The sequence below is a fragment of the Eulemur rufifrons genome, chromosome 8, assembly GCF_041146395.1.
Source record: "Eulemur rufifrons isolate Redbay chromosome 8, OSU_ERuf_1, whole genome shotgun sequence".
Classification (NCBI taxonomy): domain Eukaryota; kingdom Metazoa; phylum Chordata; class Mammalia; order Primates; family Lemuridae; genus Eulemur; species Eulemur rufifrons.
Genome location: NC_090990.1, coordinates 61,606,844 through 61,751,022, shown reverse-complemented (window position 1 = coordinate 61,751,022; position 144,179 = coordinate 61,606,844).

Genomic DNA, 144,179 nt, shown 5'->3' with positions numbered 1-144,179 from the left:
GGTGACGGCCTGAATCTGCGCTCCTGGGAAGGAAGGCATCGATCCGGACCTGCCACAACGCTAGAAGACCGCTCCCACACAGGAACAGCGGTGTGAATCCACAGAGAATCAGCGTGGGACAAACAGAGCGAGTGAGGTCTGAGGTGAACGAATATTAGGAACGCGGGACAGACACTAGCCAGCGGAGCGCGGGTCGGATACACCCGCCCCCAGCCGGGGTGGGTGCAGCCTCTCGGGAAAGCGGCTTGCCCTCCGCTCCCAATTGAACAGAGCCCTGACCCAGGCCAGCACAGAATCACTGAGGGATACGTGGCGCATTGGAGACAGGCTTTTTTGCGAAATTACCTTAGAACCTGGGAGATCTCAGCTGAGACAGCGCTTGGCGAGGAGGGACGGATCTGCCCCAGGGCGGAAAAACACAAAAGACTCCCGGACAGCAAATAGCGTCCTACCCCGTGCTGCCTTTTTCGGCAGTTCTCCAGCCGGTCACCCCCGGTGCGTGTCCTTGCTGGCCAGCCCCTGGGCAGTGGCGGTCTCTGCCTGCCGGGGAGCCGGTCCCCTCCAGCCCCGGAGCTCGGCAGGCGCCATCTTGAAAGCGAGGGCGAAACGGCTCGGGAGCCAAAAAGTGCGCAGCGGCTCTTTCTGCCCGTGCTGCCTTTTTCGGCGGTTCTCCAGCCGGTGACCCCCAGTGCGCGTCCTTGCTCGCCAGCCCCCGGGCAGTGGTGGTCTCTGCCTGCTGGGGAGCCGGTCTCCTCCAGCCCCGGAGCTCTGCAGGCGCCATCTTGAAAGCGAGGGCGAAACCGCTCAGGAGCCATAAAGTGCCGAGCGGCTCTCTCTGCCCGGCGCCCTCCGCTGGTCTCTGAACCAACGCCAGGAGTGCGGGATATGCCAGGGCCCTGCTCGGGGTGAAGGGGCAGAGCTGCGCTAAGGCAAAAAAAAAAAAAAAAAAAAAGCCCACGAACAAGAAGAATAGGCTCGCCGAACTGTATATTTTATTCTTGGTAAATTTCTTCTGGGTTTTGTTTGTTTGTGTTTGTGTTTGTTTTTGATTTTTTTGGTTCTTTTTTTTTTTTTTTTTTTTCTTTTTTTCCTTTTCTTTTCTTTTTCTTTTTTTTTCCGGCGGCTCACGAGCCGGACAGCCCCGGCAGGCACCTTTGCCCTCTGGGCCTCTGGCTGCCGCGCCTTTTTGAGGGCGGAGGTTGGATCCCCACCACCCTCGGAGCTGTGCGGGTGCGCAGACGCCATCTTGAAATCCACTGTGAAACCGCCGGGACCCAGCAGGGCAGGCGTGAAGGGGCGGAGCTGTGCTAAGGCGTAAAACAAACAAAAAAACATTGAGTCCCTGAATTATATACTTCAGATTTGTGTATCTTTCTGCCTTGCGGTGTGGTGAGGTGCTATGTAGTTTGTTTTTGTTCATTTTTGTTGGCGTTTTTGGTGTTTTTTGGTTTGGCTTTTTGCGTTTTTCTTTTTTTTTCTTTTTTTTTTTCTCTTTTTCTTTCTTTCTTTTTCTTCTTTTTTTCTTTTCTCTTTCGTTTTCTCCTCTTTCTTTTCTTTCTTTCCTTTTCTTTTTTTTTTTTTCTCCTTCTCTTTCTCCTCTCTTTTCGCCTTCTAACTGGGGACCCACGGTGAGCTTCGGAACGGGCCAGGTCCCTGGCTCTGGTACATACCGGATCCTGAGCAGTCACCCCCAGGGCCGGAGATCTGCGGGCACGCAATCGCCATTCTAGGGCCCACAGCCAAGTCACTGCGGAGCAATAGGGTACCAAGAGGCTCCCTGGACGGCCCTCTCCCCTGGTCCATGGACCTTATATAGGATCCCCGCGGAAGTGTAAACACTGAATACTTCTCCAGAAGCAAGAGTGTGGAACCTGATCCCTGGGGACATTGGACCAAGATAGACTTTTGCCCATGGGAGCTACAGCAACTGGGGCGCTGAGCAAGCGAGGTCACCGTCCTCTCCCCATAGCTAGTATCTTGCCTGCAGATAGAGTCAGAAACCTCCCTTATAGAGGAAGAACCAAAGGGAAACAAACAAGCAAAGAGAATTTCGGTCTACTATTAGTGTGGACCCTGCCTGCCTTCTGAAAGACCACAACACAGCGTTCTAACTCACCAAAGCGGTCTTGTATCACTCCAATCCTCTAGGATTGGACCCATCGGAAGCAGTCCCCCAACGGAAACAGAAAAATCTCTAAACAATACACAACAGTCTCCCCCTCTTGCCAAAAGAAGCAGCATACCTAGACTGTTTCACAGCCTAAGAATAGAGCACAAAGAGTTCTGTTAACCAGACTAAACCTATAAGTAAAGATCCAACGATAAATCTAGATGGGAAGGGCCCAGCGAAAAAACACGGAGAGCACAAAGAATCAAATGGAAAGCTCATCCCCAAAGAGAAATACCAGCTCCCAACCATCTGACACAAACCAGACTCAAAACACCAACATGTCACAGGAAGAATTCCAATTATGGATTATAAACAAGCTGAATAATATACAAGAATCAATGGATAAACAACACAAGGAAAACACAAAAAAAATACAGGATTTGGAGGAAAAATTCACTAAAGAAATTGAAATATTGAAGAAAAACCAAACTGAACTCCTAGAAGTGAAGAATTCACTCAGAGAGCTACAAAACACTGTGGAAAGTCTCAAGAGCAGGGTAGATCAAACAGAGGAAAGAATCTCAGAAATTGAAGATAACTCCTTCCAACTAAATAAGTCAGTCACAGAGATAGATCGAAAAAGTAAGAGAAATGATCTGAGTCTTCAAGAAATGTGGGATTATGTGAAGAAACCTAACTTGAGAGTTATTGGCATTCCTGAGGGTGAAGAAGATAATAAGCAAGGGTTGGACAAGCTATTTGAAGACATAATCGAGGAAAATTTTCCAGGCCTTGCCAATACTCTAGACATACAGATTCAAGAAGCTCAAAGGACCCCTGGGAGATTCATAGCAAATAGGAAAACACCACACCACGTAGTCATCAGGCTGACCAAAATATCCACTAAAGAGTCACTTCTCTGAGCTGTAAGGAGAAAGAAACAAGTAACTTATAAAGGAAAACCCATCAGAATTACGCCAGATTTCTCAGCTGAAACCTTACAAGCAAGAAGAGGTTGGGGCCCCATTTTCACGCTTCTGAAACAGAATAATGCCCAGCCTAGAATCTTGTACCCAGCTAAGCTAAGTTTTCTATACGAAGGAGAAATCAAGACATTCTCAGATAAACAAAGATTGAGGGAATTCACCAAGACAAGACCAGCCCTCCAAGAAGTACTCCAAAGAGAATTACACACGGATCAGCACAAGAAAGATCCACGAATGTAAAACTACTCAAGAGCTAAAGATCAAATTCCAGATACCACAATGGCCCAGGAGAGAAAACATCACAATGAAGTTCTACCCAACAAGCTGAACAAAAAACTGTCTCACTTATCAGTTTTCTCAATAAATGTGAATGGCTTGAACTCCCCGCTCAAGAGACATAGACTGGCCCAATGGATAAAAAAATACAATCCAAGTATCTGCTGTCTTCAAGAAACTCACCTAACCTGCAAAGATGCATTTAGACTGAAAATAAAAGGATGGAAATCGATATTTCAAGCAAATGGTAACCAAAAGAAAGCTGGTGTGGCAATCTTAATTTCCAATAACTTAGCTTTCAAACCAACAAAAATAATAAAAGACAAAGATGGCTACTACATACTGATTAAAGGCACAATTCATCAAGAAGCCATGACTATACTCAATATATATGCACCCAACCTAGGTGCACCTAGATTCATAAAGCAAACCCTACTAGATCTCAACCAAATGATAGATAACAATACTGTAATAGCTGGAGACTTTAACACCCCACTGACAGTACAGGACAGATCTTCTAAACAGAAAATAAACAAAGACATAATGGACCTAAATAGAATGCTAGAACAAATGGGCATGGCTGACATCTATAGGACATTCTACCCAAAGTCCACAGAATATACATTCTTCTCATCAGCTCACGGGACATTCTCTAAGATTGACCATGTCCTAGGACATAAATCATGTCTTCAAAAATTCAAAAAAATAGAAATTATACCATGCATCTTCTCAGATCACAGCGGAATAAAAGTAACAATGATCACAAACAGAAACCCTCACTCTTACTCAAAGTCATGGAAGCTAAATAACCTTCTCCTGAATAATTATTCTATAAAAGAAGAAATCAAGATGGAAATCAAAAATTTCTTTGAATTAAATGACAATGGAGATACAACTTATCAAAATCTATGGGATGCAGCAAAAGCAGTCCTGAGAGGAAAATTCATATCCATAAATGCCTATATCAAAAAGACAGAAAACATGCAAATAGACAACCTAACGAATAGACTCAAAGAACTGGAGAAAGAAGAACAGAACGATCCCAAACCCAGCAGAAGGCGAGAAATTACTAAGATCAAATCAGAACTAAATGAAAAGGACAACAAAGAAACTATAAGGGAAATTAATAAAACAAAAAGTTGGTTCTTTGAAAAGATAAACCAAATAGACACACCTCTGGCTAGACTAACCAAGAGCACAAAAGTAAAATCTCTAATAACCTCCATTAGGAACATGAAAGGAGAAATCACAACTGATGCTACAGAGATACAAGATATCATCTATGAATTCTACAAAAATCTTTATGCACACAAACTGGAGAACGTGGAGGAAATGGACAAATTTTTAGAAACACATAGTCTTCCCAGGCTCAACCAGGAAGAAATAGAGTACCTGAACAGACCAATATCAAGAACTGAAATCGAAACAGCAATAAAAAACCTTCCCAAAAAGAAAAGCCCTAGTCCAGATGGGTTCACACCTGAATTTTACCATACATACAAAGAAGAACTGGTGCCCATCCTACATAAACTATTCTCCAATATTGAGAAGGATGGAGTTCTCCCCAACACGTTCTACCAAGCCAATATAACATTAATACAAAAACCTGGAAAGGACACAACAAAAATAGAGAACTACAGACCAATTTCCCTCATGAATATAGATGCAAAAATTTTCAATAAAATACTAGCAAATCGAATCCAAGTACTTATCAAAAAAGTAATCCACCACGACCAAGTGGGCTTCATCCCCGAGATGCAGGGGTGGTTCAACATACATAAATCTATAAATGTAATTCACCACATAAATAGAAGCAAAAACAAAAACCATATGATACTCTCATTAGATGCAGAAAAAGCATTTGACAAAATTCAACACCCTTTTATGATAAAAACGCTTAACAAAATAGGCATTGATGGAACCTACCTAAAAAATGATACAAGCCATATATGACAAACCCACAGCCAACATCATACTGAATGGGGAAAAACTGAAAGCACTCCCACTTAGAACTGGAACCAGACAGGGCTGCCCATTGTCTCCATTACTTTTCAACATAGTATTGGAAGTCCTTGCGAGAGCTATCAGGCAAGAGAGCAGAATCAAGGGAGTCCAAATAGGGAAGGAAGAGATCAAACTCTCACTTTTTGCTGATGATATGATGTTATATCTGGAAAACCCCCAGGATTCAACCAAGAGACTCCTGGAATTGATTAACGAATACAGCAAAGTCTCAGGCTACAAAATTAATATACACAAATCAGAGGCATTTATATATGCCAACAACAGTCAATCGGAAAACCAAATTAAAGACTCAGTACCCTTCAAAATAGCAACAAAGAAAATAAAATATCTAGGTATATATCTAACTAAAGAGGTAAAGGACCTCTATAAGGAAAACTATGAAACACTGAGAAAAGAAATAGCAGAACTTGCAAATAGATGGAAAAATATACCATGCTCGTGGATCGGAAGAATCAACATTGTTAAAATGTCTATACTACCCAAAGTGATCTACAGATTCAATGCAATCCCTATTAAATTACCAACATCATTCTTTACAGACATAGAGAAAATAATTATACACTTTGTATGGAATCAAAGAAGACCCCGTATAGCAAAAGCTATTTTAAGCAACAAAAACAAAATGGGAGGTATTAATTTGCCAGACCTCAAACAATACTACAAGGCCGTGGTTCTTAAAACAGCCTGGTATTGGCACAAGTGCAGGGACACAGACCAGTGGAACACAACAGAAAATCCAAATATAGAACCATCCTCATATAGTCACCTAATTTTTGACAAAGCGGGAAAGAATATACCCTGGGGACAAGAATCCCTATTCAACAAATGGTGCTGAGAGAATTGGTTAGCCACTTGTAGAAGACTGAAACAGGACCCACAGCTTTCACCTCTCACAAAAATCAAATCACGGTGGATAACAGACTTAAACCTTAGGCGTGATACAATCAGAATTCTAGAAGAAAATGTAGGAAAGACTCTTACAGACATTGGCCTAGGCAAAGAATTTATGAAGAAGACCCCCAAGGCAATCACAGCAGCAACAAAAATAAATGAATGGGACATGATTAAATTAAAAAGCTTCTGCACAGCCAAAGAAACAGTCACGAGAATAAACAGACCACCTACAGAATGGGAAAAAATTTTTGCATACTACACATCAGATAAAGGACTGATAACAAGAATCTATTTAGAACTCAGGAAAATCAGCAAGAAAAAATCAAGCAACCCTATCAAAAAGTGGGCAAAGGACATGAATAGAAATTTTTCAAAAGAAGATATAAAAATGGCTAACAAACATATGAAAAAGTGTTCAACATCTCTAATCATCAGGGAAATGCAAATCAAAACCACAATGAGATATCACTTAACCCCAGTGAGAATGGCCTTTATCAAAAAAACCCAAAACAACACATGTTGGCGTAGATGTGGAGAGACAGGAACACTCATACACTGCTGGTGGGACTGCAAACTAGTGCAACCCCTGTGGAAAGCATTATGGAGGTATCTTAAACAGATTCAAGTAGACCTGCCATTTGACCCAGCAATCCCATTACTGGGCATATACCCAAAGGAAAAAAGGTCATTCTGTAACAAAGACACATGTACCCAAATGTTTATAGCAGCACAATTCACAATAGCAAAGATGTGGAAACAACCCAAATGCCCATCAATACATGATTGGATTAGTAAGCTGTGGTATATGTATACCATGGAATATTACTCAGCTATAAGGAATGATGAAGATACGACATCTCTATGGTTCTCCTGGAGAGAGTTGGAACCCATTATATTAAGTGAAGTATCCCAAGAATGGAAAAACAAGCATCACATGTACTCACCAGAAAATTGGTTTCCCTGATCATCACCTAAATACAAATCTGGGAACGACACCAATTGGACATCAGACTGAGGTGGGGGGTGGGGGAGGGGATGGGGGTATGCCTACACAATGAGTGCATTGCGCACTGTTTGGGGAGTGGTAACACTTGAAGGTGCTGACTCGGGAAAGGGGGGGTGGGGAAAAAATATGAAACTATTGTTTTTAACTTGCACTGTTCACTTAAAAATTTATCATGAATAAAAAAAGTGTGGAAAAAAAAAACAAGCTATTAGAGTAGCAAACAATTCTTAAAAAGCAAAAATGATTTTGGAGACAAAAAAAATTATTTATGTTTATGCAATGTCACTGACCCAAAGACAATGAAGTTTCCTTAATTTAAATATATCAAATATAAGGAATGTATATAGAATATGTTGCTTTATTCAATCATATATGCCTCTACTCCCTGCTCCTAAAGAAGAAACCAATTTTATTTTTTCCGGGGAGAATTAGGGTGAGTTGTGGAGATGAAACAGATAAATATACTTTTTTGTCATTATGATAAACTTTGTAATTAAACTCAATTAAAGCTCATTAACCACCATGAGAGAATAAGAAATAAATTTCCAAAAATGTAAAATTTTCTTTAGACATATTTTAGAACCAAAGAATATATTTTCATCGAAAGCAAATCTGCATTATCAAGTTAATAGAAATGTCCTTAGTAATTATATTGCCTTGTTAAACAAAGCTAGTCATCATCTCAAATTATTGAAGCACAAGAATTATAAAAGGCACTAAACAAAAAAGGATGTTTTTGTGTTCTAAAAACAATAATACTATTTTGATGGTTTCCTTGATATTCAGTAAAATAGATATCAAGCAACTCATTTTTCAGTTTTATTGAAGTTTAATTAACATTGTTTGACGATTTGTACAAATGTATCTACTGTGTAATCATTCAAAAAATATGAAAAAAATGCTCAACATCACTAATCATCAGAGAAATGCAAATTAAAATCACAATGAGATACCAGTCAGAATAACTATTATTAAAAAGACAAAAAATAGCAAATGTTGGTGAGGATGAGGAGAAAGGGGAACTCTTATACACTGTCTACATTATAGGTGGGAATGCAAATTAGTTCAACCTTTTTAGAAAACAGTCTGGAGATTTCTAATAGAACTAAAAATAGAATTACCATTAGATCCTGCAATCCCACTACTGGGTATCTACCCAAAGGAAAATAAATCATTATATCAAAAAAATACCTACACTCGTATGTTTATTGCAGCAGTAGTCACAATAGCAAAGATATTAAATCAATCTAAGTGTCTATCAAAGGATGATTAGATGAAGAAAATGTGGTATATACACAATGGAATACTATTCAGCCATAAAAATGAAATCATATCTTTTGTAGCAACATTGATGGAACTGGAGGCCATTAATTTAAGTGAAATAAGTCAGACACAGAAAGACAAATATCACACGCTCTCACTTGTAAGTGGGACCTAAATAATGTTCACACATAGAAGTAGAGTGTACAATGATAGACAATGAGGACTCAGAATGGTAAGGAGGTGGTGGGGTGGATGGTGAGAAATCACATAATAGGTGCAATAGACACCCCAAAAGCCATGACTTCACCACTATGCATACTATGCATATAATAAAATGGCATGTGTACCTCATAAATGTATACAAATAAAAAACACCTTACAAATAATTGAAAAAAATATATAGAACATTTCTGTCATCCCCAAAAGTTGCTTTATGTCCCTTTTCAATCCAAATGACTCCCATTCCCCTCTCTAAGCAATCATTGATTTCATTTTTATCACTATAAATTAATTCTGCCTGTTTTTCAGTTCATATAATGGAATTTGCAGTAGACATTCTTATGTGTCTGGCTACTATCCCTTGAAATGTTTTTGTGATTCTTCCATGGTGTATATATTGATAATTGATGTTTTCATAGATAAGTAGTATTCTTTGATAAGAATATACTCAAGTTTGTTTATCCATTTGCTTGTTGAAATGTTTTCTTATTTTCAAACTTTTATGAACATTTGTATGCAAGTCTTTTTGTGGATATAGGCTTCTCTTTCTCTTGAGTAAATACTTAGGAGTATAACTTCTGGGTCATATGGCAAGTGTAGGTTGAACTTTATATTAATAATAAACTACAGCCAAACAGCTTTGAAAATATTTATTTATTTATTTATTTATTATTTCAGCATATTACGGGGGTACAAATGTTTAGGTTACATATGTTGCCTTTGCCCCACCCCAGTCAGAACTTCAAGTGTGACCATCCCCCAGATGGTGCTCACCACACCCATTAGGTGTGAATACTTCTGCACAGCCAAGGAAACCATCATGAGAGCAAACAGACAACCTACAGAATGGGAGAAAATATTTGCATGCTACATATCTGGTAAAGGGCTGAAACTAGAATCTCTATAGAACTCAGGAAAATCAGTAAGAAATAATCAAACAACACCATTAAAAAGTGGGCAAAGGACATGAAGAGAAACTTTTTAAATAAAGATAGACTAATGGCCAAGAAAAATATGAAAAAATGCTCAACATCTCTAATCATCAGGGAAATGCATATCAAAACCATAATGAGATATCACTTAACTACAGTAAGAATGGCTTTTACCAAAAAGTCCCAAAACAGTAAATGTTGGTGTGGATACAGAGAGATAGGAACACTCATACACTGTTGGTGGTACTGCAAACTAGTGCAACCACTGTGGAAAGTAATATGGAGATACCTTAGAGCTGCAAGTAGAACTACCATTTGATCTAGCAATCCCATTGCTGGGTGTCTACCCAAAGGAAAAAAAGACATTCTATAAAAAATACATCTGCACTAGAATGTTTATAGCAGTACAATTCACAATTGCAAAGATGTGGAAACAACTCAAGTGCCCATCAATACATGAGTGGATTAATAAAATATGGTACATGTGTACTCAGCCACAATAAACAATGATGATCTAGCACCTCTTATATTATCCTGGACAGAGCTGGAGCCCATTCTACCAAGTGAAAGTGAAGTATCACAAGAATGGAAAAACAAGCACCACATGTACTTATCATCAAATTGGTATTAACTGATCAACACTTACATGCACATATAGTAGTAACGTTCACTGGGTGTCAGGCAGGTGGGGGGGCAGCCAAACAGCTCTTAATTGGTTGTACAATTTTACACTTCCTTCAGCAATAAGTTTCTGTAATTCTTCATCCTTGCCAACATTTGATACTATTCAATACTGTTCATCTTTTGCATTTTATCTATCCCAACGGATATGTAGTAGTATCTCACTGTGGTTTTAATTCACTAAATTTGTTGAAAATAATGCATATGCTTACAGCCATCAATATAGCTTCTTTTGTGAAATACTTCCTTAATCTTTGGCTCATTGTTCAATGTATTTTGTTTTTATCTTCTTATTTTAGGATTTTCAAAGTTCTTTATGTATTCTGGATATAAGCCTACTCAGATATATGTACTGACAAATTATCTACCAGAAGTCACCTTCCTATCAGTTTATTAATGAAGTTTATTCAAGAGGAACAAAATGTTTAATTTTGATGATATCCAGTTTTTCCTTTTTTCTTTGTTATTTTTATCTATTGTTTGTCTATTTTATATTTCATTGATTTCTGGTCTTTATTAATATCTTCCTTTTACTTATCTTGATTTAATTTGCTTTTCTTTCCCTAGCTTCCCATATGGAGAATTTAGATCGTTAACGAGAAATCTTCCTTCATTTTAATATAAGGATTTAAAGGTACAAATTTTAACCTAAGCTCTGTTTATCTTCATCACACAAATTTTGATATTTTTAGTTTATTTTCATTCAAGTAAAAATATTTTCTAATTCTCCTTGCAATTATTTATAAATGTGTTCATTTATTTGCAATCATTTGAGGACTTTCCCAAATATATTTTAGTAATTTATTTTAAATTTAATTACTTTGTGGTTAAAGAATATATTATATATGCTTTCAATCTTTTTAAATTTATTAAAGCCTTCCATACTTCAATGAAAAGATATTTTAAGTGGCTTTATCATCACCAAAATCACCATTAATCTCAACCTTTTCTGTGAATATTATCTTCACCTTCTTTCCCTAATTGAAATTTTATTCTTCTCTAATGATACCGTTCTCTATGAATCCATCTCTTATGGGGGCTGTTTTCTCTCTCACATCTCTCAGCACGTGTTTGCTGGAGATGGGGTGCTCCATGTTGCCACTTCCAGATCGTTCTCTCACTTATCAAAATAATTTTTTTTTCTCTGCTTTGAATCTCATTCCAGACTAGATCACTGACTGCCTTCCATGTTGTAGCCATCTCCCAGTCTCCTAGGCACTAAAAAATTCACTTCTTAAATGGCCTATTGGTAACTCCAACACTATTGCTTTTGGTCATCTTTATTGGTGATCACAATAGTTGCATAGATTATTCTTTCTTGTTCCTTAGACCCTTGATCGTCCCTCCTTTGTACCCACCCAATTTCAGTCCTGCACTCCCACTGTCATTCTGTTGACATTATTGTCAATAGCTACAACCCCTCCCCCACAATTTCAGTCTTCAACATCCTACCCTATGCAACATCCTATTCTCTTTCTTGTTTATTTCCTCTATTATCTCAGCACTAACAATCCTTCACTCCCATCTGCACTTTGATTCCATTGTATCTGACCACACTTTCACTGTTTCTCACACACTTTATATCCTCTTTTCTTCTTATGGAAGTCACATTCCATAAACATTACTGTGCCTTGCTTTTAACCTCACCTCCTTTTTCTTTCTCTATTGTTTTAATACATTTCCTTGGTGAAACAATTACCCTAGTTCGATTTGACTCTTTTTTTTTTTTTTTATGCTGGTACTGGTGCCAGCTGAAGCTGGAGCGAGAAAACACTTATCATGTAGTCAAAGTTTAACTTGATGGTCACTTTACACATGTAGACTCTTACTACTACCTGCTAATCGCACCATATTTTCCTTCCTCCTTCTTTCTTCTCTTATCCCAAACAGTTGTTTTATACCTATCTCTCTTCCCACAAATCTCTAACGCATCTCTCCTATGCTTACTCTATCCTGACTATCTTTCTTTGTATTTCATAGTGGAAAGGACAAATGTGGATTTGGTAGTAAACCCTTATAGTAGTTCAATGTCAAGACCCACACATTATACATTCTAGATTGTTAGTATGACTGACCTCCCTGTGCTCCTAGTTAAGGCCAGTGCCTCTACCGTATACCAGCTCTGAGACTCTTCCCTACTGAAAAATATTGCCCCAGAAATTATTTTCTCTTGCTCTCTGGCTTCATCACCTTTCTTCTCTAAACTTCATCGATATAACTAACATAGTTGTGCTGTTAAGCCCCCTGACACCTACTTCACTCTTTAGTTACTTTAGAGCAAATTCTTTAACAGTTACCTATTATTCACTAATTTCTCTTGGAAATTTTTAATAAATCCACTCCAATAAATATTCTCTCCCATAGCTTTTCTGAAATTGTTCTTCTCAAGGACATCAAATACTTACCCTTTGCTAACTCTAGTGGTAATTCTCATCTTTACCTTCCTTGACCCATCAGCAGCTGTTTACAAGATTTTTCACTCTTTACTTCTAACAATTCTTTATTTATCTGACTTCCAGGATCCTGTACTTCCCTGGTTTTTATTTTACCTCTCTGGACACTTCTTAGTCTCTTTTTCTGGTTCTTTTATATCTCCTCAAGCAGAACTGGCTACATAATTTGTGAAGCACAGCGCAAAATAAAAATATGAGATCTCTTGTTCAAAAATTAAGAATTTCAAGGCAAGAACAGAATCTAAAACAACCCGGGGGCCCTTTCAAGTGTAAGTCTCAGTGCAACTACCAGATACCATGTCCAGGAAGCCAGCCTTGCCTCAGCCTCTAAGTGTTAGAGTGCCCCAAGTCTCTAAGGCTGAAACCTTGTACATTTTCTCTTTTCTCTATATATCTAATCCCTATCTTACCTCATCTAGTCTCTTGGGTTTAAATCCCATTATATTCTAGTGATTTCTGAATTTATATCATCATACTGTGATGATATAAATTTCCACTTGTATAACTAATAAGAATTTCAAACCCAACATGCCCCCAAGTAAGTTTCTTATCTTTCTTTCAAAATTGGCTATACCCATAGCCTTCTTTAATTCTGTTAATGCAAACTCCATTCCTTCTGTTTTTCAGGCCCCAAAGCATGATGTCATCCTTGATGTATCTCATTTTAGCCAATTCTGTTACTTCTACCTTGAAAATCCATCCAGAATATGATCACTTCTCTTCACACCCACTGCCATCATCTGGCCATAATTTCTTACATGCATTATTGCAATACTCCTCTAATTGGTCTCTTGCTTCTACTATTGACTTCTTTTAGTCTGTTATCAGCTCAGCATCTGTATAATGGGATGACTCCATTATACAGAAGACAGATAACATCATTTTTTACTTAAAACCATCCAATGCCCCCTTGTGTTACTCAACATGAAAGTCAAAACTCTATGTGACTTACAGTCATATCCTAGACGTTTTATGCCACCCCCCCCCATTAAAATTGTCACCTATCTGACCTCACTGCTATCCCTTGAGTCTTTATTCCTATTTCCTAAACATATCAAAATACCCCTGTTGAGGAAATTTGCATTCGTTTTTAACTTTTCCTAGAGAGTTCTTCTCCTGGATATATTACATAGTTAATGCCCTCATTTCCTTAGGTCTTTCCTCAAATTTTATCTTCTGTGGTAGGTTGAATAAGTGTCTCCCTACAAAAAATATATCAATGTTCTAATCACTAGAACCTGTGAATATTTTATCTTACTTGGCAATAGCAACTTTGCAGATTAAGTTGAAGATCTTGAGATGGAGAGATTATCCTGGATTATCCAGGTGGACCCAATCTAATCACAAGGGTTCTTTTTATAAGAAGGACCCGGGAGGGTCAAAGTGAGCAGCAGGAGATGGGCCTAGCAAGTGTTGGAGTGATGTGAGGAAGGGGGCACAAGCCAAGCAGGCAGCTTCTAGAAACTGGAAGAGACAAGGCAGCTAATTCCTCCATGATGGAACACAGCCCTGCCAACATTTAGATTTTAGACTTCTGACCTCTAGAACCATATGAATAAATTTATGTTGTTTAAACACTAAATGTGTGCTCATTTGATATAGATCAATAGAAAACCAATATGCCTTCTTACTGAGGTCTACACTGGTAATTTGTCTAAAGTTTTAATTGCTAGCCACTGTTTCTTTTTATTTTTATCCTAATAGTATATGTTTCATACTGTATGACATACTGCTGATTTTATTTAGTTACCTAGTACATTGTCAGTCTTCTCCACTGAAATATAAGTTCAGTAAGTGCAGGCTTTGGGGCCTGCATTTTATTCACTCCCCTATTTGTAGTACCTAAAACATGCCAGGCATATATTAGGTGTTCAATAAATATTTGTTAAAAATAATGAATGAATCAGTTCAGATTTTTTGTTTCTCTCTAATCATTGATTTTTATTCTTTCTGTGATAGTGCTCATGAATCTTCTGGAATAGCATAGTGTACTCTAACAGCAAATGTGTGTGTGTGTGTGTACACATGCACATGCACATGTATGCATGCATGCTATAGTAGTGTAATTATATGCAACTGATGAATGGTCAGACTGCATTGTGATCTTACTATGTAACCAATAGGATCGACATGACCACACCAAACTTTTCATATTTCATATCTGCTTATTTCTGCCATGGAAATGATGAATAAAGTCAGCTGTAATGTTTAATTAAAACAATAGAAACAATAGAAAATGCACAATGACAATAGTTAGGGACAGATAGCGTTGCTTTTTGTTTTATTTCAATATATTACTTCTTAGACATGGTGAGCAATATAGTCAATAAAATTCAATGCCTCTCCCACTTTCTATATATATATATATTCATTGCTCTTAGCATATACTCATAGCTCTTTCCTACTAGCACATAGACTGAAATATGCCATAAGTTTTACAAAAGAATGTATCACCTCTTAAACATCATAGTAGAATGTCAATGTCTTAGATTTTGACCTTAAGATAACATAAAACCATATACTCTATTTTCATTTATGTCTATAGAACATCAGGTTAGAGGAGCAAAGCAGTCTTTGAAATAAAATAGACACCATATATAAAAGCTGACTGTATTCTAAGTTTTATTTTTTACAAAGAAAATACAAAGGAAGTGAACTATAACTGCATTATTTTTGTATAAGGAACGTCTTAAAAATCCTGCTATCCATGCTGAATAAACCTGAATTCTCGATCACCTTGTTGCTTATTCAGTGTCTGTAGCATATCCAAGCTCATTATACCATGCCACAGGGAGTACATCATTCTGAGAAAGATATTTCCTTAGTGATATTTTTATTTACAGACTATAATGCAGGAATTGATTGAAGGAAATGTTCCTTCTTATTACAAAATTAGAAACTTTTGCAATTATTTCCATTTTCCCTTCTTGGGTTGACTTGGCAGTATAAATTTATATTTAAAGTATATTGATAATTCCCAGGAAGGGTGTTTAATCCTATTAATTGAGGTCTCCAAGAGGACTCAGTGGGGTTAAAATAAAAACTGTTGTGAGCTCTTTCTTTCTGGTATTACTAACTATTTTTCTGTCAGTGGACAAAAGATCAACACTGCTGCCTTGTCACTGTAATTTTACTGAGCAGGTGTGGCACAGGGACATGGAGTGGGAAAAAATAGGCTATTGACATAATTCAGCCTTGAGGTTTATATCACATCAGTGGCAGAAGAAAGCTCCCCTGCTGATAAAAAATTAGTTATCACTGGCAGGGCTATGCTCAGGAAGAATAATAAACATTTCTCAAGCTCAGCATGAGGAAAGTATGCATGTATTCGCTGATAGAGGCTTATTTGTATACACCATAGGGCATATGGAACCAAACACCCATGCACAGCCCATGCTACTCCCTTAGCATCATCTAGTTCTCCTCACAAGTGACTCCACTTGAAATTTGCAAAGCCGGCATATATAAAAATGCTTTCAAGCATTATTAATAACAATATCACAAATAAAAATGTCAACTTTGACTAAGTAACTCAAATAATGCTCCAGTGTGTGTTTCGTTAAGTAATTAGCTTCACTATAAAGGTAAGGAAACTGAGGAAAAAAGTAAATGAGTTACTTATCCAAGGTCAGTTTCATAGGTCAGGAACACAGCCAGAACTAGACCTTATCCATGAGACCAGATCAACTCCCTCTCTTGAAGTTGGCATATTACACTGAAAGTAACATCATGCGAGTATCTAATAAAGACTTTAAGCTATTATAGTAGAGTGGTTTCAGACAAAATTCGAATTGATTGAAAACTTCCTCTGAAACCTGAATCAAAGCAAACCCCATCTTTTCGTTCTATACCTCTTCTCTTGTAGTGAAGGATCCAAAGATAGCACACAAATGGATGTTTCTCTGATACCTGTGGCTTATCAGTAAGAATAGAAGTAATGGAAATCTCATGAGAAATCCTGCTCTTAAAAGATTTCCAATCCAATTTTTGAACTCAAAAGGCTTGAATTAGTTTCAGATTAACATCCAAGTCTTTCAAAGTACATCTTCCAGGGTTCAGTTATCAGGAGGACATCGCACACTGGATTTTAGGTTCAATTTTTGTCGCAAGAGGAAAGAAATGGACAAATATTCAGGTTTTATTTTCTTCTTTTTTTTTCACTTATGCCTCCTGTTCTTTACATTTCTTTTCTACATGTAATTTATTTTCTCATTTAAACTTTCATTACCTTCTGATAATATACTCACCCACATTCATGCATGAATACACACATAACCATACATATGCAGTGTAATGGGTCCTAATGTTAGGCTAAAGCAATGGCAACTCAGCAGGTCATTTTACCTCTCTTTATACGTGATACTCCATGGCTACCAAGCCTGGAAGAATTAGAGTTCACAGATGTTCAGTTCCAGTGTCTTTCAAATGCATTTGAATGTAGGGAATCCCATTCCACAGTGCCCATAGGAAATATAATTGTTATCCCTTTTTTTTATTTCTAATCCTCAGGTTTTCCTCATTGCAGATATAGTTGAGATGGCTGTCAAACTTTTTCTCAAATTTATTCTCCAAAGTGTAGGTCAGTTGCTATTGGTATATAACATCCATCAGATAGGCAGGGGGTAAGGATATTACAGAGATGTGTCCTCCTCAGTTTTCCCTGGAGAATTTGAAGCAAGATCAAGAAATATGATTTATAAATCAGAGTGGAAATCTTTCAGAGATTCATACATTACAGACACAACTAAATATACTGGGTATTTATTAATTAAACAGAATCTAGTCTTTTTTAAAAGACCACAGAAATATACCATCAAGAAGAATTCCATTCCAATCTACTCTCAGCAACCTATTCATCCATGTCCTTTTCCAAACCTTTCTTTTGAGGACAACTCTCCTGCTGAGGTCTAGTGTCTACACAGGGTTAGCACTACCTTGAAGTTTCACAATGTAGCCATGGGTGCTTAGTCAAATTCTAAAGAAGAAAGTACTTCACATCTCACATTACAAATTGAGGCAAAATTAATATGATTTTATGTGCACATTCTTATTTTATAAAACTAATATTTAATCTGTTTTTTAGATCTGTGAAAAATGGTGTTGGTATTTTAATAGAGATTGCATTGAATCTGTAGATCACTTTGGGTAGTATAGACATTTTAACAATGTTGATTCTGCCACCCCATGAGCATGGTATGGTTTTTCACCTGTTTACATCCTCTGCTATTTCCTTCCTCAGTGTTTCATAGTTCTCCCTGTAGAGGTCTTTTATTTCTTTAGTTAAATACATTCCTAGGTATTTTATTTTCTTTTTGACATTGTGAAGGGTATTGAGTTTTTGATTTGACTCATGGTTTGACTGTTGTTGACATATGGGAATGCTACTGATTTCTACACATTGATTTTGTAACCTGAGACTTTACTGAATTTGCTTATCAATTCCAGTAGTCTCATGGCAGAATCTTTGGGGTTTTCTAGATATAAGATCATCAGAGAAGACCTCATATAGCAAAAGCAATCTTAAGCAAAAAGAACAAATTGGGAGGCATCAATTTACCAGACTTCAAGCTATACTGCAAGGAAATGACAATGAAAACAGCATGGTACTGGAACAAGAACAGAGACATAGACCAATGGAACAGAACTGAGAATAGTGATAGAAAAGCACTCTCATATAGCCATCTGATCTTGGACAAAACAGACAAAAACATACACTGCGGAAAAGAATCCTTATTCAATAAATGGTGCTGGGAAAATTGGATAGCCACATGTAGAAGACTGAAACAGGATCCGCACCTTACACCTCTCACAAAAATCAACTCACAGTGGATAACAGATTTAAACCTAAGGCATGAACTGTAAGAATTCTAGAAGAAAATGTTGGAAAAATTCTTATGGACATTAGCGTAGGCAAAGAATTTATGAAGAAGACCCCAAAGGCAATCACAGCAATGACAAAAATAAATAAATGGGGCCTGATCAACTTAAAAAGCTCCTGCACAGTCAAGGAAACTATCATGACAACAAACAGACAACCTACAGAATGGGAGAAAATATTTTCATGCTATACATGTGATAAAGGGCTGATAACTAGAATGTACATAGAACTCAGGAAGATCAGCAAGAAATAATCAAACAACCCTATCATAAAGTGGGCAAAGGACATGAACAGAAACTTTTCAAAAGAAGATAGACTAATGACCAAGAAACATATGAAAAAATGCTCAATATCTCTAATCATCAGGGAAATTCAAATCAAAACCACAGTGAAATATCACTTATCTCCAGTGAGAATAGCCTTTATCAAAAAGTCCCAAAACAATAAATGTTGAGGTGGATGCAGAGAGATAGTAACACTCTTACACTGCTGTTGGGACTGCAAACTAGTACAGGCACCGTGGAAAGTATTATGGAGATACCTCAAAGAGCTAAAAGTAGAACTACCATTTGATCCAACAATCCCATTACTAGGCATTGACCCAAAAGAACAAAAGACATTCTGTAAAAACGACATCTGTACTCAAATATTTATAGCAGCACAATTTGCAATGGCAAAGATATGGAAACAACCCAAGTGCCCATCAGTACATGGGTGGATTGATAAAATGTGGGATATGCATACCATGGAATTCTACTGAGCCACAAAAAACAATGATAATCTAGCACCTCTTGTGTTATACTGGATAGAGCTGCAACCCATTCTACTAAGTGAAGTATCCCAAGAATGGAAAAACAAGCACCACATGTACTCATCATCAAATTGGTAAGTGCACATATAGTAGTAACATTCATTGGGTGTTGGGTAGATGGGAGGAGGGAAGAGGAGATGGGTACATACACACCTAATGGGTGTGGTGCGCCCCATCTGGGGGATGGACACACTTGAAACTCTGACTGCAGTGGGGCAAAGGCAATATATATAACCTAAACATTTTACCCTCATAATATGCTGAAATAAAACAAATTTAAAAAAGGAACCCCAAGAAAAAAATCATGTTTTGATTAAAATCAACTACATATCATTTTCCTGTAGCCAGTACATATTTGAAAGCTAATGGCCATTACATGGGGGAAAAAATTAAATGCACTTGGATTTTCTGCAATGCTAAGTCCAGTGTAGTATAAATTGAGGAAGGACCCTGCTAGGTATTAATAGTTGCAAATGCTTCTGCTGTGGGTAAGGTTGCTAATACAACTAGTAGAGAAAAGAAAAGGACACAGGACAAAGATGCACCTTTCTTTAGCTTATGCCTTTATTCCTAGGGGTATTTAATGTAGCATGTCTCCAAAAGCTGATACTGTCTCCCTCTTTCTTTATAACATAGTCTCTCCACAAAAATGGTCACTTTTTCTTGAAAATCTCTGGATTGTTTCAGTTGAGGAGTGCCACATAGCTGCTTTGTTTAAAAAATAATTGATGTAATTAGTGTTTCTATATATAAAACTACCCAACACTTGCTTACTACTATGAAATACAAGGCTCAGAACCTTCAAATACTGCTGTGGCAATGCTACTATATTTCCATTTACTTTTAGGCAATAAGCAAGGGTGAATTTTAAGAATAATTTTGGCTGCATTGTATCATATTTCTCAGATTCTCCTACCTGTATGGTTGGGCAGTATCTCCTAAATCAACTGAATCAATAGGGTTGGGAGAGTATTGCTGGATTCTTTTTATACTCTTCAGATTATTCTTATTGATAATCTGCTAATTTGGAAAAAGTTTGTTTTATTTCAAGGATACTTCATGAAAAGTAAACTTCTGATTTGGAAATATGTAGTCTAATACATAGGAAGAGCCTATTAGACATAAGTTTATAGTTTCTATATCCCTCCCACAGCACTAACATCCCTCAAAACCTCACCTTAATTTCCCTGAAGATTACCCAGTATTCTTGTCCAATTATAAACATTCAGTAAAAGCTGCAGAAAAGAATCTGCCTTATCTCTCCCTCCCAATTCTCTTATTTTACAGAGGACTTTTTCTTGTTTTTCTTTTTCTTTTGGTGTTTGTCTTTCCTAAACTTAATTTATCACTCTGCTACCTTCTCTTAGACAAAGCATTTCTATTTTTAACTCCTGTAGTGGGTTGAGTGGTGGACCTCCTAAAAGACGTGTCCATAGCCTAAACCTCAGAACCTGTGAATGTCTCCTTAAATTGGAAAAAGGGTCTTTGTAAATACAATTAAGAATCTTGAGATGAGATCACCCTGGATGATCTGGATTGGCCCTAAATCCAATAACAATTGTTCTTCCAATAGACAGAAGAGGAGAAGACAGAGAAACAGATGACAAGGCCATGCGAAGATGGAGATAGAGATTGTGAGGTGGTGCTGTTATAAGCCCAGGAATACCTAGAGCCACCAGAAGTTGGAAAATGTAGGGAGAAGTCTCACCTGGACCCTTTGGAATGAGCATGGCACTGTAGATGCCTTGATTTCAGACATCTGAGCACTAGAACTGTGAGATAATAAATCTCTGTTGTTTTAAGCCACCATAGTTGTGGTAATTTGTTAGGACAATCCTAGGAAATTTTTTTTTTTTTTTTTTTTGAGACAGAGTCTCACTCTGTTGCCCAGGCTAGAGTGAGTGCCGTGGCGTCAGCGTAGCTCACAGCAACCTCAAACTCCTGGGCTCAAGCGATCCTCCTGCCTCAGCCTCCCGAGTAGCTGGGACTACAGGCATGCACCACCATGCCCGGCTAATTTTTCCTATATATATTTTTAGCTGTCCATATAATTTCTTTCTATTTTTAGTAGAGATGGGGTCTCGCTCTTGCTCAGGCTGGTCTCGAACTCCTGAGCTCAAAGGATCCGCCCACCTCGGCCTCCCAGAGTGCTAGGATTACAGGCGTGAGCCACCACGCCCGGCCAATCCTAGGAAATTGATACAGTCCCTTTCCTTCTTTCTTTGTCTAGGCCCACCTATCATCTATTTAATACACACACACACACACACACACAAAAAAAAAAAAACTCTGTTGCTGCTTTTCCCTATGTTTCTTGCTGTCCTCTCTTCATATAACTATATGCCATGGAACAACTTGAGTCATATACCAAAGAGTAGTCATTGTAATACATCTCTATGGAGAAAACAGAATTTATAACTAGATTTAGATTCTTTAAGGGCAGAGACTGAGTATTCTCAACCTGGGATCACTCACATCTAGCATAACTACAGACACATAGTTGTTGTTTAATAAATATTTTTTTCAAAATCTAAAATATTTTTTAATTTCAGAATATTATGGGGGTACAAATGCTTTGGTGACATAAATTGCTTTTGCACTGCTTGAGTCAGAATTACAAGCGTGCCCATCCCCCAGAGAGCATGCACTTCACCCATTAGATGTTAGTTTACCCATCCCCTGCTCCCCCCTTCCACCTGCCTGACACCCAATGAATGTTACTTCCATATGTGGATATTAGTGTTGATGAATTAGTACCAATTTAATGGTGAGAATGTGGTGTTTGTTTTTCCACTGCTGTGATACTTCATTTAGAACAATGGGCTCCACCTTGATCCAGGATAACACAAGAGTTCACCATTTTTTATGGAGTAGTACTCCATTGTATACATATACCACATTTTATTAATCCACCTGTGGCACATGGGTTGTTTCCAGATCTTTACAATTGTGAATTGTGCTGGTATAAACATTCTAGTGCAGATGGCTTTTATAGAATGAATGTTTTTCTTTTGGGTAGATGCCCAGAAATGGGATTTCTGGATCAAATGGTAGTTCTACTTGTAACTCTTTGAGGTATCTCCATAATACTTTCCATAGCAGTTGTACTAATTTGCATCCCCGCCATCAGTGTTTGAGTCTCCCTATTTCTCTGCATCCACACCAACATTTGTTGTTTTGACACTTTTTGATAAAGGAGATTCTCACTGGAGTTAAGTAATAGCACATTGTGGTTTTGATTTGCATTTCCCTAATGGTTAGAGATGTTGAGCATTTTTTCGTATTTTTCTTGGCTATTAGTCTACCTTCTTTTGAAAAGTTTCTCTTCATATCCTTTTACCACTTTTTAATGGGGTTGTTTGATTTTTTCTTGCTGATATTCCTGAGTTCTATATACATTATAGTTATGAGCCCTTTATCAGATTTATAAAATGTAAATATTTTTTCACATTCTGTAGGCTGTTTATTTGCTCTAATGATAGTTTTCTTGTCTGTGCAGAAGGTTTGTAATTTGATCAGATCCTATTTATTTATTTTTGTACTTGGTGTGATTACTTTTGGGGTCTTCTTCGTAAATTCTTTTCCCAGGCCAATGTCCATAAGAGTTTTTCCAAAATTTTCTTCTAGAATTCTTATAGTTCATGTCTTAGGTTTAAATCTGTTATCCACCATGAGTTGATTTTTGTGAGAGGTGTAAGATGCAGATCCTGTTTCAGTCTTCTACATGTGGCTATCCAATTTTCCCAGCACCATTTATTGAATAAGGATTCTTTTCCCCAGTGTATGTTTTTGTCTGCTTTGTCCAAGATCAGATGGCAATATGAGCATAGTTTTATATCTGGGTTCTCAGTCCTGTTCCATTGCTCTACATCTCTATTCTTGTGCCAGTAAAATACTGTTTTGGTTACCATATCCTTGTAGTATACCTTGAAGTTTGGTAAATTGATGCCTCCCAATTTGTTCTTTTTGTTTAAGGTTGCTTTGGCTATAGGAGGTCTTCTCATTTCCACATGAAGCACAGAATTATTTTTTCTTGATCATCAAAAAATGATTTTGTTATTTTAATAAGAATTGTATTGAATCTGTAGTTCACTATGGGCAGCACAGACATTTTAACAACACTGATTCTGCTCATTCATGAACATGGTATGATTTTCCATCTGTTTACATCCTCTGCTATTTCCTTCCTCAGTGTCTCTTAGTTCTCCCTGTAGAGGTCTTTCACCTCCTTAAGTAAATATATTCCTAGGTATTTTATTTTCTTTGTTGGTATTTTGAAAGGTATTGAGTCTTTTATTTGGTTTTCAGCTTGACCGTTTGTTGGCATATATGAATGCTACTGATTTATGTACATTGATTTTGTAACCAGAGATGCAGTGATGGTTCAATATATATAAATCTATAAATGTCATTCATCACATAAATGGAAGTAAAAACAAAGACCATATGATTCTCTCAATAGATGCAGAAAAAGAATTTTACAAAATTCAGCATCCTTTTATGATAAGAACTCTTAACATAATAAGCATACATGGGACCTACCTCAAAATGATAAAAGCTATGTATGACAAACCCATAGCCAACATCATACTGAATGGGGAAAAATTGAAAGCATTCCCACTTAGAACTGGAACCAGTCAAGATTACCCACTGTCACCACTTCTTTTCAACATAGTGCCAGTAGTCCTAGCCAGAGGAATCAGACAAGAGAAGGAAATCAAATGTATCCAAATTGGGGCAGAAGAGGTCAAACTATTGCTCTTTGCTGACAAATAATTACCTTATATCTAGAAAACCCCAAAGATTTTGCCAAGAGATTACTGGAATTGATAAATAAAAAATAAATATTTTAACTAATAATTTCTAAAGTTAGATAAAATTAAACTTCATGCTTCCAACCTCTAAAATCTTGAGTTGAAAATGCTTCAACCTGAATCTTCATTTAGATTTGCTAAGATGTTTTCATTTACTTCCTCGCCCCCTCCAAATGCAACCTTGCATCTCAACACCAGTTATCCAGATGAGTAAATTATAACAATAAACAAATATTAATAAATGACAATGACTGAGGGTCTAATGGTGTTATATCAAAATTAATATTTTAGTTGCATTTTTGGAAAAAATATATTTGGGGAATTTTATCTGGGAACCTAACTACAATTTAATATATTGTTTGTGTTAAAAATGTATTTTTCATTCCAATAAATATTTTAAAAAGTAATTCCTGGAACACAGTATTTTTCTGAATTAGAAGTTATACACTTCTATTTTTGATAATCCCAACCTTATATTTGCATGCTTATGTGGGAGGACAGAGCATACCACCCCAAAATTTGCTTCTTTCACATAAGGATACTGGAGCTGAAGGCAATTAAGAAGAAGCAAGTGCAAGAAAGCTCTCTACTCTCCTTCTATTTGCCTGAAAGCAGGACATAGAATTACAAAAACTAAAGGTATCCTGCTTGCCCACCCCCTTTGTATCAGGAACAGCAAAGGTCAACCACTGAAGACATCTTTAGCCCTATGGGCCTGGAGATGGCACCAGAGGAATCTACTTTACTGATTAGCCATTGTCTGCCAGTTACTTGCCTTCCCAAATTGCCACCCCTAGTGACTCAAAGTCTTGGTCTTGTGTCTTGTCACTTCTCTGAAAATTTACTGTTCTTTGTTGAAGATGTTACATTAGCTGAAATTCAAAGCCACCTCGTTGAGAAGTACTGATTTCCTGAGTATCTCTCATGTATATATGAAACATATATGTTAATAAACTTCTGTTTTTCTCTTTTTAATGTCTTTTGTTAAAAGGGTCCACTCCAACTAAGAACTTATGAGGGTTGAGGAAAAAGGTTTTTTTTCTCCCCTACACTAAATATATTTTTCTATCTATTGCTATCTGTAAGTAATAGTGGCTGGGATTCAAAACAATAAAAGAGAATCTTCTAAAAGTAGTATCATTACCAAGAGCTTTGTGAGTGCTTTTCATCTTCCCTTCTCATTTGTGATCTCATACTGAAAGAATTTATTCCTTGTCTTTTTCTCATCTGAGATAGGGCTATCACTCTCCTTCATGAGCAGTATCAATACTTATTGCTTAATCTCCTCTGCCTTTGCTTCATGACTTGCCTCGTTTTCTTTCATGAATTCTTGTGTTCTCTCTTGAAAAGCACCAGGTATTTAACCTCTCCTTGTTACTCTCCTTAACATTCATTGCTTTTTTTTTTTTATTGCTACTGTTTAGATTACCCTTCTCATCTCTGTCTTTTGTTCTTTTACCTTATTTTGCTTTGTAGACCACAGTATAGTAGTTCCGCCTTATCTGTGGTTTTGCATTCCATGGTTTCAGTTACTTACAGTCAGCGGTGTTCAAAAATTGGTAAGTACAGTACAATAGGGTATTCTGAGAGAGAGACAGAGAGACCACATTCACATAACTTTTATTACAGTGGATTGTTATAATTGTTCTACCTTATAATTGGTTATTGCCATTAATATCTTATTGTACCCAATTTATAAACTAAATTTTGTCATAGATATGTATAGGAAAAAACATAGAGTTAAGTACAATCTACAGTTTCAGACATCCATTGGGGGTCTTGCATCTTACTCAAGGGGATAAGGAGGACTACTGTATTTGTGTTTTCTTTTTAAAGCCTCCCGCTGTTTGACTTTCTCTTCATGTTGTTCCTTGGCTCACATCCTCCTTTAGTAGAATTCACTGCTAAAGCTTCCTGCTGCTCAGATTCCATTAGTTTTAAAATCTACAGAAGAGTTTCCTTTCTTGCATTTACTAGCAAAGTTTCTTACTACAGTCTTCCTGCCTGTGGTTCTGTGTACTCTCTGCACACTCAGTAAGTTGCAAACATTAAAAACCCATTTATTGGCAATTTCTAGATAAAAAGAAAGAGCTGGGATGTTGGGAAAACCTGGATGGCAGTTAATTTCTAAGGGTTGAGTAGCAATGGGATCCTGATCAAGTCCTATGTACTGGGATGAGTTGATTTTACTTACCTAGAAAATAGACGATAATACCTCTTACAGAGGTCATATGTGAGGGTACATTTTAAAAAATGAATGTGAAAAATATTGAGGAAAAAGAACCAGAATATTCAATATGTTGAGGGCTAGTACCAAAGAGAATTTAGGTTATGATTATAAGTAGATTTTTGCTGAATATTACTCAGATTATTCTATAGTTCTCACATACATTTTTTGGTGCATGGTCGCCTTTTCTGTGGCTGGCATATTGAAGGTGAACATAGAAATGTACTTGGGCATTTGGTCATTCTTCTGCTTCTTACCCATTTGTTCAGCAACATTTATTGGATTTGATGTGCTCTGTGCTTAAAATACTATAATGAACAAAATATAAATATAAACAAAAATATATATTATTTCTGTCTTCATAGATCTTAAATATAAGATCATATCACTACCAAAATAATGCCTATGTTCAAGTATGGTCATTGCTACAAATGAAATGGACATAGTGACATAAAGACACATACTAGGGAGATAAGACATATTCAGGCAGATCAGAGAAGGTTCAACTGAGTTGACATTAAGGGCAGAGGAATGTTGTTCGATGAAGCTAGAGAAGGAAGCAGCTGCCAGTCCATCAGAAGCTGCACTAAGGAAAAGGGAAACATGACTGGGTTTGTAATACAAAAGTGTAAATCTGGCTTCAGTATTGTGATGGTTAATTTTATGAGTCAACTTTGCTGGACCATAGTTCTTCTCAGATATTTGGTCAAACATTATTCTGGATATTTCTATGAGGGTCTTTTTGGATGAGAGTAACATTTAAATTGGTGGACTTTAACTAAAGCAGGTTGCCCTCCATAATGTAAATGGGCCTCATCTATCCAACCTAAGGCTTGACTAGAACAAAAAGCCTGACACCCGCCAGCAAGAAGGAATTCTGCCAATAGAGAGTCTTCAGGCTTGGAATTGCAGCATCAGCTCTTCTTCAGGTCTCTAGCCCACCATGCAGATTGTGGAAATGCCCACCTTCATAATCACATAAAATAAAATCTTTTATTTATACTTATAAATAAAATATATTTGTATTTATTCTATTATTTATTTTAACATATATACACATATCCTATTGGTATTATTTTTTTCTGGAGAAGTCTGACTAATACAAATTTGGACATTTATTGGTGGGGCAAGAAGAATGCTGGCTATTACAGTATTTTAAGTGTGATTTCATAATATCTTGCTTTAGGATAGTAGTGCTGGAGGTGGAGGAAAGTGGATTGAAGAGCCAATTAAGAAGCAAAATATGCAGCACTTGGTGATGTGTTGTATGTTGGAGGCATGCGAGGAGACATGACAGACTCTTGGATTTTGGACTTGTACCTCCAAATGCATGGTAGTGTTGATCTCTGAGTAGTGTCACCCTGGAAGAGGACCTGCTTGGAAAGAAAGAGTAAATTTGGACACATTGAGTTTGAGATGCTTTTGAGAAATCTATAAATGCTACATTAGTGGTTGAATATGAAGATTTAAATAACAAATGAAGATTTATACTAGACATAAATGTAAGAAACATCTTTTTATAAGTGGTAATTGAAAAAGTGGGCATGGATGAAAGCACATGACAATAGAGAGAAGAAGAAAGCTAGAACTAAGTCTTAAAAAATTTCAACATTTAATGATAGTATAGGAAACTAGAAATATATTGAAAGTTTAAATAAATCTAAAAATTTCAGTTTTAAATTGTAAACAGCATATAGGACTAATGTGTTTGAAGGTCTTTGTAAAGTGTCACTGGTGTAAGAAAGGATCTAACTTCTGGTTTGGTTCTTCTTCCTTCATTCTTCAAGGGACAAGTTGGTCATTTGCATTATTTTCTTATTTCCTCACTAATCAGGAAATCGGGAAAGAATGTTATGTAAGTGTCATAATAGTATTTGCATCCAGGTCCTCATTTCCCATACAAAAACCATCTTTGAGTAGTGCTTTCTGAGCATAATACATGAGCAAATTAGATAATTTTCCACATAAAGTGCTAACTTTATAGAATATTTTGAAAATTATTTCTGTGACGTTTTTGGTAAGTTCTTCAGAAACAAAATCAAAGCATTCACCATCCAATTGAAAACATTAATTTATAAAGTTTATAGAGTTCTCAAAATATGTAAGTTCTATGAACATATAGGTATCTTAAATATTATTTGACTTATTGACTAATACTAAACTTGAATTTTATTGGATTTATGATTTTGTGTTGATACAACAAATTATACACAAATTTGCTATTTGATCTGCACACAATACTGATTCATTTAGTTATTTATTCAACAAACTATTTATAAACTAAAATGTTCCAAGTCGTCTGTAATTCACTGGCATACAGAAATAATTAAAACAAAGTCCCTGTGCCATAAATAAGCTCACAGTCTGGTGGTTTTATGTAATGATATGTTTAATATAATGTGCTATAATCCACAATAAAGATAGTTTATTATCAGAACAAAGAAGAGGAGATAAACAATCCCGCCTGAAATGAGATAAAGCTAAAAGTCAGGGAAGGATTAGAAAGCATTAACCGGGCCAAGAGGGAATGATAGGAAATGCATTCCAGGCAGAAGAGACAACAGGACCAAAAGCACAAAGGTGTGAAACATTTCTGTTCTTATCAATATTGCAGATGCATAAAGTGAAGGCAGAGAATGGAAAGATGGTGAAGTCCACATTATAGAGTGAAATAAATATCAGGCTGGGGAATTTGGGCCGATGATGATGATGATGATGATGATGATGATGATGGAGAACTGATTAAATTTAAGTAGGAAAGTTATAAGATTAGATCTGCATCGTAGGAAATATTGAGATTTAAGAAACAAATCTGAATTAACAAAACTGGTGGCATGTGGTATTCATTTTACAAGCCTTTTCACATTGCTAGTTTTGTGTTTTTTTTAAATTCACGAAAGGAAATATGATGTACTATTTTACTGTTCACCAAAATCCCTGACCTGTGGTCCACAGGAATGGTCATGTGGCTTTCTTTGGCCAAATATATGTGAGAAGAAATAATGTGTGCTTCCAGACACTTGACATAAATCTTAAAAATCAGCACCTGGCATACCATATCTCATTCTCCTTTACCACAAGTGACAATATTATGGTAAGTTACTGAGATGTTTGGATTGTGTGCTACTACAGCCAATGTAGAAGATCCTGGCTGGTACAGGAAGTACATGTCATTGTGGTGATGCTTCCTTTCAGACTGGAAATTTTTATTAGCTTCCTTGATCTTACTACTAAGATATAGATATAGTCTATGTAATGCTGCTTCTCTCAAATAAGCTAAATGATATAGGGAACAGCGATTAAAGACAGACAAGGTTTTAACTTCAGTTACGTTGTTAGATGAGACATGATGTTACATTCTATATTTCTATAGAATGCTTGAATACATGGAATATATTTATTCATTTATGGTTAATTCTCTTTATTCATAGTTATGCTCTATAAAGTCACCACAAACACTGAATTAGTGACTACTATTACTCTAAGGGAAAATATAGCATTAGGTGCCTGAAAACTGCTCATAGCATTTCTTCAACCCAAACACCATTTGAGTTGTATGATTTATTTGCCAAGGTCCTTGTAAAACAAGCCAATCTCACCAGCATTGAAAACATGCTTTTCCACGTAACCCTTTTCTTATATAACTGTGGTACCCAACCCTTTGACCACGGAACCAGGCTGCACAACAGGAGGTGAGCAGGGGAAGCTTCTTCTGTATTTACAGACACTCCCTATCACTCACATCACAGTGAGAAAGGATTCTGCATTGTGGTGACTTGTATAATTATTTCATTATATATTAAAATGTATTAATAATAGAATAAAGTACACAATAAATGTAATGTGCTTGAATCATCCCAAAATCATTCCCTCCCCACACCAGTCCGTGGAAAAATTGTCTTCTGTAAAACCAGTCCCTGGTGCTAAAAAGGTTAGGGATCGCTGCTATATAACACTATGATTTTCTAAATTCTTTCACAGCCTACTGATCTACAGAACCTGTCTCACCTGTAAGCTTAACATTTTTCATGCCATATCACCTTTTGAAACATGATAGCTAGCCAGAAAAAGGTTTAATATTTTCCAATTCTGTGCAACATGACCATTAATTTCTTTGGCTTTCAGTGTCACAACAATTATTGTTCACTACACTTATTTTTATCAGTTGAATCCAAAAATTAAGCCATTTTTCTGTCTTTACCATACCTTCATCACATACTTTAGAAGTAACTTTAACATTTCTGGAGCATCTTCATGAACAGATTGGTGAATTTCCTCTTCCTTTTTCTGAATGTACTGTATTGTTGATTCACTAACATTGAACTCACAGCCAACAGCACTATAACTCATGTCTGATCAAAACTTATTTAAAACATATATTTTCCCCATAAGGCACATTACAGCCTTCTTGTATTTAGGAACATTAGATAGCACTTCAACACTATGCTGGGAGGCCATACGAACAGCAAAATTATCAAAAACAAAACAAAACAAAACAAAAACAGAAAGAGCAAAACAAAAATGCAAAAATAAACTGTTGCACTACACAGACCTCATGATGAACACTTGTTCACAGTATGAGCAAGACCTGAAAGAAGAAGGAAGAGACTCACCTTGTTCAACCTCAGTTGGGAACATGTCTATCAAGAGAATCACATTTTTGGCCACTTTGCATGTCTGCAAATGACCCAGAAGCTCACAAGTATTGATGTGGAGGCTTCAAATAAATTTAAACTAGTAGACAAAATGACAAATACAGAATCTGTGAATCGTGGGGATCAACTGTATTTGTTTCCTTATCAAATAAAATAACATGCAATTTTTCAACAAGACTAAATCAATACTAAAGAAGTGCTGTGGAAAGTAGGTATCAAACTTCATGAGGATTTTGTCACCAAATTCTAGGGATCACAGACAGGGGAAAAAAAATCATGAGTCAAATTAGGTTTATTCAATTTGGCTAATTTTTATTTGTTACCAAGTAATTTGAAATAACTAGGTGATATTTTTCTTGTTTCTTAACAAAATGAATGCACTCACTATAGCATACTTTTCAAGCAGAAGCAGTGTTGCAAACTCTCACTAAATATAGAGAAAGCATCCAGTCTGCTAATAAGGATTCATTGACATTTGACAACAACCAAATATACATAGGGTAAATTACGTAATAAACACATTACATGTGTAGTGTGAGAAACGGAGTTTGTGGCTATGCATCTGATCCCAGCATCTGACTGAGAAATGTAGAAAGTTTACCAAAGAAGTTTGTTTTATAATGTTGCTTACAAAGAGAGATTATGGAAAATTATTTCTGGTTCAAAAGACAGAGAGAGTAAAATGAAAGCAAAAGGATGACACCACAATGGAATTCAGCTGAGTGCATCAGACCAAACAGGTGTTTACTTACTCGTAAATTATAGACATGTAATAATAGACAATAAATTTTTGGCTCCATGCTGTGTAAGCCTTCATATAAAATGTCAAATTTCTTGAGAAGCTGGGAAGAATTTAGTGCCAATCAATCTGTAAAAGAAGCACTGTTGATTTCTGAGTCTTTGATAAACAAATATAACTTATTTTAACAGAATATGATATCTAACTTGCCACATCACATATCAGCTGAGTGATTAATTTTGCCTCCCAAATATGTAAAGTTAAAAGTCAATAAAAAATGTTTTCTGTGCAAGTATAAAAAAACACTGTCATCATTAGGCTGACATTGATTGTGAAATGAAAGACTTTCTGTACTTCCTACTAGTAGCAGGACTGAACCTGCATTTTCCAAGATAAACTCCTCAGCATCAGGAGTTTTGACAGCTATAGAGGGAAAGAAAAAAAGCATTTTTCTTCTCAATAGAAAGTACAACCCAAGGTATTGATGCAGTTGTAGCTTGAAAGCATATTCTTAGGCATTGAAAATGGCTCAGTGGGGAAATAGTGTGGGTGTAAGTTTTGATAATGTCACAGTAAAGAATAGAACAAGAAACTTAAATTATATGCACTTCAGTAAAGTAACATTATGCATTGACATTGTAGCTCTTGACAGGTAGAGCCATATATGACCCTCAGTTGACATGCACAACTCCCACAACATTGGCTAGATTACGGTTTATTTGTTGGAAATTGTGCTTCTAGCCATAGTTAGTAACATTCGAGAGCCATGTGAGAGGTTATATGACAAAAAGATAAGACATTCCCCTCTTTAAGTCATTTTTCAAAAAATTATCACATTTTTATTCTCTTTGCCTCTACACTCTCGTTTGCTATAAGCTCTATATTCAGTTCATTGCCCTGTATGATTTTTATTCCATGCTTGTCAAAGACAAGGATTCAAAGAAACAAGAAAACAGCAATAAGTAACCAGTGCCTCCCACAACACTTTTACATTGGTAGACAGAAGGGTGGGGAGGCTGCATTTCTGTCCCAGAGGCTTTGGAAACTATTCTTGTTCTCTCATTTTAAATTTCACAAATATAAACCAATGGGTATAGTGGTCACTATTGGTTGTTTACATAAAAAATATCTGTGAAGTGCTATCATTTGATTTAACTAGGTAGTGTCAGAGAGTTGAATATTTGAAAATATAACAAGGTAAGAGCACGGTTTTTAAATTACTCCTTTCTATCTCCCTTTCTGAATTCATATAACCACCAGGAGACACATGTTGTTCAGCTTTGAGAACACACCAGCATCCACAGCTTTTCCCAGAATGTCCTAGGAAAGGCAAATAAGGGACATCATAATTCTTATGGCAGTGAGAGTTAGCAGTGAGTACCTGGGAAGAGGACTTTCCCTTCTTTAGACCAAGATGAAACATGGGATTTAACAGATCTCTGGGCAAATCCAGGCAGCAAAGGATAGTGAACTCCCTGAAGAATGCACAGCCTGCTTGTTGCGTGTGATTCAGGGAGAACCACCCTCCCCTGCAGGGTAATTTCAGGGTAGGCTACATTAATCTCAGTCCCACTTGTTGGAAAAGAGCTGTGATTGACACATGCAATATCAGACAGCATCAGGCTTCTTTCTCATTCCCCAGCAAAAAGGTCATGCTCTCCAGTTTATCAACTGAGTCACAAGGACAGATATTTCTATGCCTTCTTTCCAAAAGTCAGTAATATACAGACCCATAGGGATTCTGATGGAACATATAAAGAAAAAATAAAGTAATATATCACTTTAAAGGACTGAGTGAAAAACCAAGTGTTAATTCACAATAGCTGGTAGCAAGCGAAATGGAATTGATGAAGAGTCAGAAAAACAAATTTTAAAAATTTGTAATACACGTGGACAATTAATTAGAGCACAGAGTGTATTCCAGAACACATATTCTATAACGTTTGAATGTAAAAAAAAAGTCAATAGAGGAACTAGAAATTAGAAGAATCCTTGTCAGGATCAGATCTATAGATCTTGAAGATCCAGCAGAAAATAAAATTTTATAACACAGAGCAATAATAGAAAAAAATGGAAGTCTGTAGGGGAAAGCTAAAAGATAAGGCAGACATATCTAGAGATTTAAATGTCAGAAATAAGAGTGCCAGAAGGAAAAAAAAAGGAACAAGTGGAAAACTAATAATTGGACAACAAAAGAAGAAAAATTTCCTGAGCCAAAGAGTTTGAGTCTGCATTTGGAAAAGACTTACAAACTTCCAGGCAGGATTAATAAAAAATTTATAAACTTCCCCTTAAAAAGAGGAAACCTAACCAGGATGAGGATGGGGGAAAAGAAGTTATATGCAACATGGGAATCAGATTAACAGTAGATTTTTGCTCTGAAAAATCAGGAAGCCATGAAATGATAGCTAAAGACTACTGAGCAAAACTATAATTCCATAATCTTGTGTCTAGTCAGGTCATAGACTAATGGAATTAATAAAATAATTTGGCATAATGGCTAAATACAAGATAATATGAAATATCAATAGATTTTTCTAGAATAGTTATAACTATTAAAATGAAAAATAGCCCATTTACTATTGTGATGAAACTAAAATAACATTGACACAAACTATTCAAGAGAGGGATAGAGCCCATTCAAAGAGAACTGTAAATGCATTTAAGGACATGAAACACACCTTGAATAAGTGGGAAAATGTGCTGTATTCCTGCTTGGGAAAACAATATGAAAATGTGAATTCTTATATGTGTGTGCTTTAGCATTCATTAATTCAAGAAATACATTTTATTAGTTTGTGGATTGAGAATGCAGTGTTAGAGATGGAAAACAGATAAACAAAACATACTGTATGTTAAAACAGTGGTAAAATTTATTTTTATACAAAGAAAAATAGAATATAAAAAGCAAACTGGAAGTGGTGTAGAAAGAGCGGTTTCTCATAAGGTCATCTGGAACAGGCTTCGATAAGAAGATGACATTTGAATGGAGACCTGAAGGAGGTGAGAGAACAAGCTATGTAGTATCTGGGTAAAGACCTTCCCAGGCAGAGGAGGAAAGTGCAGTGTCTCTGAGTTGAGAGACTGTAAGGAAGCTACTATAGCTGAAGTGGGGTGAGCAAAGGCTAGAGAAGTAGGAGATGAGTTCAGTAAGATAGGTACTACCAGCTCAAATCATTGTTAAATTATTCTGTTTTTTACCCTGAATAAGGTAGGAAATCACTGGAGGGCTTTGGGCAGAGAGCGACATGCTCTGGCAATTTTTAACAGGATGACTCTCCTTGCTCAATTGACCATAATAAAGGGTACAAAGGCAGAAAAAGCAGGAAAACCAGCCATGAGGCTGTGCACTGTCCAGGGGAGAAATAAAGGTGGCGAGGGCCAGGTTGCAGCCACAGAATTTGTGAGATGTGACCATAATCTGGACGTGTTTGAAAGCTAAAACCCTTATACTGGAACTGTGGTGTGAAGTTAAGGATGATATTAAGGTTTGGAGCTTGTGTGCACATAGGATGTTACCATTAATAAGAAGAGAACAGCTAAGGCAGAAGCTCAATGTTAGGCATGTTCTATTTGAAACATCCAAGTGGAAATACAGGTAGTTATACATGAGCCTGGACTTTAGGGGAAAAGGTCCAATATTAGTACTATATAGTCCAATTATTATCCAAATGGGGGATATTTTAGAACCTATTAGAATATATTAATATAAATTTAGAATATATCAATATAAAAATAATATATTAATTTTAAAGTTTATTTGAAAGAAAAAGTCTGTGAAAAAACTTAAGAACATTATGTTGAGAAAGAACTGCACAGAGATATTTGCCTTACCAGATAGTAAAACTTACTATAAATGTACTATAATAAAAATAGTATGGTATCATCAAAGGAATAAAAGTATGTCCATATAAAAGAACATCCAGAAATAAAATTTATGTATATAAGGAAACAAGATATTGCAAAGATGACATTGCCTTTCAGTAAAAAATGAGTTATTTAGTAAATATTGTTGGCATGTCAAAGACCAGTCTTCGTACTCATATACAAAATATGATTATATTATAATCATCATATTCCACATATAAATGTAAACAATATTTGCTTATCTCAAGTTTAGCAAGGTTCCGTATTCCAAATTTGAGGCAAATTGATTATTAACTAGAAATTTTGGTTTAGAAAAATTAAGACCTTGCCCAAATTACCATAATTATTAAGTAATGAACTAGGACTTGAGTCTGTCATGTTCCAAAGCATGTCCTTTTAGCCTATGGTAAGTGATGTGTCTTTCTTGAAACAGCTGTATTTATAAGATACCCCTTGATAATTTTACAGAAGAATCAAGATGAGGCTCTACTAAAATTTTTGACCCACAGTTTTACATTAAGACCATGTCACCTTTCTAGCTGAATGCAATGCTGTTCTTTGAGCTGGTTCAGGCCAACACAGGGGGCTCAGTGGGGTACAAAGGAAGAGGTGGCAAATGTATTGGATGGACCAAGGAAGTTTTCAAAAAAGATTTCTTCAAGGAAATGGATTTATGCTGGGGCTTAACTTTGAGGTCCTTAGCAGACAAGGTGGGAAAATCCTAACACCCTTGCTCTCACTTCTATTTCCATGATTTTTCACAACTGGCTGCTCTGAGTCCTGAGAATTCCTAAAATGCTGGGCTTACCACTAGTCCACACCTTTCCAATCAACCCCTCTGCTACCCACTCACTAGCTTTCTGCTTTCCCCACATTAAGGCCACCTACTCTGACCGGTTTGCAAAAGGAATTAGGTTTCTGCTCTTATGTCTAAAAGTTCCGTTTCACCATAATTTTGGAGATGAATGCTGGAAAAGCTGTATAAGAGTGAGAAGTATCAGGAATCAGTATGATAATGGGAGATCATTGCCCCTAAGAATCTCATTTATGATCTTCACTGAAAAGGTTCCCCTATGAGAAAATCTAATCTCTGTCTCTAGAGATTAATTTCCCTCCTTCAGGCAAAAATAACTTGTGCAGTTCAGTTCCCCAAAGAACACTGCAAACATTCCATAGCCTATATTTGAAAAAAAACAAAGCATAATGCTTCCTAATACACGTATCATAGTTACACAATAAGCTATTTGAGGGACAGCCCCTGGTTAGGTAAAATTTAATAAATATCCAAATAGTTAAGTGGCTTCCTTTCTCCTCAGTAGACTAGAAATATGTATTCTGCCTGTGATTGTTTTGTACTTTTTAATACACATTATGAGAAAGAGTATGGACATTCAAGAAGCCTAAATTTAATGTAATCATAGGAATATAAGATTGGAAATAAAACTGCATTACAATCAGAAAGATTCATACTCTGCAACTGAGCAGAACACAAACATATTCCAAACTCAGGTTGATTCAACTTCCACCTCTACTTTAGTCCCTGGATGTAATTGATAGGTGGATTGTTACTCCCTCAATGCACACATACTTAACTCTTTTAACCATATGAATTTTATAAACTCCCAACACAATATAGTTCCCTCCATTGTCATTAAATCACAAAACCACAGTGTAAATGGAAGGAAAAAACAGACTTTCCTAAATAAGATCTTTAAAACACCGGCTCCAGAAATACAAAATAGAAAAATACATCCCCCCACAACAACAAACCACACATAAAGTCAAAGCTGCATAAAAGTGCAGTAGTATAAAATGACAGAAGCTATAAAGGTTTGGACCATAAAATGTCCTTGTTTCATGTTTCATATTTCTTTGAGATAACCTGCAACCTTTACTGGTAAAATGCCTATAAAAACCGGAAGTGAGTTATCTAAATTATTTTACTGGATACAGATTAAAAATCACTGCCAAAGGAATTCTGATGTTTCCCAAAGTAATTCTGGAGAGTAACAGACATGGGAGAACCTCAACTGGAAGCTCTAGCTACGTAGGGAAATCAAAGCCACATCTCATAGTGTGACAAAACTCCCAACTAAAATTAGACACTTCCCCTCATGTTATTTTGTACCTTTACTTAACATGAATGGATCCCACTCTGCCTGTGCTCCACCCAAATCCCCTTTACTGGCTGGTGCTCTTAATCCCTGCTGCATGCTAGGAAAAAGGGCCTATTCACATAACCTTTAGAGAAGCCATGCCCTGGACTAATGGGGCCAATTCTTCCACACATGCCTAGGAGGCTAAACCCCTAAAGCTACTCCCCTGGCTGCAAGGCAGAACTCCTGTACAAAGCAACTCACACTCCAGAATCCTCCCAGCATCAGGCCACAGACAGAATTTACCTGACCACATTTGCAAGACCACATTCTTGTCAGCTCTTTCCTCTTCTTTATCTTATTTTTCCTCACTCTTGTCCAGATTTTTCTTAAAAACATTACTTCTATAAATTTAGAAATTCAAATACCTGTTTTAGAGATTTGGGTGGGGCACACACAGAATGGGCTGTGTGCTTGTTGGATTTTTAGCTTCCAGAAAATCCATCGTAAGATACACAGTATGTTTCATCTTCATAATTAAGCTATTAGTATACATGTTTATCTTGCTATGTGTTTAAACTTCCTGAAGAAAAGGCTAATCCCTTGTTTATTTTGGGAAAGTAAATTTCTTATTTGTTCTTCTAATACCAACATCTCAACCACCCAATCATCCTGTCTTCCCTTTCCTGTTTAGTTTTAAATCCAGGGGTAGCTCTGAATTAGCAAAAGATTTTATTTATGTCACTTCTGTGTATGTAAAAGTGAGCATGCTTATTTTTCACTGCTTATGTCATCTGTTTATCTGTCTTTGTTTCCTTACTTAACCATTTCCACCTCTGCTAATTAACTCCTACATTAAAAATGAATAAAATTCACTATTGCAACAACCCAGGAGCCTGTCAATTCATGAGTGGATTAAAATTTAGTATATATATATATATACAATGGAATATTACTCAATTATAAGAAACAACAGTGATCTAGCACCTCTTATATTTTCCTGGATTGAGCTTGAGCCCATTATCCACAGTGAGGTATCACAAGATTGGAGGAATAGCCTCCACATGTACTCGTCATCAAATTGGCACTAACTGATCAACACTATGGTGCTCCTCCTTGCCCACTCCATTCTGGATACCCCGGAACACTTCATATACTCTCATGCCTTAAGTTTTTTAACTTGTGTTTCCGTGCATATAAGCATACCGACTCTCTTAGCTACATCAGGTCTTTGCTCAAATGACATACTGTTTTCAGTAAAGCTTTTCCTGAACAAACAATTTAAAATTACAGCCCCTCTCCTCCAAAGACATTACCTATTCTCACCACCCTACTTATCTCATATAATTTCCCCCAATCTGACATACTATATATTCTTATCAATTATTATGTTATATAATTGTTTATTTTCTGACTCCCCGTAATGCCCCATGAGAACAGGGATTTTGAATGTTGCATCTCCAGCACCTAGAATAATGTCAGAAATATAGTAGTTACTCCACAAATACTGGTGGAATTGGGGAATGAATATGATTCCCTCTCCTTTTCTAGAAGTAATTTTAATGCATGCAGCTAAAGGGAATTGTGTTTTGGCTTAAACTTTCTTCTATTATTCATGAGCTAAAATTAGTGACCAAATCAATTACAGTAATGGGAGAAAAGAATATTTTGACAAAGGTTGTTAGGGATGAAGCAGATTTTCTGCAGCTCCCATCCTCAGTGTTGTCATATTTTTCAAAGACATTCTAAATGTATGTTAGAAGTAATTAAATAAATTTTTAACTAGCCAACCCAGCACATGTTTGTGTGTAGTTATAAAATTCAAAGTGGATTTGCATTTTAATCCAGCTTGCAGTGTTTACAGTTATATGCGTATGTTATTTCTTATACATTTATATTCTGAGTCCCAAATCTTCACCTTGACTTAACATTTAATCTTTAATATTCTATTGCTAGGACGAAGCACCCACACACATACAAACACACAAATAGGTTTTAGAAATATGTTTGGTGGTGGGAAATTGAAATTTGGAATAAAAAATTAAATGTTGAGGTATATTCATGAAATTTAATGGAGGAAAATATGTGGGAGAATGTAAAATATTGGCTAACATCAAATACTTCAAAGCCAGCAAAGATGACAAATAAGTTGAGTATCAGACTCCTAAGAGAACACAATAGGCTGAGACAATGACTTTAACTCAATAAACTGAGAAACAATAAGGACAAATATCAAGTTAGGCATTCAGTTTAATAAAAACAACTCTACAAGTATGAGATAGGGAAGCATGGCTTAGCAAGAACCTAAGAAAGACATGGTTTAAGAGACCACAAACACAGGAAGTGTTATGTTTCTGCACACAAAAACAGTAAACATACTTTTAAACTATATTAATTAAAGAGATTGAGAGGTGACCGTGTTACTCTGCTCTGTGCTTCCCAGCACCTACCAGCTGTGTATTTCAGTTCTTGAAACATAAATAAAGCCAACTAAAATGTGCTCAGAGGTAACAATATGTTAACTATTGACTTGAAATGATGTTAAATGGGAAAAAATTTAATAGGTCAGGAGGATGCTTAACTCCCCTCTCTCTCTCTCTCTTTCTGTCTCACACACACGCACACAGACACACATAAAAGACACGAGAAGTTCAATCTCAGCATCTATATTTAAATGCATGAAGGTTTGTGCTTTGTAGAGGAGAATTAAACTTATTCCAAGACTACTCAAGTGTAGAAAGTATATTAATGGTTCCATATGATACCATTACATTAGATAAATCATCTGCAAAACCTTCCATTTCCAAAACATTTAGATATTAGTGAATTATAACAAACTTTCTTTTTTTTTTTTTTTTGTTTCAGCTTATCATCATGGGGGGTACAAAAGTTCAGGCCACATACACTGCCCATGTCCCGCCCATCCCCCCGAGTCAGAACTTCAAGCGTGTCCATTCCCCAGACAGTGCGCATTGCACTCATCATGTAGTTATACCCCAATCCCCTCCCCCCACCGCCTATCCCCCCAGTCAGAACATTCAAGCGTGACCATTCCCCAGACGGTGCCCAACGCACTCATCATGTAGTTGTGCGCCCATCCCCTCTCCCCACCCCCCACCTCAGTCTGATACCCAATTGGTGTTATTCCCAAATGTGCACTTAGGTGATAATCAGGGAAACCAATTTGCTGGTGAGTACATGTGGTGCTTGTTTTTCTATTCTTGGGATACTTCACTTAATAGAATGGGTTCCAACTCTCTCCAGGAGAACAAAAGGGACTCCATATCACTGTTATTTCTTATAGCTGAGTAATACTCCATGATATACATATACCACAATTTACTAATCCACTCATGAATTGATGGGCATTTGGGTTGTTTCCACATCTTTGCAATTGTGAATTGTGCTGCTATAAACATTCAAGTACAGGTGTCTTTTTTATAGAATGACTTTTGTTCCTCTGGGTAGATGCCCAATAATGGGGTTGCTGGATCGAATGGTAGGTCTACTTGAATCTGTTTAAGGTATCTCCATAATGCTTTCCATAGGGGTTGCACTAGTTTGCAGTCCCACCAGCAGTGTATGAGTGTTCCTGTCTCTCCGCATCCATGCCAACATGTGTTGTTTTGGGACTTTAACAAACTTTCTTTAAATGTACTAATTTCAAAATAAGAAACAAAAATTCTTTGTAACTAAACAAGAATGGAGCAGGATTCTGAAACAATGAATATTAGATTTAGATCCCAAGGACGTCAGATATTAGAATCATCAAACACAAAAAATAAAGTAAGTAAGTACAAAAATATTCCAAGAAATAAGTGGAATAAATGGTGGACTCCAAAAAAATAAGCAAAGAATAAAGAACTGTTGAAAATGTTCAAGCAGACCAATAGGATGTGTGTGCATATGCATGTGTGTGTGTGTGTTTGTGTGTATATGCAGGGATGTGTGTGTGTAATAAGGAATTGACTCTCACAATTATGGAGGCTGAGAAGTCCCAAGATTTGCAGTCAGTGAGCTAGAGACCCAGGGAAGCCAAAATGTAGTTTCAGTCAGAGACCAAAGGCCTAAGGATCAGGAGAGCTGATGGCTTAATTTTGTATGGAAGCTGCTAGACTTGAGACTTGAAAAGTACAAATGTTTCAGCTTAAATCAGAAGACCAGAAAAGACTGATGTCCCAACTCAAAGCAGTCAGGCAGGAGGAATTCCCTCCTACTTAGCCATTTTGTTCTACTCAGGTCTTCACTTCATTGAAAGAGGTCCACCCACATTAGTGAGGACAATCTGCTTTACTCAGCCTGCCAATTCAAATATTAATTTCACCCAGAAATACCCTCATAGGTACATCCAGAATAATGTTTGACCAAATGTCTGGGCACCCCATGGCCCAGTCAAGTTAACATGTAAAATTAATCACCACAGTAACAAAAAAGCTTTATTGTTAAAATTACTAAACAAAACCCAAAAGACAATTGTGCTTACAGAACATAACATTAATTCTATGTACAGAATATTGATGCATCTGCATTACACTAATGTTATAGAAAAGTCTTTATAAGCAACTTTAACTTAAGGTGGGAGAGAAAAGATTTAGCTTGAGTGCTATCCTGAGACTCTTCTAATATTTCTCAGAAGCTTTTTTCCTGGGATTGTTTCCTGTGTCTTAGCACATGACATTCACTTCAGGTAATGCAGCTGGGCTTGAAAAGTCATCTACTCAATGACTCATCAGTACTTTTCTTCTTATCCATATCATTCTCACTTATTTGTGGTTCCTATATTCTGACTAAGAGACATGTGAAGAGTACAGCTTAGTCCTTCAAAGAATAACATCATATTTCCATCTGTACAGCTACAGTCTAAACACAAGGGACTGTGTGCATGTGTTTGTTCAAGTGTGGAAGGAAGATTATAGCAACTAATACATCTTTACGCCAGTATATTGCCCATGAATGTGTCTCAGGATATATCTTTAAGCTGTTCCTTTCTAAAATAAGCATTTTGAATAGTATTTGCCTTTAATTTCATTTTAAATAAATGTAAACTCAAAAAACATATACAAAATGTAAAAATATATAAAAATGAAAAAAATCATTCAAAGTTACATTACCTCACCTCAACAACATGTTGTTTGAAGCCATTTATTTCTCTTATAGTTCTTCTTCTTGCCTCCAAAAAAATTTTAACATAGTTTAATTATACACTGTTTACAGCTTTACATCATGGTTATTATGGAAAATAATAATCTGCTGAGATTTTAAAATATACTCATGTTCAGATCTCAGTCAAGACGAATTAAATCAGAATTCCAGGAAGTGATACTAGTCATGTTTACTTTTTTTAAGCACACCCTAGATGATTGTAAAGTGTAGCCAGAGTTGAGAGACACTGATGGAAAATATAAGCATTGCCAATGTTATTAAACAGTTTTCATAAATATCACTTTAAATGAGTCCTTATATTACCTAGGCATACCAAAATTTATTTTAAATTCCCTTAGTGCTGGATATTTAGGTTATTTCAATTATATATTTATATATGGATAGATTCAATTATATTTTAAAAGCTGATCATTCTAGATACTTATTATCATATAAAGATGCAAATGTGTTGGTTTTTTGAGTGGGAGTTAAATTATGAAATGAACAAAATGCCCTGAGGTGACACAAATTTTACTTTGAGTTCTTCTGGCCTTTGATTAACTGACAGCAGCTGGGGGCTATGAAGAAAATCAGAAGAAATGAGCACCATTACCCAGATTTCATAATTTTATTAAGAATCTAAAATTAATTTACTACAACTTCACAAAGGTTCCCATGTATGCTTTATGCTTATTGCTTTCTACATTATATATACATAAGTATACATGCAAATAAAATAATTTTTAATTGTTCAGGTTTGGGGGGAAGAGGTGAAGATTTTTATAACTTCAGTTCTTAAGAATTTTTAGGACTATTAGCTCCCACAACTCATGGAAGAATAATTTATTTTAAGAAATAGAGAAAAACCACATTGTATTTGATTAGGAGGGTTGTGATGAAGAGAGGTATTTTGTGAAAATCCAATTCAGACTTCCCTATGGAAAATTAAGACAGTTGGGATTAGATAGTATCCACTTATCCAATTTCTGCCTCACTGTGTCTTTTCTATTTGAATTAATCTGGGTAATGAACACCCAAACCAAATTATTGTGGGTTGATTACCCATGAAAAGTGGGTTAATTGTTTAATAGCCATGGGTGCAAGCGGGTATATGTATTTTAATATACATAAACTTCTAGTTGGCATATTTGATAGTAGCTTAAAATACATATACAATAAAATCAACAATACAATTTCACATTAAAAGTTGATTAATCTTCTTGTTAGAGTAATTTAATTGTCTGTAAAATTGGTTGCTAAATACTGGAAAAAATAGTCATCTATTATAATTGTTTCCATTTAAAAAAAACAAGGATAAATGAGTGTTTTCTGAGTACTAAACAAATAAATCTTAATTTTGAGAAAATATTAGAAGAAAAGAGATATTTAGTGCCATTTACAATCAAAGGCAAAAGTAACAAATGATTGTTTCCATTATCGGTTCAGGTTATTATTGGACTTGGGTACAGTCAGATGCAGCCATCCACATTTCTATGTGGTTTAAAGTGAAAGCTACATAAAAAGGTTTCAAATTCTGAGGAAGAAGATGTCATCTAATTGAGCAACGCTACACAGCATCTACATCCTCTGGGCAAGAAAAATGGACCTGATCAAGAAACACCAACTGCAGCCATGTTTTCTAATTTGCTTTCTAAGGTCAGGAAGGGGAAGACCTTATTAGAAAATAGCTGCCAGAGCCATTATCTTTCTTTTGCTTTCAATAAAGGTCCACAGGATTCCAGTGAAAAATGCCAGCATTCAGCTTCCCTCTCATGGCAGAAACAATGGATCCAATTAAAAAATTTGGTGAATGGATCCATTATGTTCTATCCCTTCTGCAGGAAAAAAAAAAAAAAATCAGCAACATTGGAACACAAGGGAATAATAAAATAACAACAACCACCAAAAAGGATAGAGAGCACAGGAGTGAGCATGCTGTACCAGCAGGGAAGCTACAAATGTGGGCAAAGGTTATTACAAAGGTCACAAAGTTAACAATGAGGACAACCAAAGACTCTACTTGATTGTCAAACCATCACTAATTTTTTATTTCTTTCTTCGCTTTATATTCTTCTTTTCTTCCACTTATAGTTCAGCTGATACCTTTTGCATCTTATGGAAACTTGGTCTACAACCTAGTGTGGCTTTTTCTCTCTTAAAAGAAGAAGAAGTGATGATGTATTTTCCTTTGAAATTAATTTGAGAGGACAAGTCCTGGTAATCGCTGATTGAAAGGCATCATTTTGGCATGAGTCATTTTCGCATGACCCCAGCATGGTCCTCCAGCCGTTTGGTATTGAAAAACAACAATATCATGGAAGTCTTGATAAGCTCAATTTTTGATGAAAACCAGAAAGAACCTTCTTGCCATGCATGGAGTGTCTGTCCCTTCTGTAAGAGTGAAGAGTATTTTAGCTCGATCTCACAACCCGGCAACCTTAAGATGATACTTGGCCCTGCAGCACAAAAGAACTTAATTACAGCTTATTTGCCATTACCTCCTCCCGCTTTCCTCTTCCCCAGTTGCAGTAAGGAGTAGCGTTCACAGCTACGTCACCTCTCTAGACTATACCTGAAAGAGAGCCAGACCTGAGAACCCCTTCACAACTGGCCATGAAGCTAAAATAGGAACAATAAGAGCAAAAACAAAAATATAACTACAAATGCTCACACTTAAAAGGAGCCAGAGACTTTTAAGGGGATTAAAGAGGTGGTCATTGGGGAGCTTCATTAAATTTCACCTAGAAAAATAGCAAAACAAAGCATCACAAAAAGCAGAGCCAGGCTGGCTGTGCATGAAATTTCATCAACCTTACCCAAGGCAGCAGTCTGGTCAAAGGAGGGCCTGGGCTGTTCGGCTCTGCTCCTCTCTGCATACTAGCCAGATGCCACTCCTTTACAAGATGTATTCCCGATTGTATATATTAATTTTGATGCTTGCCTGGAGCCACAATTTCACATTCTCTGTCAACCAGTGTGGTTAATTATGTACTGTAATATTTAAATTACAATTCTGATTATTTTTGAAAGATAATTAGACTAAGAAAAAGAAGGAGACTGAGTTGCCATGAAGGTTGCTCAGGAGGTTCTGGTTATAGTAGGAAGACAATATATTTTCCCAGAAGTAACACTCATTTGTGGTGCAACTGAGCCATAGGGAGAGGGCAATGATCCCTCTGGAACCATATGCTCATTTTAATTAAGGAGGGGCCATCTGGTTCAGATGAAAAATGAAAATATGATAAATTCTATCAGATGACTTGTCGAATTTTTTGTGTTATGCATGCACTTCACAAGGAAATTCTCTCCTTCTATATTTGCCTTCTTCTCATTCAAAACTTCCATTTTTTCCCAAAACCTAAAAAGGATTTTTTACCTTGTTCATATCCTCTATTAGCGCAGACTCTCAAATTCATTTGATATTAAATTTTATTGTTAATATACAGATACTTTATTATTTCATTGTCTCTACTGATTTCCCTTCAAAATTAACATAAAGTATCAGATGAGGTGGTCTTAAGGACACTTGGTCGACTTTTTTCCCAACAATAGAACTATTCGTGTAAATTTAACACATGCATTCTTGTAATTATTGGACCTATTAGTAGATGGATTTGTGCCAAATAGGGAATAAACATTAAATTAACAGAAATTAGCTCTTAATATGTTTCTCTGGCAATACCAAAGACGTATTTGGCATGAGTCAATAACTTATTTCTATTTTAAAATCTGTTTCCACTCATTATTCTTGACACACTACTAGAGCCAAATGGTCACAATCAGTCAAGTCACATATTCAAAAAATGACACTCAAGAGTTAAAATGTACCCTAAGGTGCAACACTATCCCCAAATTCTTTTGCTTTCTCATTCTCTCCCTCTTCCAATAATTTTCCTTCCTTCCTTCCTTCACTCCTTACTTTCTTCTTTCCTTCCTTCCTTCCTTCCTTCCTTTCAGCCTTTATTACTTGAGTAACCATTTCAGAAAATTTTATGTTATTTCACTACAAATTTAGGTACTGGAGAAACAAAAAACACATAGTAACAGAAGGAGAAAGAAGTAACTATGATTTCACTCAATGTGATAAATGCCATTTTTTGTGGGTTTCTTCTATTATGTTAGAAATTATTAGAGGTGAATACAATTATGATGTTCAGGTTTTCCAGGAAGCTGGACAAAGGCTAAAGTACCACCGGACACCACGTACCAAACCAAAAAAGTGTTTTCCATCAACATTTATTGTTACAACTAGAATTTCAGAACACTAATAAATAATTATAAAGCATTGACAATAGTATAGCACAATAAGTAAAAGCACTGGCTTTGCCTTCAAACAGATTCCAGTCCCAATATTAGGGTCAACTTTGCATAAATTACTTAATTTGTTGTTGCCAATTTTCTTACAAGTACAGTGGGACACAACTGCTTTGTTCTGAGGATTCAACACCTAATGTATGTCAAATGCTCACTATAAGGCCTAGTTCATATAATCAAAAACTTATTACTGTTACTGTATTTTTATTATCCCAAAATTGAAACAACCATTCTGCTTGTTAAAAATCATAATCAGGCAATTCCTCCACGTACATAAGAAACTACTGAATCGTGATTTTCCTAACAGGAATCCAATCCAATGTAACTTAAAGGAGGTGGACTTATCTGTTTTCTTAATTCTTAAAAAGACATTCTGGATTTCTTTAAATGTAGGATTTGTGAATACAGTAATGCCTTTAATGGTTAAATAGACTCATAGACTCATGGCTAAATCAATACTAATACAAAGAAAAAGGGGTGTATGACTAAAGGCAGGAATGTAATCTTTACATCCCATTGATTAGAACTGAATTCACAAAGAGCAAAAGAGACAGTTAGCTCTTTTGAAGTGGCTAGGTTAGCTTCTACCTAACCAATAGGGGATAATCTCTTGCTCTATTGACCTTTGTAAAATGGTTTGCCAGGAAAATGCTCAAGTCCCCTGACAATGCTTACCACATGCCTGGCTGTTGTCTAGAGAAGACAGTAATCAAGAGAGGCAGAGGGTAAAGAAAAAATCATAACGAGTTTTTCATGACTTTTACAAAGGATGATTACAATCAAATCTTTCAATAATAGAATAAATTGCATTGCAAGCACTTAGAGCAACATGTATAATAATTTCTTTATTGTTGAATGGCCTCATGAAAATACCCTAATGCCCTTTGGGAGGTAGTTACCCTTACTGGGGTCATTATGGAAGCCAGACAAGACTGTAAAATACCTTGATTATTCTTACCCTAAATATCTTATTTCCTGTTAGTCATTCAATTCCAATTTCCATTTTAAAATCCCAATCTTGTGTAGAAAGTTACTTTTTGAGATCTTAAAACATTCCCAAAACAGACAACATGGTTTCCAACAGCTAGAATCTATATATTCTATGTTTATAAATTGTGCTTCTTGTTCTTACAACTCTGTTCTGAAAAGGAAACCAGCAAGATTGATTCAAAAAAAAAAAAAAACCCAAATATCTAGCATTTGTTAAAAAAAGAAAATGCAAGAAATCAGTAGAAACCAATTCAAATTACAGATGTCTCCATTCATAGACTTTTTAATAGGAAATGCCAGATCTTAGGTAGCTCCTTCTTATGATGAAAGACTTAGAAATGTCAGATACCAACTGAAAGCTCCATCAGTCTCAGTATAGAGAGACTATACTCATCTCATAACCACTGGTGAAAAATAATAATATTATTAATAATAAAATAACCAATGTTGTATTCTAAAATTGGCCCAATTCAATCATTCAGTACACCAGAAGCATGTAGAACTGCTGTCAGCTTCTTGAATGAGAGCACATGTCACATTTGAAAAAGGCAAACTTTTTCATTCGTTGTTATTTGGGAGAGAAGCCTATCTACCAATTTGTCAATTGAATCACTGACCAGATAGTCTAGCCTTGTTATGGGGCATTGTTTGGAGAAAATAAAATAACATTTTTTTCTGATAATAGAGCTTCCCTTTCTTCCCAGGAGAGCTACAAGGAGATTAAGAGGAATTCTGGGTAACATATTACAATGACTATCATAAATATCTTGAAATTTTAATTTTAATAAGATGCTTAGTTTCTCAATTATAAATTGAGTATTAAAAACACATTTATTAAAATTTTTAAGCACTAAAATATAAGCACTAAGAAAGATATAAAACATGTAACCGTCACGTAGTTTTTAACATTCTGTAAATAAACCTGAGAAGAAAAAAATATATAGTTATTCAGTAGCAGTTATTTTTATTGGAAGTGTTAGAATAAATATAGTTATCTTAGTATAGTATGTTAAAAACCAATAGAATATTCAGAGCATATTAAGTGAGATTTAGTAACCATAAATTTGATATGTGTCTATGATATAGCTGTTCATCTTCAATAAATAGGTTTCTAACAAGCAGTTAGTATTTATTCAACAAAAGCAACTGTTACAGTGAATAAATTAAATGCCTATTTAAGACACTTCAGCCAGCACAGAGAGGTGGCATAGTTTCCCCCTGGTACCAGAAATGATCATGTTAATCCTGGAGTGGAGCCAGGGCTCAAACACCCTGTTGTCAGTGGGAAGCACGGCGCGCTCTGCACTGCGGCATGGCCAACGTCACACAGCAGGAAGATCGAAGCCATGAAGAATCAATCCAGGAATTTTGACAAGATTCTGTCACCTGAAATCATTGCAATCCTTAAATATCAACCCAGAGTACATGAAAAAGAGAGCAAGTCTTCATTTCCTTTCAACAAATCTGGAAGAAAAGGACTTCAATGTTTGCTTTGATTTTATGGTTGCATGATCTGCAGTTATCAAATATGCCACTCGACCTAGAAGATGATTTGCCAACTCAACACTGGGCATGTGTACGCAATTCAGTAATCTTCAAAGCTGCTTTACTAGCTGTGAAGCAGGATGTTTCTGAAATTATTATGAGCTCCATTCATATATAGGCATACCTTAGAGATATTGCTGGTTTGGTTCCAGATCACTGCAATAAAGTGAATATCGCACTAGAAGGAGTCACACCAATTTTTTGGTATCCTAGTGCATATAAAAGTCACGTTTACACTATACTACAGTCTATTAAGTGTGCAATAGCATTATATCTAAAAAAGCAATGCATGTAATTAAAAATACTTTATAGCTGAAAATTGCTAACAATAATTTCAGCCTTCAGTGAGTCATAACTTTTGCTGGTAGAGGGTCTTCCCTTGATGTTGATGGCTGCTGACTTACTAGGGTGGTGGCTGCTGAAGGCTGAGGTGGCTGTGGCAATTTTTAAAAATAAGACAACAATAAAGTTTGCCACGTTGATTGACTCTCCTTTCAAAAAAGATTTCTCTAACATATGCAATGCTGTTTGATAGCATTTTACCCACAGTAGAATTTCTCTCAAAATTGCACTCAGTCCTCTCAAAGCCTGATGCTGTTTTATCAACTAAGTTTATGGAATATTTGAAATTCTTTATTGTCATTTGAACAATGTTCACAGCATCTTCACCAGGGGGCAATTCCATCTCAAGAAACCACTTGCTTTGCTCATCCACAAGAAGCAACTCCTTATTCATTAAAGTTTTATCATGAGATTACAGTAATTCAGTCATATTTTCAGGCTCCACTTCTAATTCTAGTTCTCTTGCTATTTCCACCACATCTGTAGTTTCTTCCTCCATTTTATTCTTAAACCACTCAAAATCATCCATGAGGGCTAGAATCAACTTCTTCCAAACTCTTGTTATTGTTGATTTTTTTACCTCCTCCCATGAATCAGGAATGTTCTTAATGGGCATCTAAAATGGTGAATTCTTTCCAGAACGTTTTCAATTTACTTTGCAGAGATCCATGGGAGGAATCACTACTTGTGGCATCACTACTTGTGGCAGTTATAGCCTTACAAAATGTATTTGTTACATAATAAGACTTGAAAGCCAAAATTAGTCCTTTATTCATGGCATGTAGAATGAATGTTGTCTTAGCAGGAATAAAAACAACAAGAAGTTGCCATACATCTGCATCAGAACTCTCAGGTGACTAAGTGGATTGTCAGTGAGCAGTAATATTTTGAAAGAAATCTTTTTTTCTGAGCAATGGGTCTTGGCAGTAGGCTTAATATGGTCAGTAAACCACGCTGTAAACAGATGTGCTGTCAGTCAACTTTTGTTGTTCCATTTATAGGGCATAGACAGGGTAGATTTTGGGTAATTCTTAATGGTCCTAGGATTTTCAGAATGGTAAACGAGCATTAGCTTTAACTTAAAGTCAACAGTAGCATTAACCCCTACCAAGAATGTCAACCTGTCCTTTAAAGTTTGAAGCCAGGCATTGCCTTATACTCTCTAGCTATGAAAGTCCTAGATGGCATTTTCTTCCAATAAAAGACTGTTTTGTCTAATTGAAAATCTGTTGTTTAGTGTAGCTACCTTAGTTAATTACCTTAGCTAGACCTAGATAACTTGCTGCAGCTTCTCCATCATTTCACCTTGCATTTTTATGTTATGGAGATGGCTTCTTTCCTCAACCCTCATGAACCAACCTCTGCTAGCTTTTGCCCAGGTTAGAGTACAGTGGTACAATCATAGCTCACTGCAACCTCAAACTCATGGGCTCAAGCTGTCCTCCCATCTCAGCCTCCCAAGTAGCTGGGACTGTAGGCCCAAGCTACCATATCTGGCTAATTTTTTCTTTTCATTTTTGTAGAGATGAGGTCTCACTATTTTTTCAACGGTGGTCTCAAACTCCTGGCTTCAAGTGATCCTCTAGCCTCAGCTTCTCAAAGTGCTGGGATTATAGGTGGGAGCCACCATGCCCAGCCCATCTATATTTGATAGTTTTTGATTTAAAGTGAGAGATATGTGACTCCTTCTTTCACTTGAACACTTAGAGGCCATCGTAGGGTTATTAATTGGCCTTATTAAAATACTGTTGTGTCTCAGGGAACGTAGAGGACTGAGGAAAGGGAGAGAGATGGGGGAATGGCTGGTTGGTGGAGCAGTCAGAACACCCTCAATATTTATTGATTAAGTTTATTGATTCACTGTCTTTGATGGGTGTGAATCATGGCACCCCACAAAATCACAAGAGTAACATCAAAGTTCACTGACGACCATGATAGATATACTGATGAAAAAGTCTGGAATATTGGGAGAATTATCAAAATGTGACACACAGACACAAAGTTAGCACCTGCTGTTGGAAAAATGACACCAACAGGTTTGCCTGATGCAGAGTTGCCACAAACCTTTAATTTGAAGAAAAACAATACTGTGAAGCATAATAAAGCCAAAGGCAATATAAAGAGGTATGTCTTATTTCCAGTTTATTTCCCTGAATCATTTCACTTTTCTTGAGTGTTTTTACAGAAAAATTATACATTTTGGTCATTTAATATTGTTATCTATTATGCCATGGGATTAAATGATGGAGTGGAATCAATTTAGTTAACAAATTTCTCTCTCATCAATAATATCCATCTTTTGTAGATGTGAATGTTTTTAGAGAGTTCCTCATTGGTTGTATGAATTTAGATGAATGGATATCTTGCATTTTATAAACAAGGACAATTCTGTTCTTAAACTCTTCACAGCAAGCATCTTACAAAACACTAGTTCTCACATCACACTCAATTCAGTAATTAAATTGTGGCTTTCTTCCAGTGAACAGAAAAGTCATTATAAAACAATATGTATTTCTATTCATCATTGTCTTTTCTTACTTCTGACTAGCCACAAGATCTTGCCAACTTTTCTCTGTGCAAAATGAGATTGTACTGTGAATATCCTAGAGCTTCCAGGAGTATTGTACTTTAGCTCTAGCTACTTATGTCAGTGAAATAAATCTTGCCTTTCCGTTACTAAATTGCCAGGCCTAAAATTTAAGTTTGTACATAGCACAGTATATACATTTTTTTTAAATTCAGAGACTTGCAATATAACAAATATAGAGATAATACGAAGGGACTCACTTTTAAGTTCCTTAAATCTTAAGAATTTAATTCTTAGACAGCTCTGAATAATTTCTTGAAGATAGATTCTTTGTAAAGAAGAGAGTCATAGTAAACTTTGTTAAAATAAACCTATTGAGCAACTATAAGATGAATCTTTGGGCTTAAGGAATGATCCAATAAAAGGGGGTATGACTATATTTAGGCACAATTGGGGTTAGGGCTAGGGTTAGGGTTATGATTAGAGCCAGTGCTCCTTGGAAAACCATTTGACTTTAATTCCCAGGTGACAGAGGATGACACTATGGATAAAATAGTCACTGCATGATTCTCCTCCAACACTTCTCCATTCCTACTCATCTGATTCTAGGAATCACTGATTCAATATATTTATTAGCCTTTGGAATTTTCTCTCCTTCAAATTAGAATGCTAGATAGAAAGCTATGTGTATGTGTGTGTGTGTGTGTGCACGCACACACACAAATATTTTATATATGTATATCCAACTTATCTTTTGATTTTTATCATCAATGAGAGGAAGATATGCACACACACACAATAAAAATAAAGGAAAGAAGAAACTGTCAGAGACATTGAAGGGCCCCCAAAAAACAAAACCTACCTCTCTTATTTCATTTCTAGACAATTGGAGAAATAGAATAAATAATAAGAGGGAAGCCACAATAGGTAGAATTCTAACATGATCTTCAAGTTCCCCCCTCCACCCCGCACATGCACCCACCATACATGTAGAGCACAGTCTCTGGGACTGAGAATATGACGGGTTTTAGTCCTGTGATTAGATTTTGTTACACGGCATAGTTCACCTTAAGACAGGGAGATTTTCTGGGTGGGTCTGACATGATCATAGGAGCCCTTTAAAAGCAAAGAGTCTTTTCTGGCTGGTCACAGAAGCCAGGTATTCAAAGCATGAGAAGGATTCAGTTTGCTATGGCTGCTTTAAAGATGGAGGAGGTCGTGTGGTAAGAAATGTGGACAGACTTTAGGAGCTGATAGAAGTCCCCAGCTAAAAGCCAGCAATGAAATTAACTCTTCCAGCTACCAGTTAGCATGGAAAAGAATTGTAAGCATAGATGAGAACTGCAACCCTGGCCAACATCAGGTCTCAGCCTAGGGAGAGCCTGAGCAGAGAAACCAGCCATAGCATGCCCAGACTTCTCACCGATAGAAGGTGTGAGAAAAAAAAGTGTGTTGTTTTCTACCTCTAGGTTTGTGGTCATTTGTTACACATCCATAGAAAACTAACACAGAGGCAAAAATACCACTTTTACTATTGATGGAAGTTATGTTGGATAAGTTTGACTAACATGAGAGCCAAAGGAGCTTGGCCACTGGTCTCCAACACTAGACTGATTCGCTCACCCCCATGCAGGCAATATGAAGTTAGAGCAGAACTTCCCAGGTGGAAGGAATTTGCATAGAAAAGACATAAAATAAAGAAGATGAGAGGAGAAACAGCTCATGGAAATCAGGTCCCCTCCCAAGAAGAAGAAAGTTGGAGCTGGTCTAAGAATTTTTAGTAATTTTACCCAAAATGACCAATCAGTTACATCATTCTGACTCCCCAGAGAGAGAGTAAAGAGTTATAGAGAGACCCAGAGTTATAGTAACTGAGCCTGTTTCACCAGAAGGAAATATTAAGAATGGGAAATAATTACCCCCCAGTAAAACAAAGGAAAGAGGAAGGAAGAAAAGAGAGAAGAGGGAGAGAAGTAGCATTGGCTTAATCGTTTTAATATCTGAAACCTTGCATCCTGCTTAGTTTAAAATTATTTCTAAATTTATAAAAGCTTATTGAATGGTTGAATGAATTATTAATGTATTCTCTTTAAAACTTAAAATAATCACATTTAACTTGACAAAAGGGACACCAAAATAGTCTACCTAAGTACACGAATAAGAGCAGCACAGTGCAGTATCAAGAACACAGAGCTTGAAACCATGCACACCTATGTTCAAAAACTAGGTAACACCCTCAGAACTAATTTCACCTCTCTTCTTTTTCTGTATATTAAGGCCAATGCATAACTCATGCATCATTACAAGGATAGAGTGAGAAAAATCTATGGACTGTCCTGAGTACAGTGTTTTTCCCTAGTAAGTGATTATCAAATGGAAGCCATGAATTGTCTGGTGAGTGGCTCCTTAATGTTTACAGACTCTGACTTCCTTTTTTTTTTTTTTTTACTTCAGCATATTATAGGGGTACAGGCACACATTCAGTGCAGGCCTTAGCAAGTGTAAAAGGTGATGACTCTCCAAGACAGCTGTTCCCATGTCATGGCTTAGTGATTCAAAGTGAGTTAATATTGTGACAACTTCACCTCGAAATGAAGTTTGAGGAGTCTCCTTGGCAGTGGAAGGCAACATGGAAAATTGCATACCTCCACATTGGAGCTTAAACTTACAAATGATACTTATTACTTCTTGTCCAAGCCTCATAGCCATCACTGGCCACAAGGCCCTGCTCCAAAGTTAACCTTCCAGTAGCCTAGGAAGGGGAAGAGAATCTGAAGCATTGGCTCACACTAATAATGTTTTGAATATCAAGTTTCCTATTCTTTATTTATTTGGATTCCTTTGCTACACTCCTATCCTTGAGAAAAACATCCAAATCTTCCCTCCCTAGACAAGAACCTGGGCAACAATTCTCTTTTTCTTAACAACTGTATTTGCTCGATGCTTTATATTCTCAAAGTTCGCTATTCACTCTGCACTTTAAATACCAAAATCCAACTTCGCAAATACTGGAATGAGGGAAAAATAGCTTTGCCTTTAGAAAAAGAGTTCTAAATGCTGGACATGGTGGCTCACACCTGTAATCCTAAAATTTTGGGAGGCTGAGGCAGGAGGACTGCTTGAAGCCAGGAGTTCAAGACCAGCTTGAGCAAGAGTGAGACCCCATCTCTACAAAAAATAGAAAAAGTAGCCAGGCATGGTGGCACGTGCCTGTAGTCTCAGCTACTCAAACCACAGTTGTATTATATTGGGTTTGGGGCAATTCATTTAGACATGAACAAAGACAAACTGTAATGCATTCACAAAGAACAATCAGAATGGGGAGGAAATGCTATGCCAAGTTATATGAGCAACAATTGAAATAAGAGATGGGGAAACATAGCCATGAAATGAGCACCCTCAGGCAGGACGTGATTGTTGAATGTTTGAAGATCTGTCATGTGGAAAAAGAGTTAGACTTGTTCTGCATAACCCTACAATACAGGGAAAACCAATAGATGAAAGCAAAAATCAGACCTAACTATTTTATTTTAAGAAAAACTTATCAGAACCAAATCACAATGCTTTAGGCTGCTTCAGGAGGTAGTAAGTTCTCTGTCAGTTGGATAAATGATAGTCATAAGATGGGGCTATTGTAGAAAGGATTCGAGTATGGGATGAAGACTGGACAGATACCTGTAGGCAGGATGACCATGTAGTTTATTATCCAAACCAGGACAAGAGTCTAAGAGGTGCTGTTAAAAATTGTGCCAGGAAACCAGGCAAGAATTAGAGTTATTCTCAACCAAAGTAGAATATATGGTCGTGATACATTCAGATCTCTTTCAAATCTCAGATTATTCTGTATTATATTTTTAAATTAAAGTATCAATATCAGTGTAATAATTTGTAACCCTGAGATGTATTTTCAAAAAAAAAGATTCCTGAACAGTCAACTTTAGGACTTTTTAAAAAAAATACTGTAGTAAACCAATGGGGGATGTTTTGAGCAGGTTGGCATCTTTGTTTTGTAGCTTTAAGTCTCATTGTGAAGTTGCCTTCACGAAAGATTTGGTTATAGGTAAGACTAGTCCAGAATACAACCATACAACAAAATGCATGGTATATATTTAGAAGCCATGGGAAAAGATTTCATGGTCTCCTGGATGTGTCCACAAGGCTAATCTAGTCAGTCAAGGAAGCTGAGCCAAGTGCCTGCTCTGAGTCAGGTGCTGTGCCTGCTGCCATACACTATTTCATTCCAACGGTACCCCTGTAAGTTGGGCGTTATCACTCTGTGAGGTAGGTATTATTTTCCCCTTTTTATAGACAAAAAAATCCTGAGTTTGAGAGAGGTTTCATAGCTTGTTCAAATACATAAATTTAACAAGAGAAAGAATGAGAATTTAAATCCGTATCTGTCCTTGTCAGAAGCATGTGTTTGTGACATTCCAGGGTATTAGCATTGGACAGACACTCTAACAAACCAAAAGGGGATCTGATATTTGAACAAGACAGATAACATCCATATAGTACTCTAAAGTTTCTAAGTGAAGTAATTCGGTTATTGTTTACATACTTTACACAAACTTTTGAGCATCTGCTGGGTTCCAGGCACTAACCTAGACACTGGGAATGCTAAAACAAGATTACTCTTAGAAAAGAAAAGAGTGAAATTGCAACTAGTTGAGAAGAAATATGCATTATTAATAACCACCTTTGCCTGTATTTCAGTCTAGAAAACAGTAGGTGTATGTCATACCTGTGAGGATTTTCCCTCAACTGAGAAATGGCTGGGTAATGGGTCAGAGGATGGGAGAAACACAAGCTCTAAATTGCAATATTAGGAAGATGTTTCCAGGGTGGTGGTGGAGGGTGGACAGGATTGAGAACAGGTGGGAAGGTAGGGGGACTTTGGAGCTGCCTGTGTGAACAGCTCTAAGCTACCTGTGGTGTTGAGCTGGGCAAAGATGTATAGGAAGACACATAATTTGATCCTCATAACAAATGCAATTAAAGCATGCATTATCATTATTTACGCCATATAACAGATTAGAAGGTTGAGTTTCCAAGTGCCACACAAATTACAAAGTTTGCACACATCTTTCCATAACACTGTGCCAGGAATGATTTTTAATAGTAATGACAAAATAAAACCTAAGAATGGAAATGTGATAAATAAGAGTGAACTCCTTTTTGGTATTGTCTTTCTCTTGATCACTTGAAAAGTTTGACTTAGAACAATAACATTTTAAGTTATTCCCTCTTTCCCTGCCAGCCTTCTCATATTCTTGCTTCCTATAAAATTACAAATAAAGTAATACACAACAGACAAAAATTGTAGCTTAGTGAAACTAAAACAAGAAGGCTGAAGACAAGAAAATAGTCCTATAACATGTCCCAAGGAGAAATTCCAAACAAGAATGAAATATTTCCTGGTGTAAATGCCCTCAGTGGACTGAAAAATTTCTTTGGAACCCAAGACAACAGGTAAAGTCTGTTCCTCATTAGTGTGTGGGATAATGACCCACTCTTACATTTTCTATTTCTTTGGAATTCATTTGTTTTCATTACATCAGGTGGTTGTTATTATGATGTGTTAATGGGCTTCAAGCAGGGCTGTCCTCTGTGACTCAGAGTCTGATTACTAAAATGAAAGTTTTGATATTTCTTATTATACCAACTCAGTTTGCCTTCCAATTGTTAATATTCTCATCCACCAGAGCAGTGCTCCGAATTTCAAAGGCATGCAAAGGAAAGAAAAAGTAAGAATCTTGTTTTTATTTTCAACTCTAGATTCTGTTCATTCAAAAGTTTTTCTTTCATGACTTTGCACCATACTTTAATTTTTTTATGTCCCTGGTCTCATTATGAAAATCCTTTAGAACATTTTTAAACAAAACAAAACAAAAAATCCACAATTTTCCTCTCTTTCTTCACTTTTCAGACTCCACTTTCTGGCCTAAGCAGCCTTTCCCTGTCTTTGCGTTCTTCTGATCCTATATCCACAGGAACTATCCCTAATCATCTAGGTCATTGCTTTTTGGTTCAAGATGATTTTAATGAATTTCTGTAGCTCATTATTTTTAAATGTGAGTAAGTTTGATGAGTTGCTCACTAGCATCACATCTCATCAAAGGTAAGCCCCATTCTTAAGCAATATCAATGCTTTTCTGTCTTTCATGTGTAAGAAATGAAAATCTTGAAGCCAGAGATTGAATTCAGCCTCTTTATAAGACTAGAGAGAACAACGACACTTCTAGTTTGATTCAGACTAGGGCTATTTTTCAGAATCTCATTCTAAATAGATCCCACAAATTGAGCCTTTCTAAACCTCCCATTCTATTTATCCACTATCTTCCTGATATCATATGCATACTTCTCTTCACTCTGTACTAACAGGAACAGCAAACTCCCTGTTTAACTGGATAATAAATGAACTTTTTAAAAATGCCTAAAGCTATGTTGACACACATTAGATGAGATTGTTGTTTACCTAAAGGGACTGTCTTTACTCACTAATGTGCACTTTACAATAACTTAAGAAAACAAAAACAACCTTCTCACTCCCAGGAAAATGGTAATTGTGATAATTACAGCAAATACTAAACGACCTTGCTATTCCAGACACAACAGAAATACATTTGGTTGAACACATTTCTGTTTTGTGTCTATGGAAAAATTCCTTTATGTTTGGGTAATTGTTAATGTTATTGCTGTTTATATCATAGGACTTGCGGTTAAGGCTTACATTTCTGACTGCCTCAGCTTTTGCTGATGTCTACCACATGTTGGTTTACCTTACATTACATCTCTTCCCCCCACTCCCAACCCCCAAACATTCAGCATCACAGATGGCACTTTATAGACAGCTATTTTTGAGCATGTGTGGGTGTGTAACTTTGCATTCAGCTTGAGATGTCATGAAGGCTTTGTCCTTCAAAGTGCACTGTTATGTTGCTGCTTCCATTTAAAGTTAATTGTATGTTTTGCTGTCACTGATTAAATAGATGTTCTGAATGTATCCATAAGCAGCCCTTTCTATTTTTCCTGTTTGTTGGGGTCAGATCGCATTTATAAAGTCTCCATACAACAGCTATTTTGAGATCTTTATGATATGGAAATTTAGAAAGGAGCTGTTGATGAGTCAAAGCATTGAAACATACTGGACAAAAATAATAGAGATAAGATAAAGGTAAACTGTAAACTGTTTCATAAAAATGTAATTTTCATATATAGAATAGTTATACCTATGACTATTTCATTAGAAGGAATATAAAATGTGACCAAATCAACTAATAACATGATCTTTTCTTGAATTGAATAACTCAAACAAATTAACAAGACTAAAAAGGATTTTGTTTTTTACTTCATTTAGCCTAACTGACCTAATCAAAATATTGCAAAAAATTGTAATTACAGAAATCAACGGGGTTACAGCAAAGATGCTATCATTAGTTTGTTTACCAAAAAAGATGTATTCTTATGGGCTAATATCATCTTTGAAAATTCAGTTTTTCAAATGAAAATACAAGATACGATTTTCAAATGAAATACAGGAAGGATAAAAGAAAAGTCAGAAGATACAAAAAAAAAGGAAAAGTATTTTTAAGAAGTGAAAGAAGAAGATATTAAAGATTATAAACAATTTATGGCAGAATTGTTGGCAGAAGTTAGAAATAAGAAGTAAACAGCAGATATATAATCACAAAGCCAAGTGCCTAGGGGGCATATAAATAATATGTGAGGGTGGAAAATGAGATGATTTAAGTCATGATCCGGAAACACGTGTCATTTAAATCCATAAGAATATTCTTTTCTCCCACAAATAAACATGTACTCTTTTTTTTTCCTGTGGCCTATCTTTTATCTTCCCACTTTTGAGAACAACAAGTATTTCACTTTCTTCAAAGCTGTGTAATAACGGTGTAAGTATGCTCACAAATAGCAATTGGGAGTAGGCTTTGGTGTTAGGGAGAACAAAAAAGCACAGCTGGTAATTCAATATTTTTAAAACTGTGAAGGTCACAGCCCAATCAAATCTGAACTAGCAGCCATGTATTTGTAAACTATAGAAGATTGTAAATTCATCAAGGGCAGATCCCTGCATTATCCATCCTCAACACTTACTCTAATTTTTGACACATAGAAGGTGTTTATCAATAGTTTGGTTAATTTAAATAATTTTTACAAATATGAGGGAAGACCAAGTGACAGAATGAAACTGCAATAGCTACACCAAATGTGAGAGAGGTAGGGGAGAAAAATATAATCATGTTCCTCTTCATATTGTTAATCAAGCATGGGTGTTTGGGTATGTGTGTGTTTATCTGTACGTGTGTGAACATTTATGTACATGTCAAAAAGCCTCACATCTAGAGGCCATGTGGCCACAAAAACATTCTTATAAGGACAATTTAGCAGTGTGGTAAGGGACTGAAAAGAAGGCTGAATGATGGATGATGACAAGGTCATGCCATGTGCTTCTATGCTCGTATCAGTGATTCCATACAGTATCACGTCTTTCCAAATGTGTCACCACGAAAGGCTAAATATATCATGCTCACTGGATTAAGGTTAAGTGAGCAAAGCAATGAAGAATTTTCATTTTTCAAAGTTCTAGAGTTAGAATTATAAAGGCTCACAGAAAAAGGAAAATAATCCCATTACTCCTCAAAATTTTTATGTAAACTCATTCATGTCTTTATGACCCAGGTTAACAGAAGTTTGCAATAAAGTGCCCCAGTAGATAATATCTCTCAGCATGCCTTGAGGGATACTGGCATTTTGTTTGAGAGCAGCATTAAGCTCAAGTCCCTAGTCCAATTAAATTAAACATTTTACCTTTGAAATTTTCCATTATACATGAAACTAATAGCCTATCCTATGTTGCCTTGAAAAGATAAAAAGCATTGCACAAAATAATTATTAAACCCTCTTTGCAGGGTCCAGTGTAAGTAGGAAAACAAGGTACTTATCTTCATATGTCATTTAAAAGACTTCTATTTGTTTATATCACATAGACTTTGGGAAGCATCATTTACCTGAAAGGTTGACCTCTCTATTCAATTTTTTTTAGCTAGTGGTGAACTAACCTTTAAATTCTTCTCAAGATTTGTTGATTTGTTTGAACTATCAGCGGCATTATCACCAAACTCTTTAACTACTACATATGTCAGTCATTTTATTTGATACATATGGATTACATTTGATACATATGAATTACAAAGAAAAGAAAACAACAGCCTCTTTTTGTTGAATAACTGGCTAATTGATTAATTAATTCAACATTTAATAAATAGCAAGGAAGGCCTTAGGTGTGTTGACAATGCTGACATATTGGTCTCCACTTCCTAGAAATCCACAGACAGCAGTGGCCTACATTGGTCACATTATTGTTTGTAACATGCAGGTTTTTATTCTTCCAGATGATTTCTTTATTCCACAGATCCATTCTTTGCACCTTCTTGTTTATATCATGCCTGTGAATGATGAACTCCTAAATGAGTTTTCATTTTGATATTGAGAAAATCATACAGTCCCAGGAGATAAGGTAATTATTTGCTTATCAGATTTATTGTTCTAGGGCTGCTGTCCCCAAGACCCAGGCCATACTGGTCAGTGGCTTGTTAGTAACCAGGCCTCACAGCAGGAGGTGAGTGGCGGTGAGCAAGCCAAAGCTTCAGCTGTGTTTACAGCCATTCCCCATCGCTCACATCACCGCATACGCTCCATCTCCTGTCAGATCAGCGGCAGCATTAGAATCTCATAGGAGCGTGATCCCTACTGTAAACTGCACATACAAGGGATCTAGGTTGCACGCTCCTTATGAGAATTTAATGCCTGATGACCTGAGGTGGAGCTGAGGCAGTGATACTAGCCACTGGGGAGCAGCTGCAAATGCAGATTATCATTAGCAGAGAGGTTTGACTACATAATAAATGTAATACACTTGAATCATCCCAAAACCATCCCCTCTCCACTGGTCTGTGAAACTGGTCCCTGGTGCCAAAAAGGTTGGGGACCGCTGTCCTGAAGAATTTTCTGGACATGGCAGCAGCCCTTCTGTGCTGAGGAATTCTATCCATGTATCATTAATGCCTTCAGCAAGATCATTACCTACAAATTCAGCAGGAAATAAATTATATTTTTCTATGTGGCCCAGAGTGAAATATGCACTGGGAATTCATTGTATCATTTTAATTCATTAGTAATAGATAAATTTACACATGTATAGAATTCAAAAACCACAAAACAAAATAATGGAGCTATGACCATCTTCCAATCTCTTCTTTAAATATTTTCCAATGGCTACTAGTAAAAAGAAGGGTTTTTCCCACCCACACACTAAGATCAATTATCTTCAGTATTGATTTCAGGATCTAAATGGAAATTATGAGGCAAGAAAAGAAAGTAGAAGATAATAACAGAGTAAAAAGCCCCCTTTTCCTACAAATACTGTTTTTGGGCACAAAGTGATTTTGTCTACCAATTTAAACAACTTGGGGATCATGACTCTCTCAAAAGTAGTAATGTGCATGAGAAGACAATAGAGAAAAGTGGAGACTTCTCAATGGTAGTTCGTAAACCGAGATAGTCATTGCAGATCAATGTCTACCCATTTGGGCCATTTTTTAAGCTTACTTCCTAGGTCCACACGGCTCTGACTATTACAAGAGAGCTGAATTTTACTCCTGAATCTGCCTCAAGCTAGGTTAAATCATTAAATAAGTTTTTAAATGTATTTAGAGCTCCATTTAATGAGGGGTGAAACCACATGATCTCTAAAATACCTTTCAGATCCCTCAATCTAAATCTTATTAGCAATTTATTTATCAATTAATGATAACTACATAACATATGTTATTTTAGCATCTCTCTATACCACCAGCCTGTTCACCTTATCTGACCTTAAAAGAACTGCCTGGGAATGGGGTTAGTCATATATTAGAATGCTTTAAAAAAAAAAAAAAAAAAAACCACTTCAGACAAGTTTCCTGGTCATATAATGCATTGATATGAAACCTGAACATATAACTAATTGTTTCCAGGCATTAATGTTTTACAAATGGGGAAATATACTAATGAGATATTGTTTTATTATTTTCTTTGTTTTTCAAAGTGTTAGCCAAGCATTATAAATCTTGTTGATAGTAAAAATATTAATTGTCTTACTAGTAAGTAGAAATAAGTTAAAGTTTTATTTTTGGACTTTTTTTCTAAGATAGAAACAGTTTTGTGTAATGTTTTTGGCATATAACAATTTAAAAATGTATGAGATAAACTCCTTTTCATGGATACTTTGGACAGTACTCAAATTCTTACAAGCAATATTTTCCTGCACAGTTGAAATTCCAATTAACAAACAGTTGAGTACTCACTCCTCAAACCTTTCCCATAATGGAATCGATTGCAAGGACTCACGCCGTACATTGTCTTGAATAACCGAACTCATCATAAGGATAACAACACAGAAATGAGCTCTCCATAAATATTAAAAATTATCTAGCCCTCACAGATGTTCATTCTGCTTACTATTTGCAAACTTGCTGGATCAAATGTTCAATCGGAATATGTTAGTTAGTATTCACCAAAGATTGGTTTTGGCAGGGTATATGTTGATATCAGCAGGAAATAAATAGGAAAACATTAAAAGGTATGAAGCTTTAAAACAATAGCTTAAAGGTGTTTTATAAACTACAGATGGCTTACACCATTTAAGTGAATATTTGCTCTGGGATCAGAAACAATCAGGACTGAGAAAAAAAAGAAATCATTTGAAAATAATGTCTCCCATGCAATATGTTGTAATTAAAGCAGAGCTAAGTAATGTGGAAATTGCTTATTATCTCTCCTCATATTATAGTAGAGATGAAGTATGCTAGAATATATGAGCATAAAATCAGGAAAAAAATCTGAAAGACATTCAAAGTGGTATTCTTAAATCTTAGAGTTATGCAACGTGGGATCTTTTCATTCATAAAATGTCAGACTACATACTCCCACACCCAAATACACATAATTGGCACATACATACACAGACCAGTTTTGACTCTTTTTTTAAATTCTTTTTTTTATTTCAACATATTACAGGGGTGCAAATGTTTAGGTTACATATATTGCCTTTGCCCTGCCTGAGTCAGAGCTTCAAGTGTGTCCATCCCCCAGACAGTGTGCACTGCACCCATTAGGTGTGACTCTTGTCTTTCTATGAGTTACCAACACAAACCATGAAAACCAAAAAAAAAAAAAAAAGAAAGAATAAAACAGAAAAAAAAAATAGGAAAAAGAATAAAAATAAAACTTGTTTTATTAAGGCAGGTGGAAGCTAAAGTTCAAACAAGTTAAGTCTGCTGGCTTCAACAACTTTTCTCCAGAAATGCTTCCGGAGTTAGGCAAATCAGCCCACACCTTTCACTCCTCTATTGCTGAATGAGCAGATCAAACTCAAATGCAGCTTTTCCACCGTAGGCTGTGATCTCATTAGTGCTTAGAAGTTGAGCAGCACAGAGCTCAGAGAGCATCGTCAATGTACAGATGGGAGATGACTGCAGAAGGTAAGCAAGAGAGAAGCTGGGAGCAGTTTATTGATGTTCTCCTCATTCATAATTGAACCTGTGCACTAGCATGATGCTAGAAGGCACCCTTGCTTCAGGTGCTGTCTCTGGAATGTGACATTAAACTATCTTCCCTAGCATCCTCATGTAATTTTTTTAGAGTAGTTAAGGGAATCTGGACTCCCCATAGTAAAATTCCTTTGAGTTCTATGTTGTATTCACACATTCTTGACTGAAAAAAATTCTCTTTTTATCCCTACAATGAGCTTGTGCATTACACACAGACTCACAGATTCTCAGAATTAAGGGCTGCTTGTATTAATACATAAAGGAAAATATTGTAATATATTATACTAAATATTAATATATGCTTTTGATGGTGGAGTAGGACAGGGTATTGTTGAGAATGACTCATAATGCAGAAGCTGATGTAACTATGATAAATCAACAGGTTTTAAAAACTATTGCAAAATTCAGCTGATGTAATGTGTGCAAGCATTATATATATAATTTTTGCATCAAAAACTCAAGTAAATGTCACAAGAAATAAACCTCTATATATTCCTCAAAGCATCTTCAATAGATCTTTAATAGGTACATCTACATCTGAATCATGATGTTTGCTACCTCATCCCATCTTTGATGCCTTCCATACTCTTACTATACCCCCTTCTTCAAATCACTCCTCCCAACAATGAATCCATTTAATCTTTAATTATTTTGCTTAATCATATAACCATTCTTGATTCCACAATTTCAAGTAATTCTGTCAACTTTTTTTTATGATGCCTTGTAATTTATCAGTTGTTTAAAAAAAGCTACACTAATTTTTCTGATTACCTTCTTAGGCTAAAATTAAATAATGTTTACACATTCACACAAATTTTAAAATTGCATGCATATACGATATTTTCATTGTTAGGGCTGGTAAACAAGACAATGTGCCAGTCTCGAAACATTTAATGAAAGAAGATTCACTTAAAGGTCAACTGCCCTATATACTGGTTTATAACTCTCCCTGTGTTATGAACACAGGAAACAAACACTTGCCCAAACAATATACAGAATTTTGAAATTGCTACCAAATTTAATTGATTAAGAAATGATCTTCACAAAGTCTTCATAAAATGTCTAGGAACCAGGCAAGAATCATGAAATGCAAGGAAAGGACACAAAAAAGGATAGGTAGAGAAATGCTTCATAAATATGAAGGAAGCAATAAGGGCTACGTTGCTTTTCTTTCTGGTTAGTGGAAAAGCCACACTCAGCACAGTAAAGATGGATTTTACTTGGGCCAAGGAGCAATTAGGAAGTTTTCAGAATTAGAAGCATAAAAGAAGGTGGCAAAGAATGAAGAAAAGGAGGCTGAGAAAAGCAGACACAGATGCAGATCCTGTTCCTAGAGAGATAGTCAACTCGTTTTATTGCTTAGGGATCAAAAAGAAGATACCTCAAATCAAATCAAGTCATGCAATAGAAGTGGGATTTCAATTTTTACAGGTTGATTAGATTCTATTTTCACTGAACCCTGTGGACTTTCTGAGAGGACTTGAAACTCCTTTCAGTGCTTTGCAAAATTTCCCTACATGTAAATTTTCTGCAGAGGGATTGCTCTGTATATCAGTCACCAACAATAGCAAAGAGAGGACAGATGTCACAATAGATACAGAATCAAGGGTTTGAACCCCATTGGTGATTCCTCCAGTCCCCAGACCATCTGAGTGAAAGGAAACCCCCGGTTAGCAGTGGTGCGCTGTTCAACAGCCCTATACTCTTCCAAGACTTTGCTTCCTAAAGGGTAAACATTCCTCCCTGCTTTTCAATCCCTTAACACCATGTGCACAAACACAAAGAACGAGTGGTTCTGGCCCAGTGAGTACTTGGCAGAGCTGAAGTGTCAAGAGGGACAGAAATTCAGCAAGGAGAAGTGTAAACCATTGCTGCGATTGAGTTCTCAGGTGAAGGGCACATCACTGCTGACGACCTGAGCATCTGTAGCAGGTGCGAGATATAAAGCGCCCCAAGTCTCTCTTGGCTAAGGGACTAAGAAGTAGATACACTAAAGGTCTCTACCTTTCCCAGTTGCACGCATCCTACTTAGAACTGTGGGGTGTTTATTAAAATTGTCATATTGCTAGGCCCTCGGCATAGCTACGAGATCAGAGTAACATGTAAATATAATGCAACAAAGGGTAATCAATTTCTCCTGGGCTCTACTCCATTTAAACCGTGTGAATGCAAATGGAAAAAAAACAGGCATTGGCAGACTTAGGATTCCAAGCTAGTGAGCCTGTTGAGGGGAGAAATTTTGTGTGCCACGTTGTGCATTATTATACCAAGGCTCAGGTGGATACTCGGGAAGTGAGAGGTCTATGCTCTTGGGTGTTCATTTCCAAAATGACTTTGTTGAGGTCTTTTCACTTTAATCCTAGAAATAAACAACTGCTGAGAGTAAGTGGTGATTGAAAGTAGGAAGGCGAAGAAGGTTTCACGAGGCTGTTTCTGAAGAGGCTGGGTCCCTAAGCCCTTCAGGATTTAAAGAGGAGACTACGGGTTTTAATTGGATTTGAAACAGTATTAGTAGTCAGGAAAGGTTTGGGGTGCACTGTGTCTGCTCTGCAAGCCCAAAAGGCAGCTGTGTTTCAAAGCTGACCTTTATCAGATGGTGATATGTTTATTTCAGTCTGTCACAGAGAAGGAATAAGAAAACACTGCTACCAGGCCATGCAATTTTAGTTCTTAAAAACAACAACAACAACAAAAGATATTCTGCTTAATTGGTTGAACTCCTTAATGAAGGAATCGGGGGCACATCCCATAGGGCAAGGGGAAGGATGACTGATGAGTGGTAAGGAACTGGGGCCAAAAGCACCTTGCGCAGGAACTGATGAGAGGAAAATTGAACTAAGATGAAACAAAAGTAGAGAAACTTGAAATAGGTGGCAAGCAGGCTTTAATTATTCTATAAAATTCAGGGCAGAACTCCAACAGTGGTCTATTTAACTCCCCCCTCCCCATCCTTCCCCCCTTCCCTCATCAAGGCATTTTCTAGGTATCAAAAATTCCAGCACGTTCAGAGACTTGGCTCCAAGGTTAAGAAGGAAATGCTACACTGTACTTTTATATAATAAAGTTCAGCTATATCTCAAACTCTATTTCCTTTTTAATTACAATTTTCTTACATGAGCCTCAAGTGATTCTAATGTTACTATTAACCCTGGAGGCCCGAGTTATTTTATGTTCAGCGACAAGTATTGGAACTGCAGTTTCCACATGGGCAATTTCTCCCCTCCGTGAACTTTAACCAGGTAGATAGTATCAGACCAAAGTTCCTAGTTACTCATGTCCCGTAGAGAGACAAGTGCCCTAGGGAAAGCTTAGAAATTTGAAATAAACTTAAGATTATATTGCTTCTGAAACATTTGGGCACTGTGGAATTAGAGAACAGAGAGCAGAATTTTAAAGTGAGGGATGTTCTAAAAGTAGGCTTTTTTATGAAAGGTGCTCTAGTGCCTCTTTTAAATTTTAAACTGTCATTTTAGCCAAAATTTACTTGGAAAGCATTATTGAGGAGGATTATTTAAAAAAAAAAAAGATGGAAATGAATCTATTGGGGGGAACTTATTTATTTGAATAAAAAGGATCATTTGTAAACTTTTAAGAGTATTGGTTAACCATTGTCTCTAATTATACTGTTTATGGCCAGAATAGCAAATATATGACACAAATACTTCCATGCCAACCCTTTATCTATGGCAGACATTGTCAATCTATCACATCACTGTTTCCATTTGCTACAGATATTGCTAGCTGGATCATTAAACACATTGTGCCTTCTTTCTGGACACACAGCTAGACTTCACTTTCCAATTTCCCTTTAGTTAGGAATGACCGTGTGACCGTTCTAACCTTCAGAGAGTAGCAGAAAGGATGTGCACATTGTTCAGATGTGGCAGCCAAAATACTGTTTACATATGATTCTTCCTGCTAGTTGGAATGGAGATGATTCTCAAAATGGATAGATTTATTATAGAAAATGTTACTAGAAGGCAGGGCTGCTATAACAAAAAGCAATCAAGGAGCAGATGGTGCTAAAGCTGATGCTGGAAAACCATGATCCTTGTTGTACAGTTAAAATATCTGGAAAATTGTTGTCTGAGACAAGTTGAAAGCATATCTTATCTGTTGGGCCAGTAGCTTTAAGGGAAATGGTTGGAAAAAGCCACAGTGTTGTCCACTATTGGCTAGTTTTAGCAAACTATTTAAGAATGAGACAAGAATGAAAAAGTAGCACAAGACATCAAGGGCCTTATAGATTTGGAAGTCCAACTACTTTTGCACCCCATATAGTAAGTCTTAAGACTGAAGTCTACAGTGACAAAAATGGTAGCTTCAAGGGAGCCTCTTTTAGAGAAACTGAGAGAAAAGAAGAGAGAGAGACAGAGGTGGTAGGACAAGGGCATGGTTTGAGCTGCTACAAAGTCTCAGTCTCTAACCCCTTATGCTCTGGAAAATCTTCTCTCATTATAGCAGACAAAAGTGGTTTTTCTTCTGAAGTCCAAAGCTATTTTTTTTCTACAACCTGTTTGGTAATTGTATTTGATTTGTTGTATGTTTAAACTTGCAGACAGTGTTCCTTATCTTTCTGTCTAGGTGTAAACTTCTTTAAATCAGGGCCTCTACATTATATGTCTTTTGAACCTCTAAAGCTCCCAACTGAATACTTTGAATTCAGCTTCATATAGTTTTGATGTATTAATAAATTACCAGTACATCCAAGCACTCTCTACTTTGTTAGTCTTTGCTGTAATTAGTAACTGATTTGATCCAACCACCTACTTCTTAAGACTTAAGGGCCCCCCTCCCCATTCTCTGAAGCTCCATAAATAAAATATACACCTCTGCCCTCAGGCTCAAAGATTTCTAAGCTTTAACTATCATCACAACTGTACTTCTATCATTTCAGTTTCAAATAAATCATCTTTCTCACTCAGAATAATATAGAACTTTAGAGCAAATCTAAAGTCAAATTCCTCTTTTCTCTTACCTACCTGACTTCCTTCCTTTTTTCCTTCCTTCCTTTTTTCTTTTCATTCTTTCTTCCTTCTTTCCATATTCCTTCCACTCGTCCTCCCTATCCTTCACCCTTCCCCAATTATTCTGTTACCTTCTTTCTTCTTTTCTTCCTCTCTTCCTTTTATATGTAGCTGAGAAAACTGAATCACAAAAATGGTAGAGTGCTTGGTCAACATCATAATGTTAGTCAAGACTTGTATCTTTTAATTCTCTGTTAAATATTCCTTTTGTTATGTATGTATCTCATGTTAACACACACTCAAAATCCAAAGAGGTAAATGCCTTTAAGTGTAAACTTTTAGTCTTTTCTTTATTTTTGGCAACTGTTTGGAAGACAAAAATCTTGCCTTTTTATTTATTCCACAATACATGAATCTAATGTATAATGATTATTCAGCTATTATAACATAGTGACCCAAATCATTTGTCCCATATTTATATGTAATCTTAGGAAATTATCTATGTAATCCAGGAGCCAACTCTGAAGAGGATAGAACCTTCTGGTTATGTTGATGAAAACATACTTCCTATTCTATTTTTTTCCAGGTTTATTGAGGTATAATTAACAGATAAAAATTATATATATCTGAGGTATATCATATGATGATTGGAAATATATATACATTGTAAAATGATTACCTCAACCAAGTTAAGTAACACATTGTAACCTCACATAGTTACCAGTGTGGGGGATAGGTGGAGGGTGAGAACATTTAAGATCTACCCTCTGAGAAAATTTCAAGGAGACAATATAATATTGGTTGCTATAGTCACCAAGCTGTGTATTAAATCCCCAGAATTTATTCGTCTTATAACTGAATGTCTGTACCCTTTTAGCACCATCTTTTCATTTTCCCCTCTTCAAACACCTAGTAATCACAATTCTGCTCTGTGCTTCTGAGTTTGACTTTTTTTATATCCCACACATAGGTGAGCTCATGCAGTGTTTGTCTTTCCATCTCTGGCTCATTTCACCTAGCACAATGTCCTCTAGGCTCTCCCGTGTTGTCACAAATGGCAGGATTTCCTTCTTTGTTAAGACTGAATAATATTCCTTCCTGTTCTATTTTTAACCTTAGCAGATTAACCCATTTAAAAGTCTTTAGATTTAGAAAATTATAATTAGCATATGTTATCTCACAACTACTATAATATTTCAAAATTATATTTTATCAAAATAATACATGTACTGGGTAACAATCAAAGAGTGAAGACAACTTATGGTGAAACTACTGGTCCCAGTGCCTCCCTTACAACATTTATTCCCACTGCCTCCCTTTACCTTTTTAGCTGACTCATTTTAGCTCTTCTGGTGCTTACTGCTATAAGCTCATACGGGAAAGTATTTATTTACTTGCTTTTATGATACATGAAAATTTAGTTCACTTGTACTCCCATTTTCCTCTCCCCTTTTTAATTAATAATTATCAATTTTATTTTATTTTTATTTAAGCATAATAATTGTACCTATTTATAAGGTACATGTGGTATTTTATACATACATATAGTGTATAATGATCAAATCAGGGTGGGTATGATATGCAACAACTCAAACATTTATCATTTCTTTGTGTTAACATTTCAAATCTTTTCTTCTAGCTGATTTTAAAATATGCAACAAATTATTGTTAACTACAGTCACCTTGCTGTGCTATCAAACACTAGTATTTATTCCTGTATAGTTCTACCTATTAACCAACTTCTCTTCATCTCCCCTGTTACACTTCCCAGTCTTTGGTAACCACCAATCAACTCTCTACCTCCATGAGATCGACATTTTGTTCTCACATGAATGAGAACATGCAATATTTGTCTTTCTGTATCTGGCTTATTTCATTTAACATAATGACCTCCAGTTCCATCTCCTATTGGTTACCTTTTAAACCCCAATTTCTAGTTTAGTAACTTTCAAAAGTATCTCTTGATTCTTCATTTAGTCAGATAAGTATGTTTGAGCTTCTACATTTTCCCCAACATTTCCTAATCCTCTTTTTCATTTCTTTTTCTCTCAGTTACATTCTAATAGTCCATCTAGCAATATAAGCCATATTTACAATCTAAACTGCAACCACATTTAAATCTTCTGCGAATACTGATTGACTCTAAAATTTGAGAATCAGTAGTAACATTATAATGACTGTGTACATATTGTTCAGTGCTGGTCCGAGCATTGGAGTTAGCATTAGTGGGCCCAATTCCATGACTCTTGGGCTATGCTAAAGAGAATGTTCCTGTCATTAATATCAAATGGATTCTCTCTTCTTATGTGCCATCAATTATTCAAAATGATGCTGCATTTCAGTTTAGTTTATATTTCAAACTCATTGTTATAAGAGCTGCTAAATTGTTTTCTACTTTGCAACTTTTTATACTTTCATCATGTTTTTACTTTTTCCAGAACAATTTCAACTTTCTATTTTCTCAAATTATTATTTTTCCTGGAGATCATTACCCAGAGCCTCTCACATCCTACTCCTATCAGAACTGTGCCACATTTACAGCCATGTGCCATATAGCAACATTTAGGTCAGCAACAAACTGCATAACAAATGGTGGTCTCTAAGATTATAAAATTTCCGTTGCCTATTCATAGCCATCATAATGTCACAGTGCAATGCATTACTCATGTGTTTGTGGTGATGATGGTATAAACAACCCTACTGCACTTCCATTCATTAAAAATATAGCATATACAATTATTATAGTACATACTACTTGATAATGATAACAAATGACTATTCTACTGGTTTATGTATTTACTATACTATACATTTTACACTTTACAGTGTACTGCTATTTGTTAAAAAAAAAAAAATTAGTTAACTGAAAAACAGCTTCAGGCAGATTTTCCAGGAGGTCTTTCAGAAGAAGGCATTGTCATCATAGGAGATGACAGGTCCATGCATATTATTGCCCCTGATGACCTTCCAATGGGACAAGATGAGCAGGTGGAAAACAGTGATATTTATGAAGCTGACCCTGTGTAGGTTTAGGTTAATTTGTGTATTGGTATCTTAGTTTTCAACACAAAACTTTTAAAAAGTTAAAAAAGTAAAAAAAAAAAAATTAAAATAGTAAAAAAGCTTATGAAATAAGAATATAGAGAAAGAAAATATTTTGTGTAACTGTATGATGTGTTTGTACGTTAAGCTAAATGTAATTACGAAAGAGTCAAAAAGTTAAAAAAATTAAAATGCCATCTTCACTGTGCAAGCAGGAGTGAGAGACTGGCCTGTAACTCGGCCCCTTGGGTGTGCTCTTTTCTGTCTGCTGCCTTTGAGTCTCACACATATTCCGGAGCTCCTTCTGATGGCATTGTCCCAACTTCTCTTGCAGCAAACTGTATTATACCTCAGGCAAAGGCTTATTCCCATCCAATTTGGGTCTTCCATAAATATGTTAAAATAATTTTTTGATAGTGACACTTCTCATATTTTATTTGTTGTGACTTTATCTCATTTCATAATTTTAGATTTTAATTCAAATGATTCTCAACAGAGACAGGAGGCAAATGTATTTGCTTAGTCCACACCATGTATTATTTTATTTGATACCTATAAAAGAGCAAATATATTTGAGGAAACAAATTTTAGTATAAATATATATTTGCCATAGTACCTATGCTAACAATATATGAAGCAGAATTAAAATAATTTCTTTCTTCTCCATAAATGTCTATCCCATCCTTGACACTTAATGATATAAAATTTCTATAATGTGTACTCTTGGTTGAAATTCCTAGATATTTTCAATAAAAAATAGAAAACATGTAAATTCTTTAAATTTTTTATAAGAAAGTGATATTTACTGTTTATTAATCAGTGGCTATTAGGTTTTTTTACATATAATTTCTCAGTATGTCTAAAAATTTTATTTGTGCATGTTCTTTTTTTTTATTTCAGCATATTACAGGGGTACAAATGTTTAGGTTACATATATTGCCCTTGCCACACCCAAGTCAGAGCTTCAAGCATGTTCATCCCCCATCAGGTGTGAATATACCCATCCCCTTCGGCCCCCCTCCCACCTGCCCAACATTCAGTGAATGTTACTGCTATATGTGCACGTAAGTGTTGATCAGCTAATACCAATATGATGGTGAGTACGTGTGGTGCTTGTTTTTCCATTCTTGGGATACTTCACTTAGTAGAATGGGCTCCAGCTCTATCCAGGAAAATTCAAGAGGTGCTATATCACCATTGTTTTTTGTGGCTGAATAGAACTCCATGGTATACATATACCACATGTTATTAATCCACTCATGTCCTGATGGGCACTTGGGTTGTTTCCGCATCTTTGCAATTGTGAATTGTGCTGCTGTAAACATTGTAGTACAGATGTCTTTTTTATAAAATGTCTATTATTCTTTTGGATAGATGCCCAATAATAGGATTACTGGATCAAACGGTAGTTCTACTTACAGCTCTTTGAGATAACTCCATATTGCTTTCCACATAAGTTGTACTAGTTTGCAGTCCCACCAGCAGTGTATGAGTGTTCCTATCTCTCTGCATCCACGCCAACATTTATTGTTTGGGGACTTTTGGATAAAAGCCATATCCACTGGAATAAAGTGATATCTCATTGTGGTTTTGATTTGCATTTCCCTGATGATTAGAGATGTTGAGCATATTTTCATATTTTTATTGGCCATTAGTCTATCTTCATTTGAAAAGTTTCTCTTCATGTCCTTTGCTCACTTTTTAATGGGGTTGTTTGATTTATTTCTTGCTGATTTTACTGAGTTCTATATACATTCTAGTTATCAGTCCTTTATCAGATGTGTAGCATGCGAAAATTTTTCCCCATTCTGTAGGTTGTCTGTTTGCTCTCGTGACAGTTTCTTTGGCTGTGCAGAAACTTTTTAATTTAATCAAGTCCCATTTATTTATTTTTGTTGTTGCTATGATTGCCTTTGGGGTCTTCTTCATAAATTCTTTCCCTAGGCCGATGTCTACAAGAGTTTTTCCAACATTTTCTTCTAGAATTCTTATAGTTTCATGCCTTAGGTTGAAGTCGGTTATCCACCATGAGTTGATTTTTGTGAGAGGTGAGATTTTTGAAATAGGATGTTAAAGAATGTCAAGCCTTTAATGTAAATTTTTAATATATGTTTGCCATTATATATTCCACAGATGGAGGGGCAGAGATCTCATGAGGTGAAGCTATGTGTCCAAGGTCACAGGGCCAATGAGTGATGCAGCCTCTCAATTGTAGGACCAAAATAACAACCTCTAACTCCTTCCCTTTTACTTCCTTTTCCCCCAAAACAATCCATATCTACCAGAAAACCTAATACATTGAATTCTTCGCAGTACTCTAGATTTTAGAAATGTGTAGGAGAAGGTACAAAAGAATATAAGGCTGAGAAAGGATCTACAATGAGTATATGGCAAATGTCCCACACCTCCAGAGAAATAAGACTTAAGGCATCCTCATCAGTGATGCAAGAAAGGCAGTTGTTCCTCCAGCCTTTCAGGGTTGCAGTCAGTCTTCCAAGGCTGCCATGATTACAGCTGAGCTGTGGCACTGCGCTCCCTGGCTGCGAGCACTTTCTGCTGGAGTGTAATAGAATACTGGAGCGCTATTGTATTTTTAAAAGCAATTAATATTTTATTATGTACAGACTTTTATTTGCACCATTTGGATTCCTCTTCTCTAATTAAATCTTGTGATTTACACAAACAGAACTGCTGTTCTTTAAACTCTGCAAATTATCAAAATTAACAAATACTTGTTAAAAGGAAGCAAAAGCAGCCAAGGGTCCTATTTTTGTGACAGGAACAACTGGAGGCAACGGAGTGAATTGATAGTGTCTCTTATTTGAGTGGGGCAATGTGGCAATTACACATAAAATACCTTAGTTAAGTAGAACTGATAGAAATTCCAGCTGCCTGTGAGAGAAAGGTTAATTCTTTAAATAAATAAAGCTAAAGTATTTTATGTTTCCATATAGGATTTTTGCTTCATGACCTGTGTGCAGCATTTTGTGTTATGGGATTTATAAATCAAGAGTATGGTTTCAGGCATGCATTTCCCAAACTCTGCATTTGTGGAATGTTTCCTAGGGCCAAATTAATGGTCTTCAGGGGGAACAGAGAGATTCCAAGCTTAGATAACCACTAGGAGAATATGCCTTTCTCCCCTTTTTACCTCAAAATGAACAGTTTCTAGATAAATCTCAGCAGAATGAGTATTATTCCATGCCAACCCCACCTTATCCCATTAATATATGGACTAAAGGATGGTACCCTTCAGGGAAAGGACAAGTCATTCTTCACGTCTGGAAAGACAAAAGACAAGGACCGGGTTAAGGGTCAGGAAGAAGCAGCTGGGACCAGAACAAGAAATAATCTCCATCTTCATTAGGCTGGAGGCTCTCATAGAAGTTTCCCTGAGAATAGCCTCAGTCTCCCTGCAGGACAACACCCCAGGATCTTCATTTGTAGAAGAAGAGGAGGGAAATCAGGAAGGAAATCTGGGGCAAGCCAAGGAATTGATGTTTCTTTATGGCTTTTATTCACCCCTGGCAAAATGCACATTTAGTCCAGGAAATAGAATAAAAGTGTTCAATATGCAGAAATTCACTTCAGACAACACGTCAGTCAGCAAAGTGTTTAGCCCAGGATGTAAAGGGTATGATGCAGGTCTGCTATTTCTATTTTTATTATGGATTCTTCTTCTCATTGAATTTGTAAGTTACATGCTGTTTTCTTTGTGTGCCAGCAGATTAATAGAGGGAAAACTCCTACATGAAATTTTTATAAGAATTTCTGAATACCTACCAAAGTGAATACATATTCTCCATTTAAGCATATTCTAGGTAGCAATATTATATCCTATATTGATAAAGAAAAGCTTCGGAATACTTTTCTTTCAAGTGCCTTGAAATATTTTGCAAATAGGAGGCATATATATGCACTATGCACACAATTTTATAAATTTAGATACAGGAAGTACCCAATTTAAAGCCATCTCAAATAAAAGCAATACTCATGCTAGACTTAAGTATAAGAAAACAATAAACAATTCTTTTTATTTCACTATTTAATTACCCCCGATATTTCTATTACTGTTATGGAATCACCATGAAAAATCTTTATTCTTTTAGAGAATCTCCATGCATCAGACTGGAAAAACTTACTCTGTGAGGCTTCATGAAAAGGGAATGTATAAGAATGTCAAGAAAGTTTTACCTATGTCAAACTATTCTCCAGAATTAACAATTTGCCTAAAAAGTAACAGAAAATTTTTTATCATTTTCCCCATCCTCCTCCTCTTCCTATTCTCTCTTTCCTCCTTCTTTCCTCTAAACGAGGCAGCTTTTTCCCTCAAATGAGGCAGCAAACCAAGAACTAATATATATGGCACCAATGTGATCTTGTAGTACATTTTTAGTGCAATTGGTATTTGAAGACTACCCCTAAGAAATTAGCTACCATTGGAACTTTGTTCCTATGAATATATACATTCTAAAATACAGCGAAAACAGCCATTGTAGATCTCAGTTACACAATAGGATACCTACACTAAACATAACAGTAAATATTTAGTAAATGCTCAATATGTGTCAAGCTCAAAACTAAATTATTTACAGCATTATTCCATTTCATCCTCACAACAGCCCAATTTAAAAAGGGATCCTTAGAATCTTTTCATAAAGATAAGGAGAATGAGGCTTAGAGAATTTAGCCCTGGACTCAAAGCCATTCAAAAACTGAGTGAAAAGCCACGAGTATCAGAATGTGAACACAGTTCTATCTGATATCAAAGCTAGTACTGTTTAACACTGTGCTACACCAAAATAGATGAAGTTAGACAGTTTATACATGTGTAAAGTGAGAAAAATATGTTTAATGAGCTTTTAAGAATATTTCTATTACTGGAGAGATAAAAGTGGAGATTATTTTATTGTTTTAACAAATCACATCATTTATTTTGGAAGACAAAATTGACAAATAACATAGAAAAAGTTGAGTTTTTCACCTTACTTATGCCTATGGATTATTTCATAAAATTTGTAGTCAATCTTTTAAAAAGCAGGGATACAGAAATAAAGCCATATATATTAGCCAATGGATCTTTGACAAAACCGACAGAAACATACATTGGGGAAAGGATACCCTTTTCAAAAACTGGTGCAGGGAAAATTGGATTGCCATATGCAGAAGAATGAAACTGGACCCATATTTCTTACCATACACAAAAAATCAACTCAAGATGAACTAAATAATTAAACATAAGACCTGAAACTATAAAAATACTAGAAGAAAACCTAAGAAAAATCCCTTCTGGACATTGGTCTACATAAAAAAATTATAACTAAGACCTCAAAAGCCAGAACAACAAAAACAAAAATAGAGAAATATGACTTAGTTAAATTGAAAAACTTCTGTACAGCAAAAGAAATAATTAACAGAGTGAACACACAACCTGGAGAATGGGGGAAAATATTTGCAAACTATTCATCCAACAAGGGACTAATATCCAGAATATACAAGGAACTCAACAACTCAACAAAAATACCAAATAATTCCATTAAAAGTGGGCAAAGGACATGAATAGATACTTTTCAAAAAAAGACATACAAATGGTCAACAGGTATATGAAAAATTGCTCAACATCACTAATCATCAGAGAAATGCAAATTAAAACCACAATGAGGTTGGGCACCATGGCTCACACCTGTAATCCTAGCACTCTGGGAGGATAAGATGGGAGGAACGCTGAGCTCAGGAGTTTGAGACCAGCCTGAGCAAGAGCAACACCCAGTCTCACTACTGGGATCCCAAAGGAAAAGAAATCAATATATCAAAAACATACCTTCACTTTGTTTAATGCAGTGGTGTTCAAGATAACGAAGACATGGAATTAACTTAAGTCTCCATCAATGAATGAATGCATAAAGAAAATGTGGTATATTTACATAATTTACACTATTCGGCCATAAAAAAATGAATGCAGCTGTGTATAGGTTGTTAGCACCAGAGTTTGAATCTTTTCCCCCATATTGTATTACCTGGCATGAAATGAAGTTAGAGGTAATTATTTTAAGTGAAACAAGCCAGGCACAGAAAGTCTAATATCACATGATCTCACTCATAAGTAAGTACTAAATAATATGTTCACATGGATGTAGAGAATGGAATGGTACATGATGGAGGCTCGGAAGGGTGAGTGGGGGGGAAATGGATGGTAGTTGATGAGAAATCAGTTAATGGGTACAATGTATGTTATAGAGATGATGAATACCCCAAGAGCCCTCACTTTACCACTACACAATCTATGAATGTCACAAAAGTGCACATGTACCATATAAATCTGTGTAAATAAAAAGTAAAAACAAAAAAGTAGGGTTACAACAGTGTGATAAAATTATATACTGCAATTTTCTCCACTAATATTAGTAGATGTTTATTAGAGAACCACGCTTTATGGTCACTACAGTACAAGAAGAGGCCCATTTGGGAAGTTATGAGTCTCTGTTTATGCTTAGCTCATGAAGGTGCTTACTAAATGTCTTTATTGATAAATGATGACAGTGTCTTTGACTATGTCAAACATGGAGGTCTTAGCAATACAACATCATATCCGAGTTTAATAAATGGGTTCTGATATTTACACTAATACTTAAATGTAATAGAATAATGGCTTAAAAGTGATAAATTAGTAACTAGACATAGTAAAACAATTTCAACAGTACAATTGAATAAAAATTGCAAAGAAACCATTTTCTCCCTTTCCTCTTTTACCCCAGTCACAGCTCACAGAGGAAACCATATTTTATCAGGCCTAATTTTATTTCTTTTGGTAGTTACCTTCATAATTCCAAAGAACATGAATTTTTCTTCACTAATAGGGATTTTACATTTCCTGAGTGCTAACACTTTGTGCTAAGGTACAGTGCTAAGCAAGCGGCCTACATTATTAATATCTTATTTAGCTTTCCTCCAGAATAAACAGTGATTATGTTAGTCAACCATGATAATCCCATTCTCCTTGCCATTGATTGATTTAGAGGACATAATTCTGGAAAAAAGCTATTAAAAGAAGTCTGCTCAGGGTCTTCAGGAGAAAAATTTTCTGTTCTTTGAAAAAACACAATAAAGGACAGTCCTGCTGTCAGTGGTCACTCTTGTGACACTAATGTGATACATGGTTATGCTGCAGCCATCCTGTAACTGTGAGGGAGGGTGACACTCCCAGGATGGCAGGTGGAACAGTGGAAAGAATGGGAACTTTGAAAATGTGAGATGTTGAAATAATCGACCCATCCCACCACAGTTTACAAAGCCATGTCCAGATAAGGTTCTAAAAACCTGAATTTCCTTTTTACTTATAATCATCAAAACATAGTCTCATATTACTAGGAAGGTAACACAATATGGGGGAAAAGATTCAAGCTCTGGTACTAACAACCTATACGCAAATATTTAGATTTATACCCTGGTACTCAAATATTTATTTTCTGTTACTTCATCTTTGATACATGAACATTGAGCCATTACCATTTAACATCTGTGAATCTATGTCTTAGGAAGCAACTTTCAGTTTGGAGATGATTAGAAAGTTACAAATTAACAGCCTAGTGTTATGAACAAGAGTAAGTATACATTAAAAAGGCCAGAGACTTGGAATCCATAGTTTTATCTTCATGTTTGAAACCCAACTATCACTTAACAGAATTTTGTGAAATGGTAAATAAACCTTTTTAAACTTTATAGCCTATGTTTCCTTATGTGTAAAGCAGGTTTATAATACATGCTGTACAGGATCAAATGAACTAAATAAAATTGTTTTATGAAATTTATTCATTTATTAAAAATATTTTATAGAGTGTCTATTATATGTGTCAGGAATTGTCCCCACAGTGAACAAAATACAATAGGCATAAATGAATTTATTTATTGACCCATGATTAGTTCTAATTTGGTTTATACGTTATAAAAGCACAATGGTCCATTTAATATTAAGACCATTGCATTGCATTATAAACTCCTGAAATACAGAACTGAAATGCCACAAGGGACCATATATTCTGGGTTGTTTAAAGTACATGACCATGAAGATCAGGAATTAGGATTTACAGCTTTTTAAAACTGTCGATGATAGCTTATATTTATTTAATTGAATTATGTTATTATTATACAAGAGTTTTGATGAATCAGCTGTGCTCTCATTTCTCTTTACTGCCCACAGCATGCACTTTGGAAAAGATTGGCAGGCTTACATCAGTGTCTATAATACAAAGAATCTGGAGCTGACATGAGCTCACATTATTATGGTGGCTCTTGATTCCCATACAGTAAATTTACTAGTCCCCGTTGGATGGCTTCCTGCTATTGCATAAATTCTTTTTCAACTTAATCTCACCCCCATCTGAACCTTACCAGGAAACTTTGTGATTGCCCATTTTGCTCTTGTTCTTGGCTAAATTGACAGAAAGATCATCCAGTAGAACCACATGGGAAAATGTCTAGTCAGTTTTTAATATTTCCCCGGTTTTATTAGTCATTTAATTCTGCTCCTGTCTAATAACTCCAGTTGTGATCCCCCAAAATTTCTTTCCTATTAACAGGAGCTCTAAGTACAGTTGTGTAGGTTCAGCCTTGCTCAGCAACTGCTAGCCAATGGAGGTGGCAGAGCTGAAAGCCAGCCCATGCTGTGCTCGGCCAGTTCTGAATCCAGGGCCTGAATTCAGTTTCCTACCTGGATCCCATGACATGGCTTTTACCTTCTCCTCTCCATCTTTAAATGAAAGTAAGAGGGGAAAAAAACAAAGGAAGGAAGGAAGGAAGGAAAGAAAAAAGGAAAGGCATACGTATGTGTATGGTTATTTTTACAAATTTGTTGAGAAAAGTGTTGAACTACCTATTATAAAAATCCATATTTTGCTATCACTGATATTGTTTCTTAGAATATTTTCCTCTGTACAATGTACTAACATGACAGTCAGGTTACTCAACCTCAACTACATCTGGGGATATAGGGATCAGGTAAGGATTGCAATATGCTCACTGGTGTTGTGACTTTAGCTCTGCAACTAATTGCAAAGGCTCTATAAGTTCAATAACTGCCCTTTCCCCTGCAGTGATTCAGAGACAGCCCACAGTAGCAGAATTTCCTTTATCTCCCTTGGGTAGACTGTCCTCAAAGAGCAGAGAATGTGCTGTCCAGACAAAGCAAGAACTAGAGGACCGACCACACCTCTACCTGTCATATTGATTTGCAGACAACTTTCTTCTCTGTCTTTATTTGATGGCTTAGGGATGGTAGACATAATAACAAAATAAATATAAATAGATTTTTTTTTCAGTCTTTGCAGTTACCATAATTCTTGAGTTGACTTTAGGAAAGAGTGGATCAAAGTACAAATGACTGGCCCTTCTCATGGAGCCCTTTGTACCAATGAATTTAAAAGAACTCTTGTTGATTTCTTGGCAATTTGTGTCATAGTTGGTATCCTCTAGGACCTGAGGTAGAATCACAGGGACATGTAGCAGCGCACAGGCATGACTAATCAGTGGCAATGGTCCTTAGCTGCAATCTAAGTGAAGAGTCATCATTAGCCTGGATGCTGGATCCCCAATATGTCACAGGGTAACAATGATTGGTATTAATAAAGTGAATATAATCTTAACAATAACAACATCTAAAGTACTGTAGGGCAATGAGTATTTTACATTCATTTTCTCTTGGAATAATCACCACGGCCCTCATGAGGAAGACATACTTATGTCATTTTAGAGATGAATAAACTAATGCTGCAGGAGGTTAAACAAGCAGCTCACATTTTACAACTAGAAAGGAAACGAGGTAAGGTTTGAACACAGATTAGAAATACAAGCTATATGGTCTCACCTATGTTTTCACATGTTCTGTTAACCAACAAAAATAAAGCATAAAAACAGATAAAGAAAGGCCTGTGAGATTCTGTAGTAACAGCCCCAGAGGTGGGGCACTAAGTGTCTTATCTGTTTTTACCTAGGGGAGATTCTCAATCTGTCAACAAAGAAAGAGTAATAACCACCACTCTATTCATTTTATAGAAGCATATCTCTTTCAGGATAAAAGCTTTCTAAGAGCATAGGCTCTGCCCAGAGCCAATGTCACTATCTTTCATGGAGAATTTTAAGGTTTGCCTTAAAAGCCTTTTAATTAAGCTGCAATATTATGTCCAGTAAGCTTTGACTATTTGCACTGAACAATATTGAGGAGGCAAAATATTTCTTCTGTTTTGTTTTTTACCTCATTAGTTTTGCAATAAAAATGAGAGCACACAGAAAAACAGAACAAAAAGAAGCAAAGAGATGATTCTGCCCACTTAAATTCCCAGGACTGTAGTTCACTCAAAATGGAGCTTGCTTGGGTCGTCCATTGGAGCCTCCGTTTCTTTGCATTTTTCCAGGTCCTGCTCTTTGTCCTGTGGTACTCCCGTACACACGCTGGAGCACAAATCAGAAGTAGTTATTCGCCTGCGCTCCTATGTGGAATTGCTAACATCTAGCCATATTTTCTAAGCTGACAGAAATTGCTTTTCAAAAGTTCAGGACTCTTTTTCAATGAGTTTAAAAATTGAATGTAAACAAGACTTAATCTACACAGATAAGTTGTTCTTACTTACAGAAAAAATATAAATAATATTATTTTAGTGCACTCCAGGAGCCATGCACCTTTTAGCTATTGGGCTAGGAATCTTTGTCTTAAGTTTACAGAGAGAGAGGGAGAGAATGAGAATGTTCAACAAACAATATCAAGGACAAACAACAAATCTCCTGTGAGAAACCTTTCTCTATTACCAGCATTCCTCACTCTTCTGCCACTCAGGGACTCTACTGATTCCACAAGTCTATGACACATATTTTTGATAAAGAAAAAGAATTCGAAGTTCTGAATTCTAGTGTTATTTCTATCATTTGTGATTTATGTGAACTTAAGAAAATCATTGATACTATTTCCTCTTCTGTAAATGTGTTCGAATGATACTTCTCAACCCTTTGGGACCATTGAAGATATTAAACGTAGAAAATATGTTAAATCTTTATGAACTGTGGTGACACATAAGAAATATACATTGAGTTTGTCATCCCAAATATGTGTGAAAACCCTGATGCAGTATTAGGAAAGAATTCCTGGATTTGTGAAGTAAAGAAAGGTTGCTACACATAGCCAATTTATATTCAAGTTTTAGATTCCTATAGATTGTATATCCTGAGATAAGTGATGAACAAAATAATCACCTGGGATAAGGTGATTATTCTAAAAGCTGAGATGTAAGCCCTAGAAGTCAATATTGAGTAAACCTGAGGAATTATGTCAAAAACATAATGAGTGCATGTAACTGCAATGCTGGTGCCTGCTGCTCTCTAAGAATTCTATTTGAATCAGAAGTTTTAATAAAGACAGTTGAAAGTACTGATCAATCAGATTGATTAGATGATTCATATTTTTATAAAATTGGTTGAATATTCTAGAGAATTTTGTACTTGGATAGAAGAAAGAAAATGTGAGGTAACAGACTTTAAGATACTAACAGCCAATGTCTACTCTTTCCCAAAGTTTTAATAGCCTACTAGAATGCCTTATGGACTGTTTGCATAGTAACATCTTATATGTCCTCTACTAATTGCTAAAGTATTCTTGATTTAATCAAATTGAATAGTACTATATAAAATAGATTTGGAATTTAGTATTAATCCTATTATTTGCTCTGTCCTACATTCCAATCCAAATATTTAGCTGTCATAATTAGAAGGTTTAATATAGTAATTTAATGGAAAGAATTACTGAACACTTTTGTTTGATTTTAGACATTTTAAAAGAATAAGAAGTCTTCACTAAAAGTAATATATAGTTCACTCTAGTTCCATTAGTTAAAGCCACCTGAATCTCTACTCAATACCTTATTGTCTAATTCTTACTTTACAGAATCCACTTATCTGTAGATAGGAGGTATCCAAAACATTTCTTAGTAAAATAATAGAAAAAAAATATTTTCTTTCTTTAATTTATGTCTCCAAAATGCACAAGGAGGTAGGTCAAATCAAATGTAATTGTCTGGGCCACATTCTCTAATGGATAGACTTTTACACCTTAGACCTAATGTGTATACATAGGCCTCTTGGAAATAGCATGGTTTGCGCTAATGATGTGCATTGCTAAATATTTTTACATCAGGGTGACATTTATAAATTATATTTTAATATTACAATTATTTTAGATGATTGCCCCCAAAGCCCTTTTATTTTTAGAAAATATGAAGCATGCCTGGCCCACAGACATTCAAAACCTAAGATGTTCCAAATTGGACTCATTATCTTTCCACCCCCCGCCCTAAAGTTGCTGCTCCTCTGTGTTCTCTTGCTCCAGTAATGGGGCCACTCTCCTCCCAGTCACACAGGCTAGAAATCTTCAGTCATCTTTGACTCTGACCTCTCCTGCCCCATTAAATCTAATCAACCAAGTCCTCTCAAGTTTACCTTTGAAATGTCTTTGGAATTTGTCCTATGCTTCATCCTCAGCACTCCTTCTGCCGTTCAGGCACTGATTGTCAAATGCCCTCAGTTATTCCAAGAGCCTATTCACTGAGCTCGCAGGAGCTAGTGCATTCTATCTCCAAATACCCTCCTTATATAGTTAGCGTTATTCTTTTAAAACACAAATAAGAATATATAACTACTCCTAAGCTTGAAAACCTTTTTGGCAATACCATTTCACAGATAATGAAATCTAAACTCCTTAGCAAGGCATGAATCTCTTCACTTTTTCCCCTAATGGTTATTTCCTCCAAATATCTCATGTTCTAGCCCAACTACATCATTGGCTATCTCCAAACACTTTATATTTTTCTCAGGCAATTTCCTTTGGATGGGTAACATTGCCATGTTCTACACATTGGGATAACCTATCCATTTTTCACAGCATGGTTCACCTCCTTTGTATTCTTGGGAAGAATTAATTAACTTTGGTACCCAGGTGCCTACCAATTTGCTTATTCTCTCTTATAATACCTACCACAATCTGATAAAGATTAAAATTTGTCAGATATGTGGTTGTCAATACCAGTAAGTAGAGAGCTCTTTGAAGGCAGGGATTTTATCTTTTGCATGATTATATGTCTCATGCATAGTACCTCCCAGATATATGTTTATTATATTATATATTTTAATTATTTTACAAATTACTGTTGGTGATATTCATATTGTATTATGAAAAATAACATTTTTCTTAACAGTGTTTATATATATATATATATATATATATATATGGGAGATATCAATGCAAATCTAGCATTAGGAGAAAATACACAAACCTCCTGACATGGCAGACACTATTTTTCATCATACCTTTGCATTAGGATAATTTATACACTTTGAAAAAGCCAAAGGAGCATATATATTTTGCAAAAACGTTATGTTTTCTCAAAAACCTAATGAGAAAAAATAGAGACAGATGGAGTTCATTTGGCTAATTTTCTGCCCAGCTGCCTAGATGAAAAATAAAGATGTACTGACCCCATGCTTCTGTATGCTAAACTGTTCAAATATTCAGCCTTCGTTAGTTAACCGTTATGCCAAGGTTGAGTGGACAGTATCTAGATTAGCAGACACTATTCACCTGGCTGTCCCTTTTGTTCTCGTTATTTAATGTGAAGGAAGAGAGTTCTAAAAATAGAACCAACCCTTGAAACTGGCTTGCATTTCTGAATATACAATGAGATCACTGTAAAGTGACAAAATCACATAACATTTATTTGAGGTAGTTCAAAAATAATATATGTATTTTTAAAATTGCTTGTACTTTTTTCTTCTTCTAGACCTTTCCAATCTTTTAAAACTCTTAGCTACAAAAAAAAGTGCCAATTTACACTTTAAAAACTAGGCAGGCTCAAGATTCTTCTCATGTTAAATTGAATTGGAAAATAATTTCCATTTCCACAGGTAGTTCAAGCCTTAAATGACTTAACTTTAACGCCCTATATGATTTAATAATGTGTGTGTGTTTTTGTGTGTACATACATTATGTGGAACTCCTTCCTGACAACATTTTAAGCGGCAATTTTTGTGTGGGGGGGGAGAAAAATTGTCTTTTTCTCTTAACTTTCTCCTAAAACAATTTTAAAAAGCCTGACACTAGCCACACCTTCCCAATCTCTCTGACTTAATGGACCATTCTTCTGGTGTGTTCTCTGTCCTCTTCACCCCTACTAAAAACTTCCCTGCCCCATGACTCTACCTTCACCTGTCTTCCTGTTTATCTGTGGCAGCATTAGAAAATTGTCAGACTTACAGAATATTTTTTTCCACATGATGATTTCTAAATTTTAAATCAAATAACAATTTGTGAAATTAAAATATTTTATTAAAAAAAATCCCAGATTCTTTGAAAAATATGAAGATCTAATGTAATAGTCACCTAGAGCTAATGGGACAATAAATCATTCAGGGTTGAGTGAGGAGAGAGAAAACCATGCTAGTAATTTGTACAGGGAAAATTGAATATAAAAGAATTGTTAGCTAACAACCAGAGATTAACTGCTAAGGAGTGAAGAGAACCCTGAAGGATACAGGAGTAGCATCCATAGGCAGCAGCCCCTGTCCTGAGGCTAAGGCAGGGCACCCAGGGAAGAAACAAATTTGGAAGAGAGCAGCACTCTCACCCTCAGCCCCGGGGATAGATTTCTCAGGGAGAGGGTGTGGCTATGGCATAATGGACAGGAAAGAAGTTGACTGAAGTGCCAAGGACAGGACTGGAAACAGAAAACTCTCTGTTGGGTGGCAAGACTCAGTGGAAAACCACCCACTGGGGTTCCAGAAAAAAACCTCGTGGAGGATGAGTGCCGCCGAGCATCCTGTATACTACTGGCTGCTACCCATTGCGGGACCAAGAAGGGAAAAACCACATGGGAAGCTGAAAGAGCTGCCTGTTCCTCCTGCAGTGTCCCGCCTTTGCTCCCACTGAGAAGTTTACCCTTGTGCCAGTTGGCAAAGGAGAAATGTAAATGGGGGCCAGCTTCAGAATCTAAAGCAAAGGAAAAAACAGTAAATTTAAAGCTGAGAGGCAACAAACTGACAACCAGTGCAGAACATATACTCTAATTCCGCTGTCCCCAATCCCCTGGCCGTGCAGCGGACCAGTGCCAGGAACCGGGCGCACAGCAGGAGGCGAGCGGTGGGGCCAGAGAGCGAAGCCCCACCTGCACCCACAGCCGCTCCCCATGGCTCGCATCACCGCAGATCAGCGGCGGCGTCAGACCCTCATAGGAGCACAAAGCCCTGCCTGGGAGCGATCCAGGTTGCACGCTCCGCATAAGGATCCAGCGCCTGAGGATCTGAGGTGGACCCGAGGCGGTGATGACGCCGCCGCCCCCAGCAGCCACCTCCATCTGTGGAAAAACTGTACGGGTCCCTGATATCAAAAAGAGGGGGACCTCTGCTCTAATTGATCATAAGTCCCTCCCTGACTCCTCTAGACATTGAGTTTATGGCCAATAATCCAAGACATTAGCAACTCACATGGTTTCATGTTACAAAGAAAGATTTTTAGAGATTTGGAATTCTCAGAGACTCAATCAGCCAACACATAGAATTACCAACACTGCTGATATATAGAACTGTCTCTAAGGTAAGGCAAAAATAGTATGGAAACATGAATCTTCTATACATGTATCAAAAATGTATTATTTTATGGTTGCATGTTGATAAACCCAATGTGAAAAGAAATTACATAAAAATGAAATGTGTCTTTAAGATATGACCATAGTTCTTATGTCAACTACAAGGACATAACCACCTCTTCTTAATATAACACTTGGATGCTTTTCTAAAAATTTTTAAGACCTGGATTTTTATGTTTGTTTTACAAGTGGTTTTTAAGACCTTAATCAAAAAATCTTCATCTTTATTTCTATTTGCTACTGCACCATTTCCTCAAAAATATCAAATACTCTCTGGCACTAGGCTCAAAGAAAGATAAGAGGTAAGTGATTTTGATATTGCTTCCTCTTTCCTTGTACTCTTTGAATGAAAGAGGGTATCAATTAAAGTTGGTAATTCTAAGAAGTAACTATTTTTTGGAGCCACTCTTGACCTTCAAGGAAATAAAATGTAAAATCTTTGAAAATATTCTGAAGAGAAGGCTTGTACCTTTTGCCTCTGGCTTCTAACCACTGTAGGCTTTTAAACCTAGGCAAGCAATCAGCTTGTTTTTTCCATGTATTCAGAAAAGTGAACTGGATTGATTTTCAGTAGCTATTAACTTTTGCCTGTGCCTCTAGGATCTTGCAGATACTGGTAACAACTTGGCAAGACATCTGTTATTTATACAAGAACAAGTAAAAAAAGAATTACCACAGTATCATACTTCTATAAAGTAAATTAGAATTCCCCAGGACTTTTAACTAAGATGCTTAACTCATAGCTGCGGTCAATACTGACTGTGGACTGCCTTTGACAATTTCAACAAGTGAAAGAAGAGTTTTAACCAACCATAGATATCAGGCACATTGAATTCTGCCCAAAAGTTAATTGAAACTATTTCTTTCTTTCTCTTATTCTCCCTAAGTTGTGTTGATAGTGATGATGAAGATGGAGATATCAGTTCCTTCTGAGAATATTTAATATAGTTTCTTTAGTTTTTCTTTCACATACATTAATAGAAAGAATGACTGTTCTTATCACTGTACCACCTGTGAAAGGTAAAATATTAAAACATTGAAAATTTTAAATATGTAGATGAATCTATGTTTTCTCTCATTTCTCATATTTAAGTATGATCTTAAAATATATAATTTCAGTTTCTCTTCATGATGAAAAGTAGGTATAATAAGGGTATTATCCTTTTCCAAAGAAAAATAATTGGGAGAGATATCCTCTGCAATATTCTCTACATACTATTGGAAACTTAGTATTTTTAAGAACAGAAACAGGAGCATAAAAATATAACTAAACTTCAAAAGCCCTTGTGACAAGATGACTGGTGTTGTATAACCTTTTTTGATCTCTCATAAATAAAGAATCATTTCTGCAAACCTTAGAGGTGAGAGCTGCAATGTTTAAATTTTAAGAACATTCATTTTAATGAAAACTCTGAGGAAACCAAGGTAGACTTGGGGATTGATGGGAAATTTGGCTTTATTTTGCACTCAGATACTGAAGTTGTGGAATCTTGCCAATGCGTAAAGAGTAATTCTCAGGTATTTATTTAGTTAAAACATTTAACCATTATTTACCTCATTTATTAGTATGTTCAAAAGTCTCTGGGGCTGCATAAGACATTTTAAAAACTATTTTCAGGTAAACAGTGCCAGTGGAAATTCAGTGTTTGACAAAAGCTGCTGTGTAATATCCCTGAACTTCTTTAATGGGTTTCTTTGAGGACTTGCAAAGCTCCCTTTGTATGAGTGGGCTACTTACATTAACCTATAAAGAGAAATGTTTGGCTTGTATCAAAAAAGTGTTATGGATTGCAAATTTGGATGCTGTTATAAAATTGGGGTCATGTTCTCAGACAGAATGAAATGAATATTATCATTTTGCACTTACTTTAGATTATAGGAATTGTTGAAGAGACAGAGAAAGATCAAGCGATGTTATAGAAATATGGTCTCTGGTACTCAAGCGTACTATTACTGATTTATTATTTATTTTTCTTTTTTTTTATTCTCTCAATTATTCTTCATCTGATTTTCTGTACATAAAAATCAACACATAAAGAGATGAACCAAATGGGTTACAGTTATGTATGGGATATCTACTTGTTTTATAATCTAGCCATTCAACAAATTTAAACAGATATTTGGAAAATATGGTAAAATGGAAAAGACTTTTCTGCTTTTAACATTCATAGATGTCCATGAATGTTAATCTAATTCATAGATTAATATTCAAATTCTTTTTCAACTGAAACTGTTACTTAATGAATCTTCTTTCCAATGTTAAAAAATGATATAACAAATAGTATAAAATGAAAGTCATTACACATTAATTAGCATGGAAATGGCATTGTGTTTGCAATTAAAAACACAATTGAAATATATATTTCTTTTAGTATCTGCCTCAAAGCATGGTTGGCCAAAATTCTGAATTAACTAGGAAAACTATTAAATACATTTTCTCTCAAGGTCTTGTGTATTTATGATTTGTAGTTTTTTTAACCTTACAGTAGACTTCTGATAACAGGACAGACTGAATGAAGATGTACTGCTGGCGGATTTAAAAAAAAAACAGTATGAGCTTAGCTATGAAAAGCAAATATTTAATAATTTTGCTTTATGAGGAGCACTTAGATTGATATCTAGGTGGCATTTCCATTTGAATACCAGTTGGGGAGTAAGTTGTGTATATTTTGGTGTGTTAGTGAATAACTATTCTCTAGTAGATTTCTGGAATCTTATATTTCCTACATGTTTTACTTAACATGTTGGAGTAGTTCTCACACTGATAAAAGTGAATTATTACTTAGAGTGATCTGACAGAACCTCATCTCCAAAATGCTTTCTATTCATATCCTGTAATATGGTGTCTAAACTGTGATGAATGCTCACAAATAGAACAAAAATATAGATAACCATGCCTGTAATCCTAGCACTTTGGGAGGCCAAGGCAGAAAGATCACTTGAGGCCAGGAGTTCAAGACCAGCCTGAGCAACATAGTGAGATCCCAGTCTCTACAAAAAAATAAGAAAAATTACCCAGGTGTGGTGGTACATGCCTGTAGTCCCTGTTACTCAGGACGCTGAGGCAGGAGGATCCCTTGATCCCAGGAGGTTGAGGTTGCAGTGAGCTATGATCACACCACCGCACTATAACCTGGGCAACAGATTGAGACCCTGTGTCAAAACAAACAAACAGTTCCCCATGCTTAATGTTCCTCATTGGTATCTGTTGGATTTTTAAAAACCAAGTGCTTTCAGATAGGATTGATTTTCTCAACCTTTTGCTTAATTGTTTCTGTGCCAAAATGATTAAAATTATCAGTAAACACTTCAAGCTTTTCTTGATACTTTTTAAAATACTTTGTATCCTGAGCAAAATATTGAGAGCTATGCAGTAAATTTGTAACAGTATGATGAATTTTCTGTTGGCTTCTCAGTAACTTTTTTGTTCTCTCCTATGGTCTCTCATGTCTCTCAGAGGCTGGAAACCAACAGTTTACATTTCTCAGGCTCCCTTGCCAACAGGGTTCCATTTGAGGTTCGCCAGTGAAAGGCACTTGAGTGATATCTGGAAGGCAGAAGAGAATGAAAATCTGTTTTGTCCTGACAATAGCACACAGGCAGAAAGGCTGCGGCAAATGCCTTCCTGCAGTTTTGCAAGAGATTTTCTGATTTCTTTCAGTGAATAATCCCCTTCAGTTTTACAGGTTGCTGAGATAATTGGTGACAGTTCTTTCTGATTATTGTATTATCTGATTTTCTGAATATTACAAGTGTTTTCTGTGGTTTTCACTTTTGTAACTATTTCAGCAGTTTTAATAGCTTCTGTTCCTCTGTACTTAACTCCTCAGAAAGAAAAGGAAACATCTAGAAAGGTGTCTGTTTTCCTGACAAAACATTGACTGAACCAATTCCTTTCAGGCAATAATAATGCTTTGGTTATTAGATACTTCTAGAATGATATGATTAGTGAACTATTTTTCCGACATCATCTCTCTACCCACCTTTCATTTTCTAAAATTCTGTCCAAATTTAGAAGAGCATTCATCATGTAATTTTCTTTCAAATAATGTCAAATTTCACTATCCACTCACCTCACTGTCTCTTACTAATAAAATTCAAGTTTCTTAGACCCATTGTGAGCTTTTTCCTCATTAAGTTGTCATTTTAATATTATTTTATGCTCTTCTCTTTTACGTTCTTCTTTCAGTAGCCAATTGGAGCAATTAAGTATTTACAATCCATGGCAAGATTTCTTTTCTTTCTTTCTTTCTTTTTTTTTTTTAAATTTCAATACCACTATTTCTACCATTTATTCAACTGAAATATTCTCCTTTTTATCTCCACTTTCCAAAATTCATCCTAATCACATATCTGTTCTGTTATTTTCCAAAGTAAATGCTATATATTTTTTATTTTGTTTTCCTAGAAGTAGATAGAATTATTTTTTGATTCAAGATTTCATGTGTGTCTATGCATTCCTGTTCAGATTTCAGTACAACATATATCATTCACTAGCAATTCATATTCTGTTTAGGCTAACTCCCTATACCTATCAGAATGCCTGGTATATAGTTAGTGCTTAATATAGTGTCATTGGAAGAAAGAACAAATAAAATAACAGACTATATATCATCAAAACCAACTTTTAACCAAATAGTTTCAAATGCTTGCTACAATATAAAAAATAATTTTTTTAATTTATAACTAATTATAATCAATGAAAGAAAATCCCCCAGAATTAGAGAAATTGAAATCAGAGTGGTAAGTTTAATTGGAAGATGTGGGAAAACAACTGAAGGAGCTCAGGAAATATCACCCCAAATTTGACTCCTTGGTATAAAGGGTATTTTGTATTAAAGGCCCTTATAGATCAACAGGCCTTGGAAGGAGATTTCCCTCTATCTGTGTAAAACGGTACACACCAATCAGAAAGAACAATTGCCTTTCCTTCTCCTCCCTGTTATCTGGATATATTGCAGGAAAGAAGATCAAGAATGCAACCAGACCTGGCCCAACCCATTTTAAAGACAATATCTGTCTCTCAGCTTAATTTAATTTCCAAAGAAAATCATTTACAAGTCAATCTGCTTTCCCCCACCCATTCATTCTCGCAAGTATCTATTCATCCTCCTTAATAACCATTTATTGCCACTCAACAGAATTGCCTATATTCCTTATCTTCCCTCCCCTCTAAAATGAGGGTATACAAACTTCTGGACCCCATCAGGAAATTGGGTAAGTACTCTGTGATTCTCCCCGTGAGCACAGTAAATAAATCTGTAATCTTTTTCTCTTATTAATCTGCCTTATTGTGGGTTAATCTTTCAGCCACACTTACAAGGGTGAAGGGGAAGTTTTCCTTCTCCCCCACAGTATATGTAGTATAAATATAAAGTAATGTAGAGTGTATATACATAGATACATAGATATACATACAGAGACAGATAGAGAGAGAGAGAGAGAGAGGGAGAAAAGTTGGGCTACTGATCTACCTTGGTTGCCTAAAATTTTTGTCTGCTTTTGCAACTGAATGTTTGTGGTATAACCGAAATTATAGACTGCAGCCTTAATTAAAAAAAAATAAAAATTTAATGACTCTGAAAAAAGAAGAAAAGACAGGAGAAACCTGTGTGTGTGTTTGTGTGTGTGTATGTCCAAGCACAAAAGGGCCATGGAGGACAAAACAAGAAGGCAATTTACAAACCAAGAGCCCTCAATGCCACCCAATCTCTTAGCACTTTGATCTTGGAATCCCTAGGTTCCAGATCTATGAGAAATAAATCTTTGTTATTTAAGGAACTCAGTGTATGCTATTTTGTTATAGCAGCCCAGATTGATAAAAACTGCACTTATATTCTTTAAATAAATTGACTCCAAAAATATAATCCATTAAAATTATATATTTTGTGAGCTATCACTGTTTTAGCTGCTATAATATTTAATACTGCACATCTTAAGAGTAAATAAAAATTTAAATATTTAACAATTCATACTTAAACAAAATTGGGAGTTCCCTTAAAATGAAGATAATCCAAAAATTCAACTGAACAAAAATAGAAAATATATATATTAAATAATAACCAAAGAAAACTATAATATTTCAGATCAGTTTGAGAAGTAAGATTATTTTAAGGGAAGGTAGGAACTGCCTAATATATAGCTGCTACAGACTACCACTAATAGTACCTCACTGATTCCTATTGTGAATAGGTATTCCATGTTTAATCCTAAACTGAAACTTTTATTAAGTTTGAAATTTTGTCTGAGGCCATATTAGTCAGGATTGTCCAGAGAAACAGAGCCAATAGGATCTGTGTGTGTGTGCATATGTATGTATAAAGTGATTTATTTTAAGGAATTGGCTCACAAGACTATGGAGCCTGGCAAGTCTAAAATATGCAGGGTGGGCTGGCAAACTGGAGTCCCAGAAAAGAGCCAGCATTGTGGTTCAAGTCCAAAGGCTGTCTCTTGTAGTCTCTTCTTACTTGGTGTTCTATTTAGGCCTTCAACTGATTAGCTGAGGTTCACCCATATTATGGAGGTCAATCTGCTTTACTCAAAGTCCACAGATTTAAATGTCAATCTCATCAAAAACTCCCTCACAAAATCATCCAGAATAATCTTTGACCATATATCTGGGCACTGTGGCCCAGACAGTTGATACTTAAATAAACCATCACAGAGGCTATTAATATCTTTTACATAATGGCTCTTTATAAATTATAGTAAAGTTGGAACATGACTTTACTACATAATCATTTCTTCATAAATGGTAAGAAAACACAGTCTTGGTAGACATGGTTAACTGTACTTTATGTTAACCTCTGTGTTCTATTTGGCATACCTAATAACTCTACATTGTAATCCAGACATGACTTTGCCGCAGGAAACCTTTGAGTACTCTTTTGAATAAAGTTTGAGTTCCTAAGGGAGGCAAATGAGCAACAAATTATTGAAATACCAAAGAAATCAGAATGATAATTCTCTCCCAAGAAAAAGAATTTATGATGTTAAGATTAGTAGTTCTTTAACAGTTCTTCATTCATTTGCATACATTTACCTTTATATTCTGTATTCTTCTTAGGACTACTGAATCATTGAAAAAAATTGAAGTCATCAGATGGAAATGTGTTGATCTATCATGGACAATAAAGTCTTTTATTAGCCACATTATTAGGAAGCAATCCATTGGATTGATCAGTGACTCCTTACTAAGCCAAAGTTTCTAGGGTTTTTTATTTTATTTTGTTTTGAATTATTTTGAAACTTTATTTTTTAAAACTTTCATCATAAAAAAAATCTCAAACACATAATTGTACAGTGTAATAAATCCCCACATACACATCACCCTACTTCAACAATTATGGAATCATGATTAATCTTGTTTCATTTGTACCCCTCCCTCTTCTCCCACCGACCCAAACTTCATATCTTCCATAAATGTGCCTGTATCCATCTCTAAAACATAAGAACACACCAAAAAAAGCCCATGAATTTCATAGTTAAAATTAGCAATGAATCTTTAATTTCATCAAAAATCAGAGCTTAAATGTCCCTTTTCATATTGTTTGTTGATTTGTTTGTTTGCTTGTTTAAGGATTTAAACCAGCTCCAGTCTGCATTGGATTGATTTGTCTCTCAGGTCTTTTTTAATCTATAACTTCCTCTTTCTTCCTTTTTCTTTTCTCTTTTGATTTTATTTTTTTTTTTATTTTGTAATTTATTTGTTGACAAAACTGGGTCATTTCTCCCCTAGAGTTCTTACGTTCTGGACTTTGATGCTTGAATCTCTATGATGTTGTTTAATGTTCTTCTATCTGTTATATTTCTACTAGTTGAATCTTGGGACTTGTTCTAGTTCAGGTTCAAATTTAGGCAAGAATGCTTCATTGAAGATGTATACTTCTATCTGGAGGCAAATAAGGTCAGCTTTTCTTGCCTTTTCTTGTGTTTTTCACTGCTGATGATCATTGCCTGAATCTATTATTTTGTTGAAGGTAAAATATTCAGTAAAATTAATTTCCTACTGCAAATAAAACTTAATTTTTATCACCAAGCCCTTATATCCACACAGAGAAACAGATGGTATTAAGATAGACTGACTCATCCATTTATTAAACAAAGTACATTGAAATCTTACTAAACGTAGGGCACAGTGCTAAGCACTGGGTATACAAAGAAGGATAAGAGACAATCCTGGTTCTTAATTAGCCAAGAGGCTGGCAAATGAACTAGACACATAAACAAATATATTAAAATGTGATAATCACTGTCTAGTCATATGTAAAAGGAGAAAGGGTGAAGTGATGGAGAAGTAATTAATTGCTAAGCAATTTTGGAGATTATTGCTCTGTATATCTATGACTCAGTGTGTGCCTTTTATTTAAATCATTTTTAAAAATTTAAAGTAATTTGATCACTTTATAAAAAACTAGAAAATATAACAAAAATATATAAATGCCCATATATTAGTCCAACAAAACAACTGCTACCATTTTTCCACTTATTCTATTTTTATTTTTATATAGTTAAAACCTCTCTCTGTAAAGATGATCAGGCAGACTTTATTCAAGGGGACCATGGTATTAGGTGTAGGGACCACTGCAACAGGGTGAGAGACTGGACTCAGCTCCTGGTGAAAATCTTAATCTAGGTAGTTTTATGTCTGCTTTTTCCCAGATAATTTCGTGTACTAAGTATTACCTATTTTTCCAGTATCTTTAGGACTATCATTTTAAATGACTAAATAGTTGGTATTCATTTCAGTGGGTTAATTCCATTTTAATCAATCATTTTTGTATTGTTGGATAACTATGTCAATTTCAATTACTTTTTAAAATAACATTAAAATAAACGTTTCATGTATATAACTCTTTTCACATTTACTGTCATTTTCTATTGAGAGACAACCAGAAGAGAAATACTTAAAGCAAATATTTTAACTTTTATGATGTCTCTCCATGCCAACATTTCTCAAATCCTTTTCCTTTTAAATCCATTCACTTTTTAAAAGAACAAATAAACAAATTTGTTAAAACTCTGCTCACCACCACTCCATCTTTTCCTTAAGGAAACCCTGATACTGAGCTGTGAAAATATTATTTTTGAATTGTAGTCACTGATGTTTACATCATAAAAATGAACATTTTTTATATTTCAAATTTTTAAAGTTCTAAAGTAATACTTAATAGGCTTTCCAAGTTGTATCCAACTGTGTGCACACAAAATTAAAGTATTTACTCCATAAAATATAGCCCAGAGTTTTAAGAACATGGCCTTTGAAGTTATGCAACCTAAGTTTAAGTCACAGGCTGCTACTTGATAAGGGCAAATTATTTAACATCAGTAAGCTCAGTTTCTTCATAATGAAAGTGAGAATACATAATATCTAGGATTGCAAAAACCAAATTAAACATCTTATTAAGGTTGCTTTGTACAATGTCTTACACTAAATAAATGACAACTTTTGTTTTTCTGGAAGCAGAACCATTTATTTCATGAAGAGTACATAATAGGCAAAGAAAAAGGTTGCAAACAAATGATTTAACACAGGGATAAAAGCCCCTTCTATTGAAAGTTTCTAACCCTACGTCACTAACACTATTTTATTCTTAACATATATCTTATTGATATTTTTCAGGGTTTTTCATCTTTGTGGAGAAAGAAAATATAAGACACTAACAACTGCCAGCTGTGCATCAAATTTTAGCCCCTTTCTTAGTATGTTTTACTTAATTTAACCCCAATAAAATTTAGAGAAGGAATAAAGTTTTATATGTCTTACTTACAAATAAAGAAATTCGAATTTCAAGAATTTATTCATTTTTTGTGTTTCCACAGTAAGTAAAATTGAACCCAGTCTGTGTGACCCAGGGCCTTTACATATTGTGCAGTCATTTCTCAGAGTAATAATAAAGTGAGATACTGTTGACTGGTCTGAATGAAGGTGGAATAGGGCTCCATTAGGGAATGAGCACTCAAAATACCAATTCTGGTTTGTGGCTGCTGGAGATGCTCTTCCACCCATCGCTGGACTGGCCTGCATTCGTGTCTTCTTCCAGGTCTAACAGCATCAATGCCACTATCTTAGTTGCTCTCCAAGACCCTAATTGTCAGTCCTCACTCACACCAGGATATGGTTAATCTCCCCATTACAGAGTCTTTGTCTTTGTTATTACCACTTTTTAAGATTAAACCGTTCTTTTAATAATTATTTGTTTAATGTTTATATCAACTACCTGATTATAAAACGTATGCTAGAAGAGAGCAAAGCTGTCTTGGTTAGCACTGGATGTCTGGTTTCTGATATTTGCTAGGTGCTACATATATATAGAATGGTTAAATAAATATGTTAATACTTATACATATATGACTACATATATATTTTTTAACTGGACATTCTTTTCAAATGTTGGGGAACTAGACCAAAAATATTTAGGCCCCTCTGCCCTGTGATATTAGCTTAGCTAGATATGGATCCTATAAAACAAATGACAGAATATGAAAACTAAGGAAGAGTATCAGTAGCATCTTCTATCCAATCAACAAACTGGTCTGGGGTGTTTTAAGACTACTGAGTATATATATATGTATATATATTTGTTGTTATTTATGCCATTTAGTAGATTATGCATTAATGAACTTCTATTTTCTTTCTTTTCTGTTTGACTTTAGAGCAGATAAAAGCAATGACATAGTCAGATTCAATGTTATTCGTCTCAGCACAATCTGCAAAAGGAAGAACACACTGGAGACTTCCCAGTATGCAGCTGACAAAAAAAAAATGAGCAAAAATTAAAACTTTATCTGTCTTGGAAAGAAACTACTTACTGTCCTCCAAACATATTCAATAATTTATCAGTTATAGAGACCATGGACAAGATACATGGCATGATCCTTTTTCAAAATATTGAAATATCCACATTTAAATTTTTGAGCACATGGCAGTATCTCTAATAATGTCCCCTGTTTTAACCACATTAATAAGTATGAACTTTGATTCTATTGGTGATATATGATTTGTGAAAAAAAAATTCTTAACTACTGAAAGCCTGGCACAGAGGATTGAATATGATAGCCTACTGTGTGCCCTTAGGCGGGTTTTTGACTTGGGCATTGGGTTTTGTTTTCCTATAAAATTAGGAGTATTGGCTTTCTAGGGATTTATACTTATAAGTTTGATGGAGCCTTAGTTCAAAAGTTGAAAACTGGTGTCTTTTGGGTCAAATCCAGCTTGCAAATGTGTTTTGTTTAACCTGCACAGAATTTTAAACATTTTTTTTTTATTTTTGGAAATAGTTGTCAAAATAAAAAAAAATATGGAACATAACATAAAAGCCTAGATTTAAGACTTCTTGTGAAAATTCAGACGACATGGCAATACTCAGGCAGCTGTCATATAGGAGCATTGGCTGCGACTGAGGACCTGAACAGCCCCCTTTTAGATGGGACCATTTGCCATTGTCTCCACTAATCTCTATTTTCCCCCTAACATCAAACACAAGTGTCAGGTAGCAATCATAAAACCACTCTTTTCTTTTGCTTTATTGCTTTTTAAAGGAAAAAAACCCTGACTGCTAAACCATTTATGTTTGTTACATTTCAGTTTTCTACCCTTGCATTAATTAGAGGACTAAAGAATGCAGTATAATCAAATCCTGCTAAAAGCTTTTAACATTGGCAGTGAAAAACTAGGTTTTCCTCTGAATAGATAGATTTACCACCCAGAGTAATACTTCCTTCCCTCTCCATCCAGATCCTTCTGTATTGAACCCCAGAAGGGGGTTCTGGGACAGATAATTTGAAAAAATGTATTTGAACTAAAGTGCAAGTGAACTTAATCACTAAACATTCATGTTTTCAGTTTGACAGACCCAACAGTGAGCTACCTTTAAGTTCAAAGCCTACAGAAGAATGCTGCCATCTAACAGGAAGGAGTGACTATAAAGCTGAAAATTTCAGAGCCTTTAATCAGTTCATAGAGGTTTTCCAGGTACCTCAAAACACATCATGAAGGCACATACCTCTTCTATCTAGAAGTAGGGCTTTTTGTTTCTTTAAAGTGAAATGGAAAATTAAAGCAAAAAAAAAATGTTTTTGAAGCATCCTTATCACTGAGATAAGCTTTCTTTAAACAGCAAGGATTAGCTTGAGAACCAAGGCAGTTCTCTGCATTTGTATATATGCTGTTTTATACAATGATTAAATACTGAACTGAAAAAGACACCTTAGATGTCTTCTGGCCCAAGCTTCTCATTTTATAGATGAGGTAACTAAAGTTCACAGAGGTTAAGTGCTTTGCTGACAATCACTTAGTCTTGCAGAAACCAAGGTCCTGACTTTCCGTCTTGTATTCCTTACATTATGTTACACAGCTTCTTAATGAACATGAAGAAAGATGTATATAGTTTAATCATCTCTCTATTGACAGACTGGCATTATGGAAAAAGAGAAGGCCACACTCCTCAATATTAGGCAGGGAGTTTGGTTAATGTTATTGTTAAGTGTTGCCATCAGAAGAAATAAGGGCTGCTTTGAAATTATAATAGCAGATCTCTTACTATACCTCTTCTTCCTTTTTCTGTGAATGAATGAGAGCTTCAGATTAGTTTGTTTTAATTAGGATTCACTTTAATTGAGTAAGGACAGGATTAAAGATTACCTTGGAAAGAAAAAAATAAAGAATGCTTTGTCAATTATGGTGTATTTCCCCCAGAGAATTCTGTTTCTCATAGTTAACAGGAGGAAAGGGATTGTTTTCTAGTTCTAGTCACAGAACAGATGTGCCTTTCAAGGTTGGTGCTTTCCTAAACTCTTCAAATAAAAGCAGAAAATTCATAGGAATCTCATTAAATGTAAATATGCTTGTCTTAAATAAACTTTCAGCTGTTACCTTGAAGTTTAAGTAGATCTCTGAATTTAACTAGTTAATGAGGGCTTAATTGGGGTAATTTAGAATTTAATGTTAATTTTCAGATTATAAAAATGTGAAGAAGTATCAGCTTCATATTTAATTGGATCCTTCAAAATGCCTGTGCTGACTGATGTCTGTTACTTGATCCATTTGCTTTGAAAATCCATTGTAGTATTTGGAGATGGATGCTTGGTTTTGTTACTTTGTGGTGGATTTTTCCTGTATTTTTTTAATTACCTTGTTTGTTTTATGCTAGTAACATGATGCTATATCATTCCTATTAGTGTTTGCAAGTTGAAGCACACACGTGTCACAAATCTTGACAGTAAATAATTAAAGTATTTAAATAAACTTGTGTATGTGCTACAATTCTCTGGTTGAACAAATTTTTAGAGCAAGGTTTTATTCTGATCTATAATTATAGCTGCCAGTGACTGGCATGATCCTTACTGAGTCGGATTAATTTACACATTAAGCAACCATCTGTAGAAATTTTCATAGTACCCCCTCTGCAGTGCTATAATCACATGGGAATTCTGAAACTACCTTGCCACTCGGGGGCTTTTAACATCATGGTTGTAGGCTTATAGCTATGAACAAATTATTCCAGACATTTACATTTTTCTCTCCTTATTACATGGTCGCCTAATGATCCAAGAAAAAGTATACAATAGTTTGGACCCCTAATGACGGGACAATTGATAAACTGAGACCGTTTATTTTCTTTTCTTTTCAAAAATGCCCTTGGCTTTATGTTGAATAACTTAACAAATCTCATGGTGCAGAAAAAAAAATTGCTATCACATCTTTGAAAATAATAAACACGCTTAATAATTGTTCCATAGTTGCAAACTATAAGGTAAATCTTTCAATATGCTTTCTTATAGAGAAACAAAATGATACTGAGTTATTGCTGTATTAGGCTAATCTAAGAAAGCTAAAATTATTTCAATGTCTGTAATAGAGATGTTACAGAAGGGAAGAATGATGTTTTAGATTCCAGATTGTTAACTTATATAATATTGTTTAAATTAAAAACAATATTCTCTCTGCATCCACTCCAGCATCTATTATTTTTGGACATTTTAATAAAAGCCATTCTAATAGGGGTATGGTGATATCTCATTGTGGTTTTTTTTTTTATTTCAGCTTATTATGGGGGTACAAAAGTTCAGGTTATATATATTACCCATGCCTCTCCATCCCCCCGAGTCTGAGCTTCAAGTGTGTCCATTCCCTAGACAGTGCACATCGCACTCATCATGTAGGTATGCTCCCATCCCCTCCCCACACCCCCATCCCCCCCAGTCAGAACTTCAAGCGTGTCCATTCCCCAGGCAGTGCTCATCGCACTCATCAAGTAGGTATACACCTATCCCTTTCCCCCAGCCCCCACCTCTGTCCGATACCCTACACTGTTGTGGGAATGCAAGTTAGTATAACCTCTATGAAAAACAGTATGGAAATACCTCAAAGAACTAAAAGTAGACCTACCATTTGATTCAGTAATCCCACTACTAGATATTTACCCAAAGAAAAAGAAGTCATTTTATCCAACAGAACCCTGTACTCGAATGTTTGTTGCAACACAATTTACAACTGCAAAGATGTGGAATCAACCCAAGTGCCCATCAATTCATGAGTGGATTAACAAAATGTGGTATATGTATGCCACAGAATACTACTCAGCCACGAAGGATGGCTTAATGATCTTTGTAACAATTTGGATGGAACTGGAGACCATTATCCTAAGTGAAGTATCACAAGAATGGAAAAACAAACACCACATGTACTCACTATTAAATTAGAACCAATGAGCACACATGTGCATAGAGGGAAGTAAAACTCAACAGAAATCAAGCAGGGGGGAAAGGGAAGGAGAATTTGGGCGATTACCTACTTAATGGATACAAAGAACACTATCTGGGTGATGGGCACACTTGTAACCATGACTCAAGCATTATAAAAGTGATCCATGTAACCAAAAATATTTGTACCCCTGTAATACTTTGAAATAAAGAAAAATAATATTCATGCAAAAATTATTTGACAATTAGGAGTGAACATTTCATTATTTTGAGCAATAGTACATTTATGGGATGTTAAACACTTGGAGGAAACTAGCTCTGATTATTCAGAGCCACTCAAAAAGCATTGATTTTAAGTTTTCGTAAAATATAAAAACTTCAGCCTCTATAGTGAATGCCAGTTGCCTGTTAAGTTCATGACTAAGTAATATATTTCAGATTTGTGACTTACCCATCTCTTCTTTAGCCAGAGACATTGTACTGTATTTAGAAAGAAAAAAAAAAAAAAAAAAAAAAACGAAAAACCCCAAGAAGGAAAGAACATACCAGAAAGAAAGCCCATTAATAGCACATTAGGAACCCATGATGTTTAGTTTAAACTGTTTAGGGTAGAGAGATCAAAATAAAAATAGGACAGCATATTCTAAAATTTTAACTAAAGAAGAATTTCCCATTTACACTGAACAGTATACCCCTTCCTATAAGTCATTTTTATTAAATGAACTAGTCAAATGCTTCCAAAAGAAGCAAAGACTCTAACACAGAAAAGGGACCAAGGGAAGGATTTTCCGAGAAAAATAGGAAAAGCAAGAACTCTCACAGCATGTCTACACTACATAATTTTACCAGGATAGGACATGAGTAATAACACTTATCTGTGCTTATCCATGAATTGCTTTTACAATGTACACCTAAATGATACAATTGCAGGTAGGAGCCAACACATTTGCTGGTACAGATGAGTTGTACTCCTTGTGGAGCACGGGGCACATCAATTCTAGAATAGTTGGCCCTGACACCATGCTGGTTTTCTTTTTAAGCCTCCCATGCCCTACAGGACAGGACATGTAGAGCTCACTTTTTATTATCTGTACTAATACTGGAGGTGAATGATGAATCCCAAACAAAGTCACTTATTTTTAATTAAATCATAGGGGAAAAAAAGATGTATGGTATTTGTTTTTTTATGTTTCATACACTAGAGGTGTTAATCAAGACCTTTAGGTCATTTGGTCAAGGTTAGAAATTATTGAGAGAGAGTGCAGTGGCATCATCATGGCTCACTGCAACCTCCAACTCCTATGCTGAAGTGATCCTTCTGCCTCCCAAGTAGCTGGGAATACAGGCACCCATCATCATGCCTAACGAATTTGTTTCTATTTTTGCTAGAGATGGGGTCTCACTCTTGCTCAGGCTGGTTTCAACCTCCTGATCTTAAGTGATCCTCGTGCCTCAGCCTCCCAGAGTGTAGGATTACAGGCATGAGCCACTATGCCTGGCCTAGTCTGATATTTTGTAGAATGTCCCTCAATTTGGGTTTGATGGGTTTTCATGATTAGAATGATGATATACATTTCTGGCAAGAAAACAAGAGAAATAAAGTTGTGTCCTTAGAAGACGGCCAGCTGGAGACATTGCTTGTTGGACTAGCCCAACTGGAAAGTAGAATATTGGACTGAGGAGAGTGGAGAAGAGTTGCAGCGCAGGTGTGGATCACAGAGAGAGACAACAGAGATGTCTGGGGACCCCACGGAGAAAAACCGTGAAGCTGAGAAAGAAGAAGATAGAGAGGAGAAGATAGTGGTGTGCATCAAACCCAGAGAGCTCAAAGCCTAGCTAAAGGATAGGGGGTTTTCCCCTCTCCTATCTAGGTACCCTCAGTAAACAGTGGAAGGAAAGGTATATTAAAGGTGCTTCTACACTCCATGAGCCCAGGCATGGTGGCTAATTAGGAATAGCGGGGTGAACCGGTGAACCCCAGGTATTTGGGTTCCCATAAGGGACACCCCACAGAGAGGCCCACAGGAGACTGAGCGCCAGCTTTCTTAAACCTGGACAGTTCCTCCTCTGCATCCCCCCTGGCACATTCATGACATCAGAGCAAGTAATTTGAGCTCAGGTGGATTGGTAGCCACAACCCCCTCCCCCATTAAAAACGTGAGAGTACTCTGAATTGAGAAGCTTATGAATATCTGTTTCTCTACAGGTGCATGATCCCAACTGAACTCAACACGGAAAGTGGAACCACCACAATTTGGGAGCTTCACACCCCAAGTATTTCACAGTATTTCACAGGATAGTGAGATACTGGCTTAGCCAATGTTATATTTAACAGATCTAGAGAAAATAATTCTATGCTTTGTATGGAATCAGAAAAGAGCCCAAACAGCCAAAGCAACCTTAAGCAAAAAAAAATAAATCTGGAAGCATCACTTTACCAGACTTCAAGCTATAGTCTTATAGTAACAAAAACAGCATGGTACTGACACAAAAACAAGACATAGACCAATGGTTCAGAACAGAGAACCCAGTTATAAAATGATCCTCATATTGCCAACTGAATTTTTACAAAGCAGGTAATGACATACAATGGGGAAAATAATCCCTATTCAATAAATGGTGCTGGGAAAATTGGATAGCCACATGTAGAAGACTGAAACAGGATCCATATTTCTCACAAAAGTCAACTCACGATGGACAAACAGACTTAAACCTAAGGCATGAAACCATAAAAATTCTAGAAGAAAATGTTGGAAAACTCTTCTAGATATTGGGCTAGGCAAAGAATTTATGAATAAGATCTCAAATGCAATGATAGATCCCAAATGCAACAATAAAGATAGATAAATGGGACTTGGTTAAATTAAAAAGCTTTTGAACAGCCAAGGAAACAATTAATAGAGCAAATAGACGACCTATGGAATGGGAGAAAATATTTGCATGGTATATATCCGATAAAGGGCTAATAACCAAAATCTACAAAGAACTCAAGGAAATCAACAAGAAAAAAATCAACCCCATTAAAAAGTGGGCAAAAGACAGAAGGATCTCAAAAGAAAATAGAATAATAGCCAATAAACAGTTGAAAAAATGCTCAAGGCGTCTAATCATCAGGGAAATGCAAATGCAAATCAAAACCATGATGAGATATCACCTAACTGCAGTGAGAATGACTTTTATCAGAAAGTCCCAAAACAACAGATGCTGGCACAGATGCGGAAAGATAGGAACATTTACACACTGCTGGTGGGGCTGCAAACTAGTACAATCTCTATGGAAATTAGTATGGAGATATGTCAAAGAACTAAAAGTAAAACTACTATTTGATCCAGCAATCTCACTATTGGGTATTTACCCAAAGGATAAAAAGCCATTTTATTGAAAGGACACTTGCACTTGAATGTTTATTGCTGTACCATTCACAATCACAAAGATGTGGAATCAACCCAAGTTCCCATCAATTCATGAGTGGATTAATAAAGTGTGGTATAATGTATACTATGTCATAAAAAAATGGTGAAGTAATACCTTTTGTAATAACTTGGATGGAACTGGAGACCATTCTCCTAAGTGAAGTATCACAGAATGCAAAAACAAACACCACATGTATTCACTATTAAATTAGAACTAATTGATCAGCACTCATGTGCTCATATGAAAGTAAAAGTAAATGGAAATCAAACAGGTGAGAGGGAGGAGGAGGGCATGGGTAAACTCACACCTAACAGGTACAGTGTGCACTGTCTGGTGGTGGGCACACTTATAAGTTTGACTCAAATTGTACAAAAGCAATTCATGTAGCCAAAACATTTGTACTCCCATAATATTCTGAAATAAAAACAAAACAAAACAACAAAAAATAAATAACTAAAAGAAATTATTGATATAGAAGAGGCACAAAATGCAATAAGTCTCCTGGTTCTGTCAACTCTAGATATTACTAGAGCGTGTTTGAAATATTTCTTATTCATCACTATGTTTCAAGATAGTGAATTGACATAGAAATTGAGCTCTAGTTGTGTCTTGATTACTTGAGGAGTATGACAACCTTGATCAAATTAGACGGTTCTGGAAATTATCAGTTTAAAAACAACAAATGTGAAATGGTAAGGCATCAAATTAAAGCATGGACCTCACCTTGATTTATGTGCATTGTGTTATTTCTCATTAATATCCCCTCTCCTCAAAATTGTTACACTGTAGACCATTGCTAAAACTAAGTGGGAGGAAAGTGTTTCTATTCTTTTTTCATTTTATTTTTGTTTCACAAATAATAATTGTGTATATTTATGGGGTACAATGTGATATTTTGACATATATTTACATTGTGGAATAATTAAGTCAAGCTAATTAACAAATCCATCACCTAACATACTTATATTTTTGTGGTGAAAACATTTAAAATCTACTCTTGGCAATTTTGAAATATATAATGCATTATGATTTATTATAGTCATCATTCTGCAAAAATTCTTATTGGAATAAAAATACTCCCAATCTTAATGCTGAAGTACATTTATATAATCCACCTCCATAATCTTCTATTCAAATGAAGACACATATGTAGCCAATGTGGCTTGCTGAATCCAAACAATACTCTGAATACAAAAGATTAAACCCAGTAGGGCATTTCCTTGTCTTCTCAGATTGGAAATTGAAAACAGTTTACCATCTTAATGGACAGAAATAGAATACCCCTCAGGACAAAGATTTTTAGCAATCTTCTAATTACATTTCTCCTACACTGGTAAGGATCTAGGCAAAGTATAGAATGTTCACAGAAAAGATTGTATTGTATCTGTGTTATTTTATTTGTGATAGTGTATCTTATTTCTAAAGTGTTATTTGTTTGGCTAGAGTGGTAAAGCATGAGGAAGCTTCTTACTATACTGATATATTCATCTTGATTTTTAAAGTTGACCTAAGGAAAGAATGTGTAACCACTCCATGAGTTCCTTGGTTTGAAAATCAAAAACAGAGAGGCAAACAAAAAATTTGAGAGAAAAAAAGAAGCTGAAATTCTCTGTATTATGTAATATCTTAAGTAAAAAATAAAAAAGAAGAGAAAAGGAATGTATAGAAATTACTGAATAATTATGTTATTTCTTCCTGAAAACAGTATTTGAGCTCAACAGCATAGAAAATACAAAATGAAAGATCAGAGAGTACTACTTAAGGAAACAGCATATAATTGTATGGCCTATTTATTACATTTATTAAAGATCTTGGAGAAACATCAGTCCTGGATTTGCTAGTTACTAAAATTTGGTAAGAATATATTCCCCTGAAAAGAATATATTAGAAAATATGCTAAAATTTTGTATCATATGGTAGGTAGACTTAGATTTGGTACTTTCATATCAATTGGATTCCTGTTCAAAGTTGTAAGTTTTGAATAATTAGTCCTGGCTTTATTTTACCAGATTATATGAAAATTCAATAGATATTACATTTGATCAAAAGTTAAAAATATTTTCACAATTGTAGGCCCCAGAATTCATGTGACTCTAGATAGAATTGTGGGAGAATAAGACAACTATGGTAACTAACCTGCCCAGTGCAAGGGGAGTAATAGATATACTCAGATACTTATATTCTCAGCACAGCAAAGAAGTCACCAATCTCTTCTGCAAATCATTAGTAAATTCTCAAAAAGAAAAAAAAAAAAAAAAACACTAGGTAGATATATTTTAAGTTTATTTAAAATAAAGTTAAAAAATAATTTTGAAGGGCACAGAATGCCTTTAGAATAGGGAAATAAACATTAGCAATCATTGATCAAACTGATATGACGTGACTCCTACTAAGAGACACTGAGCCGGATCGAACACCAAGGATTTTGTAGCTTCTTACCACAAGTGTTTAATTTTAATCTAGTCATGAAACAATTAAATAAATATGAATTATATCATAAAAGCAGCTGACTTGAGTTCTTCATGTTTTAATACATTAAGACAATTTTTTAAAAAGGCAGGAAACTGTTTCAGATGAAAAGAAACTAAAGAGTTATAATAGTTAACTATATATCATATGATCCTTAATTGGATCTTGGCCAACACAACAACAACAAAATAGCTATAAAGGACATTATTGTGACAACCGAGGCCATTTTATAATGTACTGTTAGACAAATCTGTTTGATCAATTTAAAATTTTCAAGAGTTGCAATTATGTAATTATTGTGATTATATAGAAAAGTCCCCATGCTTTCTTTTGGTTATAAGTTTTGAGGGATACATGCAGAAGTATTTAGAGTTATGGTTTATGAACTTATTTAAAAATGGTTCAGAAAAATGTGCATGTGTAAAGAGAGTCAAAGTGGTATAATTTTAACAATTAGTAGATCTAGCTGGAGAATATTTGGGTGTTTATACTGTACTATTGTTTCAACTTTGCAGTTTGCTTGAAAATTTTCAAGCTATAAAGTTTGAGTAAAAGAGAGTTTTCCATGCAATTATCAATTGTGGAGTCAACTCCATAATCTTCAGATCTTTTTTTCCAGAGAAGTGTTACTAAGCACTTCCTAACCTTAAGCAAAGTCTTCAATGCCAATTGTTAGTTCTAATTGGCATCATATGGCAAGATGGAATGATTTATCAATTCTTGGAGTGCAACATGTTCACAAGCTTTGAAACTGTGCTTACTGCAACTCAAGTGTAAAGCTCTGGACAATGTAGAAGCAGTATGTGATGGCAAAATATTAAAGAGAGTGTTTGAGTTGGTAATAAGCAAGATGGAGTCAATAAATGTTTTAAGAATGAGAAGCACAAAGTAAGACATTTTGTGGAGTGATGGTCAAGAAAATAAGAGCAATAGAAGGCACATGTTGCAGTGAAGATGCCAAAGGAATGGTAATTCCTTTCAGTTAAAAGAACTTAGTTGCCTGCAAAGTAATAACCTAGAGTCTAACATATGAAATTATTTCACTGTACCTGGTATGTGTCAAGCTGTCAATAAATGCTTCTTGACTGAGTAATGACACCACCAAAGAAAATACAGTGGTCACATACAATCATTCTGAGCTATCGTTTTTTTATCTATATTGATATCTGTTAGTGTGGGGATTTATTTTATTTCTCCTCCAAAAAAGAGGGATAGGAACTTTTTACTGTGCCTGCTATCAACTCTATATGAACTCTGCCAGAGTGCCTCAGTATGCATTCTTGGACGAAGCAGAATTTCCAAAAAGAATAACAACATCAGAAAAACTTGTTAAAAGTGAAATTGGCGTTACTTTTATCATCTCCATCTAATATATTGCTTTTATTGACTTTTTATTCAAAGCTCTCTAATGTTCAGATAAATAATTAGCATAACATGCATTGTTATTTTTATATGGGATATCAGATTTCTCTTTGGTTCAGAATTAACTTAAGAGCCTTGAGGGGTAGATATTGAAGGTTTTATGGAACTTTCACTGTAGTTTTGTCAAGAGTTGTTCAGGAGCCCTGAAATGGGAAAAGTAATTAGAAATAGAGAATACATTTCTCAACAAATCTCATCTGACAAACTCTCATATCAAAGTAATTTCACAGGGAATTTAGTACAAGTACATGCTTTTAGATATCACTGGCTACTGAATTTTATACTCCTTAGGGAAGGAATTCTATAAATATGATTGAATTGCCTCTCTAAGCTGATATTTGGAGTTCTATTGGACAATTAGTAAATGATGCCTTCTCCAATGACTTCAAGTTTTCAGGATGATACCTGCTTCAAACATTCTTAGCTAACTTTCAGTTAGCAGTTTTTTAAAAAAATTCCTTTCCATTGTATTACTATCCTTCTCCCAGAAGGACATCAGATAATATGCATAGAATTTTGTAGCTAAAAGATACAAATTATGAAGTCTGTTTGCTTATTTTCAGGTAAGGAAGTTGATGCAGAGAAAGGTAAGATGATTGGCCTAGGATATAATAACTAGCAGATTAGGACTAAATTTAAGCCTTTGTTTTTCTGGTTCAGAGTACCTTCTATTTCATTAAACTGTCTTCCATTAACGCCTTTGTTCTTTGAGGGTCAAAATAATTCTCTCTTGCCTATGATGCCTTATTGCTCTAGTTATTGACTTTTATAAGTACAAAAAAGAAGAAACAAATCAATGTTGACTTTGTCTTATGTAATATGGGAAGAACTTTAGCAATGAAAATTGTGGGAAAAAATAAAAGGATTACTGATTATGGAAATTTCCAAACATGTAATCAAGATAGAAAACTCAAATCTTAGATTTCATAAGAATGGTATGAAACTATATTCATGACTATACATTCACAAATTCTGGCAAATACTCTAAAGTTGAAATTAGAGTACTGGATTATTTTTCTCTTAACTCTCTTAGAGATGTCAATTTGGCAGTGTTTCTAGTCAGGAAATATCCTGATATAAGCTAATGTAAAGTTTCAAGGCCCCCCCCGAGTGACTATACCCCAAGGCAACTTTGAGGACAAAAACATAAATGTGACAACTCAGTCTGTGACTCTCTAGTAGGAAAAAACTCTGGAATCTAGTACCATAATTGATTGAAAAAAATTGTAAAACTAGTTTCTCTTTTACCAACTAGAACAGTTTTTAAAGACCAAGTAACATGAATTTCTCTACTTGATTCCTTGACAGTGACTCCACGTTGCTCTTCAGAATGATGACTGCATCTTCACTTTTATTACACTTCACAATTTTCAAAAACATTGCATTTCATCCTCACAACAATATTGTACAATAGTATCATTTTACAAATGAAGGTACTGATTTTTGATGAGTTTAAATAATTTGCTTTAGGGATTGTTGTTAATAAGTTAACAGAGCCATAACCTAAAAATAAACTGAGTGAAGCTTTTTCTCTTTGTCCTCTCAGGGTCACACTGTTCAGAATACAGCAGTAATGATCTTATGTTCTTGTAAGACACCAGACAATTTTAAGAGCAAGTAATTGCACCCACGTTAGAGCTGGATTCAGTGTAACCAGAATCACATGGACAATAGTCCCATAGTAAAAAAAGAGAAACACGAGCAATGGAGGATAATTTGAATCTGTTTTCCCTTTATTCGACTTATAATATTTGAAGAAGGTGGATGATAATTTGAGAGCCTATCCCCCCACCACCCCCTCTCTCGATGTCTATTTCTCTCTCTTTATCTCTTCCAAGGAAAAGCTATAAAATATTTATCAGACACTAAAGCAATGACAATGCATATCTGTGTAACTAGAGAATATAAAAGAATTTTTATATTTTTTAAAACTTGTGTTTATTTTCATACAGTCTCGACATCATTTTAAAATTAATAATGGAAATAACTTACTCTTCCTCTTTTATTAGAAATAAGAGAAGAATATAGGATAATAACATTTTGATCCACTGATTTAACAAAGCTGGAGAAATGAGTAAAAATTCTATTCCCATCTCACTTAATGGTCATATTATATAGTCACTAAGTCCCATCAAAAATTCCATTGAATTCATTGTAAAACACTTCACTCCAACTATGTCCCTGCTAGTATCTTACTGTCTTAAGGCCCTCATCATTTCATTCATTAAATGAATTAATTACTGAGAGCCTGTTATGTGCCAGACAATGTTCTGGGCACTTTTGGATACATTATTAAACAAAAGAAAAGATCCCTGCCTTGAATTCTAGCAAGGAAGAAAGGCATATTTAAAAAGTAAATTAAATAGTATGTTAGGGGATAATAAATGTTTTGGGGAGAAAACACAGAGCAGGATATAGAGGATTGTGAGTGGCAGGTAAAGATGGATGTTTGCAATCTTAAATAGGGTGGTCAGGAAAGTCCTCAATGAGATGACACTTAAGCCAAGAGTTAAAAGCAGTGAAGGAATTAATTCTGCATTTATGGGACAAAGGTCTTAAGATGGGAACATATCTGGCATATACGACAACCAATAAGGAGGCCAGAAACTCTCCTGGCTTCCTCCTGGAGTGCGGAAACCAGGAGAGTAGTAAGAGACAAAGTCAGGCAGGGATAGGAGTTTATATGCTATTGATTATAAGGACTTTGTCTTTCACTCTAAGTGATTTGGAGAATCACTGAAAAGTTGAGCAGAGAAGTTAGATGAGCTGACTTGACTTTTAAAAGAATATCTCTGGCTGCTATTTTCTGATTATCCAACAGGAAGCAAAGATGGGAGCAAGGAGACCAGTTAAGAGTTTATTACAGAAATCTAGAAATCTGTTTCTTGTTTTTCTACAAAAATAAACTTCAGGAAGTGTTAAGTCTTTATGTCTTTCAGTCCATCCATCATTCTGACATCAGTTGTTTTCTGAAATACAAGTTTGGTCATGTGATATGCCCATTTCAAAGTTTCAATGGTTGCCTGTTGCCCACAGAATTACATCCAACCTCTTCATATAAATCTCTTCAAAATCTGACCCCAAACTATTTTTCCAGATTAATTTCCAACTCCTTTCCTCACCCTGAATTTTTTGCTTTAGTTATGAAAGGTCAGCTGCTATTTCCTGAACATGCCATCCTCCATCATGCCTCTGTGACTTTGTGCTTGTCATTCTCTTCAGTAAGAAAACACATTTGTTTTTTCTGCCCGGTGAACTTTAAATTTTATTTTTTAGATTCAGCTGAGTCATGATTACTTCTGTGAGGACTCTCTGGCTCTCTATGGCAAGGCTAACCCTTCCTTCACTATATTCTGTTTTTCCTTTATATCTGTCCCTCCTAGAGCACTTATTACATCATAGTTACTTCTTCATGCATCTACCCCTTGAATAGACTATGAGCTTCATGAGGATATAGAATGTGATCCGGTTGCTTTTATATACTTGGTCTTAAATTATAGCCCATCACAGATTAGATGTTGAATAACTGTTTATTGTTGTTAAAAAATAAATAATTTTTAACATGAGGATCTCATGCTTCATAGTTATTCAAACATAAATTGCAAAATTAAGCCCTTGAGAAATTTAGAATGCCATACTTGATAAGAAAAGAGTTGTCATTTTTTATATTTACTTTCAGACATATTTGTTAAACCAAATTTAATAAAACCCTATGAACCAGCCATGTGCTCTTGGTTAATTATAAGTTTTCTGTCAAGCTCCAGTTCAGTTCAAATGACATCTCTTCTTGAAAGGTTTCATTGTTAACTGGTCCATGCTAATTAGCATGGGTATGAAGAAGATAAATAGCATTCTCTGCTCACAGAAAATTCATAAACAAAAGGGTCAATCATACACAAAACAGCTACCTGGGGAAAAAAGAGGTGACATTGTAAATCGCTGGGGAAAGGACCCTTCAATAAATGTTAAGGAAAACCAGCTTTTTACATGAAAAAAAAGATGAAGTTAGATATTACATACATTCTTTATGAATTAATGGCCTAAATGTGGAAGAAAATTTAAAACTTTTATAAATGTAAACAATGTTTGTTTATGTTTTTTTATTTTTAACCACAGAATAGAAAGAATATTTTAAATAGTATATAAAAATATATGAAAGAAAAAGTGTTAAACTTTACTATATAACAAAAATTACCATAAAAAATAAAATATTACAACAAATGACAAACTATTTTAAAAGACAAGATGCTAGAAGATTATTACAAAATTATGACTAAAAAGATTTATATCTAGAAGATATGCTTTATCTTATTTATAAGACATATAATTTATACATCTTATAAATAAGAAAGAAAAAAAACAAGCATTCAAATAGGAAATGGGCAAAAGATATGAGCAGACTGCACAGTGGCAGCAACTGCTTACCATTAGACCTAGAAAATAGACTTAGAACTAGAAAATCCACTCTTCGAAAATTATAGGCCAATATTCCTGAGGAACATAGATGCAAAATTCCTCAACAAAATACTAGCCAACTATTAATAAATTCAACAGCACATTAAAAGGATCATACATGATGATCAAATAGCATTTAATCCTGGGATGCAAGGATGGTTCAACATACACAAATCAACAATGTGATGTATTTCATTAACTGAATGAAGACTAAAATTTTTATGATCATGTTAATAAATGCAGAAAAAAGCATTTGACAAAATTCAACATCATTTCATGTTAAAACCTCTCAATAAATTAAATATAAAAGGAATGCTTCTCAACATATTGACAGCATAATAATAAGCCCACAACTAACATCATATTCAATGGTAAAAAGATAAAATCTTTTCCTCTAAGAAAAGAAACAGACCAAGGATGCTCACTTTCACCATTTTTATTCAATACAGCATTTGAATTCCTACCCAGAGAAATTAAGCAAGACAAAGAAATAAAAGGTATCCAAATTGGAAAGGAAGAAGTAAAATTATACCTGTTTGCAGATTATGTGATTTTATAGAGAGAAAACCCTGAAGACCACACCAAAAAACACTTATGACTAATAAATGAATTAGATAAAGTTGCAAAATATAAAATCAAAATACAAAAATATTTCTATATACTAATAATAAACTATGTAAAAAGGAAATTAAGAAACCAATCTCATTTTCATTAGCATCAAGAAAATACTTAAAAATAAATTTAACCAAGGATATGAAAGCTCTGTATACTGAAAACAATAAAATATTGATGAAAGACAATGAAGATTCAATAAATAGAAAGTTATCTGATGTTCATGAGTTGCAATAATTAATATAGTTAAAATGTCCATACTACCCAAAGTGGTCTACAGATTCAAAGCAATCCCTATCAAAATCCCAATGACATTTTGCAAAGAAATATTAAAAACAATCCTAAAATTCATATGGAACCACAAAAAACTTGGAATAGGCAAAGCAATCTTGAGCAACAAGAACAAAGCTGGAGGTATCACACTACCCGATTTTAAAATATACTACAAAGCTATAGTAAGCAAAACAATATGGTACTGGACAAAAACAGACATATAGACCAATGGAGCAGAATAGAGTCCAGAAATAAATCCATGCATTTATAGCAAATTGATTTTCCACAAAGATGCCAAGAAGATACAACAGGGACATGACAGTCTCTTCAACAACTGATGCTGGAAAAACTGAATATCCATATGTAGAAGCATGAAATTGGACTCTTAACTCATAACATACAAAAAAAAGTCAATATGGATAAAAGTCTTAAATGTAAGACCTGAAACTGTAAAACTACTGGAAGAAAACATAAAAAAAAAATTCTTCTTGACATTGGTCTGGGCAAACTGATTTTTTGGATGTGACCCCAAAAGAATGGACAGCAAAAGCAAAAATAGACAAATGAGATTACATCAAATGAAAAATCTTCTGCATACCAAAGGAATAATCAACAGAGAAAAGACACAACTTATGAATAGAAGAGAATGTTTATAAGCCATACATCTGATAAGGAGTTAAAATCCAAAATGGTAAGAAACTTAACTGAATAGCAAGAAAACAACCCCATTAATAAATGAACAAAAGATCTAAATAAACATTTATCAATGGAAACATTCAGATGGCTAACAAGTGTATGAAAAAAATGGTCAACATAACTAATCATTGGGGTAATATAAATCAAAACTACAATGAGATATATCATTTCACATATGTTAGAATGGCTATCATCAAAAAGACAAGTGATAACAAGTGTTGGTGAGGATTTGAAGATAAGGGAACACTTGTACACTGCTGATGGAAATATAAAGTGGTATAGCCATTATGAAAAACAGTATGGAAATTCACCAAAAAATTAAGAATAGAATTTCCATATAATCCAGCAATCCTACTTTTGGGTAAATACCCAAAGGAAATAAAATCAATACACTAAAGAAATGTGTGCACTCCCATGTTCAGTGCACCATTATTTACAATAGCCAAGATATAGAATCAATCTAAGTATCCATTAGTGTATGAATGGATAAAGAAAATGTGTCTATATACAATGGAATATTATTCAGCCTTAAAAAAGAAAGAATCCTGCTATTTGAAAAAACATGGATGGATCTGGAGGACATTATGTTAAGTGAAATAAGCTAGGCTCAGTAAGACAAATACTGCATGATCTCAGTCACATGTGGAATCTAAAAAAGTTGAACTCATAAAAGAAGAGAGAAGAATGGTAGTTGCCAGGGGCTGGGGATGGAGGATGGTGCTGGTGTGAGAGAAATGGAGAGATATTAGTCAAATGGTAAAAAGTTTCAGTTATGCAAGAGGAATAAGTTCTGGAAATCTATATGGCATTGTGACTATGGTTAATAATATTGTTTTGTATACTTTATTTTTGTGAAGAGAGTAGATCTCAAATTTTCTCATCACACACATACACAAAATGGTAACTACTTGAAATGATGGACATGTTAATTGGCTAGATTGTGGTAATCATTTCATGATGTATAGTTGTATCAAAACATCATGTCGTAAATATACAATTTTTGACAATTATACCTCAGTAAAGCTGGAATAAATAAATACATAAATAGAAGACTGACATATTACATGTTGTAAAAGATAGGGAGCAACTAGAGCTTTCACACACTACCAGTGTGAATATAAAATGGTACCTCTACTTTAAAAAATAGTTTAAAAGAATTGAAAAATGCTAAACATACAACTAAAAAATAATCTGGCTCTTCCATCTCTAGATACTTGCTCAAGAAAAATGAAAGCATATGTTCACACAAGGACTTACATACTGATGTTCAGAGAAGATTTATTTGTAATAGCCAAAGGTGGAAATAACCCAAATGTCTATCAATAGATGAGTAGATAACCAAAATATGATATATCATACAATGGGCTACTGATCAACAATAAAAAGGAATAAACTAATGATACATGATACAACCAGAATGAATCTCAACATTTGTTCATTCTTTCCTGAATGAAGGAAGCAGATAAAAAGTAAAGTACATACTATTGAATATATAACTCCATTTATGTATAATAAAACTCTAGAACATGCAAACTAACCTATATTGACAAAAAAAAAAAAAAAAACAGCTCAGGGGTTATCTGTCAACAGGGCAAAGGGAGTGACAGCTTACAATGAGTCAAGAGCAAACTTCTGAAGGGGGAAGAAATGTCATTATCTTGATTGCATTCAAGGGTTCATGGCAGAGTCACATGTCAAAAGTTATCAAATTGTATGCTTTAGGTATATGTGGCCTATTTGTCAATTGTGCACCAATAAAGTTGTTTAAAAATGTTTTAAAATATTAATTGTAAAATAATATAAATGGGGAAGACAAATATAGTCAACTAATAATTAGTATGATTGACTCAGGAAAGAGGTAGGGACTGGAAGAAAAAACATGAGTGATCTTGTTAATATCTAAGTAAGATCAAATTACTTCATTCTGTCAAGAGTAAAACTCAAACTCCTTACAAAAATCTACAAGGTCTTGCATGACCTGAGCCACTTCATCATCCTCTATTTTTATCCACTATGTCTCCTCCATTGCTGGCAAACTGTACTCTAGACACACTGTCCTTCTTTCCAGTCTCAGAATACTCCCATCTTGGGGCCCTTTTACTGGCTCTTTGCTCTGCCTGGAACATTCCTCCCCAGTTATTTACATGACTCATTCCCTTACCTCATGAGCCTATTATAATCCCTCCAACCCTTCTGAAACAGAAAATCCACTCCCACCAGGAAATCTCAGTCTCTCTCATCTGTTTCTATATGATAGAATTTATATCTTCTAGAATACTGTATAATTTAAATATTGATTATGCTTATTGCTTATTTTCTTATGTCTCCCCTCCCAAGAACAAAGTTCCAAGAAGGAAAAGATTCTTGTCTATATCATTCACCAATGTAGCCTTGGCACCTAAAACAGTGCACAGCACTTGCAGTGTTTAGTAGCTACTTGTTTTTTTTTTTTGGAGACAGAGTCTCACTCTGTTGCCCAGGCTAGAGTGAGTGCCGTGGCATCAGCCTAGCTCACAGCAACCTCAAACTCCTGAGCTCAAGGGATCCTCCTGTCTCAGCCTCCCGAGTAGCTGGGACTACAGGCATGCACCACCATGCCCGGCTAATTTTTTCTATATATATTTTTAGCTGTCCATATAATTTCTTTCTATTTTTAGTAGAGATGGGGTCTCGCTCTTGCTCAGGCTGGTCTCGAACTCCTAAGCTCAAACGATCCGCCCACCTCGGCCTCCCAGAGTGCTAGGATTACAGGCGTGAGCCACCGCGCCCGGCCTAGTAGCTACTTCTTGAAGGGCTTTCACACACATATATATTATATATACATAGATATTTTATATTCATACATATATAAATTGCATATACATGTATGCAATATATGTATATACAATATAACATGCTTTACTAAAAGCAAGCAGAATTCAAAATTATTAATTCTGGGTAGTCTATGTATGTGAATGATTTTTTTTCTTTTAAAAAATATTGATAAAACAATTAAATATAACACATTCAAAGACTATAAATTATGTAAAATGGGATTGATTTTCTATTGTTGGCACTTAAATTACATGGTACAAAAATAAATATCTGAAAATATTTTAATAAATATTAAAATCCCAACCAGATTTTACTAACATTAAAGTGCAGCTAATTTTCTGTTTTACTGAATTAAAATATTATTTAGGCTACATAGTCTATCATGTAGCTTAAATGTATAAAGCATATGAAATTATTTAAATTTTAACCAAAAAGCAGTTTTTTGAATCTACATATTTTCCTTGAATTTGATAATCTAAACAATCTTCTGAAATGAAATCTTGGAGGAAATGTGGATTTTTTTTCTTTTCATTGATTTAAAAATAATTTTTTGATTAGTAAATAGAAGAAAACTAGTTATCTTCCAATTTAAAGTATAAATGAAGAACCTCTATAACCTATATAACAGAATTCTTACCAGACTATATTTATAACAAAAAGAAAAGAAGGGATTAATTTCAAAGTCAACTCAGTTCCCAGCAAGGTAATTTTTCTGAAAATGTATTGTGTCCCAATTTACTTGAGTGGACAGAACTAGAGATACACACGTTTCCTTGTGAGGTCTAATGCATGGATATATAACTTTAAAAGCATGAGCCATATTATAGCCACATCAGCAGGGAGTTTACTGGACTGGCTACATGAAGGGAATTTATGAAAAAAGAACTGAGAAAATCTGGTCCCACTATGGGTAAATTGGGAGGACAAGTTGAAAAATTTAAATTCAAACAACCAATAAACCAGATGACTCAGAGGGGAATTTAATTGTTATACATAAAATTTAATATGGAACAGGCACCAGCAAGGTAAGTTACTCTTTAAAACTTACACAGTGTAGCAGGCAAAACCTTTCCATTTACTCTGGAAATCTCAGAGTATTCCTGCATTTCAGAAGGAAAAATTTCATTGTTCAACAGCCTGCCCACTAACTTAACAGACAAGCTGAAAGGGGGAAAAATCTATAGGAAAACACCAATATTAAAATATTCTTATTTCTGAGAAATAAAGTTTAAAACCTTTTTTTTTACACTCAGATTTCCTGTTATTTTATATCCATGTGTTATTTCAATTCACTTTAATGACAGGTTAGGGACTAAGAAATTATCATGAAAGAGAAAATAAAGTGATATTCAGATGGATAATGGTAACTGTATTTTTCCCCTAAGTGTAATGTTGATTAAAATGTGAAAATGAAGAAATTAACAGAGTTCTGAAATTTGACTTTGTGGATGTTCAGATCTCTTTAGGCGGTTGACCTTATACCATGTTTATATAGCAATGCAATGGGAAAACGCACAATTTCACTTTTAAAGAAGTGCATTTATCAGCTTTATCTTCCCAAAGATAATGCAGAGGAACAGCAAATAAAGTTAATTTACATTTTTAGCCTCAAATCTCTATGTGGAATCCCCGGTCCTTGTAATCTGGGTCCAATATTGTGTGAGTCACAAGAACTCTTTTTGCTTAGACTGACACAATTCTACACAATATAAAACATAATGTGTTCCCCAGACCCCACATACCCTCCTTCACATTTGGCTTTTCCAGGTTTCCATCCAAAGAATATCAAACACATCATGAGAAGAATCAAAAATCCAGACCCGAAAAGGGTATGTCACTTAGATATAAGGTCCTTTGTTTTCTCTTTTGCATCTCTTCAAAACTTATCCTTCAAACATGGTATGTAGGTCTATACCTTGAGAGCAACTTTATATAAATTTTACAAGGCAGTTCTCTGGGCTAAGTGTTACTGTTTATAACTACAGTGCAAGTCATTTTCTTGTCATTGCACTACCTCTAACTTTGGCCTCCATGTTTAGTCACAACAAATTTCTTACCTTTTCCTTCCTTCTCTCCATAAAGATTTAGTAGTTCCTACTAGATGCCTCATACTGTTCTCAACCCCATGGGTCTAGGAAAGTGAGCTACAGTGTTTCCATTCATTTTCAAAATATTTTATAGAGCTATGTAAAGTGCATAGACACATGAACACAATTATAAAAATTTGTGTTACCTAAGCCATTTGCATGTGTTATTTTTTGTATTCTGAGTTCTGAATGAGTTTTCAGAGATCATGAAAGTAAGAGCAAATGCCTTTCTTTTTTTTTTTAATAGCATTAGAGGGAAGAATTTTATGCAAGTTATTCAGTGGTGATTGGTCAGGACAGGTACACTCAGAGCCACAGTCACTTGGTTGTACCTGCCTTGTTTTGCAGGAGGTGCCTTAGCTAATTACTGAACACTGAGAATGCCAATGAGCTACCCCAGATTTCAATAAGACACGGAAACAAAAGCCCCACATTAATTTCTTCATCATACTTTTTAAGAAATTGGGAACAGATTTCTTTGGGGGAGGGAGAAAAGGAACAGAATTTTTACGACTATGGGCCACCTTGCAAAAAAGTTTTTTTTTTTTTTTTTTTTGTTGAGACAGAGTCTCACTTTGTTGCCCAGGCTAGAGTGAGTGCCGTGGCGTCAGCTTAGCTCACAGCAACCTCAGACTCCTCGGCTTAAGCGATCCTACTGCCTCAGCCTCCCGAGTAGCTGGGACTACAGGCATGCGCCACTATGCCCGGCTAATTTTTTTTTCTATATAGATTTTTAGTTGTCCATATAATGTCTTTCTATTTTTAGTAGAGACGGGGTCTCGCTCAGGCTGGTCTTGAACTCCTGACCTTGAGCAATCCACCCGCCTCGGCCTCCCAGAGTGCTAGGATTACAGGCGTGAGCCACCGCGCCCGGCCTACAAAAAAGTTAAGATTCATTTTCCTTAGAAAGAGCTGAAAGATATTGATCTGGGGTATGTAATCCAGATTTATTCTTTTTTTCAAAGCTGAAAAATATGAGGGATTTCTGATTCCACCAATCATTTTTAGAAATTTTAAAAATGTAAATGTTAAAGGAAATTGTATAACATCTATGTCCCAATAATTCAAAAAAGGCAATTGTTACCATGTTGTCAAATTTCCTTCAAGTATTATTTTAAGAAAAGGATACAGATAAAGTTGAGTGCTATTTCACTTACACTCCTAGTCATATCTTCCTGTCTATTTTTACAGAGGCAAGTGTTACCGTGAGTTTGACTTCTATTACATGTTTTCATAAATTTACATATATCTAAGTGTATGTATAGATGATGCCTATTATATTTATTATTTTATGTGTTCTTATAAATAGTATCACATAATATACCCTACATACCATTCTGAAAGCTGTTATTCATGTTAATGTTCATGTATTTATATTATATATGTAAATACATATACAGATACATGCCTGTATCTTGAGAGAGTAATCTATCTAGAGTTAATTTTTTAAAGCTTTAGTTTTTCCATTACATAATTTTTTTATTTTTAAGTTTAATCCACTATTACTAGAAACAATAAAAAATGTTGTACATGTTTTCCTGCTCCTATGTGTGAACATCTCCAGGGTAGGTACTATAATTAGCAGTAGAAATTTTGTGTCATAGAGTATATATATATTCAAACTATTACTTTCCACAAAATCACTCTTCACAGTGGTTGTACCAACTAGAGTCCCAACAGTGTTTAAGAGTTTCTCTTTTTTACCTTCTTTGCTCATTCCAGTTTCCTTTTCTGTAAATTTCCTATTTTTAAATTTAGTTCATTTGGCTTATTGCTTTTTTTCCACTTATATTTTCTCTACTATGACAGTTTCCTAGCTCTGGAGAGCTGCTTCTCCCAAACATCTTTAGTGCCTTACTGTTCCTATCCAATCCCCACATTCATGTGAGTCACATGTCATGTTGTCATAGCCATATGATATGGTCAGGAAATGACAACATAGACATTTCCTAATCTGTTATTACTATTAAACAAGCCTTTTTATCCTGGCGCTATACAAGTACCATAAAGTCCATATTTTTGAAACAAGTTTTTTTTTTTTTTTTTGAGTTCATAGTGAAGGGAAATGCTAAACAGGGACTTGTAAATCAATCTTATATGTGAAGTTATTCTCCACAAGCCCAATAAAAAATTTATGCTCCCCTGACCCTCCCTCCCATCATATAGTTATTTGCAAGCGAATTAGAGAAAAAGAGGACATAAAAGTGAGAACTTACATAATAACTAGTCAAGGACTATGTATTTGAAGAAATAAAGTATTCTTAAGTTTATTACAGTAAAGAACTAGAACAATTGGAGCTATAAAATATGTTGAAGATTCAACAATTAAAATTTGAAATGTGATCTGTTATAGGCTGAGTTTTTCCCCATTTGGTGGTAAATGCCTTGATTTTAAAAAGGGGCATCTTATAGCAGACAAGCATGGCGGGAGGCCAGTGTTGGACATAACAGCAAAGCATAAGACAACCAGGAACTAAAACAAAATAGAAATTAATGTAACTTGCCAGCAGAAACAGTGAGTTGGGCCTATCTAAGAAGCTCTCTAATTTCTCAGAGATGTGGTAAAGTCAGTAATTAACAAATCATTTGTAAGGTGAGACAGAAAATAGCTACTTTATTTATAACTGATGTAATCTGGCTCTAAAGGTCCTAACTTACTGCGTAGTAATGGAGAGAGGAAGGCCTTAAAATTGTCAAGTAAAGATAGCTGTGATTCTTCAGGATTAAATCAGTATCTTTGAGTAAACTCAACTTTTTTTAGGGATAAAATGTTAGTTTTTCAGAGATTTTACCAACCCTACTCCAACTTATCCAGGATGCCAGGCACCAAAAAGATGTCATGTGTACACTAGCTGTGGAAAGTTCAAGATCATGGCCAGGAGCCTTTGTCCATGAGCCTTCATACACCATGGGTTCTTCATCTGGACCACAATGTGTGAATCTTCTGATATTCTTACTCTTCTAAATAGAAACCGTTCATTTACAGGCTATGGGGAAATAAGAATGCTACTTTTTGATCATCTGCCTCGAGTACATGTACATGTGCATTTGCAAATTGCTTTGCCATGCTGGATATGATACCAAAACAACATGATGTTATTGAGAGAGGATTTTGGCTTTCTCAAGGTTCCTCTGTTTTAATCTAAATGTTTATTTCACATACTACCTTGAGGATTCCCTTTGAGGGAGAAATGATAAACTGGCACCTACTTTCTTTCATTAAAATTTTGTCTTCCAGAATTTCTCTTGCTGCCCACTCAGACAAGTTTCTGCATTCTACTTTGGCAGGTGGGATTTCTATTACATCATAACCTCAGGTCTCTAGCTGGCTTGGAATAAAACTGACTAGTGAAGCTTCACTCTATGGAGCTGGCTCTTGATATGTTAATGGAGCTTAAGGAATTAGAAAATCCTCTTTTAGCTCAGGAATGCCTAGCTTTCCAGAATATTGTCTCACAAAGACTCAGAAATTCTTAGTGACTTTAATGATTAATTTGACAAAGTCTAGTAATGATTTTATTGCTCTAATTGGTATATCCATTTTTTCCAAGAGTTAAACCTCTTGGCTTTCCCTTAAGAGAAGACTTATAGGGGAAAATTATTTAAGAGAAATAAAAAATAGATCAGGTTAGTATTATGCCATTGTTGAATAAAAGAATTGGTAATGAAAACCAAATTCCATTGTATAATATTCATTTTTGTAAATATTTGCATGCTTATGCTGCTGAGTAAATTCTATATAATTTAATTTTAATATCACTAATTGAATAGAGTATCATCTTTATAAAATTTCACTCCATTCCATTATTATTATAAAAGAGAGGTTACAGTTACAAAATGCTGGGTCTACAGTATCTTAGATGTAATTAAGTCATATAAACTATAGATTTCTATCTTCTTATAAAAAATCAGAAAATTAGGTATATTTAGGCTTGAATCTCCTCATAGAACAATTAGCTAGAACTGAGTAGTGGCTGGCAGCTATCTACGGGGTTATCCTTTTGCTTCATCATAGTCTTCTCTGCTTTCTATTTTCTCTCTGACACTAATAGTCTTACTCATTAATGATAACTGGATGGATTTTGTAGGCAAATGAGTCTCTAAATATATTTGAACTATCTACACAAACCTAAGATAGCCATATTTGGATCAGGTAGGCTCTGAATCACCATCACAATCAACAATCCAGAGCCCAGAGCATGCAAAACCAATAGAATTTGGAGATACCTCAAAGAGCTAAAAATAGAAATACCATTAGATTCAGCAATAGCACTATTAGGCATCTACCCAAAAGAGCAAAAGACATTTTATAATAAAGACATCTGCACCCAAATGTTTATGGCAGCACAATTCACTGCTGCAAGGATGTGGAAACAACCCAAGTACCTGTCAATTCGTGAGTGGATTATTAAAATTTGGTAAATGTATACAATGGAATATTACTCAATTATAAGAAATGATAATGATCTAGCACCACTTGTATTTTCCTGGATAGAGCTTGAGCCCATCCTCCGAAGCGAGGTATCACAAGAACGGAAGAATAGGCTCCACATGTACTTATCATCAAATTGGCGCTGACTGATCCACATTATGGTGCTCACAAGGTAGTAATATTCTCCAGGGATTAGGGAGTTGGGGGGCGGTAAACTCACAACTAATGGACGCGGTAAGCGTTGTAGAGGGGAAGGGCATGCTTCTAATCCTTGTTTGGGTGAGGCAAAGTCATAAAATGTAATCAAAATGTTTGTAGCCTTATAATACCCTGAAATAAAATAATTAATTAATTAATTTAAAAAAACCACACACTTTGCTGGATGCCACCTATGCCGTGCTCCTTGTTGCCCACTAGAAGTGACCTTGGAACTGGCAGTGGCCTCTATAGCCTTGACTCTTCATTCTAGCACTTCTCGCATCTCTTGGCTTAACACAAAACCAAATCTTTACCAGTTTCTGATCCCCCTACCTCAGTTAGAAGGTCAACAGGGCTTTTCCAGTCGGTAAGGATCCTGTGGCTCTGGAGCGCCAGGTAGAAGTGAGAATCACAGATGTGATGCACGGAGAAAGAGAACAATTAACAAACAGAATCCAAGTGAAATAAGAAAGGGCACAATCACACAAGCACGTGCACACAGGGATATAGAAAGAAGATAAATCTGAAAGAGCCACGAAGGTCTCAAAAGTCAGGATAGAAGAAAGCGCATAAAACAATAGGCTAGACCGGTTCCAGATGTTTACAGAATATGGGACTAGATTTTGACCTGCTGCCGGTAACCGGCAGGCAGGCTGAATCTATGCAAAAGGCCTGGGATGAAATGGACTGAACTGGAACCTGAAATTTGGTGTGGCACTAGAATGAAGCAGTGACAAAGCCCCCTCTGGCTTTATTTACCAGATGGCAAAAACCTCCTGATTTGTGAGACAAGTTCAACAACATGAGAGAGTTTAGAAAATCTGTTTGTAGCACAGAGAAAGCCAGTAAGATTAAAATACTTAAAGTGTGTGATCCTCATAATTTTAATTATCTAAATCTGTATCACATTATATATACTTAAAAAACAATTGTATAATATGTGGGTGTGCATTTTACTTAACGAGTATTTTCTGAGAACTTAAACTCTGTCAAATATAAAGGGGGAAAAGGCTCATTAAGGGCACAGGAAGAGTTTCATCTTAAGTTTATAATCATTGTATTGGAAACCAGATATACATTCTAATTAGGGTAATTTGAAGCCTGCAGTAGCAACTTGCCATTATCACAGCCCTCCTTTTAAGTGCCAAGCACTGTGTTGGGTGCTACAAGTGAAATAACTTTTTCAATCCTCAAGGTAAGTAAAAGATATTATACCCATTAAACAATCAGGGAAATGAAAAGCTTTTTGCCTGGACTATCGTGACAGCCTTCCTAAAGCTCATTTCCATATCACCCATGACCTTTGTTTAGTGCATTCCTCAAGCTACTTTCAAATTTATGTTTCAAAAACATATCTCTGATCTTGTCACTCTCATTATTCCTTACGAAAAAATTTAAACCCCTTAGCCTATCATTCAAGGTACTGCAGGATCTATTTCTATACCCTCCTTATAATTACCACCTGTTTCTTCCCTTTAAAAATTCTATATTCTATTCTAGTAATCTCTTCTGCCAAAACAGCTTGAACTTCCAGTAATTGAGCATTTGCTCCACTTACCCATTATAAAAATGCTTTTTTTTTCCTTTTTCTTGATAACCAAAGATTATACATTCTTCAAGTCAAGGGGAAAAAATGAAATAATTTTCATAAAATCTTCCTTGATTCTCCTAGTTGTAAATAATCTATCTTTACCAAGAATACTTATCTCTTCTGTAACTTAATCCATTCCACTTTTGTGGTTTGGTGTGGCCAAGGACAGGGGTATTTAGTTATTAATTGGTTTTGTGGCTGGAAGAGATACAGGGAGAGAGACATTGAAAAATGAAAGCTATTGAGAGGGCACCTGGAAAGTGGGCATTGGGATCCCTGGGGAGCTCTGGCAAGGAATAATCAAGACCACATATTCTTTTCTGAATTTAATGTTATTTAAACCTTTATACCCAGAATTAGGTATAAAGACATGTATGGGCAATAGAACACTTAACATAAACCCATCATAAAGTTACTGAACTTTACCTAAAAGTTATGCTGGTGAAAAGGGCATAGTAGTTCCCGCACTGTGAGAGGGAAGCATCACTTTCTGGTAATGTTAATATGTAAGTGAATATGAAAAGGTATAATATTGGAAGTAGAAGTATCAGTTTGGATATTTAGGTTTAAACGTCTTTTGAGGTAACGTACACAGTGCTTTCTTCTTGCCTTGTAACTTGAAGAAGTTCCGCAGCAAAGACAGAGGCAGCAACCAGAACAGCTAGCTGTAGGACAGAAAAAATATCTTTTTTCTTCCACTCTTCTAGGTTCTTGGCTGGGTCTCTGTAAGAAAACATAGATTAGCAAAAGAAAAGTGTACAAATTTATTTGATATAAGTTTTATGTGACATGGGAGACTTCATAAGGAAATGGAGACACAAAGAAATGGCTAAACCTGAGCATTCTTATACTAGGTTTGATAAAGAATAGAAAGTCATGAAAAAATATGATAAAATGAAAGGGTATAAACTAAGTGTAGTAAACTGGAGGACAGTTAGCAAAGCCTGTTTGTTCAGATTCTTCATAGTTTCCCTCCATCTTTGGAGATAAAGATTTTCCTTTCCTCCAGGTATAAGGGAGGCACTTCTCATATGAGGGACTTATCACCTGTTCCAAGAGAAGGTCAGAGTCTTTCCTGAACCTACCTGTCCTCAAATTCCTTCAGCTTAAATTATTAAGTATGCCAAGGTGCTATATTTTGGAGTAGTGTACCCGGAGCCCCATCATAGTACAATTCCATCTACTTTGCAGTGGCATAGTCCAACAGCCAACAGTAAAAGCAAAGGAATTCTTTGTGCATGGAAGCTGTATCAAAACTACAGGTTTTCAAGGGTGAGAGAGACAGCTTGTTTGGAAAAAAAGAAATTGTACTGCCTCAAGGCAGTATACTTTGGTTCTATATCCAGCAGAGATGTTGGAGACAACACCAACCCCCCCTTGGGACATACTAAGACATCCCGGAAAGTTCTTAGAATCTCAAGGGAAAAGGGACCCAAGGAACAGGAATTGGACTTTACATTAATATATGTAGATATGTGCTTCATTGGCAAGGTACTTGAGAGTAGCCTCTAATGTCCTATCAAGGGTCCATTTTTGCCCCTCACTGGTGGTAGATTATAAAAACAGCCCCCAGTTTTTCCTTATGTACATTGATGCCCTTGTAATGTTTCATTGTGGTTCCTCTCATCAAGAGATAAATCTGGTTGACCATTTAACCAATGTTAGCCAATAAGACATTAGCAAATGTGACACAAGCAGAGGCTAAAAAAATGCTTGAGCCCTGGGATTTTCTCTCTCTTACTGTCGTGGAACTCTACAGCATATGCAAAAACCAGAGCTAGACAACTGGAGGACATCTTGTCCAGGAGCTCTGAGGTCCCCAGGCTAAAGGAAACAGCAGACACATGAGTAATCCCAGATCTAGATCAGCTGTACTGAGCCCAAAATTGTCAATTCCCAGAATTGTGAGGTAAATAACTAATTACTGTTTTGAAGCACTAAGTTTTGGGGCAATTTATTACACAAAAAAATCCACTTGATATGGTAGTTTGCAAAAATAAACTTTTAAGGTATGCAATTATTTACATACATACCTCATCTCCTCTTCCAGACAGTTAGTTACTTACGACAAGAGTCCACATCTTACCATCTTTGATTTTTCCATTAAGACAAGCACAGTGATTTGCAACGTACAGTAGAATTTTAGGAATCAAAATTTGTGTTTTAGATGAATGTTGTTTATCTAAATTTCTGTCCCCTGATGGAGGATAGAGAGGACAGAAATTAGTATAGGCACAAGCTGAAATAAAAGTATCAGGGTCCATATTAGGCTCTGGTGATATTCCAGAAGTATCTTGAACTACACAAATGAGACTCCTTCTAATAACAGCTGTCTGGTGAACTTTTCAAGATCACTCACAGAGCCTACCTGCTACATGTAGTTATTGTGGATCAACATGAATAAATAAAAATTTTATACCTCCAAAAAAAAAATAAAAAGAATACTAGTAAAGGAGATTTCTTCTTAAAGAGCATTTCTTCTTTTCAGATGGTGTAGAAAATACATGACACCCCTCCCACTGTTGTTGCTTTTAATGTGTTTTCGTGGCCTCAGCAGAGCCATAGGACCTATTCCTTTACTTGATTCATGAGCTGTCAGTACCCTGTGTTACTACCTTCATGCATGTTATCTTTAGTGCCTGCACAAACTAGTAAAGCCATTTGAAGGTCTTTTCCTGTTAGGCCCCTGGGGAAGAGAATTGACAGAAGAAAGCAGAGTTTGTCAAAATAAACTAAGAATTGCTGACCTATTTGTTGCATTAAGATAATATCCCTTCAGCCTTTCTCTTTCTTAGCTGGCACAGCAAACGTAGGTACATGCATACGCACAACTATACGTGTGTCCTGGTGTTACTGGTCTACATGTTTTCTTATATGTTTTGCTGTTTTTCTTTTTCTTTTAGCATAATGTAAATTTACAACTTGTTTAGAGGTGACTACCTCTAGAGATTACAGAAGACATGTTTTATGAACTTTGAAATCTATATTATACCAACATGCATAATGTTTTGGGAAAACAATCAGCCAGGCAGCAAAAAGAAAAGAAAAAAAACATAGCATGATGGTTGTTTTCTAAAATGTATTACATAAATTATTATTAATAATGACATGACAAGATAATTAACACCTGCACAGCATTTTTCATTTTAAGAGTACTTTAGAAATATTAATTGTATAACCCCTTCAACACCCCACTTTATAGCTAGAAAAATTAAAGCAGAGGTTAAGTGATTTCTCAAATGTAAAAATACCCTGCATAAAATTTAGCAACATGCCCTGCCTTAACCTTAGACCAATGAGTGATCTTTCTTCTCCCTTATTATCTAGGATCAAGAAAACTGAGCACGGCACTAATATAATACTCTACGACCATCCATGATAATAGTCAATAGTCCACCTACTGAATTATATTTGGATAATGCTTTCTGAAAAGAAAGAAAGCCTAATAAAAAATCAGCCAAGATAATTAATTGAATTTGGAGATTTCCCCATGCTATCTCCAATTTGTAAGTACAAAAAGAATTTTGCAAATATTTGTTGGTGGCAGATGCTATTGTCCTCTCAACTCAGTGAAAAGGAGAACAACAGTCAATAAAGTTGGGAGGGATGAAACAGGATGCAGGTAAGGACAATACAGAATCTTCAGAACCCACAGATATGATTATAGGCCAATCAATATACAAAGCTGACATAATTTCTCAGGTGATGTCATTCTGCAGAGGGGTACTGAGCACACAATACGTACAATTCATTTATCTATTATCCCATTCTTTTGCAACTGCCTGAGAGCAGTTATTTTGTGGCAATACACCAATTTGGCTCATAACCTAGCTTTTTATGCAATGTTTGAGCCTTAGCTATTGGGAAGGAGTCTATGCAATTAGCCTTATTTAATAAAGGTGAAGTAAGGCTGTACAGTGTAATGTCATTTTTGCCATATTGTATACATGCAACATAAAAATAAACTGCAGGCTTTTTACATTTTGATTAAGAATTCTTTTCAAAAAGTCACCATGTCACAGTTAAGATATCAAGGGTAAAAGGATTTGAAACATAAAAAAAAGAGATGCTTTTAAATTCATTGAATTAGAATAGCCTCAGTGGTGAGATGTGGAAATGATGAGGTTCAAACAAAGTAGAGCAGGTGATAGAAACAATGTTAACACTAGGAATTATATTAATTAACTGGTGTTGGCCTGATGGAAAGTGTGCTATCATTTGTAAATAAAGCATTTTATATGATTAGGAAGTTGCCATTATAACCAAAATCTATTAGTGTCTTTACTAATTTAATTAAAATTAGAATTACATTATCATTGGTCTTTTAAATTCAATCACTGAGAGATATAAATATGAATTTGAGTAGAATATATAGACCACACTTTTTCTAGCGTTATGGTAGACTACCCTGAATGATTCTCCTGATGGAAAATAAAAGGAGCATAAAAAAAAAAAAAAACCTGTACATATACCAGAATTAATGTGAAAATAGGAAACTTGAGGATTTCAAATAAATCTCAGATCAATGGTCCCTAACCTTTTTGGCACCAGGGACCAGTTCCATGCAAGGCAATTTTTCCATGGAGCAGGGTGGGGAGAGGGGAATGGTTTCAGGATGATCCAAGCGCATTACATTTATTGTGCACTTTATTTCTATTATTATTACATTGTCACTTGCCACTCACTATAGGGTTTTGATGAGTCTGCAAGCAATTGATTTATTATGGTCTCTGTGCAGTCAAACTTTTCTGCTAATGATAATCTGTATTTGCAGCTGCTCCCCAGGGCTAGCATCACTGCCTCAGCTCCATGTCAGATCATCAGGCATTAGATTCTCATAAGGAACGTGCAACCTAGATCCCTCGTAAATGCAGTTTACAGTAGGGTTCATGCTCCTTTGAGAATCTAATGCCATGGTTGATCTGACAGGAAGCAGAGCTCAGGTGGTGATGCAAGCAGTGAGGAGCAGCTGTAAATACAGATGAATCTTTGCTGGCTTGCCTGCCACTCACCTCCTGCTGTGCAGCCCAGTTCTTAACTAGCCATGACCAGGTACAGGGCTGCACCCCTGGGGGCGGGAACTGCAGCCCTGAATGACGTAAGCCTCCACTTTGACAGTTTTGGGGTTATTGAGACAGAAGATGGAACCTAGGGCCCACTGAAGGTGAGGTGTCCTATTGGAGACCACCTTATAAATCTAGAACCTAAAGGGATACAATCTCAATATAAACAAGAAATTGACCTTTCATTCAGAAGAAACAATTCAGAACAATGACCTTTATTAGAAGGAAAAAATAATCTACTCTGAGAATTTGTAACCAAATTTCAGGCCTCTTGTAGTTTTGTGTTTGAAATTTATGAAAACTTTGTGGTCTGGAAAACTTCTAAATGGTTTCAAACCAAATCTAACAAAATAGTAACACACACACACACACACATATCATGAACAATATGGGTTTATTTCAAAATCAAATATGATTTTGCATCAAAAATTGATAAATATAATTTATCATCCTGATAAATTATTATGGGCATGTCATCTCAATAGTTGTAGAAATCGTGTCCGATAAAATTTGCATTCAATCATGACAAAACTGTCAGCAAATTACAAGTATAAAGACACTTTCTTAAGCTATAAAAGATAGTTCCAAAAAAACTGTAACCAACATTATTATTACTGTTAAAATGTTTAAAATCTTTAAGATCATGAAAACATTTTTTTTAATTTGCTAAATAATTTCAATTCACCATGAAACTGAAGATTCTAGCTGGATCAGCATGATAAAAAAGCATAGGATTGAAGGATAGAAAAGGAGCAATAAAACTATTTTATTTGTCGAAGATGATTCTATGGTCTATGTAGAAAGCCAAAAGTACAAGGAAATTATGAGCATTTATGACAAAAAATGAACAAGATCACATAATATAATGGTCAATATACAAGCCATTTGAATTTCTATTTATTGCTAAAAATCAGAAAATTTAATTTAAAGTATATTACATTTGTCTATGTTAATATACAGACAAACCATTTAAGTAGCAATCATATATATATAGGAATAAATATAATAAAAGATATAAACCTTTTTATGTAGACAATGACACAATATCAGATAATAGATATGATTATAACAAATAGAGAAATATTACTTGTTTTTTAAAAAATTAACTCAATGTTATAAAGCTGTCCAATGTCATAGAATTTGTCTATAAATTGACACAATATGAATAAATCAGAGTCAGATTTTCTGTCTCTGTCTGTGTGTGTGTGTGTGTGTGCATGTGTGCATATATCCAACTCAATAAGTTGATCCTGAAAATCACATGGAAAAACAAATGACTAAGTACTGCCAAGATAAAGAGGAAAACAAAATGACAACAAAACAAGCAAACAGGATGACAGGAAAACAAGATCAGCCGTACAGTAATCCAAAACTTACAAAGCAATATTAGTTAAGACGTATGTTCTTAGACCACATATAGACAAATGAAAAACAGTTGAAAATCCAATAAAAGACCCACATGTATATAGAAAATGTATGTGGTGTGGGTGTGCATCTTAGCGCTTTTGCTTCTCTAGGTGACTCCTGACTGATGCATACATTATCCTCACAATTTGTGAACAAGTGTTTTTATTGACATAGAAATAAATTCTGTATTCCAGATTGAAAAGCCAAGATTCATTCCATGTAGAGAAGAGGCATACAAAAATTCTGAGTAAAGATGCAGTTCAGGTGGGGTAGAACAAGCATATTCTACCACCTCTGTAACGAAAAGGGCACTTACAGATTTGGTTGATGATTTAAACTACAAAGGGCTTATACTGTTAACCAGTCAAAAAGTATTGTGACGTCATCTTCAAGCCTTTCTCTTACATTGGGAAACATTTGGGACGCGTTTGATATTTGAGCCGGGATTTCACAACAGCTACCAGCCTCATTTTCCTCTCTGAGCTATATTCCCTGTGCTCACTATCAGTCATTTTCCCTGGGAGAACAGAGACGGGAAGATAGAAACTTTAGAAATCCAATCTGTCTTTCACCCTAAAGACAGGCAGTCTGTATTTCAAAATGACCTTCCTCTTCTGTACTCAGCACCAATGGAATCTGAAAAATCTAGTGACATGGTGTGAGTCTTGTAAGAGTTAAGGTGTCAATTCTATTGCCAGGGTGTTGTATTTATTATGAAACCTTAGACCTGGACCAAGTAATAAAACTAATTTAATCCCACCTCCTCATGTTACAGATGAGGAAACTATGACCTAAAGAGATTACTGTCAAACTTGCCAAAGCCACAGGAATATTTAATGGCAAGTTCCTAAGGAAAATGTAGTTCTCTTGTGCAAACAGGATGTCCAATGAGGATTTTTTCTCCCCTGGAGGAACAAGGCAATTCTGAGAGATCTAGATTGCTTACATTTCCTTACAGAATATGTTCAACAAAAGATATTATGGGGCTATACATTTATTTTCTTTTCCTGAAGTAGGTAACATTGGCCTTGAAAAATTTTTGGAATTCCAACAGCTTTCAATATGGAAAGAAAAAGCCAGGGAATTTTACAATAACCCTCATTCTACTTATTTTAAAGTTCAGAGAGTTACATTGATGATGTGTGCCATCTTTGTGGTGGTAAACCTGTGAAAGCCGGCAGGAAATCAATGTTACCTCTTGTCTGGTTCTTAGTGCTTCAGAAACTCTTCCCTTTGATGGTCGTTGAAGATTTAACAACATCAATAAGTACTTTGCCACTCTCTGAATATTTTCCTTTTTATGACTTGAATTAAACATTTTTTTTTTCTTTTTAAGAATATTTCTCACTCCTTTTAGATTGTGAACTTAATTGGGAAGGTGCTAATGAGGACGTGGTTATAAATGTCATCCCCATTTGGGATGGGACTGTCTTTCACAGCTAAAGACTGAATTCTAAACTTTGTCCAGTCATATAAAATATAAGCATCTCTGAGATACATTTAAGGATGGCTCAGAGTAAATTCATTCTTTCTACTGGAAAGAAATATGCAGCTTTTCACATGCCTTACCACAAATTGCCCTCCTTCCCTCCCACTCCCGCACCCAACTGCACATAGACTTACAGAAGACAATAATTGAGTCTGGTGCCAGGTAGAGTTGGTTGTAATGGTTAAGAAGAGGATAAACTTTGACGGTAGATAGAATGAAATTCAAGTCCTTGTTCATAAATTTATAAGCTGTGTGACCACAGGCAATTTATATAAGCATCAGTTTCTGTATATTTAGAATGGGAATAATAATACTTAAATCACAGAGTTGCAGTGAGAGTTAAATGAGATAGGACATATAATGTAAATAGCATAACGCCTTATGTATTCTAGTCAATAAACATTTGTTTGTAACATGTTTTGAAAAATAAGTAATATCTAGTTCAACCTTCAAACTTCTTTTGTGGCTTTTCTTGTATTATTTTTACTCTTTTTGTCAATTGATAGAATAACTTGTAAGTTTGCCTCAAAGGTGATCTGAGATTTTTCAAAGAATAGTATAAAAACAGTAAAACAAAGCAAAACCTTTTTGGCTGGATGTCTTACTTGCTCTCCTTGTTTATGAAATAAAGGCCTGAGAGTAAATTATCTTTCATTCCCTTTATGGGGTCAAATTACCTTTTTTCCATTATTCTATGACTTGCTCCTTAACTTGTTCACTCCCATAACCTCACCTTAACCAGGAAATTGGAAAAGGAAAAGACACTCTAGGATAGGGAGGATGCATAGTGTCAGTAGGAGAAATAAAGATACTTACTATGAGAGAACTAGAGCACTGGATGGGTTAGGGTCAGGAGGTTAAAGAAAAAAGAAATCCATAATTACAAGGAGGTGAAAATTCAGAAATAAAATGATCTTTCTAAGAAGGAAAATAGTATTATTATATTAAATAACCAATCAATCCATCCCAAAGAAGGAAAAGTGGAAGAAGTAGAAAGGGCTTAGTTTTCAGCCTTTGTTTTCTTCATAAAACAGGATGCAAAGTGTTTGGGATGGAATTTGAAAAAAACAAAAGGAGTTGGAGAAGGCAGAAAAGATCGGAAATAGTTTTGTGAAAAATAAACTGATACAGACCAGGATAGTGAAAAAGTGAGGGAGAAAGAAAGGTCAATGAGGCTGAATTTAGGCTGGACCTAATCAAAGTGGCTGGCTCTTTGGAGAATGTAAAATTTAGAAGCCTAAGCAGAAGCAAGAAAGCTTTTGAAGTTTTCAGAGTTGAGGATCCCTGTGTTGTGACTAACAAAGGATCAGTGTCATGAGAGACTTAGTGAGCTCATCACTGCAATGACTCCACACTCAGATTTGCAGAAATGGAAAACCACTGGATCCGGGTTCAGGAGCACAGCCATCCTCATAGAAATTGCTTATGTTTCAAGGATTTATTCAGCTGGGAGCCTAGCTGATTCTACTTCTCATGTGTAAAGACAACATGGATGCTTAATTGGAGAATGCTCTTGGAATCAGGACCAGTTTTCAGTTCTGTTGTATCAGTATGCACAGAGAGGAACCTAAGTCAAATCATTACAGATGTGCTGCCTGGCTGCTTTTTGACCTTATTTTGAAGCATGCTATTATTTTTCCATCGGGGTGTGTGTGCATGTTTGTGTGTATGTATGTATGTGTGTGTGTATGTGTTTGTGTGTGTGTCTGTAACTATTTTAGTTTGCTAAGGCGGCTGTAAACAAACAAACAAACAAACAAACAGAAAACCACAAATTGGATGGTTTAAATAATAGAAATGTATTGTTTCAGTTCCAGTGGCTAAATATCCCAGATCAAATTGTTGGTGGTGTTGATTGCTTTGGTTGGCTGCAAGGGAGAATCTGTTCCATGCCATCTTCTAGTGGTTTTCTGGCAATCTTTGGTGTTCTTTGTCTTACAGATGCATGCCCCTGATCTCTGTCTTCATGTTTATGTGGCATTCTCCCTGTGCTCATGTCTGTGTGCAAATTTCTCCTTTTTGTAAGGACACCAGGCATATTAGACTAGGGGGCCACCCTACTTCAGTATGGTCTCATTTTAACTATCCACCACAACCTTGTTTCCAAATAAGGTACCATTCTTATGTACTAAAGGTTAGGACTTCAACATATACATTTTTGGAAAACATAATTTAACCCATAACACTGTCCATATATCCATATTTTTATATAAATTTGCATCTACATCTCTATTTATATTCATATCTTAATCTATCCAGTTTGTATCTTTGTCCAATGTCTATGTATGATTTTCTAAGAAACAAGATGATTTTGTAATTTCATTTTTCTTTGTAGTAATCTTTCTTATTTTGTTAATTTTGTTCATTGTTTGCTCTTAAATGAGGAATGGCTCTAAAAGGAAAGCCACTTTGATTAATAGAATGTACATGTATCAGTTCTAGGATCCAGTCACAGAACACAAACATCACCACTTGTTTTCATAAAGATAATTCAATATAAATGATTGTTAAGTATTGAAAAATGAAAAAGCAAAAAAGAACACTAAGTTATCCTTTAAGTAGCAATTCCAGGAAGTGGATATTATTTCTAGGTCTGAGATAACAAAGGAGCTGGAATGATTAAAATATAGACTCTAGGAGAAGGGGCCCCATAGCACGAACACATGGACCTCTGAGAAGGGGGGAGTGTTCAGCTGGTGCTGATGTCTCTGCTTGAGTGAAGGCCCAAGGAGCTAGAATCCAGACTTCTGAGGGCCACTGTCAGCTGTTGCTGGTATCTCTCAGGGGTGGCAGAATAGGTTCTCTGAATACTGGAAAAAATTACAAACAAATCAACTGCTGTTACTGAGGTGAACAGAATTATCGCTGGGGTGACACTAACAAGAACAGGAAGTAGAAACAGGCAAAGGTAGGTGACAGAAAGGAATGTGTTCCTCCTCAAACTCTGCTGACTTTTTCCAGCACCTCTGATTGGCAGAGTCTAACAGAGAGCCTGCTGGCAAAGCAGAAATATGGTTTGCAAAATTTCAGCATGACAAAGCAGAACATGGAAGGATAGATTGGAAGCTGAGAGACAATGCTTTAAAATATGACACAGTATAGGAAATATTAAAGACCACATAACCCTGATTTCTACCAAACATGCTTTTGACTGAAGTTGTAGACTTGCTACTCCAATCCTACTTGGACCAGCCACAGGCTAACACCTTTTCCCAGAGCTTACTTACACGCTACTGAGTGGCTTCCCAAAGAAGCTTATCCATTCAACAGCTAATAGAGCACTTGGTGAGCACAAAAAAACAAACTATCAAGGGAATAAGTAATCCCAAGCTCCAAAGAACAAAAGATATTCCCAACTCTCTTTTGCTTTAGGTAATTTGGGGATATAACTTCCTAGGGCTAAAATTAAATTGTCTACAAACATCTGAAAAATGGTGGGTAAGTTAATGCAAATTACTTGACTCACCAAACTTCTCTCAAGTTTACATTCCTCCACATCCTCACCACTGGTGTTAGCAGATGTTTTAATTGTTGATTTTTGGATATATGTAGGATGGCTTTATATGATCTGCATTTGTTGAACATCTCATGATAGGCTCATTGGCTATTGGATGACCTAACTCTTGATATGTCCAATATCATGCCTTATTTTTTTTTTCTTCCAGCTAAGATTCACTTAGAATCCTGTAATGCTCAGTTAAACTTAATAGATTAATAAATTTTATTACTTTTTACTGACAATTACAGTAAATATATAATTGTTGGCAACGATTCTGCCAAATTCTTATTGATAGAAAACTTGCAGTTGAATGATTACTTCAGTATGGATTATTCTATATATCCTTAGGGTTAATCAAAGGAAAAATAAAACTAGCCAAATCTATTTATAATTATAAACTCATTTTATTAAATGGCAGCCAATTAACAAGTGGAAGGTTAGGGAATAAGGAGTGGACATTTCCATAGCTCTTTTGTTAAGATACCAGTTTTATTTAATGATTAGTAAGCACTGTCATCTGTTTTCTTACCTCAGTTTTAGGCAGGATAAAATGTGACCATTTCCATGTTAAATCTTGTAAGCTCTTCAATACCGAAGCAAAGTTCTCTAGGATTCTATAAACAAAACTATAAGGTTAAAAAGGTGCCCCTGGACTCTGCTTAAAGTTTTTCTCCATTCTCTACATAGCACCAAAGCAGAGAAAGGTGGTAGTTCCACACCTATGGGAGCAAATTGATCAGTCTATCGTTAGGTTTAAAAAATTTGCCCAGAAGTTAAACAACGTTATAAAGATAAAATAAAATTTCAATTACAATTTAAAGGAAGTAACATAGTTTTTTTTTAAATTCAAACTAATAAAATTACTTTTGAAAATTGTTATTAGATCTCAGTGGAAAGTATTGAGACAAACAGGCAAACAATAAGTGTATATTGTGGCATGGTCATTCATAACATGAAAAAAATTAGAAAATCTCAATTATTATCAACAACCGTGTAAGAAAACCATTCTTTTCTTCTATCTAGAATTTATTCTTACTTTTTAGAGCTCAGATTTATTGTCTTCTTGGATATTGAAATTCTATCTGCTAGAAAACATTTGGTTAGTCAGTTTAGGTTTAAAAACCATCATGAGAAGAATTTTAATTGCCAATGCTTTAGACTTTGTCTTGAGCAGAAGGTTCTAATCCTTCACAGACTATTTGCTCTAATGAATTCTTCACATCTACTTCCCATATTTAGGCTGCTATAAAAAAAATCTTAGTTGGGTAATTTATAAACAAAAGAAATTTATTGCTCACGGTTGTGGAGGCTGAGAAGTCTTAAGACCAAGGTGCCAGCAAATTCAATGTCTGATCAGGGCCCGCGCTCTGCTTTATAGATGGTGCTTTCTTACTGTGTCCTCCCTTGGAAAAAGGAGCACAAGGTTCCGTCAAGCCTTTTTTATAAGGAAGGGCACTAATCCCGTTATGATCGCTGAGCCTTGATGATCTAATCATCTCCTAAAGGGACTATCTCTTAAAACCACACAACAAAAATTAGATGTCAACATGAATTTTGGAGGGACACAAACATTCAGACCATAGAAGTAGCTTACCCCAACTTCAACATGGAAATGTTACCTTTCTTCTCAAATGTAGACTCACTAGTTTTTCAGGCATCTTCTCAAAATGCTACCTCAACTGAGCCATGTCTCAGCCTTATGTCTTAGAACCTGTACATTACATAAAAAAATTTCACACTACTGATCATTCTAAACTCTTTTATCTCACCAAGTTAACAACAATGCAAGACTCTTCAGAGCCTTCAGTGGTCTCTCATTAGCATTGGACTTTACAGATGCTTGTCAAAGTCACGGACAATTGCTGTTGGCTTATGATCACAGAAGCTCGGAATAGTAACATCCGTATCTACAATCTTGTCATCTTCCTGAGTGTCAGTTTCTTCCACAACAGACAGGAAGTAAGCAGAAACTGCCTTGAGGCCAAAATGTTGATCTCAGCATAGACCCTTGAATATTTATACTTCTGCCATTTCTGAATTACAATCTTATTGCCAGAAGCAGAGTGAGAAAAAGAGTTTCTGGATTGATCTCATTGTAATTCTAAATAGTTTTTTAAAAAGCACTATGTCACAGCCCCTCTTCTCTTTAACTTACATTTAAATATCTTGATTCTGTTTCTAGATAGGGTGAATATAGTCCCATCGGACATAGCAGACAGGAAGAAAAGCATCCTCTCCTATAGTGATGATGTGGTTTTATACCAGGAGCTAGAAGCAATGTTAAGGAGCAATAAAATCATTTGTCTAATTACTGCTGAACAGAATAGCTTAACATCAATACCACTGAATTTAAAATTTTTGCCTTTGGCAGGAATTTGCAGGTATTACATAGGAATAGGCTTTGTACCCAACTCATCCTGGTGGACCAATCAACTGTAGCATCACTCAAAATCAGGAAAAATTCTGACCCATTTTCTCTTATGGAGAAGACATCTTATGCTCCCAAAATACGTTAGATACAAATAAAGTATCCTATGCCCAGAACTCTGTGCTCATTGAATTGTTGTCCAAGCCCTTTCTTAGGAAAAGCACTGTGGATTCCAATGCTGAGTTGGAACCCTCCTTCCATGAGTGTGCACCTCAGGATCCTTACGTGAACAGGGAATATCAATGTTGCTGTCTTATGTTTTAATTTATTAGGGGGATGAACTTCTGTAAAAAATAATACCAAATATCTGTATTTTGGATATTTAACATGGACTTTTATCTCAAGTCCTCTAAATAAGGTTACTAGAAGGCAACATCCCTGAAATCTATTAGTCTGATTTCTCCTAATGATGCCTTGATTGTGTTATTATTTAATGTTTTGCCTTGATTTTCATTGGAAGTTGAAATAAAGAATAGCCACACAAAAAACCAATACTGACATTTGGTCAAACCATCGTTGAGGATGTTGTCTATTACATTCCATGTCATTTTTAGGAGAGTGTACATGATTATTCCCTCGTGAGTGTAATGCTAGAGAGAGTCTCAAGAAATGATTGTATGTGCTTTCACTGAGAGAAGATAGGGACTGTATTATCCTTCTTGCTAGGAATCTACCCATATTTCAAAGCTCAGCTTAAATCCTGACAGCCCAGAGACCTTCATCAGCTTGCGGTAATCTCCCTAATATTTCCCTTGTTTGAATTTCTATACCATTTATTATCTGCAACTCGTAATATTGTGCTTGACTAAGTTCACGAGGTTTTCCACCATAGCCCCTAGTATACACATAGCAATAGCAAATGAAGCACAGAAAGCTTAACTGATTATAACCAGTTACAGTGAACTGCAATTATTTCTTTAGTTTTATCATTTGAAGCAGTCTGTAGGTCTTTATTCTTTCATGAGAGTGGTCTTTGTCTTATTTACCACTGCATCCCCAGCATATGGTTGGCATATATTTAGCACTCTGTTTATTGAATGAACGATGCTCCTTATATCAGTAGTTCTTAATCCTAACCAGACACAATAATAACTTTTATATGTTAAAAACTGAAAATTCAGAATATCAACCCCAGTGTTACTGTTTTTGTAATTGGGATGTGCAGTATAAGGCTTATGAATATGAATGTGATGGTTTAAGAAGCCTTCCAGTAGATTCTGATAGAAAGAATTCAAAATTAAGAATGCCTGGTCCAGAAAATAGTTTAAATTCCTTTCCCAGATATTCAAAGCCTTATGCAATGTATCTAAAACTTATTTTCCACTTATTTCTTTCCATACAACATACACTAAACAAATGGAACCACATATTATTGTGTGTGTGGAACCATTTTAGCACTAAATTTTTAGCCTCAAACTCCTCCTTCTGCACACTCAGGTTCTTACCTTTAGAAACCAAATCAAAGGCCACCTCTTCCAGGAAGTCTTTTTTTATTATTCCTCACCCCAGTTGACACCAACCAGTTCCTCACCAATGGCTCAGTCTTTCTACTTAGCACCAAAGTTATTAATGCATTTGATTTTTTTTTCCTCCCATTTAGACTGCTAGTTCCCCGAAGACAGATTTTAGTTCTAATTCATCTTTAATTTTCTGCAGAATGCATCACATTACGTACAGAAAGTTGTTGCTCAGTAAATATCGAGTAAATTAATTTTTAAAAAGGAAGCAGTTTATGATGTTCCTGCAAAACTTCTTTTTACTTCAGCACTTTTCCCTTCTCTCTGTGCCCCAAACACTGACTCTCTGTCCCAGACGATTTAAATTATGAAGTGGTTGAGCATAAACATCCCAAAGCCCTGTCCTCAGAAGCAGGTTTAATGTTGTTACATAAGAAAAGACAAGGCAGCGCTCAACTGGAGATCTGTTTTCATTCGTCAACAAGGAAGTGTTTCTTCCACCCTGGGGATTAGATCACTTCTTCCCCTCACCCCAGTATGGGAGAAAGAACACAGACAAAACAGAGCAGGCAGGAGAGTGAGCGGCAGGG